Below are 132,314 nucleotides of genomic sequence, written 5' to 3' on the forward strand. Positions count from 1 at the left end.
ATTTCCTTTACAGAAAAATAAATAAATAAATAAATAAATAAATCTCATTGCTGGCAAGCAAGTGCCAGAAACCAATTTAGAAAGCATCTCTGATTTCTTTATATAAAATCCCCTTCTGCAATTGGAACCACATATACAACATCATAGGCACGGGAACTCGTTGTAGATGAGCATCAGCGTTATTTAGGTAAGGGATGAATGCAAAAATCACATGCTAATTCTGTTGAAAAGTAGATGGTGATGGGGCAAAGTAAAACAAACTTATTTGAGCCGGGGATGACAAGCTGTATTCAAAACACCTCCACCACCTGTTTCCATGGGAAAACAAGGCAGCAGCCAAACCACCAAGCAGAAAACTTGGCGACTTTCAAGAAAAGCAATACCACACCCCATAGGCTTGGTGAGCTATGAATAACACCGAGGTTCAACTTTACATGCTAGCACAGGATACGCTGTCATCTGCAATTCAGATCTTTACTTAGGAGTTTATTGGGTTCATTATCAAGAAAGAACAACAAAGAAGTGTTTGAAGACCAGATCCAGTGAGACTCGGTTTTCTACAGATTTATGGCTTGAGGCTCAGCACCTAAGAAGACTTTGTACTGCCTAACAGCAGTTATGCTCACATTGTACGTTTTCCCCCAGCTGGGAACGGTAATAGAGTCTTTTCTACCCAGAATTTCCACCTTCTTATAACTCAGAGAAAGTTTTTATCTTTGACATCTTTGGCCCTCTGCCACAGTTGCTTAAATTGACCAGTAAAGTTAAGAATTGTTGAAGTTACCTAGACTGAAAATCAACCGAAGTGATGGAATTAGCCTCGCTTCCTTAGCAAACTCAAAGCTAATCAACACTAAGATAGAGGGACAAAAACTTCAGACTTCAAAATGGAATCAAAGAGCAGCAGGAAGAATGACCTTTTTGAAGCCAGGCGAGCATTTTCATTATTATCAACAGTAATGACTAATAAAGTAATGACAATAACAGCCGACCTTTTACGTAATAGCTTACATCTCAAAGTGCTTTTCAAGCTTCTTTTTTCCACTTTCAGAGCAATTTTCTCCAAATGCATGACCTGCCTTTTTGCAGCATTTCGAGAGGCTGGTCCCTCTTTGGATAGGGCAGAGGCAATACATGGCTGGCAATGCATTGCACATCAGTAGTGGAGGGAAGTGGAGGGAGAGGAAATCTTAGACAAATACACTCAGATGGAGTCAGGACTTTTTAAATACTAAAGCAAGAAAGCCAAGACCTAAATTGTACACATCTTACTCATCATCTTGTCTACAGTAGGCAAAAAGTGAGCATTATTGTAGCTAATACATCCCAAAGCCAATGGCTTGTCAATACGAGGAGCTGAGTTAGGGTCAGAGTTGTGCTGTGAATGCCTAACCATGGCAGTTGGTTCCACGAGGTGTGCAATGTTGTGTGATTGCACAGGTTGTAAAAGACGCAGCCTGAAAACCAAGCTGGTAAATGCTACTGTTCCAAGGACTTGGATGCCAAGGGTGTCTTCAAAGAGACAGAAATGACCATCAAAAACCCTGCAGAGGAACTGCTGCTGAAATACAACATAGCTTAGCTTTTGGGACAGCGTGGCTTTTTTAAAACATAATTTCATTTAATAATGTAATTTCTTACAGAAATATTAGCTATCGAGTCACACGTGTGAGGATATATATAGAAAGTCAGAGAAAGAAAAAAATAACTGAGTTATGTCTGTTTTTTAATATTTTCAGATGCTGAAATTGGTGGTGGTTGGATATTGAGAAGAGGCTGAGCTCTCATTACTCACCTGCCATCTGCACACAGATGTGATCCCTCTGCAATTTAGCAAACACACATAGAGGGTAGTGTGACACTTACTAATTAGCTCCTCTTTGCAGTGTTTCATTAAGATACTGTTATTATTTTGGGTGTTATTATTGTTATTATTGTTCTCCCACCGAGCGTGCACAGAGAATGACTGAATGGTTTGGATAGACGCAGCATGATTAGGAAAGAAAAGGGTTTCTATGCTCCTTGTTTTTCCCCATCCTGTTCCCTCCAGCAACGAAAATAAAATCCCGTGGTTTTCATGCGGAACCTTTTTTAGGATATGGGCACCAAATAATTAAGCATTCCTTTCCTACAGCCCAGCTTAGGCCTTGTCTGTAAACATGCAGATAATACGGCTGCAGAAAGAAGGCTGTGTTAGCTTACTGGTATGCCAGTAAGTGTGGAAAGGAGCCGTACACAGTTGGCACTCACTCACTGAATTGATCTTTGACAGAGGGTCGAAGCCAAGTGCAACTAAAGCCTTAAGTATAGGCATAAACAGCAAAGTGTTGTGGGCTGGTATAAGGGTCAACACTTGAATAAGCTCCATACAAGCATTAGGGGGGGGGAAAGGAGCAGCACATCTTCAGCTCTCCGTGGCTCCATGTGGAAAGATTTCTTCCTGCACTGTGTTGATGTCAGCACTGCACAGAGCTAAACTGAGCAGTAGGACTTCAGAGATGGAGACAGATAAAGAAAGGGCTGAAACACGTTTCCATGTAACGCTGTCAGGAACGCCCTTCCAATTGCTTTTTCCCAAGATAACAATACGTGAATATGTTTGGTAGGAAATACTAATTGGGTGTAAATCTAGTCTGGAAGTGCTACAAAGGAGCTTCACAAAGTAACTTGGAGGGGGAAGAGACCAATTTTCATTGAATTTCAGTGGCATTTGTGCACCTGTTGTTTCACAGTGTTGAACAGAATTCTACAATTTCTGGGTTTCCCCAGCACCAATGCTTAACAGCTTTCTGAACACTGCAGTAAAAACATCAAAGTCCTCTAACTGTAAAACAATATAATGAGCCCAAACCACCATTTTAAAATTGCAGGCTACTATATTCATCTAAAGAAAACGTTCTTAAGTCTTTTTAGTCCCCATTCAAATAAATCCAGCAAGTACTTTAAAAGGCATATAATGACCCACTGTACTCAGCCAGCTCTGCGTCTCCTTGACTAACTCAAGGGGAAAGCAAAAAACAAAGCTCCAGCCAATTGCCAGATGGGGATATGAAACAATCTAGTAAATTAAAGTAAGATGGGGGACAGACTGATGTCCTTTGAGAAGTCAGATTTTGCTAGTTAAAGAGGAAGTAACTGTTGGGCAATGATAAAATCCCAGCTACCTATCACCCAGAGCAGATTTGGACCTAGAAGAGTAGTGGGTATCCAGGAGTTACAGCCTGACATTAAAAGTCCATAAATACTTTAGCTGACTCCGCAGCCCTCCTGTGCTGGAAACATGAGTTATTTCCCAGAGGGGCTGGGTGCATTACAGGAGAGCCTGGGCGAGAGCACAGCTGGAGCTCTTGGGATGACAAGGAGCAGCACAGGTGTAACGCAGCTGATATGAGCTTCCTCGAGGTCAACAGCACGTGCTTGACCCTCTCAGGATGGAAACAGGGGTCCTTCACACTGCCTGCCCCAAGACATCAGGCTATTTTCTCTCCTTTTTCACATCAGTGATTGAAGTGGCTGCACAGTACTTTCCCACCCTCCCCTTGTGTGCCTTCCTTCCTGGCAGCATGGGAAATGCCACGATGCCCACTCTTGTGAATGCTCCTGGAATGGCTGCATGCTTATGCTGGGGAGCTGCATTGGAGGGCTGATTACACTGTCCTTAATGTTGAGGGTTTGCTGCTGGTTGCAGCACTTCCTCTTTGGCTTTGTTTCCCATTTTCCCTTTTCTATTTTTCCTTCTGGAGAGGCAGCACGTTAGGCTTTATTGCGTTCACATGGGAGTTTGTGCTGCCTCCAGATCGCTCGGCTATATGTCACTAAGCTGTGCGGCACACAGAAGGCTATTCAGAAGTCCCACTGTTCTTCTTTCCAGCTTTCAAGGTGAGTCCAAAGGAACTCACCACTTCTAGGGTGACACCAGCCTCTTCTTCCTTCAGTTCCCCCAATGGAAAACTGGATCTCTTCTGATGACATTTTTTTCCCCACAGTTTAGCAGAGACACTTGACCATCATCTCAGCTTCACCAAGCACGTTAAGCCCGTACTGCACATTAACCAGTGTTACACTCTTTGGTGAATTAGTTTAAGAATAAAAAATATGAAATAGGCACTTGTGACGGTGGGAACCAGAAACCATGAAATATTTTACAGTCATTTCCATAGCTTGGCAAAATTCTGTTATTTATTTACAGCTGCATTTTGGCCTGTAGCATAAGTCTGATGGTGGTGCTTGAAGGGGAAGGAGGAGGAGATGCTGAATGGTGATGGTCTCAGACGCTTCAAATCCTTGCTCTCGCTGTTCTCCTCTCTCTGCCCTAGCTACCAAAGTTATTTTGTATCCGAGTGAATCAATTTCTTTAGTGAGTGGCTTGTGTTGCACTGCTGGGTGTGAACGCATCCACCTATTTCAACCTCTTTTGCAACTTCTGCTCTTCCTTGTTTACCCTTCTCACTCTCTGCTTGTTCACTGTTGCTAATGACAGTGACTTTACTCCCCTCGTGGCTGTTTTCTCCAGACTTAATTAAATTGTCTGGGATTGGCGTTTGGCTCAGCTGAGGTTTGGGTGGCATCATTTTGGCTGCCTCTATACCCTCTCTCATTTGGGATTCTGATCCCCATGCTGCCTCCGCATGGCACACAATCAATGGATGCTTTTGCTCCTGCCAGAATCCTTAGTGCTTGGAATGAGGCTGGGAAGTATTTCTGGCGCTCAGAGCACTTCAGAAGAGTATTTCAAGTCAGCCTCAGCTGCATGCTGGAGCCTGCAGCGCACTGCAGTGATGTACCAGGGTTCTAGTCCCCATCCAGCTTGCCAGGGCTGCCAGCCCCCTCACACCCAGTTGCAGCTCTGCTTTGGAGCTTTCCTTCATCCTCTGGCAGATGATAAAACCCTGTCAAAGCAGCTGATCCACCCAATAGTCTGGTCCCCTCCTGCTTTCAGTGTACTTGTCAAATGGTCACAGTACAACCAGGTCCCTCTCCTGTCCCACATCCTCTCCTTCACCGACGTGAAGCTTTCTTTTGCAAGTTCCACGTGCTACAAACTATGCTATCTTCTCTCCTGTTTTGCAATACTGTTTTTAATCCCTTAATTTCAGGTTTAGGAAACCATACAGTAGGATACAGTGGTAGTAAGAGTGAGCCTCACCTTTTCCATGACATACCTTTGTGTCCCTGTGTGATTGCCTGCTGTCTTTTACAAGGCTTAAACATTATTAAACAGATCCTTAAGCATTAGCACAGTGTCTTCTTGTTGCAGATTGTTCATATCATTCCCATAGCAATCACTCACATTCTACCGTAGCTTCCCAATTTTTTCCTTTTATGAAGTTTTGATGATTGCTTCTAGCTGGGAGAATTCTACATTTGCACCAAACCTGTATTTCTATCATCCCTAGCAGAAAAGACTTTCCCCCTTTTGTGTGTGCTTTTCCTCTGCCTGCTTTCATACCATGGAGTCATTAAGGTTGGAAAAGACCACTAAGAATCTAATCCATCCATCAAACCACCACAACCATGCCCACTAAGCTTTACTTCAGCATTTCCAGTCACATGCTCTTTGACCCTTCTGACACAACACATTCCAGTTGTGTTTGCATTGTGTCTTGAGATAGATACATTGGTTGGCCCAGTAGGATCTTGGTGTCCATGCCCAGGTGGCTATGTGTTGTCATTTTTGGAAGCCCAGAAGGGAGATGTTCTGCACACTTGTGGGGTGCTGTGTGCAAATATCTTATGAGCTGATCAACTCTGAGTTGTGGAGTTTCCTTTATATGGCAGACTAAGAAGCCAAGGTGCAGATGGAGCTGAACTTGGTAGGGATCTGAAAGATAACAAGAAGGGCTTCTACAGGTGCACAGGCAGGAGGAGACAGGCCAAGGAGAGTGTGCCCCCTCTGATGAAAGGTGTTGGGGAGCTGGCTTCCTCAGACATAGAAAAAGCGGAGGTACTCAATGAGTGCTTTGCCTCAGTCTTTACAGGTGGTCAGGCTTCTCATGTCTGCCAGGACCCTGAGCCTCTAGGTGAGGGTGTGGGGAGTGATTTCTATCCTACTGTAACAGTGGATCAAGTCTGAGCTCTCCTCATGAAATTGAACATGTGTAAGTCCATGGGACCAGATGATATCCATCCTAGGGTTCTGAAAGAGATGGCTGATGTGGTTGTGGAGCCTCTCTCCATCATATTTGAAAAAATCCTGGCTGTCTGGTGAAGTCCTCAGAGACTGGAAAAAGGGAAATATTACCCCCATTTTTAAGAAAGGGAGAAAGGAAGACCCAGGAAACTACAGGCCAGTGAGCCTCACCTGTGTGCCTGGGAAGATCAAGGAGCAGATCCTCCTAGAAGCTATGTTAAGGCACATACAAGACAAAGAGGTGATTCGAGACAGACAGCATGGCTTCATCGAGGGCAGATCTTGCCTGACCAATCTGGTGGCCTTCTGTGATGGAGTGACAGCTTCAGTGGATGGGGGAAGGGTGATGGATGTCATCTATCCGTACTTCTGCAAAGCCTTTGACATGGTCCCTCACCACATCCTTCTCTCTAAATTGGAGAGGTGTGGATCTGAAGGATGTACTGTATGATGGATTAGGAATTGGCTGTCTGGACACAGCAAAAGGGTTGTGATCAATGGTTCTGTGTCAGGGTGGAGGCTGGTCACAAGCAGTGTCCCTCAGGGGTCAGTCTTGGGACCAGTACTCTTCAACATCTTCATCAATGACACAGACAAATAGCAGCAAGTGCACCCTCAGCAAGTTTGCAGTTGACATCAAGCTGAGTGGTGCCATCAATACACTGGAAGGAAGGGAAGTCATCCAGAGGGACCTGGACAGGCTAGAGAAGTAGGCCCATGAGAACCTAATGAGGTTCAATAAGGCCAAGTGCAGAATGCTGCACCTGGGTCGGGGCAACCCCAGGTATTTGTACAAACTGAAGGAAGACCTCTTTGTGAGCAGCCCTGAGGAGAGGGACCTGGGGGTCCTGGTGGATGAGAAGCTGGGTATGAGCTGGCAGTGCGTGCTTGCAGCCCGGAAGACAAACTGTGTTCTGGACTTCGTTAAAAAATGGGTGCCCAGCAGGGAGAGGGAGGTGATTGTCCCCTTCTACTCAGCATTTGTGAGGCCCCATCTGCAGTACTACGACCAGGCCTGGGGCCCCCAGTACAGGAAGGACATGGAGCTCTTGGAGCAGGTCTAGAAGAGGGCCACTGAGATGATCAGAGGGCTGGAGCACCTCTTCTATGAGGAAAGGTTGAGGGAACTGGGCTTGTTTAGCTTAGAGGAGAGAAGGCTCCAGGGAGACTTCATCGCGGTCTTCCAGTCTTGAAGGGAGAGTTTAAACAGGATGGGGAACAGCTGTTTACGAGGGTGGATAGTGATAGAACAAGGGAGAATGTTTTTAAACTAAGACAGGGGAGGTTTAGGTTAGAGATCCGGAGGAATTTTTTCACGCAGAGGGTGGTGATTCACTGGAACAGGCTGCCCAAGGAGGTTGTGGATGCCCCATCCCTGGAGGCATTCAAGGCCAGGCTGGATGTGGCTCTGGGCAGCCTGGTCTGGTGGTTGGTGACCCCACATATGGCGGGGGGTTGAAAGTGGATGAGCACTGTGGTCCTTTTCAACCCAGGCCATTCCATGATTCTATGATTAAGAAGGGTAATTAAAGCTAATTATTTATTTTGACTCTCTTTAAGGTCTGTGTGTTCTTTTTTCTAAGTTCTTATGCAGGACACTGCTCTTTGGTAGGCCACTTACTTGAATGTGTTGTCTCTGATGTTGCGTTTTACCTTTCTTACCATCACTCAGCCTTGTGGCTGAAACCACCACAGAGGATAAGTGCCATTCACTAGGCTGTTTCCCATTTTCCTACCCTACGTCAGGCCAAGAGGCAAGGTTTAATTTGGATTTTTTCCAAAGTATCCTTCCACTTTCCCTACATTTAATCTTTTAAGCCTGGTGCTTGATCTGTAGGATGCATTTCCAAAGTAAGAGAAGGGAAACTTGCCAAGTAGCCCTCCAGTGGCACTGTAGCCTATCTCAGCGCCGTTTGGGAACCTCTTCCCAGCTCCCTGTTCAAGGCGCTGTGAAAGTCAGCTGGAAGCTTGGTGCTGAACAAGAACCAATTAGGAAGCACAGGAGCTTTAGGTTTACTGCTGGGCTTTACACTTCATTGGAGATTACCTCTGTGTGTAGAGATGATTGAACTTTGCACCGCACAGGCTCCTCCAACTGGCGCTGAACGAGGCATCCTTTATCATTGCCATAGTGGGAGATTGTGTTATTAGCAAGATTAGTTGCTCTGATCTCAGACATGAGGGTGATATATTAATTTTGCCCTCTTTCGATTAGGCAGGCTTCTCCTCAAGGTTCATTAGTGAGAACGAGATTTACAAAAACAGTCACTGCTCCTGTGCTTATCTACACAGCTCCTTAATAAATGGGCTCCTAGGATGAAGGGAGGGAACCCATAAATACACAGCATGCAGCATGACTTGTTTTCCATCTGGCAGATCAACCAAGAGAAACCAGACTGGGACCAGATTCAGGGGACTGCCCTCCGCTTGCAATCAGTTTCAGAGCTGCCTCACTGATGGGATAATGAGGTTCACCCACTGCCAGGCACCTCCCTGCGACTGAGAGAGCCACTGTACTGCAAAGCAAAGAGAACAACTTTGATATGTTCCACAGGTGAGACAGCAAGTACAGCTGAGAGGCTCAAAAACAAAGCACCAGAAAGCAGAGTACAAGCTACCGCTTGTCATTTTGCAGAGGCAAACGTGAGCACAACTGAAACAACAGTGTGAGCACAGCAGTGTTATCCGATTAGCAGTACCTGCAACTGACAGAAGCAGATCTGCAAAGGGAGCTGTCAGCCGCCGTTGCAACAGCACCGAGTGTGCTACAACACACTGAGTGGGAATAGGGAGCAGTGGTGTAAGAGGTGCAGTTGCAAGAGCACTGAAGGGATGCTGGCAGCGCTTGTGGGCCTGAAATTAGATCTGTCTATCTTGTGCAGGGGTGTGTGGGAGGTGTAAGGTGGGGTTGCAATAGGGCTCTGCTTTCCCATAAGGCAAAAATTGTATTCAAGTTCAGCCAAGATATACGGGTTTATATACAACGATATTATTGCTGTTGTTATTGTGATACATGGCATAATAACTGCCTTTTACACGCATACCCAGACGTGTGTACCACCACACGCTTATTTTCTTTGTTACAGAAAATATTCAGCGTATTGAAATGTCACCAAAGTATAGTTTATCTGACCGTATTTCTTCCTTGAAGGGTAAGCGGTAAAAATGAAGAGTATTGATAAATTGGAAAGCCCATGTAGGGTTTTTCATGGCTAGGGATTCTTCTGCTCATTAACCTGCACAAAACAGAGATGAGGACTGCGTAGAGGCTGGTGCTTTGTACTCACCCTCTGCAGCACACATCTTAAGGGCAGCTCATTAGGCTGCTGCCAACATATGTGGTTCCATCAGGCAGCCAATGGCAGCAAAGCTGTCTTGGGACTGTGCCTCAGAATCAGGGCTGTAGCCCCATCTCCTGCCTTCCCCAAGGGCACTGACCTTTGTCTTAAGGAGCCAAAGTGCTGAGAATCTTAATTGGGGAAGAAAAAGCAGAAAGCCAGGGGTTTGAATGCAGTGTTGAAAACAACGCTGTCTGCATTGATGTGGGGCTCCAAGGGGGCTGCTGGGATGGAAGAGCAAGGCTGACTCAAATCCCTGCTGCGGGGCCTGGGGTTCCTGTGCCTCTTCCACAGCATGGCTGAGATTTAACCTCAGCTGGAGAGGGACCACGGTAATTCCAGCATGAAGGAAGAAATGGGCCCATCACATCATTCTGGCAGGCGTGGTGTGGAAGAGCTGCATTTACAAGTGTGCTTTAGGTGGTGATGCAGTGCCAGGGTGAGGGACTCAGTCTGGAGCAAGAGGAGAAACCGTGCCCTTGTGGAGTACAATTTTTCAGCACCATCAAGTAACACAGCCTCATCTAAGGATATGTGAGAACCTGCACGATGAAGGGCCTCCTTATTCACCCAGTGCATCTGTCCTTGTCCACTCTCTGAAGCCCAGCAGTGTCATGACACCAGCAGCACCTTTAGCCTCCCTCACCACCAATCCTGATTGCTGGGAGGTGGCTGGAATAGTCACCCCACCTGAGGCTGACCGCAGCACCTGGAAGCAATAATTCCAGGGGAGGAGGCAGTGCTTTGAGCTGCAATCTCTGTAACTGATGCTTTCAGCAATGAGCCTTTTGTTTTTCTGCATATCCAGCCTAGCAGGCTGCCCAGAGCCTGGCAGTCATCCCTGTGCTGCCTGCTCAGCCCCTCAGCAGCAAGCAGCCCCCAGTACCTGGTGGACGTGCTCCTGCACCTGCTCTGCAGCCTCACCTTCAGTGCTGTGTGTGGCTTTGGGCACCACAACAGAAGGACATAAAACTATTAGAGTACATCCAAAGAAGGGCTATGAGGATGATGGAGGGTCTGGGGTACAAGATATATGAGGGACAGCTGAGGTCCTTGGGTGTCTTCAGCCTAGAGCAGAGGAGCTGAGGGGAAGCCTGATGGCGGCTGCAGCTCCTCACAGGGAGCGGAGGGGCAGCGCTGAGCTCTGCTCTGTGTGACAGCGACAGGGCCCGAGGGAACGGCATGGAGCTGTGCCAGGGGAGGGGCAGCTGGGGGGCAGGGAAAGGGGCTGCACCACAGGGCGGTGGGCATGGAACGGGATGCACAGGGCTGTGGGCATGGCCCCCAGTGCCGGAGTTCAAGGAGAGTTTGGGCAGTGCTCTCAGACACTGGGTTTGATCTTTGGTGGTCCTGTGTGGAGACCAGTGTTGGACTCGGTGAGCCTTGTGGGTCCTTTCCAACTCAGGATTCTGCAATTCCCAGCTTCAGCCATTCCTGCAAAGATTACCCTCCGTAATATTGCAAGAAAATGAATAATGGAAAACACCGGGCTCCAGAGCACCATTGTGAATACATGGGCAACCCACCTCAGCCTTCCTCAGTTCTGTGTATTAAGATCGCACCAAAGCTTCATCCATTTAGTTTGTAGAAAATAAGCAAAAGTCAAACAAGACAGGGCAACTGTCCCAAAGCAAGAACTGCAAATGCATTAATTTAAATATGCCATTATTGTACCCCAATACGTAATCCTTATGCCCAGATACTGTAAATGTGGCAGTTAAGTCATTATTAACTCAAGTTCCAAAACTAATCCCAGCTGACTGACCTTTTAAAAACGTTTTAAGTTAGGAAAAAAATGACTTTTTTTCCCCCTTGTAAAACTTTCCCCAGAGCTCTGCTAACCCTTCCAGCAAAAAGGGCTGAAGAAGGGGTAAAGCACTTAGTGGTGTTAAATGGAGGAGTGCTTTCTTCCCTTTGATGCTGAAATCAAAATGCAGCACACAGGTCAGCCTCCCCCATGCAAGCACCCCTTCATCCCTACTTCTCTGCAGTCAAGGGCTTCTCTGCCATCATGTAGTGAGCCCATCCGACAAGGATGTTGCTGTAAGGACTTTAGTCCTGCTAAAGGCCTCCTCAGAGCATGGCTATGATTCCTCATGGAAAAAAATCTTTCCCCTATATATATATGTATATGTACATATAAAAGCTAAGTAACTACATCCAAACAAATATCTGCCGAAAACTGCTTACAGCTGCACCGAGGAATCCATAATCTACCGTATGCCAAGACTGAGGTAGCCTAAACAAACTGTAACGTGACCCAGTGCATACTGAGATGACCTCAATGGAGCCTGCACTGCCAAATACTCTCCTTTCTATCTTCTGCCTATTTTTTCTGCCCTTACGCTCAGCCTGTGCTCCATGCATGACTGTGTTTCCCTGGCGCATCCAGCAGGACAGTGCTGTGATACTGTGCGATTGCCCCCAGGCGGTACAGCACTGCGTGCTGAGCAGTCATTACATTCTGCTCACCTGGGAGCTTCCTCTTGCTGCACGTAATGGTGAAACAGCAGAGATGTGGCCACACAGAGAGAGACGTTCAGCAAAACCAGCTGTTAAAATTCACATTGATCCAGAGCCAGAGCTGCTCCTTCCTCCCAGCCCCTGCCACCTGGCTTCCAAACAGCCTTAGATGGTGGATCAGCCGCCTCCTTCTAGTTGTGCAGATGGGTCACGTTCTGTCCTGCCAGGCTCTATGGACACATTCAACAAAGGGTAGTGACCAGTACTGGCACATCTCTACTGGTGTCATAAGATTTGCACCCAGAGACCCCCATCTTGTCATAGAAGGACACTGGAATAGGCTCCCCAGGGAGGTGGTTGAGTCTCCATCCCTGGATGTGTTTAAGAGCCGTTTGGATGTGGTGCTCAGAGATACGATTTAGCAGAGGGTTGTTAGAGTTAGGGTACTATGGTTAGGCTGCGGTTGGACTTGATGATCTTTGAGGTCTTTTCCAACCTGAGTAATTCTGTGATTCCATGATCTTTTTGGTGATGCTGTGTTTCATCTCCGTGATGAAGTTGGTTCTGTCACACTAAGCCAAGCAAATTAATCATGGAAACACAGAATCATTAAGGTTGGAAAAGACCTCTCTGATCAGCTAGTCTAACCACCCACATACCACCAGTGCTGGGCATGATCTCATGTCCTTCAGTGCCACACCTACGCTTGATGGCCTTTCCTTTTGAAGCCGCCCGCTGCAGTGCTCACCAGCAGTACGAGTGCCTCGTGTTTGTGATCATCCCACAGCCTGCATTGTCAAACAATGCTGGCTTAGAACAACATTAACCTGAAATGGATTATTATTGGGTTGACTGCTCCTTGGGGTCTAATGAAAAGCATTCATTAATTCTCGGGGCAGGAGAGCTAATTACTTTAAAAAAAAAAAAAGAAAAAAAGACTGTGCTAATTGCCAATAACTTTTTTTATTGAACTGGTCTCATAAAGCCTTTTTTTTTTTTTTTTTAATTATTATTATTTCCCTTTCATACTGTAGCAAATAAAGCATGCGATCCAAACGAAACGCAGGCTGAGCTTCATCTCGTGTGCAGAGGGGAAGCCATCCTCATCCCTGAGGACCAGAGACTGTAGGAAGGTAAATGCAGCAGCACACACAGTAACCCAGAGGCTCAGTGGGCAGGCTTCTGTAGCTGGAGGAAGAACTAAAACACCCAACATGTGCATCATAGTGAATTTTGGGAGGAAGGAAATTCCAGGCGACTTTTACTCGCTTTTAATTACAAATAACCATCAGCCTGAAGACACCGAATAATCACCAAAAGGATGAACAGGTTCTTTTGACCACGCAGTAAACTGCAAACACAATGATGGAAGTAATTCCCACATAAGCACGAGTCCATGGGAACAACCCACTCTCACAAAGCCTCAGGCCACGCCATGGATTTAAGCTGGCCATGAACATCACTGCATGTGCACCACAAGTTTTTTTGCAGTCTTGCTCATTATCACTGACTTGTTATCCAGACAGATAGTGACAGGACAAGTTAAATGTCTTTAAACTAAAAGTGGGGAGACTTGGGTCAGATGTTGGGCAGAAATCCTTCCCCCAGAGGGCGGTGAGGCGCTGGCACAGCTGCCCATAGAAGCTGTGGTGCCCCATTCATGGAGGCGCTCAAGGCCAGGTTGGATGGGGCCCTGGGCAGCCTGATCAGGCTGAGGTCCTGCAACACAGGGTTCCTTCACGGTGATGCACACTGATGCAAACCTTTTCAGCTCACGCTGGTAACTTTCTCTGCTACTGCTTCATGCTCACCAGTGCCATGTTGTGCTTTCAGGGGAGAAGTAGGTCGGCTCTAGCACCAGGCTCCGTGTGTGTGTATGTGTGTGTGCATTTTCAGAAGAACACGCGATCCTCACTGACACCAGGGTTGGCAATGATGCTGGGGCCTGGTTGTGATTCCTAGGGGTTACCTACCTGGAGGTTAGCAGAGGAGAAAAACATGGGTAGCTCATGGGTGAGGTCTTCCCAGTGTGGACAAATGTTTCCGTGTGAAAATGCAGGAAGAAGCACAGCTCTAGTATCTGATGGCTCAAGCCACTACTGTTTTTTCATCCCAAGGCATGGACTGTGGGTGCAAGTGCTAAGCCTGAATCCACGGGGCTCATGAGTGACCTCAGTGCCCATCCACAATGCTTAGCGTTCGTGGGAGAAAACAAATGCAAGGCAAATAAATCAAGCAGCAACAAACAAGGGGTAATGAGAAAGCAGAACAAAAGCTCAGCCTCCACTCTGCCCCACATAGTCACTGTTTTGAGTTAGGTTTGAATCTCAAGGACAGGCTCCGGTGGGAAAGATGGGGACAGAAAGAAGGGAGATGGAGAAATCGCTTTTGTGAGTGCTTCATTTGATCAAAGGCAGTTACTTGGTTTGTAGGAAAAAAAGGAACTCAAATTCTTCTATGAGATAAGCAGGATTTTGTGTACAACAGCTCTCAGCCCGAGGTGTTCAGATCTTCAAAGTTCAGCCCCTCTTCAGCTAAAGGTGAGCCCACAGCTTTCACACCAGGCATGTAGGTGCATCTACTGGAGGCAGAGAAGCACGTTTCCACAGTGTGCCACTATATGCTCTGCATGGCGCTGGGGGAACACCTCAGGCACAAAGGACCTTCAGCTGGAAGTCAGGGCATCCCCAGCCACCAGAAGCTCCTGCAACAAAGCACACTGCGGGCTCCTCTCACACAGGTGTACTCAGCCTTTGCACATCCGATGAGAAAGAGATAAAGGCCTTTCCACAAACGCAGCAGAGACGGCTGCGATTCCCCCTCCCTACCCCCCCCTATTCCTCTTCCCCCACCCACACGCTCACCAAAATCAAAGAGAAATGCTTAGCGCCACAATCACGCGCGGCGCAAAGGACGGGATAATTAAACGCTGCAGATTGTATCAGTCACAAGAAGAGAATCTGCAAAGCAGAGGGTATGTATTTGTCACATGGCAGAACCAGCTGTGGAAGGGTGTTTTTGTTGTGTTTTTTTTTTTTTTTCTTGGAGCTTTGAAAACAATTCCAGCTCTTTATTTATTTATTTATTTTTCCCCGGGGTAATAACATTTTTCTGTCACAAACAAGTTGGCTGTTAAAATACGCACAAAGGCCCATCACTCCAAGCTGCGCGCTCGCGTTTCATGTTCGCTTCCCCCCCCTCAAAAGAGTTTTGTTGTGACTGAAGAACAAAAAGGAAGCGGCTAGAAATCTGTAATGGTTCCATTTATTAATACATATATCACAAATACTCACAATATCAATGCATTCTCGTTGGCATGCTAGACAGAGGCATTATTAAAAAAGTCCTATTTTTCGTTTTTATTTTTTAAAAAGGTTTTACATTTTTGCTTTCCCCCCCCAAAAAAAAACCATAATAATATTCCATATGCCTGTTGGTGTCTGTGAGTTTTCTGTTGTTTCTATTTTGCTTTGATTCAACGATGTACCTTGGTGGCTGCAACCTCAATGCAAAAAAAGAAGAAAGAAAAAGAAAGAAGAGGAAAAAAGTCCGAAGGCCGCGGTACGGCACGGTTCAATTAGTTCATAGCTATCTAATAAAAATAAAGGGAGCAAAATTACTGCCTTCACAGTAAGCGACAACACAGCTTGATAACAGTATTACACAGGATCAGGTTCAGAGGCAAAATGCACTAGACGAAGCCTACCGGGATACGCACTGGGCATACAACACTGAGTAAGAATCAAAGATGTCGAAGAACAACAGGAGGAACGGTTCCCTTCAAGCACAACATTTTAACATCGTTTTCAAGTATCTTTATGTCATGTTACCGATTCCTCTGTTTGTGGGGAAGGAGGGCGGGGAAGGGGGAAAGGGCGAAAAACCTTAGTAAAGCATAAACAAACCAAGAAATTAAGATAAACCCAAAAGAATACATAGTTCATATACCGGTTTATATGAATGTGTGCAACACTTATTAACCATGGTGAAAGGCTAATCGTGCCCTCCGGTCACTACATGCACAGCCCGATCGATGCTGTTAATGAATTACCTGTGTTAACTTACAATGCAACTACAGCGTGACCAAGAGCGCGCCGTCCTGGCCCGGGGGGTTGGCTCTGGGCGCACGGTGGTGCTTCACAGGATGGTACACTACGCATGGGACGGGTCGGGAGGTGGGGGGTGGGGGGGGCGAGTGTGCACGCGCACATGCTTGCTTGTGGGGGTGTGCGTGCGTGCGAGAGACAGTGTGTGCTATAACATTCGTGTCAGTCTTTCTTGAACGCTGCAGTTCCTGGTCTTGGGACAGGCGCTGGGCTTCATGCTTCTGAAAGACTGGATGAAGGGACAAAAGACAAGAGGTGGGTCGGTTTGGGTGCCAGCAGCAGGTATTGTGCCCTTGCCTTTCAAGAAGGAAGCCAAAGTGGCAAGACATTCAATGGTACATTCCCCTTCCTCCCTCCTCCCCCCCCTTTTCTTTTTCAGCCAGGCAGAACACTTGAATGAAAAACACAAAGCAAAAAATCACATAGGAAGACTAAGTTCTTAATTATTATGTCACTTGTCCACCACCTTTAATAGAAGAAGGAAAGGCTCACCTTGTTACACCATCTCGTACTGGTTAGCAGTAATAAACCGGGACAGGCAGCACGCCAGCAACATCCCGATCAACTGTTCCAAACAAGAAGGGAAAAAGTTAGGTTGAGTGAATGCAGAGCAAAGGAGAGGCTGTGGTAAGCAGAGACTTCACGTTCTGGTGCTATCACCAACAACAGAACTTATCCCCCATCCTCTGATCAGAGAAATAGCATTAAAATCTCTTGTCCTTCCTCACGGCATCTTCCTCTTGATCGTTATCGGAGTCTCTTTGCTTGATAGCACATATTTTACTACTTTTCCATCCCACTGCCACTGCCAGCCCAGCACAGGCAGGATACCCAATAGGCTGCTGCCTGGCTGCATTTCACTCACCCGCTCCGCTTGGTTCCCATCCCCCCCCCCCTACTCTCCCCTCGGGCATTTATGCTTTCTTTACAAATGATGCAACGCTCGATAAATGAACGCTATAAATCTGGAAATTAAAAAAAATAAAATAAAAATAAATAAAGCCATTCCCTATTCCCCTGGATATAACTCAGATTATTGAAAACAGATCCCTCGTCTCCACTCTTCAATAATCTCTCAGTCATTTTAACGTTTTGCCTATTGCAATTTGTTAGCGTTCCCTCCATTTGCTAACAGCGTTAATGCGCTATACATAATTCAGCCTCATTTTTCTCATTTGGACTGGTCAATTAATTAACTCATGAGCACATCCAGATTGTCACCGTTCATCACCAGCCACGGGGTGAGGCGAGGGGGCTGCCTCTGTGGGAGTATCAGCCTCTCCTTGACCTTGCTCCGACCAGCTGCAGTGGCTCTTGCTAACGCTTGGGGTGTCCCAGCTGCTCCAGCTCCCAGCTAGCTTTTTTGGGACTGGCTGGTGCTCAAGAAGGCAGATCCTGCCCCAGGAGCCTTGCACTGCTGAGTGACACAACACATGTCACAGCTGAGCTGGCATAAGCCCAGAGCGAGGCCAAGCTGGGGTACCACACATCCAGATAAACTGCTTTATGCCCCTAAGACCTCGTATCTCTGGTCAGGCCATACTTCATTAGCTGGAAATTTGCTATTACCTCTCCCTCTCCTATTTCAGAGACTGCCTGATCTCCAGCCAGCACAGCCGCCCCAGGAGCCATATGGCACGAGTGGTGGGTGCCAGATCCCATCCCACCATGACTATGCTAGGCACCTCCAAAGGGCACGGAGTCATCCGTCTGAATCTCTACCTGCTCCAACACGTAAACACCAATTTTGGCACCAAGTAATAAGGATGATACTGCCTTGGTTCTAACTGGACTTGGGTCACAGGTAACACTCCCTGAACAACCTCCAATACAAATCTCAGCTATTCTGGTTCTGGGGGCTATATTTTCACAGATGCTGAGAGAGATGTGGGTGCCCAAAACCCTCCGCAGCTTTGAAAATTTCACTTGATAGCAAGGAGACATCTTAGCCACATTGTTGCCTTTTCTACTTCATGTCTGTAGACAGATGTGCCAGCAGAAAACTAGGTAGCTAGAGTGCTCAAGGCTTGTCTGTGACCAGCAATGCCAACAATTTGTTGTTGCAGACAGTGGGACACTGCAAAGGCTCACACTGCCACAGAACATCCCTTTTGGTGACAGACCTTAGTGTCATTTACACTCAGAAGGTTTAGGGAAGGCCAGAGAAGGTCTGTCTGTCCTCCAAAGGATAATGCTATAACAACAGGCACGATGCTCAGACTGACAGAATGCTCAGATGGAAACCAATAATACTAAGCTGCTGGTAGATCCTACACCTACTCTCTGCAACATTATCCAGCAACTGACCCAGAGGTGGTTTTGTTGCACTCGATCCCATGTTTGCAGTCTGAAAGGCTTGTTGCAGATCTCTCCCAGCTAACCTCAATCATGGATTCTTCTCTTTCATGCAGGCTGCAACTCTCTATTACAGTGCTGGCAAAGTTTCACAGCGTTTGCAAGCACATGATAATGTTTTGGTGTAACCAAGTCACTTGTAAGATGAGTGACAGGTTACACATGAATGCACAAATGTCTTTCTGATCTGGTCTGCTCACTAACTCTTGGCCCTGATTACATATGCTGGTTTATGCACTTAAGTGGTTATATCACCATAATATTCAACTGTTGTATTTCAAAACAATGGGGTGCATGTCAAGCTATTGCACACATTGCTTTTATAAGGTACCTTTAGCTATTGCTAGGACACAGCAGAGCTGTAACAAATGTCTTAGAAGCACTTTGAACCCATACAAAAGTGTATTTTACAAGGTGTGTCTTTTCTCTCTCACTTTTTGTTTTCTTCCCTCTCTTCTAAGGTCACAGAATCGTAGGGGCTGGAAGGGATCTCCAGAGATCACTGAGGCCAACCCCTCTGCCAAAGCAGGTTCCCTACACCAGGTCACACAGGTAGGTGTCCAGGCAATAAGCTTTGACTCCTGAAATATTATATGAAAACCAGCGGGTTCAACTCAGTACCTCTGGTCTTGCCATAGGAAACTTGAAAACGTGGACAAATTCTTTGGGCTAGAGCAATGGAAAACCAACACCCCCCATGCATATCTTCTCTACAACCATCCTATTGGCCAAAGTTCATTCTAGGAAACACAATGCAGAATATGCTTTTTTTTTCATTTCTCCATGGTATGTAGGACTAATCTTGAGCTTAGATGTGACCACTGAAATCTATGCACAACAACTTCCTAGCAATCTTATCTCTTCTCACACACACCAAGACTGTCTTTTTAACATAGTTATTTCACATGAATTAACATTGAAAGCTGTCCTGCAGGACATATTTATATCTTATTATACTGAAGTGAAACCAAAGTGTAATTGGAATTTCTGCTTTATTTTGGTTCTCAGTATTTTCACCATTTCTCATTCATCTGAACCGCACTGAAGTCTACAGATACAGATATGCTGAAGTAATAGTGAATTCACCAGTGGATTGGGTAAGCTAAAACTACTTTTTTTATCCATCAGGAATAATAGTGTACTTCAATGATTTACCTTGCCATATTCTCAATACGCAGAGTTTCAAGCAACCAGGGTCCCTACCTCTGTTTTATAAGACGTGTTTTCTATGCTATATGCCTCATACCCAAGTCAGCCTCCTGTGCACTGATACATCCTTGGCACAGGTTCTATCTCCACACCACATCCACAGTGGTTGGTCTTCAGAAGCAGCAGACTTAGTCCTATGTCAGATTTCAAGTCACACATTGGATCCCGATACAGGTCCAGCTCCCCAGCCCTCGTGAAAGGGCGAAGAAGGGTGCAGTACTCCTCTCTGGGGGCTGTGCCACGACCAAGCCAAGTATCAGCTTCCATATATTTGGCAGGAGTTGCACCAGACAAGGTGGATGATGCCCATGCCAGAACTGTGTCCGCAGTCAGTGGAGATACCCACACGTAAGAGGGCAGGTGGGCTCTGCTCTGCACAGAAGGACTGAAGCCACATGAGAACTTGTCTACAAATGGGAGCTGTACGTGCAAGCTCAGTTGCTTACTTCAAGCATATGGACAACACCTGGCTTTCAATCCTTCAGTAGAGAAGGGAAGAATGTGGCCATAACAACACACTAAAGAGTTTCCTAGTCAGGGACCCTAAAGCAAATGCAATTCATAACCCCTCCGACAAATCTCTCTCTTTCACCCTGCACTGCAGTTTTCTCTAAGAAAAAACTCTTCATCATCTATCTTGCTTGCATTCTTTTATTCTCTGTTGGGCGGGACACAGAGCAATCACTTTGCTGCTCTGAAAAGCACCTGCTAACCTGAAATTATTCCAGCTGGGAGTAAGCGCTGGCATCTGATTGCGAAAACAGTCAAAAGGTGTTTTATTATTTGAAACCCAAGAAGCAGTGCCTGCTTCTGAGCATGCAGACAATGTCAGCAACACTGCAGAGTTTTTCAAAACTCTGACTCTGCCTGGGAGATCTGTGCCAAGCCTGCAAGATGTGTAATGCTGTTACATCAGCTTTCCCCGTCTTGGAGAATCAGCACATTCTTCATGTTAGTCAACCTCATCACCTAACAAATCATCTGAAGGAAAGGCCCCTTGAGCATGCTTTGCTGTAGAAGAGCAACACGATCTCATTTCTCTTTTATTTACATTAGAACTATTCTCAGTAGGAAGAGAGAAATCCCGCCTACAGCTGGAACACTGCCTGCCATCACTGCCAGCCAGGGTTAACCTGAAAGCAATTTGTAAACACCATTCCTAATTGGGTCCAGCAAAACGGATTCATCAGTAAATGATAACTGTCCACCTTCTATTCTTCACACACCAGGAGAGCGTTTTTCTCCCCCACAGCACCTCTCTTCTCCTTTTCACACATTCACAAACACCCTAAGCAGACCTTTCCTACCCTGGGATATCTCCTCAGTGCTCTAGAGCTTGTGTTTAGGGAGGGGAGTGACATCCCAGCTGGTAGCAGTGCTCACGTGTCCATTAGGCAGGGCGACCTGCCAACACCACATCTAAACACACTTTGGGTTTCACTGGGAGCCACAGCAGCAAAGAGCACTCCCTGCTGTGCCGCCTGCAGCACTGGGGCTTGTCTTGCCTAATGCCAAAAGGCTCCCGTTTCAGGGACCACACTCTGCACACATTGCCTGCCCTTGCTGGAGCATTGCCTTCCCATGTCACGTTCACAGACAACTGACGACACATGCCAGAATACTAACATACTAACAGTTGCAGTCAAACTCTTCCTACAATCCCCCTCCCAGCTGCAAGCAACTTTCAGGCAAGATAAGATGTTTATTTGTCTATCCTATATATGGTAGACTGATTGAAGTGTTTCACATGACATCAGTCCTGATTGACTAACTTGCCCCAACTGCATATGAATTACTCATAAAGTTCTACTTATTCTATTTTCTTGGAGCACTTTACATGAGACAATTGACAAGATGCTATATAGCCTTCTAGCTGTCTAGAATCCAAAGTGAAACAGAGAGTTCAGAGTTCTACACCAGCAATCAAAACATAATCAGGGTTGGAGATTAGTATCAAGACAACCACGACCACTCAACAAGAACTGCATAAGTTTGTTTTCTTAAGAAATGTTCCCCTGCTCCATGTACCAACATCCCCAGACCGGTGGTTTTACTGCTTCTGAGCCCCAGCAGGTGACACAAACATGCTCTGGCTGGATGCAGGTATGGCAAGCCAGGTTTTACACTCACATAAAACAGGATGTAAAGGCCAAAGTGTGGGGTCTCACACCTAACATCAAGGGAAGAAGAAATCAGGTTTCCAGATATGCCCAAGGTAGAAGTAGCAGCAGGTCTGAGCCCAGCCACTTTCAGGGCTATCTAGAGTTGTGCGTATGTTGACTAAGAGGACATGGTGGTCTTTTTCCACAAGGTCTGGGAATGGCTACTCTGAAGAACCTGAAGGCCACGGTAACTGCTGAGCAAATTTAACCCCAGAGAACTCCGACTAAAGTATCATGAAGCCAACGACAGGATGACCATCTGGGGCAGCAAGGGCAAGAGTGCAGCTACATTCCCTCTATTAATTCACTTGCCCATCACCAGCAGCAGCAGCAGTGGAAAATCACTTATTCTAGTGCTGCACACTGTCAATCTACATCTTGCAAACTGAATTCATGAGTTTCACAAAGTCAAATAATGCGTTGTAGCAGTTCATTTTTTTCATGCACTGGATAAACCCGAGTCATTCAACAGATATACTTCCAGTGTTGCCTCAGGAAACAGACTGTTAGTGTGGTGTGAGCGAGGCAAGAGAAAGTTGCATGACAATTTCTGAATATGGCACTTGCAGCCATACCACATAATATCCACAAGAGAAGACAGCCTGCCTCTCCTAGGTAACCGGCTTGGACACCACATACGTTGTCACACAGTTCACTGCAACATTCTGAAAGCAGTTTCTCGTTGCTGGTACTTTCACCCTTCTCAATCTTGCCCATCTCCAGGAAAGTCCTTGCCATCACGCACAAAATGATGAGCATAAAGGAGCATAGGACTTGCTGAAAGATGCAGGTGCTTTCCTGCCACTTCTTGATTAAATGATTCTGACCAGCCTTTCAGGTTCCCTAACTCTTGGCTAGCAAAAGGCAGTTTGGATATTAGGGACAAGCAAAAACTTCTTCAGCTCTCATCTTTCGTATACCAAACATTTTAGTGCAGGCGAGGAGCTGGTTTAATAACCTGGTTTTGGCAGATTTCTGTTCTGAGAGTTCACAGCTTCAGGGAAAAACAATCAGTCACCAAACCCAGTGCCCCTTCCAGGCTCTTTTTTCCCCTTCTCTAGGCTGGGGAGGCCTGAAGAGCCTTATTTGGATTCTTCACTCCTTTAAAAAACAGTAAGAGTGCTTAGGAGATAGAAGCTTATCCAAACAATGGGCAAGCTATTTGTCTTCTTTGCTGTTTATGCTCCATTTAAGCCAATGTTTTATTGGGTTAACCTCTATTTGACCCAGTGAAGGGACAAGTTGTTTTCCTTGAGCTAGTCATTAGCTCTACCGTAACTGATATTCCCAAGGAGAAACTTCATTTAAGTTGAAAAAAAGAAAATCAATGAACAGATGACCTGAGGACTAACGAGCATGCTGAGTTCAGTCCCTTACATAATCCCTCCTTCCTTGAAGTCAGGATAAGGAGAGAGAAGGGGAAAAAAAAGCGGGGGAAGGAAGCATTCATGAACTTACCTGTGAGAATGCAATTCCAAAAGCAACTCCGGCTATAATTCCCATATTTGTCTCCATAAAACTGGTCACCAAATCGTAACAGCCCTGGAAAACAAACATCATCGTTCCTTGAACTGATCTTCCCTGGCACACATGCACGCATATGTACACACATCTCATTTCAGATGTTCTTGGGTTAGATGATATTTTTGTTGTTGTTTCCAACAAAGCTGCTTTTTTATTTGATAGGATTTCCAAGTGAACGATGGAACAAAACGAGGTGACAAAAATGGCTCTTTTTACAAGAAGTCATATTTCAATATTTTTAAAAGCTAAATGTGATGTTGCACTCATTTTTATGGGTCTTATTAAAAGAAAGGCAGTTTGCATTGATTGAAAATGCATCAATATAGCTTTGATCTGAAACCACACCAATAGCAACATATAAGAATACTATAATACAACATAGGTGTCAAAAATGTGTAAACAAAGTCGATCTCCTAATATTCCAGATGTTTAAGACGAGCATGCTTCAGGTGTCCAGTGAGGCAATCTGCTTGCCACCATCTGTCAGAGAGACCAGGCAAGATATGGAGCAGCAGATGACTCTAAACCACCTAATGAAGTTACCAGACATTCACATAAAGCTTCCCTATCTGTTTGCTCTTGGACATACCAATACCCTGTCCAGCTCCCCAGACCCTATTTTTTACCTCTGGCTCAGACCCTGACTCCACCAGCTGACTTGCTTCCTCACACCTCTCAGCTCCTAGCACATTCCATGGCCAGAAAATTCATACATGTAGCTGCCCTTCTATTGGACAGGCTACTTTGAGATGTCCCCATCATGACATTAACTTGATCTCAGTTTCTCCACTTGCCTACCCTTTGTTAAAAAGACAAACAAACAAAACCCTTTGAAATCAGTTTCCCTAGTCTGTGGTCCCTAAAGGGATATATTTTTCTTTCTTACTAACCCATCTGCCCACACAATACAAAGCCATCTCTCAGCCCTTCTGCCACTGTTACCCAAAAGACCAACAGTGCTCTCAACATAAAGTCTGGCCGCCAGTCCTGCTGGATATGCATCTTTGCCATTTGCCCTCCATCTACACACCACTTTTGCAAACACTCAAGGAACTCTTTCTGTTATTTCAGAGGTGTCAAAAATGAGTAAACAAAGCTGATCTCCTAATATTCCAGATGTATAACACAAGTGTGCTTCAGGTGTCCAGTGAGGCATTCTGCTTGCCATCATCTGTCAGAGATCAGTCAAGATATGGAGCAGCATACGACTCTGTGCCATTTGAAAGAAATAACAGCTAGAAGGAAAGGACAATGTCATCTGCTGCAGACAGGCCATCCGTGGCCTAAATGATATCATTTCTCTAACCTCTTCTGTAATATCAGAAGACATTTTATTTAATCCTGGGAGTAATGAAGTGGTAAACCTAATAATCTCTACTAACCAAGGACCAGCACAGCCATTATTCAGTTGTGAAATACTTAAGCATACATATTAATTGTGTCTTACAAAACTGTAAAGTATGCTAAATTCAAGTTTGCATTTAACGTATCAAGCAACTGTAGCTTTGTGTTCTACATATTATGAAACAAGATTAGATTTCTCAACCAGATCCTTCATGTTCTCCTCGCTTGCCTGAAATCTTCTGTTCAACAACCTTTGAGAGATGCAACACCTGACAGCAACGATAATTTGAAGGCAACAGAAGATCTCCTTAAAAACACACGCAAGAGAGATAGGTGTCATCACTTTCCTCATCTGAAGACTGTTTTTCCAAATCACAATATTCTGTTTCCTGAAGTGCATTGCATAAGTACCACTAATTGCTCAGTCCTTACTGTGCATGGTAGAGTTGCATATGCAGTACAAATGTGTGTACAAAGCTGTGTGCACACATCTGGATGCTGATTCAGAGGACCAAAGTTACAATCTAGCAAGTATCCAATCATTCTCGACAATATCCATCTTTTCCTTTATCAAGATTTTAGAGAGAAATAGTTCCTGACAGTTGTTGGTAAGGAACCCTGGAGATTAAGAGCACTACATACATCTAATTTAGTTAATCTTAATTACAGCTTTTAAAGCTAGGTGTTAGTCCCACCTGAGATGAAGAAACTGACAGACTAAATGATACACCCAAGTTCACTAAGCAAGTCATTGGCAGTGTTGGCAAAGAAAATCTAGGAGTGTTTTCTTTTAGTCCTTCAGTTCGATCTTTAGTTAATCCTCTTTGGATAGCTTATCATTATTTCTCATAAACTACTAGTAACTTGATTAGCTCACTGAATATTTGTCCTACTGATCATTTTGCAAGATCCACCAAAAATCTGTATTTCAAATATACTTATTCATAGGAACAGTAACAAGGGTCATCTGGGAGCATACAAACAGGAGGAGCAATGACTGTTTGCACAGGTGGACAGTGATAGGACAAGGGGGAATGGTTTAAAACTGAGACAGGAGTGGTTTAGGTTAGAGATTAGGAGAAAGTTTTTCACACAGAAGGTGGTGATGCACTGGAACAGGTTGACTGAGGAGGTCATGAATGCCTGGAGGCATTCAACCCAGGCCATTCTATGGTTCTATGACTCTACAAAGAAGAGAACATGTATTTTCCTTTTTCTTCAAAACACACAGAGCAAAATGCCAGAGGCAATGGCTTTTGATTCTTATCTGAAGTGCAACCAGAAGCCCACACCACCTTTCTTCACGATTTACTTCTCATTTTTCATGCCCCTTTCACATCTCACCTATCTCACGCATTAGGGACAACTCCAAGATCTGACAACTGCTAAGTAGAAATCTTCACAACTTTTGAATACCAAAGTCTATCTCAGGAAACTGGACACAAGTTTTCAGAAGTCACAGGAGTTTCCAAGTGAGGAATCAGCAGTTCTATTGGGTGACCTGGGCATCAGGCAGAAGACACAAGCTGAGGGAGCAAGCGTGGCTAGAAGTGACTCACTTACACTGGACTAACACAAGTTCATTCATCAGCTGTTCCTTACAAAATCTGTGGGTGACCTTTGCCAAGAGAACTCACAAATGGACAGAGAGTCCTCAGTGCAACACTACACTTGGCAGTGAGAATGCAAATGGCACCTTTCAGCCGGGAAAGGGTCAAAGCATGTGGCCATCCCAAGCTGGACCCCCTGGTAGAGGACGGGACAGTTTCTGAGGATGCATACACACCAGAATGCTTTCCTGCAGGGGATCTGGCTGTATTGCAGCTTCCCAAGATCCACCTCCATCCTGCCTCTCGCCATTTTTCCACTTTGATGAAAATAGAAAGTTAATAAAAGTTCACAGAGTGAAAATAAATGGGCTTGATGATCCTTTATATTCTATATATATCCATCTTTTGCAACCCAGCAGCATTACTTTGCTGTCAACTGCTGTGAGTTTCGTAACAGATGGACGTCACTACTGCTCCAAGTACATCCGCAACAAGTGGCTCTCACTAAACTATTATAGGAAAGAAAGTGGTTAGAAGAGAAAAAGTCAGTGGGAAATAATCCTCTCCGATCCCTTTGTTAATACATGCTAAAAATGTTATCCACTTGACTGCTTTTCAAAGAAAGATGTTGCAGGCTGTGCTCAGCCGTCACTCCGACTTCCTGATCCACAGGTGACTGAGGTGAAAAAGACAGAGACAGAAAATAGCGAGGCATGTCTGTATTTCCCCACTTTTCCCTATTTTCCTCCTTTCCCCTTCTTTTGTGTGTACAGATCTGAAAGCAAAAATAGCGAAGAAAACAATCCTTAAGTCAAACTGAGGTATGCCACAACTCAGTTTGGTAAATAGGCTACAAACAATTCATTGTATCAATAAACTGTCTGTTGCCTCTTGCTAATTTTGCATAGAAAGAAAGAACTGATGATGCACCAGTACTTCAGGGAGAAACTTGACTTGTATTTCTGCAGCGCTGTATCTGCAATGTGTGCTGCACTGTTTGCCCTTTACTCTTCCCTTCCCCGTGTCTTTATTGTTCCTTTCCTCCCTGTTTTCCTAACCTGCTTTCCCACTCCTGTTCTGCTTTCCCATAGTTACGTCCTACAACTGAAATTTCTACTGGAACATAAGCAGGAATACAATAACATAAGCAGGAATAAAACCTATCCCTCCCTCTACCTTGCTGCAGAAAAGCACAGCATTCAGCAGAAGAGTGCAGAGCAGCAGTGACAGACCCAGCTCCTAAGGGCAAACACGTGCTGCATGCACTCTTGGCCTGGTCAGCACTGCTTCTGTGTGCAATGCAGTACCTGAATCAGTGTTACAAGGAAGGGAAACAAATTTCCTTCTTATCAGAAATGTCGCTGCAAGCAGTCCTTTGAGAAAGGTCAGCTTAAGGAATCTGAAAGCAAGAGGGAGGCAAAGCTCATTGTTGCCACCCCAACAGACACTCATCAACAACCACGTGAAATGAAACGCCATTACAAGCAGCCATATGCTCCACTGACATACTAGATGCTTTCACAACATTTTCCACTGTCACAATGTTTCTAGTACCTTCTGGTTTACTTTAGTGGCAGCCACGGTCATATTGCGCAGATCCTGAGTATTGCAGTCACTGGAGTTCATGCAACAGCTTGTAGGGATGCCATGTTTGAAGAAGTAAGGGCTGGTGCTCCAGTTGGTATAGCTCTGAATGCCACAGCAGCTCAGCTGTGGGGAAAAAAAAGAGGCAGATTTAACAAACAAACAAACAAACAACGACAAATCGGGTATTGAAATCTTACTTCAAACTCTCTCCAAATCCATCTCCTGCTTTCCTCAAGTCCATGCTTATTTGGTTTCTGTTGCTAAACAAGAATAATCAGAGCCTTACAGCTTTTACTCGCGTCACCCATGAGTACCTGCAAGTAGCTACATCTGCTTTCTTCTTAGGAAAAAATACACAAAGTTTCTTCTCTTATCGTTTTCCTCTGCCAGCCATTCATTGTGCCTTGTGAACAAAACAGCTGAGCTGATGAATGAAGCAGGATACTAGATAATAAAATCCCGTCTGATCCAGTAGAGACGTACAATGTTTTATAATCCTATTGACAGATTCCCTGAAGAATAGGGCTGTCCAGTGCCCACCACTCTTAAGGAAAAAACCGTCTCCTAAATGTAGTTCAGGAGCTGGGGTCAAACATTGCAGGTCTCATCTTTATTGGGCAGTTTGTACCGAGCTCATTAAAATTTAGCAATCTTGCACAAGCATGTCAGATGCAATACTTTTCATTTCGATTTTTGCCAGTCTCTAATTTGGGCTTACATCAGTTTATCTGAATCAATCGTGAAAAGTTTCCATCCCACTGGTATATGTTTTCTAACATAGGCCAGGCACAAGATTAGAAGTAATTGCAATCGATTTGATAGAACAACAGCATTAAGAGTGTACCAGTATGGGGCTGTTGCAATATTGTTTTTGAAATATTGACATTTAGTGCCTCCTGATGCCTTGGGCACGGCATCCAGCAAATCTCCCAAACTAAATAGGGCGTCCTTCGTGAGACAACTATTCAACAACTGGTAGATGCTCTGGGCAAAACCTAGTTTCACTGGTGCGTATGGTAAAGTTCCCATTAACTTTGCCAGAGCAGCATGTCATCTCAAGCATACAAAAACCTAATTTCATACAGTAAAAAAAAACAGACACACAAACAGGCAGGGCTATAATCAGAAACGCAAAGCAAGACCAAACCTTAAAGGCTGGATTTTGCTTGCAAAATACAGCTTGCAGATTGAGACGTTGGCACTTCATGTCCTGTGATCAAATGTGAAAGTATGCTTTGTCTCTCCTTATTCATTTTTAATACCCAATTTCAGACTTACACTTTCCTGTACGTTATCCACTGCATGGCTCCGCTCATCATTCTTGTTGTAATTCTGGATTGCTTCAGTGTATGTCCTAAGGAAGGTATCCTTGATCTAAGAGGGCGAGGAAGAAAAAAACAAATCACAAGTGAAAAATGAAAGGCGTAACACCTGAGCACTAATTGCAGGAAATAAACACATTTTTAAACCTAAAAAGGCACCTAAAGTAGCCCCTCGGACTCTTTGTAACGTGTGCTTTCAGAGATGGCAGAGGCCCTTCTTTACTGCCAGGAGTCTACTGATGGCATTTTCCAAGTGGGGTATATTCAAAGAACATTACCCCAGAAAACTGCTGTCATTTTGAAATGGTGATGGTTTGGGTGCTAATGTAAAAAAATCATGCATAAAGAAGGTTTTGGGGAAGTTTGGGGCACGTATGTACTGGTCCAGATGAACCACGGCTCTCTAGAAGGAAAAGCAGACGGCAAAAAGATGGCTCCACAAATCACAGTTCAAAGCAAATGCTTCAGATCACAGATCCTTGGCATACATGACGAGACTGAGGAGATCCTGCGCATGGACCCGTAGACTGACAGCTTCAGGCTACCCAGCTAAGGTTTTAATTTTTATTTATTTATTTTTTATTTATTTTCCCCCCAGATCAAGAGAAAATCATTGGTTTTGAGGACTTTCCTTCCTTTTCAAGCTAACCAGCAACCAAGAAACATGTGAAAATGTGACCACTGAAAGCACACAAGAACTGTTAGTGGTTAACCAGGGAAGTCCCTTATGAAACACAAGGAAGATGTGGAGAGGAAGCAGATGGATGTACCACCATCAGCTGCAGGCAACCGGGGAAGTCAAGCCTGCCAGGTGTCTAAAAGAGGGTGGGAAAAGGACTTAACCTATGAGGAGTATACCTTTTGTTGCTTTTTCTCCCTAAACACTTCACTTCAGCACTGAGTTTTAAGGAGGTCTCTCTGCTCGGGCGTACGTTATGAGAGCTGGAGTTTGGTGAAACTTCTTGGCACAGCATGTGGCAGTGACTGTGATGCTGCAGTCCCAGGACATAGCCCAGGGGGTTCACAGGCTACTGCCCCCGGACAGAAGAAGGTACAAAGCCATCATCTGGAGAACATCTCTAACACACACAGCGAAAATGAAATCTCTCAGGGCAAGGTCAGGTACATCACTGCTTCCAGCAGGGCATTAAAAGGGGACAGGTAGCAGATGATTTGGTCAACCCACATTACGGTGACCTTCACAAGAAACTGCCAAGAGGGAGCAGCAGTGTCACACCAAGGCTGCCAAGGCCAGATGAAACGGCAACCTTGAACAGATGGACAGGTCTTTCAAGATCAAATTAAAAGCCACCCACCTCTTGCAAGGAACCAGAAAAATCTATACCAAGGGAATTCATGTGTCAAAAGAGGAGACAAGAAAAACAGCTAATACAACGAGAGGAGACTAAGAGGGTCTCTGGGGTTTTGTTCTGGTTCAGCAATAATTGCTTATATGTTCATGGACTTAAAACCAGAGATAGACCTGATTACAGTGGGTGAAGCAGAAGTGCTACTACAAATCATATTTTTTTTAAAGCTTCTTCCTGTCCCAGTTTCCTACCTCATGCTACTTCTAAGCTCTCCCTGTTCTCAGTATAAAAGTACTACCCTATTCCACCTCCTCCCTGCAAAAAAAAAGGATTTATGAAACATCAAACCTGCTCTGATGTGAAAGTGCTTCTCTGACTTATATAAACAAGTGCTGCCTGGCTGCAGAAGCTGTGTTTAAGAAAAGAATTTAATCCGTTTTTCAGTCTTCAGCATACGCAAAAGAGTAAAGAAGATCATACATGATGGACACACAAAAACTGATAGCTCCAGAGTAAATACCAGACAGCTGAGGCCGAGAGCTTTGGCTAAATCCCTTCATTTGGAATCGTATCATTTTTAAGAGCTGTACACGTTCTTGTTGAACGTCAGCCACATCCCAGGAGATGCACATGGAGCTGCTGAACTCAGCGACCTACAAATCGTCCACGCTCCAGAGCACTTCTCAGCAGCTCGTGCCCAGGGAGGCACGGCCACATGCAACCTCAGCACATTTCCACCTACCTCGTGGCGAAACACAAACCCTGAAATGCCAGCCACCAGCTCAGCCAGGAACACCAGGGACAAGAACATGGCATACTGAAAAGAAAAGAGGCATGAGAAGTCAGAGTGTGACAGGCTTTTCTCTCAGCACAAATACTGTTCACTGCAGTTTAATCTATAATTTCTGCTCTAGATACCACTTAAAGACGTTAACAAAGTTTATTTGAAGGCAATATGTAGGCTACTGCGTGAATATGTAGTATGTATTCATGCAACTCACAAATTACATGCGCTTTCCAATTACAAGCTCTTCTGAACTTTTGTTCCCATATTTCTTAGTGTTTTCATATAAATGAACACACACATTCCAGAGATGGATCACAAATCACTGAGGTTTTGATCTTGCAGTAAGGAATACAGACCCTTTTTATTTGTATGGCCCTCTGATAAAGTAAACAGGCTTCTCCAGGTGTTCTGGCTCAAGTTTATCCATCTCTTGCTTCTACGTTGGGATTTCCCGCCTGACTCCTGAAGTTTCTCAAATGAATGAACCGACTGACTTCACTGAGAACATTCTCGTGGGAATACCAGACAGATGCCCCTAACATTTTGCTAAGCCAAAGCCCATGTTTGAATTTGAGCAGCATTTGGACTCGGAGCTAAATCAACCTTGACAACAGTAGCTTTCAGTGCAGCTCCTCTCACAAACCATGAAAAATACATGCAGGCCAAAAATATTAGAGGAAAAAAAAAGCAAAGAAATAAATGCAAAGTGAGGCAGTAAAACGTGAAGTTGGGACTTAATCTTCTCGTGGGAAAATGCTTTTCTGCACCATGTTCTAAATACTCGACAGTTACTTTAAAAAAGGAAACAAATTAAATTCAGCCCTAAAAGGATTTGATGGAAGGAAGGAAATTTAATTTTAATTGAAGGCTGCTGGAGAAGGGAGGACAGCAGTGGAGACAGGACTAGAAAAATCACTCTCCACAACTGATGCTGCTGTCACATCACTGCCTGTTTTCAGGCAAAGAAATAAGACTGTGGAGTATTTCTCATGTGCACAATGAAAATAAAATGATGCGCTTGGAACAGCACCATGCTACACTAAGTTAGAGGACAGACCTTTAAACAAGCTCCATGACTTACGGAGCAACCAGCAGAGCCTCATTTTCTATGGATTTTTATCTGCTTTCACTCTTTATTTCTTTCCCATCTGGATTGCAATAACTCTGACAAGCCTCTACACACGACCTGACAACACATCACCAGCCAGAAACAGTGGTGCATCTTCAATAGCACCAAGTATAAGAGCACATACCTGCTGATTGGTCTGCAGCTCATGCTTGTGCCCCACTGTGCCACCATCTCAGCAAATTAACTCCCTTTACCATACCCTTTTTTAAGTTCAGTTCAAACTGGGGAAGAATCAGCTCATCTTCTTAGGAAATTGGCCCCAAAATATGGTGGCAGCAGATAAGTTTAGTATCAATCCCTTTTCCACCACGTCAGTGTTTCACAAGGGGTATTTCTACCCAACAAATGACTACATATGTAAGATTTTGCTCCTGAATGTTCCTAAAACACACAGTCCACAATACAGATTTGTTTAACTATCAGTAACTTGGCATTTTGAAGAGAACTGGAAAACTCAGAACAGAGAAACTCATAGTGAGAGAGGTAAAACTAGACTGAGAGGTGGCTGCTCTACCTCTTCTTAACATAGCTTCATTCCAGAGTGCTTTTGAGATGTGGAAAAACATACAGTACAGAGCTTTGTTTTCTGGGGTTGACATATTTTCTTTGAGTAAATGTTAGGAAAAAAGAGCAAGGCTGGTATGCATTTAGAAATTATCCAATATTTTTCCATGGATTTTGCACCACAGTACTAAAAAGAACCCCTTAATCCGTATTTCAAATGCATTTCACATTTATGGTGCTGTGAACATTTTTAAGACTGTAAATACACCTGTATGGCTCGCATAAATACAGAACGACCACAGAACTGGTCACAGAGTAATTCATCAGTGGCACTTTAGCCTTGTTCCCAGCCACACATAAGCCTGTACGCTGCACGGTAGCAAAATTCATTCATACTCTATCAACAACTGGCTCTGGCAGGTATTTTTTTTTCACTTCTTTATCCAAAAGAAACATGTGTTGAACATTAAGATCCATAAAATCTAGATTCTGTGCCTAAAAAAACATGTTAACATCTGGTGAAGCTTGGGGTGAGAGCAAGAAATCATAACGTACTGACATAGCCTCCTCCCGCCTTCTGCACTTTGGCACTTCAACACACTTACCAGTTTCAGCATCCATGGGCTGCCACGACAAGTGGCAAAGCAGCCGAAAAGCCCAAAGACAATGATTGTGGTACCCGTCCCGATGAGCACATAGGGGGCATTGGTGGAGTTCTCCGCAATGAGAGAGATGTACGTGCCTAGAGTGAGCTTACCCCAGACGCCGACCGCGAGAAGGATAACACCTGTGATCTGCAAAGTAAGAGGAGAAAGCCATCAGGAGCTATCAGTGAACACATCCAAGTTCGGTACACAGTGATCCTGAAGAGACTCATCGGTGCTGCTCTGTTGGTAGACGACCTCAAGACTTATTACTAACTCCAGAGGGATGGACAGAAAAAAAAATATATATATTAATATATTAATTAAAAATACATTAATATAAAATACTAACATTATATTAAGGCCACTAACAGAGGACAGACCTCTAGGGCTGATAATTGCCGAGGGAGAATACAGAGCTTGCTGGTAGCCCCACTCTGAATAGGAACAGGCTCTCTGCTCTACAGCATGCCAAGAAAGGTGGTCAAATCCATCTATCTTAGCAAAAGCCAGCAACTGTTCATACTTGAGCTTTGCTACAAAAACTGAACAACCACCAAACTTGCTTCTACGAATCCTGCACTTTTTCATAGAAGAACAGGATGGTTTGGGTTGGAAGGGACCTCAAAGCCCACCCAGTTCTAACTCCCCAGCCATGGGTAGGGATGCCACTCACTAGATCAGGCTACCCAGTGTTCCATTCAGCCTGGCCTTGTTACGGCTCAAGCACCCAGCTCTAGAAACACAGCATCCCTTACAGTGTCTGGCTCTAGAAGCTGTGCTTTTCCCACTTCCCCTACACAGCAAGTGAGACCCCAAGCAGAGCAGAATCTTCCCCACTAAGTACAGGGTCCTGGGAGGAGCCAGCCTCTCACCTGAGGTGTGAAGTAAATGCTCACACCCTGGAAACCCAGTGGTAACGTACTGCTAACAAGTATATATATATTTATGTAAAATTAAGTTAAAAGCATTACGGTGATCCCCAGTGGAGCTCCCTGGACAGCGGTAGAGATGGAGACAATGGAGTGAGTTGGGGCATAGAGCAGAAGGAAGTGCCACTGCTATCCTTGAGGTCAAAGAGTAGTTTAAAGAGAAACCAAAGGAGAGGAGGGCAGGCAGAGGAAATCTAATTAACATACCCTCAGAGGGAGGAGACACTTTCTATAACACAGATAGAATAATCTCATTTGGTGATTTTAACTTCCTAGCTCCTTCGCACCTCACCTCTGAGCTGTAGGGAAAGAAATGCCCCTGTCTGGCTCCCTACCCAGAGCACAGCAGGATGCAGCACTGCCGGAGAAACCCACCAATTCCTGTGGTTTCCCTAAACATCCCCTTTTTGCCCCTGACCTGCCAAAGCAGGTGCTGGTATTTCTGCCACACCTCCAGACTAGGATTAGCAAAGACTTCTGCTCTCTTGCCTACAGGGGAGTAAGTGTAAATCCAACTCTTGTCCATCTCTTGGTACAGCATCATGAAAAGCTCTGAGTCCTTACTCAGCCAGGAAGCGAGCTGTGAGGGATTCTGAAATCCAAAGAGCAAAACTTGGTTTCTTGCCTCCGGTTGGACAAAGGGTTGGTTTCTGTGCCTGAGCCGAGCTGCTGAAAGTTTTACCACAGCCCCCAGGGAGCAGTAAAAGCAGCCTTCGCTGCCAAAACAAACAAGCGGCTTCACACTGGAAAGAGAACTCTGGTCTTACAATAAAAAGCATTTATACTCCACTATTTGAAACAATTACTAACCCTTTACTATGCACTTTAAGAGTCTGGTTTCCCTGTATCTCAAGGGTGCCTATCCAATTTATGACACGGAAAGACTTGGGGAAGAAAGAGCAGAGTCTGTTGGTGGCTCATCCATGTTTTGTTTCTTAATAGAGTGCTGGTGTAAGGAAATCTGGCAGCTGCTGGTGAGGGCTAAAATCGTAGCAAATCTGTCACTGTGCAGAGAGATGGGAAGTTTCCTTAGAGAAGCGCTGCAGATGCCCCTCGGGCTGCACTCATAAGGAGAAAAAACCAGGAGATTTCCCTGCAGATCTTTTAATGGCCTTCATTTAACGGAGCACGAGCGGCAGTCTGACTAATACCCACTTTCACCCAAAGGCAAACCTCATTTCCTTATTTCTGAGATACATTTTTAATCTTTACCTTTGTTGTATCATGTAATCAATGTACCAGCTGCCTCTATGGTTTTCAGGTCTGCTTTCTTTAAAAGCAGCGGGGATATTCACAACCGGAAGGTCTGAAAGTAAACTGAAAGCACCTCCTGCAGTGCATAGCCTCTCCCTCATTTCCCTCATCTTCCCCACTCCCTTCTCTTTCATTCACACATTTCAGTGGAAATAATATAATGTTGAATGTGCTTCCATCAAAGCACAGTGAAACAGGTAACGTCATCTGCTTCAGAGGGATCTTGTGCAGCTATGGTTATCTGCAGCACTTCCAAATCCAGGTGAAAGATGGCAGCTTTCCTCTGTCACTCAAAAGCTACCAAGGGCCGCCTACCCTCAGCAAATCTGAAACAACAGTGGTGAATGGCTATTCAGATTTCAGACTTCTCTGCTGTTCAAGGCAAAAAACGTATCGCACACTGGGATGCTCTGTTAGACTTTAGTCACTAGGCCTCAGAATGTTGAGAGGGTGCTCAGAGCTATCCTTACTCTGCCCAAGGCTCTGCTCATTAAGAAATCAGACTTTCTCTCTACGCATATGGTAGAAAACATTGGATTTCATGGGGGAAAAATGTATGTTTTCATTTGGAATACTGAGCCTTTCTCATGTATGTTTTGTGCCTGTACGTATTTTCTTTCAACAGACATCAGCAAATCATCAAGATAAATGGTAGCAGATACATGCATATGATTAACATGTTATCCTCTGGAAACATACAGAACACTTCAGCACTTCTGGCAGATACAGGAGAGTCGCTACAAGCTTTTTAGAGCCCACCGGAGCCACAGATCACAGTCTACAGCTGCATTACAAATAAGTATCTGCAAAAGCTGGTACACATAGGGCAGGAGAGCAGCAGCAAAATTTGGCCTTCATGTGGCCTCACTAGAAGTGAAGATTTGTCCTGGAAATGGCATGGTGTCCCTGCTAACAAACAAAGCCATGTCTGTCTCAAAGCACAACCAGACCCAAGCTCTTCAGCAGGCACAGAAGAAACTGCAGTGCCCCAGACCAGCAATCTGGAGCAGAACATTCAAACAATCATTGAAAAGAAAACAAACAAACAACAAGAACAGAAACAGCAAAAGAAAGAAAAGAAAAAAGACTTAAGATTTGACTCTAAAAAGAGCCAATAGGGAAGATCTTGCCCAAACGTGAGCAACTGTGAGAGAAAGGTCAACAGCTGTCCTTTGGTAGACTGGGACCCCCATGGCCCAGAGGAGGCATGAAGGGCCCAAGCTGTGTTGTTAGGCCTCAGCTTTTACTTATGTGGCACTGACTGTGACACAGTGACAGGGTTTAAACCATAGCAACACACACCTGCATAGAATCACAGAATCAATAAGGTTGGAAAAGATCTCTAACATCATTTAATCCAACCATCAACCCATCATCATCATGCCTACTAACCACATCCCTCAGTGTTTCAGGATCCAAAATAGGAGTAACGGACCACTACGCAATTTCTGGTTCTTTTCTGTGCTATTTCTCCAATCTTGAACATTATTAAGAAGATATTTCATCCTGGATTTCATCGAAGATAGATTACGCCTTTTAGGGCCTTACAAAAATTGACTACCGAGGAAGCCCGGAGACTCACGTTTCTTCAGTGTATATCCAAGCAAGGCAAAGATTATAAAGACTACACACAACTAAAAACTGTTTTGTTTAGAGCTAGAAAGTCTCACACTTCATTGCTTCTGAACTCAGGCTTGGCAAACACAGTTCAGGAACCCTTGACTGACTAGATGGCAGGAAATGAAGCAGGTAGGCAACCTGGTCATTTTCCAAGAAAAACTCCACTGACATCAAGTTCCCATGGAGTGTTTCAATCTAGATCCTCTCCCGCTGCTTTCCAGTTAATGTCTCTGTGTATAGTTACTCTTATTCAGCATTTGGGCAAACTGGGGTTTGTTAGTAGGACAACACAGAAAGCACCAAAGCTTCTTGCCCTGCCTCTTCTTAAGCATATAATTACTGATACATTTCACCAGTCACTGATTTTCATAGAATCACAGAGTGCTTTGGGTTGGAAGAGACCTCAAAGCCCACCCACCCCAAACCTGCCATGGACAGGGCTGCCCCCCACCAGCTCAGGCTGCCCAGGGCCCCATCAACCTGGCCTTGAGTACCTCCAGGGATGCAGCACCACAGCTTCTCTGGGCATCACTGTCATTTAAGTAAAGGATTTCTGCCCACCATCAACCTCCTCTATTTTAGTTTAAAATTGACAGTCAGAAGCAAGCTTTTTAGTTTGTTTGCCTTCCCTCAGAGTTGGTATGGATGTTCTCAGCGTTGTGGACCTCCCCATCTCCAGTCCTGGAGCTGATTGGATGGGGTGAAAAGTTAACATGCTTCAGACAGGCAGAAATACAACAGAACTGAACGCTAGGTGTAACTTCACTTGTCCAATAAGCCTTATGCTTTTAGGAAATACGCAAGCGAAGACATGGCCAATAGCTTTTACAAGGATATGTGCTCCAGCTTTATAGAAGCTAGGGAGAGAATGATACTTTGGTAACACTATGCATTTCTGAAATGAGAAGTAAGGCTCAACATGCTGTTTCTCAGTGAGGGACAATACAAAAATGCCTAGGCATTATATAATTTAATAGTGTCAGGATGAAGATTAAACTATCAACCCCCTCTTCCTGGCTAACAGGCAAGAAATATGTAAATAAGAGAAGAGAATCAGAGAGTAACTTATGAAAGTGTTCTATCTTGAATTCCATCAGAATTACTCAGGAAAACACTATATACTCCTTCAAGTGGGATGCACACAGCATCCTAATGAAGTCTGCTTTCTTCACACCCAAAATCTCACAGAGCATTTGCAGCACAGCATAGAGGGAGCTGCTGCCTGAGACTGAGATAGGAGATATAAAAGGAACTCCATCTCACATCCACAGAGATTTCAACAGCCCCAAATGCAGAGAAACTAATTTATACACAGGGCTTCCATATGGAACATTAAAGTTTATCATTTACAGAGGTGAAGATAAATGTGCAGCAGTAATTGCTAGTTTATTTGTCTACATAATTCATGTCCTCCTGTTCATTACAGATGTCAGCTATTTTGCTTCCTAAGCTCTGGCAAAATAAGACTTGGTACCCAATCCTCATCAACGCCAAGCACGCAGCAAGCCCTACTGATTTCAAAGCAGCTGAGAGAGCTCAGCATTTCTCTGGACCGGTTCTTTACGCACAGAACCAGGAAACAGGAGGTGAGCTTTGTAAATCAAGATCTCATTGTTGGTTTCATTTTTTTTTCCATTTGATTTCATATTCAGGCCCTTGCTAAAGGAATGCAAGATGTGTGCGCCTTCAAAAGAGATCCAAAGCAGTAGAAAAGAGGCAATGAAAAGAAAATGCCCATGTCGGTAACTTGATTTCCAAACACCAGCCTCCATGCACCTCAGTAAAGGTGTGCTGTCTCACTACTATTCTGATGCAACCTTCTCAAACAGACTAGACACAAAATGGACAAAACCATGGCAAGGCAGACAAGAACTCCTGTGATCCATCTCGGCTGAAGCTGAAAGGCCCAGTGATTGGTTTAGCAGGCTGTGAGGAAATGAGAGAGGACCAAGGCGCTCAGCTAATTACATCCACCAGATATTTCCCCAAGGGAGGGAAACTTTGTCACAAAGAAACGGTCGACCTTGACAGCATCCAGAGCAGACCCTGCATTAAAAGCATGTCTGGAAAGGCTTAAAAATAACTGGCCTACCTCTGAAAATTTTATGAGTTTCCCAAAATAAGTGGAGGATCACATGCAAAATGTTCTTGCTTTGCAGCCTGCTGAGCAAGGGGAGTGGCTGGCTTTGAATCTTCGCTTTCCTCACTGGGTTCTCATCAGGCAGCAGGGGACTAAACCAGATGTAAATCTTCCTTGGAGGGTCAGTGTCAGCTCTTCAGAGGCAGGAACATAGCAGTAAGAGAAGATGTGATGCAATGCAGAGATGCACGTAAGCCAGCCACACAGCTGAATGTTCTGTCCTCATAACTGGGCATCTTCACTGCACCTCACAGACCTACCTCAGTTACCTTTTGCACAGTACTGACAGCAGCTGGAACTAAAAGAAAGTTGTATCTTTGGAAGCAGTCAACTCTTTCACAGCTATCTCTCTGCTTTGGGAAAAATAAAGGATGCACGCTAACAGAAAACAGCAACACAAACCACCACCAAAGGTGCAATTATTAATGGTATGGCCCAGTATTTCCACAGAAAAAATGAAGCTGCTAAGAAAAACCTGATGAAACAAATGCTTCCGTCAGCACTTCTTTTTTTAATCTGTTTTTAAATCCAGTGCCTCCCACCTTTTCTAACTCAGGCTTGTCCCTCTCCTTCCTCTCTTTTTCTGACAGCTTCTCCCTAAATAATGCCTTTCTAAAGAAATCCGGCCCAAAGGATGCAAAGAAGAATGCCACAACCTGAATTTGTTAGATTTTGTCCCCCTCTGCAATCCACTGCCTGTCTTGCCCAGATCTTTGGGCCCCCAGATGCCTCCTGCTGCTGAGTGCGCAGGATGTCCAGCAGCTCCTGGCTGGTCCATCTGCCCTAGCACTCCCTTTGAATTACGATCCACGCTGTTGAGCATCTATCTAGTACCAGCAGCTGTCACAAAACAGATTACCTTGCACAGCTCTCGCTGTTTCCATACTGAACCGTGATTCCTATCTACTGGTCCGTACCCTCCCTGCAGAAACACAGGAATACCAGCAGGAGCAAGCTACAGCATCCGGGTCAGCAGACAGCCACAAGTTTGCCCTGAAATACAGCGCAGCAGATACTCTAACATCAAGATTAACAACCTGCTTCCTCTGTGCAGACTTAAATCTTCTTTCTTTCTCAAAAATATTTGTGAGGTTCACTGCTCTTCCTTGCTGTGACGCTACTGCAAGTGCACAAACGCTTGTCAGAAGTGAGCTGCTGCAGCATTCATATCCTCAGAGATGAAAACATAGACCTAGTTTTCAAATGTTCAGAGAATCATAGAATGGCTCGGGTTCAAAGGGACCTCAAAGGTCATCCAGTTCCAACCCCGCTGCCATGGGCAGGGTTGCGACTCATACTATAGAAAAGAAGTAAAATACCAACTCTCAAATTGGCATTGAAGTGACTACTAGGTTATCACAGAGAACACAACTGGTCAGACTGCTCACCACTGATCCCATAGGAAATAGAGTGTGTCCTTATCCTTAACTCCCCCAGTGCTCTTTGACACCTGGAAAAGAGGCTGATGCTCCTCTAATTCACTGGGGGAAGGGAATCTGAGTAATTCCATTTTCTGTGGGATGAAATACTGGGTATGTCCCAAGAAGCCCTAAAAAGCACTTACAATAAGGGTGTGCGTGTGGGGAGGCGGGAGGGAGAGGCACACAGCACAACAGCTTGAAAAGAGCCTTGCAACATGGCTCAAAACTAATCACTTCTTACTAATATAGCAGCAAATACCCATTCTCGTGGATTCGTTTTCTTTAAGGAAATTGTTAATGACATCCTGCTTACTGGAGATTCAGGAAGAATAATGAGATTTGGGATATATCTCCATACAAAGATCATACACGTAATGAATGGTTATAATGACCGGACATATCCTGATGGTGTACAGTTCAGCTTTATCCCACCTTGTGTTCGCAGAAACGCTTAGATATCTCAATCAAATCAAGACCTTCACTATGAAGCTTACACTAATTTCTGTGTAAGATACTTCATCAAATTAGATATTTTATGGTTTAGGCCTGATGCAACAGTAAGGCAGCATCTTTGCAGCAGGGCTCTGGCCAGCACACCTACAGGTTGCTCTGCAAATGCTGCACTGCTTTGGCATGGTCAAAAGCCCATCTGCAGCTAAGTGGCTCATTCCTTGATTTATCTTCTGAATATCCTTTTCTGGAAAGAGGGCCCATTCCTACCATCCATGACTGACAACCAGATTCACAGTGTATCAGTGGTCACCAAACCCAACGCAACATAATGCCTCTGGTTTTCCATGTAACAAAGCAGGACTGTGGTGTGCCCCAAAGGGCACGGCATGTACTGGGAAACCATCAGAATAATTCCTAGTGTTGTAGGAATGGAAAGGAGAGCAACCCACATCTGAACCAGCCCCAGGGCCTGCATAATCAGAGAAGACTTCTGCCTGGATCTGTTGCTCTCAAAAGTCAGTGCCCATAACACTTTCCTCCCCTCTTCGGCAAGGCAGCAATGGGTGGATGAGAACATTGCTTCAAAGCTTGAGAGCTGGGGCCATGACTGCAATCCAGCAGTCTGGCCTTTGCTTTTTTCTTTTTTTCTTTTTCATTTGCTGCATTCATTCAAACGCATGCAAAGTCTGTATATGGAAAATAGCCTCTTGGTTGCACCATCCTCAGCAATGAGCCCTGAGGACAACAACAGCAGTCAGGCCTGCTGGGCTCATGGATACACTGGAGCAGATGCAGGGCAGTATAGGTCCCCTTCCATCCCTAACCAAACCAAGCACTAGTCCACTGCTGCCTGTATGCCAATTGCATAGCTGTAATTAGGGCTGCAGCAGTCCCACACAGCTTCCTCCCAAATGTAACTAGAGGCAATAAAGACATCCACAGCAGTACGAGAACCAGAGCGACTGCTCTGTTTGCTGGCTGAGGAGACTGGAAGCAAAGCAGATCTATCAGATTGTTTATCTACTGCCCTTACAAAGCTAAAACTTAGCAGTAAGAAAACTTGAATTAAAAACTGATTAACAAGCTCATTAATCACAGCATACAGCAGCACTGGTACGAATCTCTCCTGGAACCACTTTGCATTCAGGCACTTACACAGGCACTTACATTCCTAATATCCTTCAGAAATAGCAGACTACAGCAGAGAAATGGCGATAATAGATGTATGATGAAATGCAGTAGTTGCAAATTCAAGGTCATGCTGCTGGGACTAAGGCCAGAAGTTTCAAGCTCCTAAATTTCCAAAGAGTTGAGCAGGAAAAGGATTTTTCATGCTATCACACCACAGGTTTATGAGGCACCCCTCACAGCACAAAGATATGAGAAGAAGGCACACACAACCCAGAGATGCTTCTCCAAAGGCTGGGAATCTCCACTAGGGTGAAGAAGGTAGACTCACAGTCACAGAATCATCAAGATTGGAAAAGACCTCTAAGACCATCTTGTCCAACCAGCAGGTCAATGGCGCAAGTGGAAAGCAGGGGGTCTGCTAGAAACTCAGATTGGCTGGAACCTGTGAGAGGAAGGGGGGGGCAAACAGCCTCCATCTGCTCAGTGCCAGGGCTCCTCTGCCAAGGTAGTCGTCAGCTGCAGCCTGCACTGCAGTTCAAGCCATGAAAAATCAGCATGGGAGCAGAAATAGTGATCTGGTAAGTGCTTTATTTAAAGTTTAAAAAGGATTTTATTATTGCAACTAAACCTCTATCTTACTGATCCCATTTCATTGGAAACCACTGGTTATTTACAATCTCCTAATCATTCTTAGAAGTTATGGAGAAGTGTCATTGCTTCTGTACACCCTCCCCTTCCCAAATGGCCATATTTTCTTTCTTACTGAAGACTTCTCGTCTTTCCTTCTCTCCCTTTGACCCATGTTTTGCTCTCCAGCTCTTTCAGGCACCGTGCTGTAGGAAATGCCTCTGGTGCATACAGGACTGTTTCAGAAAGCAGTACAAATAGTGCACCCTCACCATGTTGCAGTGCAGCTCAAATGAGTCATCATGAGAAAGCACGTGTTCTCATTTCAATGTACCCAATTCAGCCCATCAAAAGCAGTGTTCTCTACAGCTCTCCACACTTGCTCTCACCCACACCTGGCTACCTCCCCTCCCAAAGTCAGGTAGCAATGCATCCAAGAATGCAAAGAAGGTAACAAAACAAGGCAAAGGAGGACAAAAACATGGTATGTACCACCCCAAAACAACCTGAGTTTGTTCCAGTCAAGGTCCAGTGCTCTCTCTTAGCACCTACGCAGCAGTTTTTCATACTACTCTATTTGTCACTTGTAATTGTTTTCCACATGCCATTCCTACTAAAGAAACCAAAGCCAGAGTCAAGACTTTTTTTAGGGAGGGGAAGGAAATATCAGCCACGAATCCAAACAGGAAGGCATTCCCACAAACTCTGGTGTGCAGATGCTTTCTGCACATCTCTGCATTTAATAACCAAGGGTGTTCTCTCGTGTCGCATCTTCCTAACAGCAAAAAGAGAAGGAGGCTGATGAAATTCCAATTTGTCAGTTCCTCCAGAGCCTGCACAGCAAATGGACAACACCGTGTACTGACAATTCTTAACTTCTAAAGAAGCAGCCATTTATGAGAGTGTGTTACTGTGCATTTTTAGAATGCACAGTCCTTCAAATCAGCAACTGCCTACAAACAAATCATGTACACACTCCTGAAACAACTACGTAGATGTCAGGGTTCTCCTGTGCAAGATCAGATCCCACCCAGAGTGAATATCAACACCCTCCTTTGCAGGTTTAACAGGGATACCTGGTGCCTTTTCATCTGCAAGCAAACTGGTCATTCAAGGAGGTGATGCTCAGCTGTGTGTATGAAGCTGTGCTATCAGAATATACTGATCCTCAGCAGAAAACAGATGACTGCTCCACAAGCTGGACTGGTAGAAAGGGGTAAGAGCAATTGGGCAGCTGAAGAGAAGGATGCTAGCATGCTCCTTGCTACACAGCATCCAGCACAAGACTGCAGTGAACTGGCCTTGCGGTACATCATATTAAAGGAAAAGTACCCCTAAGAACCAAAATTCAAGATGATCACCTCCACATCTTGTCCACATGGGCAAACAATCCACAGATTATAAATATTCTTTCAAAACAGTTCGTGGTCTGTAAGCAAAGCAATCCCTATAAGTTCCTGCATTACATAAAAGAAGCCACTGAACTGTGTTTTACATTTCTAAATGCATATATATGTATAACACACAGGTATATATGTACCTGATAACTCACAGGTAACTATACTGTTTGTATTCAAAGCTCTTCTGAGATGCAAATACTCAGACATCTCCAAAACATTACTGTAAGTTACAAGAGATACTGATATAGTCAACGATAAATGGATAACCTGATCTGCTGCTCAGTTCCATGAAGACTGTAAGGACATCAGAAGAGCTTTTAATCAGAGGTCTCCCACCACTGTGACTCATCTTACATCTTGATATGGATCCAGAAGCTATGGAACACAGTTGCCCCATGCTGAAGCTTTATCACAGCATCTTTGGGAACACAGGCACTAATACTGTAGCTGAGCTGCTCTAAAACTCTTCGATAGAACTTTGGAAGTCTGTTGGCGCTGTGGTTGCCATTATTACTTGCAGATTGTTCAGACCTCTGATGTACTGTTGGCCTGCAGAACATCCTTTGTCAAAAAGAGTGACAGACCTGAAAACTTCTGAGCAGCAATGTTCCTTCCTCATGAGATGCAGCAAGAGGTTTGCAGAAGGTATGGGTCAAACTCTCACACTGCCACATGCAGCACTTGCAGCTCACTTGCTCATTCCTCCTTCAAGTCTTTTCTTCAAAAAGCTACAGTGATGTACCTAATGACAGATGGGCCAAATTGTACCCAGCCTTGCACATCTTACTGCTATTAACGATGATTCACTTTGAAATAAGTCTGCTCTTTTGCTAAGCACCTCATCAGCTCCACTCAGGTTTTAACATAACGCTAACATACTCACTAACCAAATGCACTGAAAATCAAAGCAAATAAATGAAGTAGGTGGGCTGTTTAAAAGAAGAGGGAGAGAAGGACTTTATCACGATCCCTCATTCTGGCACACACTGTTCAGACTCACAGATCAAGGCACCAGGCAGCGTTGACGGGCTGCCTGCAGCAGCCACCCAAAAGGCAGAGCTGAGCAGCCGTCACAGCACCTGGTGCTGTTCTCCACCATCTGCCAAAAGCAGGGCAGAAGCAGCTTCACGTTATCACTGCCCACATCTCCCAAAACCGGGCACTGGTGAGGCTGCACTTTGAATGCTGTGTTCAGCTCAGGGCCCCTCAATGCAAGAAAGACACCGAGGCTCTGGAGCGCGTCCAGAAAAGGGAAGGAAAGCTGTGAAGGATCTGGAGCACAAGTCTTATGGGGAACCGGGGTTGTTCAGCCTGGAGAACAGGACGCTCAGAGGAGACCTTATCACTCTCTACAACCACCTGAAGGGAGTTTAACTAGTAGATAGTTGCATCAAATTAAGGATAAATTCCATGATGAAGCTTTTGCAGACCAGACTCCAACGCAAAAGATGAATTCCCAGTAAGAAAAAGAGCTGAGGTTTGCCCTCCCTGGCAGCTTTTCTACGTTCCCTTTAAAACGCTTGTAAATAGGACAGCCGACAGAAGCCTCTCGGTGCATTCGGCTCTGGTGTGCTTTCAGCTTCAGCTGAAACAAGGCTAATAAAAAAAGCCCGTGTTTACATAGAGCAGACAAGAAATACATTGAGGAAGCAATTTCATTTTCAAGCTTGAATGGAAATACTGCAATTAATGGAAAGTAAAAACATAAATATAAAAAGTAGGCATTAAGAAAAACCCTGTTATATATTTTAGAACAGCAATTAAAGGAAATGATTCAGTGCAGGGCTCCCGTTGAAAAGAAAACCATGGTCTCTTCAGGAAGAATTACAGTCTGGAGGAAGGTCTCACGCTACTATAATGATAGTTTATTCACAGAAATCCAATATTTATCTTACTAGCATTCATATTAACAGTAAGACAAGCTAATGCTCCCATCATTATACACATCATTCTGCTTTATTTCATTTGACCAGTTGTTGTAAAATTCATGTCTGTACGGTTGCCAGCCATGCTTGCTCAAGCCTCATCTATGATCTTAAATGGTTCCAATTTGGGGAGCCACCTACTAACAAGAGAAAATGGAAGGCATTAAAAGGCTGGGCATGAGCCATACAAACTCCTAGCTCATTACTCTCTCCCATACATTTACGAAGCTTTCCTGCTTCCTTTACTTCAGCAGCTCTTACTACACACTGCCAGCAGCTGTCACTAAGACCATGCTGTGACTGGCTGCAGGCAGGGAAATAGCTCCCAAATTTGCCATTCTATCTGGCTCTAGCTGATGCTTACTCTTAATCCAGGATGACATGCCACTGACATGGTGGCTTACCAAATGGGCTATGAAAAGCTTAAGGTACTGGAGCCTGGCTGCCTCCAAACAGGACAGTGCTATCAGCAAGAAAGGCACAGCAAATAAAGTTGCTGCACTCACCCACATATAATAATAATAATAATAATAAAGAGAGAGAGAGAGAGAAAAGAAGAAACAAGACAAAAAGCTACTGGAGAAGTCCAGATGTCCCTCTTCAATTTTGTGTTGCCAGTCATGTTGCTGACAGACGTTACAGTACTTCCACATCCATACTCCAGGCATACAGAAAAGGTGCACATCCTCCTGCTTAATTAATATATAAAAATATAAGGACACATCTTCTTTATTTATTTATTTATTTTTATTAACAGATGGATGTGATGGCTTCCAAGCATTCCAGGCTGTCAGGGAGTTCTGCCTGGCCACTGCTGAGGTCAAGCTTAGGAAACATGTACTGTCCTAGGATTCGAGGGGAGAAAATGCACAACAAAGCCCCCTTCCAGCCACAGCAGCCCTGACAAACACTCTGGGATTTTGGTACGCCTGACTATGTTTCAGTTCTTCAAAAACAAGTTATTTCCATTCAAGTGCTCCAGAGAAGCACAGAGTACTCCTTCAGAGAAGACGACATCCCAACAAATAACAGCAGCTTTGCTGAGAGAGTCTATCTACATCATCTCTCACTTCTCCACCTATGAACACTACAATTGTAGAAGATTAGTATTACAAAGCTCAGAGCAAGACTTTAGGGAAGAACAAAGTGATTTCATCATACAAAACTGGTTCTTCTTAATGGAGCAGAAGACAAATGATGTGGGACTCATCCTCACTACTTAGCAGAGACAACTCCATGGAATCTGCTGCTTCATTATTTCGCTTTACTCCGCTCAGAAATCTTAGGAAATGTTTCTGAATGTCACAGTTGCTTTGTTTTCCCCATCCAGGCATCTTACAGCTCCAGTCTTGTTCTTCACTGAACTATGCTGTCTTTGGGTTAGATTTTTCCTCTGCTTTTTTGCTGTCTGGTTCCTTGAATGAACTCATACAAAGGGTGCTGCACAGCAGTTAACACATGCTGTTCTTCAACTTTTTTTCTGCCGTTTCACACAGCAGTACATAAATTTCCATTCATACTTAGAACCATCTTGGCATCTGTTACAAGCCTCTACACCGCAAAGACCTGACGCAGCAAATGCTGCATTTTGCTGTACTGCAGTTGCAGAGATGCTTTCACTATCAGTAGCAAGCACCCCAAAACATGCCACATCAAAAAACACAAAGAGCTAGACAATTTAACAAGAACAAATATCTCTTGTTTGAGCAAAAGAGCCGGACTTTCAAAACCTATCTCAGATACATTGCAGATTAAACACGAAAGGGCTGAAACTCATTGACCTACAGGTTATTCCAACACAATGCATAAAATAAATGAAATACCAAAGAAATGGCTTGCCAATTAAAAAATGTGGCACTCTGTAATACACTAAGAAGGATTAAAAGAAAAAAAAAGACTTTGAATGATACAAATCACAATTAACCCCTTCTGTCTTTTGCCATCCCAACAGACCACACAACAATATCTGACTCTCAGCCCACTGGGTTCCCAGATTCCTGCTTCCAGGTTCTCAGTTTAGATCTTATTAGGAAGATTATAGGGGAAACAAATCAATGGTCATTTCCATTCCCTGGTGTCTTAGTTTCAGCAGGGATGTAATTGTTTTCCTCAGAATGTCTGGTATGATGCTATGTCTTGGTTCTAGGAGAAAAACAGTGTTAATAACACACTTGTGTTTCCAGTTGCTGCTAAGCAGTGCTGTACAGAGCCAAGGCCATTCGCACCATAGGGCCCAAGGAGCTGGGAGGGAACAGAATCAGAACAGCTGACTTCAACTGGCCCAAAAGATATCCCATACCATAAGACATCATGTGGAAGGAGTTTTGAACAGGGTGGGAGTTCATCTGCCTCTCTTCCACAGGTTGGGGGGCTAGCTGGGCATCGGTCAGGGGGTAGGGAGCTACTGCCTGTGCACCACTTATGAAATAGATTCATATATATACATATATATAGCCATAACCATTATCCTTTTCCTTTTTTTATCTTAGCAAATAGTTTATCTCAACTCATGAGTTCTACCTTTTTCCCCCCGATTCTCTCTCCCATCCTACTGGGAAGGGAGGCAGTGAGTGAGCAACTCTTTGGTGCTGAGCCACCTGCAGGGTTAAACCACAACACCTGGACACTGGAAAGAGGCTTGATGAAGTTCTTCCTACTGCAGAGTGGTATTGCTGAATAGCCAGCAGCACAGCATGGATGATGGGGTGCTCTGAATACGTTTTCTCACCTGTGGAGATGAGCACAGATGGGCTTATTTACACATGAAGATGAACGCCACAGGTAAAGGTTAAAAAGTTATTGCAGAATGGTATGGCACAAATGAGTAAATGGGTGTCCAAATAAGAGTACGCCTCAAGAATACTTCACATGGGATGCGAGAAGCCACTCTATGGTGAAACTGAAAACTTAGCTAATGCATCCCGAATGACTTGCCTTTATGGCAAGGAAGCCTGTTAAGTCGAGAATACTGATGATGTATTCGGTCTGCTATTGCTACCTACTCAGTGGGTACAACATACATATAATAAGAAGGTGTCAAGTTCTCAATAGGTGATTTTATTTTTACCGAAATGGTTCATTTAGATTGGGAAATCAGAACATGAGAATGTTCCTACAATATAACAACATGTTCCCCCATTATACATAAATACTATTGCCAGTATAGTTCAAGGCTTGGCCCTAAAGCACATAACATTTGGAAGAAGTTTTACCATAGCTATTTTGCGCTACAGTTGACAGCACAGCAGTACATTCAGTTATTTAGAGAGCAGGAATGGAAAGAAGATAAATACTTGGGGAAAGCAGGAAAACTGAAATAGAGAAAAGAGATAAGGACACAACAAAGCTAATTTTCAAAAGCAAATATATGTTTTCCTTGAGAAAAGGAAGGAAGGGAAGGAGGAAGGGAGGGAGGGAAGGAATTAAAACTGTTTTAATTCTCCTTCATCTTGGGCTGCTACTTTGCTCCATCACCATGTTTTACTCCTCAGAAGTGGCTGGGCATATCCTCTGTGCATGCCTGATGGGCACTTGGACTCTACAACTCAGAGGTAGGCTCATTCTTTTTTAAATGCCAATCCAAAGCACACCAAAGCCTACAGCAAAATAACAAAGAGGAGCTTTCAAAGCTTTCAATGGCTTTAGACCTCCTCCTTCCACAGAGGTCCATTCCAAATCTGTTTACACTCTGCTAGGTACAGCAAGGTAGAGCAGAATGACTCCAGCATACACAGCAGCATTTTCTCCTGGTAATGAAGCCCAGACAGGCATTCTCCATTTAAGTACTACAAACACACCCAGACAGTCCCTCAGTCTGTTACAACTCCATGGCCTTCCAACAAGAGAAAGTCAATTCAGCTACCAGTTCATCTTGGACAATAGTCTCATACGGAAAATCATCAGCATTATTACACAGAAGCAAGGGTAACACTGTCCTCAGATGTTCCTGTTTCAGATGTTCTCCTCCTTTCACCTATAAGTCTGTCCTTACCTTTCCTGATGCACAGATATGTTCCCAAAGTTACTGTGCTGTTACCTGAGAAACTGAGGATTCGAAACATTTACTTAGTTTGTCATGATTAAAATGAAACATTGGTTTTGGAAAGAAATGCAAATAGGTATTTGTAAACATGAAAACACTGGCAGGACTCCAGCATGAAGTACTCCAGCCTTATGTTAAGCATCGAACACCTAAGGTCAGAAGCACAAATCAAAGCCTTGAAAAGTACAACCAGACAGAATGAATATTCATGTTTAGTTTATATCACAGCCTGACTCTGAATTCAAACATAAGAGGACATGCTTGTAAAAGCCAGGACAATCCCTACATACGCACTTTATTTTCCTCTATACCATATATGTATACTTATACCACTTTCTGATACTATATAAAGAATACTTAGAGCATCTTTCAAAGCAATCTGTGCTTGAACTGTCATGAATAAATTTTTTTTCCTACATACATTGCCCTTTTTTTCCCAACAGGACCACACAGACAAATTCCCCCTCATGCTGATCTGACATAGTGAGTTCAACTCCCAAGAATGCAAAACAAGGGACAGAAGTAGTGGATGGACTGAAAGGGCACCACCTGATCAAACTCACTGAAAAATTCTGATCTGAAAGGGCTTCATTTACACAGGTTCCAGATCAAAACCTTTCTCATTCAAATGGACATTTTTCACTCGGTGCAAGGAAATACCCCAGTGCAGCATGGACTACTGGACTCCTGCTGCTAAATGAAAGGCGAAGAAAGCTTTGTTAATTTAAACAGATGTCTTTTTTCTTAACAGCAACAACAAAAATTGTTTCTCTGACTTGCTCTATTAAATGAAAGTACAAAATGGTATAAAGCCATGCAGGATAGCTCACTATAGCTCTGTTATTGCAAGCTAATCCCAAGAACTCTTCCTGAAAAGCTGACTCACTTTTTAGACAACTGAAATACCACTGGAACCATCTGAGTTCCCTTCAGTAAACCTGCTGACAGAGCATCACACAGAAAACAGGACAGAGCTGTACAAAACCAGTCCAATAAAGGAGCTGGGAAAGTGGGGAAAGCTGTCGTAGCTTTTTGCTGATGGAAAAACTCTTGAAATCAGTGGAGAAATTCACCGGGCATTCAGGCTGATTCGTTTTTACAGAAGAAGGTTTCAAAAAAGGAGGAATATCTTAAGAAAATCTTACCAGTTGTTTAATTGGCCAGCACTTTCAATGTGAGAAACACTGTCACACAGAGGATGATGGAGGAAGTGGACAAGTGTCAGAGCAAAACAGAAGGCACACAATGAACTGAGAGGAGTCCTGCCTGGTATCTGCCACATACTGCTCTCAGTAGTCAGGAGTTACAGATGCAAGACTTGAACCAGGTTTTCAGAAGATGAATATTAGCCACCAATGCAATGCAGGCGTGACAAAACCTTGTACAAATGATGTATTTCCAGCATGTACATGGAAATAGGAGAGCTACACAAGTAAGCACTGATAGAGTTGAGTGATAGTTATGCATGTTTATGCTGAAATCATAGAATAGAATCAGAGACTCAGAGAATCACCAAGGTTGGAAAAGAGCTAAAAGATCATCCAGTCCAACCGTTCACCTATTACCAATAGCTCCCACTGAACCATGTCCCTAAACACAACGTCCAGTTGCTCCTTGAACACCCCCAGGGTCGGTGACTCCACCACCACCCTGGGCAGTCCATTCCAGTGCCTGACCACCCTTTCTGAGAAGTAATACCTCCTAATGTCCAGCCTGAATCTCCCCTACCATAAGTGCATTCAGAAGGGATAATGCAATTGAAAACAGGCACCCTTTTTCCAAAGTCTGTCTTTTGCTGCTCTGAGGTCCAGTTGCCAGGCCACCTGAAAACCCCAGGACCCATCTGCACCTTTAAGTACAAAAACAACAGTAGAAACCCATTTCCTCATACACATCACCTTTCCTGGCCACTCACACCTGTGTTAACCTGTCCCTTTTCCCACATCTCCTGTCATTTATTCGTTTTTTCATTTAAGTTGTATTAGGGTAACGTACCAAAACACTCACTCTTCCAACTCCCTACCCTTAGCCTTTTAATATAGACGCTATACACTTACAGTGAACTTTAAACACAGATATGTAGCTAGAAACACCAGTGGAGACTGTGCCTGTAACAAAAAGGTCACATTAAATACACTCTGCAAAGAACATAAAATCAGTGACATTTTGACCATCAGGCCTTCAGGAATGATCTGTACTTCCCGCTCACAAAGCACTGCTCAGTGTTGGGCTGATTCTGAGCAGATGGCTGCACAGCATTTTTTGCTGGCGCCAAGCCACCGTATTGTTTTTCTTGCTCGTTAAGGTTGGTTTGTTATTTATTGCGTGGCCTTAGAAACTTGTGATCAGGGCATGATGGAAATGCAAACACAGAGATAATAAGACGATGCTGCCGTTGTTAAGGGGGATTATCAAACTTTGGTTTTCTATTACCAATTTCCCATTTACCACCTCTCCTCTAGTAAGGCCCTCCCTATTGTTTCTCTGGTTTACAGCTACGAATGAAATGCTTGAGTGTTTCTAAGAGAGCTGCTACTAATGTGTTTTTCCTAGTTGTTTTCTTTCTTTATAGACAGCGCTGAGGATGTTCAACAGAGCTTCTGTGACCATGTCTCACTAAGCACTAAGGTTAAAATAGCAAACTAATTGGGGAAAAGGCAAAGTCTGTGATAGTGAAAGTGATTAAATACAGACGCAGAATTATTAGATGCTAATTCCATACAGCTGTTCAGAAGATGCATTTGTAGCCTAATAGAACGGGCACTCCTCCTTTCTCAAATACCTCCTCTAAAAATGGTAGCAGTTTCTTATCTTAAACTCCCTCCTATCGCTGAGCTCCTCACAAAGGCTGGTATTTTCACAATACCTCTGCAAAAAAGCAAAACGCGAACCATACATGTATGAACTAAAGTAGAAATGGAAAGCCTTCCGCTCCAAGTTAGGATTCACACAAGTGATGCTGCACAGAACCAGTGAGCGTTCACTCTTTGCATGCGTATTTAACAAACCATACTCAAAAAGATAGCAGGTTTAACAGCCACAAGATAACCATCTGACAGACATCAGATCAGCCAGATACCCACAATATACACTTAATCTCAACTGTGGTTTTACCTCCAAAATCACACTGTATTCTATCTTCCACCCCCAATGCTGCATTTTTAAATCCTTCCATTATTCACTCCATAGCTTTTTATTATCCTCCCCTTAACTCCTTACGATCAGTTAAGTTCCAGTTGATGAACGCGTTCTCCATATGAATAGGAAATCCAGCATAGGAACACCACTAGCTGGTATTTACATGCAAAGCAGTAAATCTTATAAGAAGAAAATAAAAGCGACATCAATTTATACTCTGCATTAAGTGGATCAGACATCTCGCCTCTCCCTTCCCCCCAAACCACCACCTCCCAAAGCTTCACTAACTACAGTAACACTTAATCGTTTTTGCTGAGGGATGCTAACCATACTGCGCTGTGCATACTGTTCCTCTACGTATCTCTGTTATTAAATACTTTTTCTGCTTGGTTGCTTTGGGGCTTAGAATCGAGTTATAAATAAGTGAATACAGCGCAATTACGAATACTCGGTTCTGAACCAAACTCTAAGCATTTAAGACATAGCAAGAAAACAAAGTAAATAGTTGACCAGAAGTTCTGAATAAATGTATTTCATAGAATCACAGAATTATAGAATGGCTTGGGTTGGAAGGGACCTTAGAAGTAAAAGACAACAAGACAGGAATACTTCTAATAACTAATGGCATCACGTAGCAGGACAACAAAAACTCCAAATATGTCAATTTACCTGTTCCTAAAAACACACTGATGAAAATTCACCTCACACAAGTTCCCAGATAGGCCTTGTCTGCTTGGTCTGAATGGTTTTGTCTCTGGGAAAGGAGGAGCCTTGAGCAAACTCCATACCACGTCCCCAGTCATTAAGGTTGGAGAAGATCGCTAAGATCCAACCAGCAGCCCATCCTACCATGCCCACTGCCCATGTCCCTCAGTGCCACATACACACGGCTCTTGAACACTTGCAGGGATGACAACCCCACCATGTCTCTGGGCAGCCAGTTCCATGTGAAGACAGCACTTTGCTGGAGAATGCTTCAGGATTGCCTGAATGTAACACTCATGTGTCACCTTCTTCACAACATCTCCAGCCACACGAAGCTGACCATCCTGGAAACTGTGGTCAGACAAGCACACGATGGACTCCAAGACAGAAAGATCTGAGCCAGCAGGTAAAGCTGTGTGGGAGTGCCTAGGCATTTCTCCTGAAAGCCAAGGTATAAACACTCCCTCACCCTCCCTGACACTGGCCCCAAGCATCCACACACAATGGTGTTCCTCAGCAGAGGTCCTCTCAGAGTTCAGCCCCCTGCCTCCCAGAGCTCAAGGCCCGGCAGGAGAAGAAGGATGGCCCTCACATAGGCAAAGACACAATGCAGGAGAACATTAAAGCCATCTTCCACCAGTCAAGGAGCAAGAGCCAACCGCTTCCATCTTTTTGGTGGAAGGAGAGAGAACAGGAGCAATCTTTGTGGCTTGGATCACAGTCATGCCTCTGACACCATGCCATCTTCCATACCCCATGCTAGTCACTGGTACCTGCTGGCTCCCTGGAAACTCAAGCACTACAGTTTGTACTTTGCTGAATAAATACCTCATCTCCTTTTTCAGCTATCTCAAGTGATTGTCATTCTTTTTACCGCAGCAAAGCACATTAGAATGAACATTACCCAAGGCTACTCTGTTCACTTTTTTTTGGAGGAGCTTGAGTCAGAGCAGCTAGCACAGGGGACATTGTCAAGAAGTTATACAATTGCTCCAGGGATAGCCAAGAGCAGCCTGATTACTAAGGGAGAGCCTTGAGAAGGCTCTGGGTTGTTCCATGAAAAGTAACCTATGGCGGGAGGAAAGGAAAGGGCACACGGCTTCAGCTGAAGCAAGCAGGGCAATATATTTTGAAGTGACAGATGCAAAGACAGTCAGATGTGCTGCTAATCAATCATTATTCTTCATCCTCTCACAGGTACCACTTTATGTCAAATGCCATAAATAAAGGCTTTACATTGTGGCAAAGTACATGGAGAAAGATGGAAATGGCACTAATCCACAGCTCATCACACACTGGTATCACTCCAGCATGAGATCTTGGCTGAGTTTGGCAGCTCCAAGCTCTGGTTTTCCAGGAAACACACAGGTCTAACACCACAGTTGCCACAGCCCTGAGTCACAAATGTGTCTTCCATTTAGTGGGAATGGTTAATGCAGTACAGAATTGACAAAATAAAGATGTCCGGAATGCAGTTCTTCACCATGGAGCTAAACACATCTTTTCAGACAACACGCAGTGAGTTTGTCCATGCCGATTAGGGCACATGTAGGATGGTGTTCCTGGGTGGATTTTTGCAGCTATGATTGTGTTTTGTTTTACTTCTGAGACGTGGAGTGGCCTGAACTTCCCCACAGACCTGAATTTTCTGATGGCTACACCAATGCAGCAGTTACTTCCTTTTAAAAACAAAACCAACATGCCTACAACTTCTGTTCCTCCCTGTAAGGAAAAGCCTGCACCACCCACAACAGGACACCACAGGCTGACCACAGCCACCACCGTACATGCAGTGCTGTCATCCTTAATTTGCTTCCTTATCCACAAATAGTAACTTCAATGTTTTCCTGGAGGGCTTTTCTCTCTACATTCTCTTATGCTGCACTTCCTCCCACTGGCATCCAAGTGTCCCGAATATATCACTGGAAAAGGATCCACCATCATGATGACAGCAAAATAAATTCTGTCTTCCGGCTTACCAGCCCTTGTCCATTTGTGGGCTGCATTTCCTGCAGCTCCTGCTCAGCCAGCCGCACCAAGACATGCTCCAGTGGCAATGGGCAATAGGTGGGGACAGTGCTGCATGAGCATCAGCACACTCACAGCCGGTGCCACTTGGAAACAACTCTGCTAAGAGGAAACAGAGGAAATGCAGGCTGACAAGACAAAAAAGGAAGAGTGATAAAGTAAGACAGCAAACGAAGAGACATAAGGAAGTGAAACAGCAAATGTCTCCACAATGTTTATATTCATATTTTACAGCCCATCTGTAACGTCTTATATGCTTTACTAGTGTAACTCTTCTGTAAGAAGAGACATAGAGAAAAGCAGTCATTGGTATGCAAATACTTACTGCTGTAACTACAACTGATTAATATTCTTCCCGTGCCTCTAAATTACCCCTGTTCTGCTGTGAACCCGTTCCCTTCTCCAAGTGCTATGTGGTCAGCTGCTTAACAGGGCTAATTCAAGCAGGTGAGACTGCAAGTACATAAGACAGCTCTCTGTTAAAGAAACACACAAACCCTGCTGCCTTCTAAGGATAGCACCAGGGATCTGGTTTATAGAATCACAGAATCATTAAGGTTGGAAAAGACCACCTATTCCAGCCACCAGCCCATCCCCACAGTGCCCACTGTCCCTCAGTGCCACATCTCCATGTTTCTTGAAAGCCTCCAGGGATGGTGACTCTACCACCTCCCTGGGCAGCAAATGGTATAAAGAGCCTCAAAGATAGCAAATGAAGTTGATAATCCACCCTTAAGACAGCTAGGACCCCATTTTGTTCTCAGCCATTTCATACTGCGTAGAACATCATCCTACGATGGTTTGACATCTAAGCAAAGGCCAGCTGTCCTCTTGTGTTCCAAAAAGCCATTGGGAAACTTATTACAACTGTGCAGCTGTTAAATTCAGGTCCAAGCTTCTAGCAGCCGGTGCTAGATTGCCCTAGAAAGCCATGTCAAGGCATACAGCAACCTGCACACTTGCTCAAGAAAACCTTCCCTTGGCAGCTGCATCCGCAGTGCAGACAGCTCATCTTCCAGAGGAGGAGGGTGCTGGAGGCTGCCTCGGTGACAGAGCACACAGGCCTCCTACCCCCTCAATTTGAGCTGTCCAGAAGGGGGACACAGTGACAGACCACTGAAGGAAGGGCTTCAGGTGGCCCTTGCTGTGCTGGTCTATTTGGGCTTAGAGCCTGTTGTCATGGGATGCTGCACAGAGCCACGAGGCAATTATAGTAACAGCATTTCATCTGGGCATTTCAAAGCATTGTGCAAATAGAGGGATTAATTAATCCCCACAACAGCAGTGCAAGGTAAGCACCACTTTCCAGACGGATGAAAATACAGCAGAGGCATTGCAGAAAAGCCAAGAATAAAATGCAGGCCTATGTGCCTGTCAGCCTTGATTTTGGTCCCTTGAGCCACACAGGAAAACATTTGTCTTTAAAGAGAGAATGATTTATGATGACCTGGATCTCACCCCTGACCTATTTTAACAATTTTAACCAGACAGTAAAAAGCTCTCCCAAATGTTAAGTGAAACCTTTAAATAAAAATCTTCGATTCCAATGCAGAGACATTCTATATACAAAAGGAACAACTTGCAATTGCAAATAGCTTCTAGCTCTGTGGTGGCAGGTTCCCAAACTCGATTCCCCAAGCGATGCTAAAAGCACACAGCACTGGGATGTTTCTTACAACTACACTGGGCTACTGGCTTGCAAGCTGTGCAGTGTGTACAGCAACGGCAGAGAGAGCTGTGCTGGCCCTCCTTGGAGCCAATCACTAAGCTGCAGTAATTACAGCTATAATACACTAAATCAGTCTTTCCATGCAGAAGTGATTGGTGTAACTATGAAACAGTTCTCTACAAAGGTGTGGTCTGTGGTATAGAAGAATCTGGAGCCACTGCACTATATGAAACCCAACATGCCAGCACACCAAGGTTACTTTACATCCATACGAAAGGCAGCAGACAGGAAGAAGAGCAGGAACTACTCTCAGGCGCATGGCAGGGATGATAATTAAAGTGAAGAAGACGCTGTTCCCCACGGCAGGAGGCAGGCCAAGAATCCACACAGAACTCTCAGAATCTATGGATTTGCTCATTCCCCATGAAAGGACCGAGCAGACTTTTGCATGCTGATTGCTTGCTCACTAGTAAGCAGGAAATTGTTGTTATGTAAGTTATGTCATCTTGAAAAATTATAGTGCAGTTGTATTGCTTGGGAGATCTTGCAGCAGCTCTTACGCTCGCATTCTCTTTCCCACTGCCTCTGCAAACAAATTAAGATCTTCCTCTCAGCTCGTTATTTTAGCATTTAAGCATCCAAGCATGTTTAGTTGTCTTTCCTAGTGGGAAAATACACTATGGAAACACGGTATGGTTTGCTTTTGAGGGGACTACTAAAAAACATATTCTTCCAACTGCGCCACCATGGACAGGGACACCCTACCATCAGGATCCAGATGCCCAAAGTCCTACCCAGACTGGCCCTGAACATTTTATGTTTGTTAAATATTTACCCAATAAACTAAAATGGACTTGGGTATAATTCATAGAATGATTTAGGCTGGAATGGACCTCGAAGTCCACGCTGTCCCACATCCTGCTGTGGGCAGGGCTGCCCCCCCACCAGCTCAGGCTGCCCAGGGCCCCATCCAACCTGGCCTTGAGCACCTCCAGGGATGGGCAGCCACAGTTCAGACTACTAAATATCCTTGTTTAGCAGGATGTTTATAAGATGGCACTATGAACAAGGATGAAATATCTGTCTTCTGTCTAGCTAGAAATGGCTCTGTAGACAATATTAACCAAAGTCTCTGCAGGAAAAACTTCCATAATAATGGATTAAACTCACGGTCTTCTCAATGAATGGATAAAGCAGGCTCATCAAAAGTACACACTCAAGACACACTCTTTTTCTGTCATTAGAATACTAAGCAAGTAAAGGTTGTGGTGAGAGGTAGGTGGGGAATAAGCCACGGAGGCACACTGTTTTGTGGGAGCCTTTAGTACTGCTTACAGGAAATGGTCAAGTTAGCATGCCAGGACACAGAGTATATATATACATATATATATATATATAGCATGTATTGTATGCACACTTCAGACACGTTTCTAAGTCTTTTAATATCAACATGGGAGATAATCAGAAATGGGGCACTGGTTTCTTCCCTTCATCAGGATGACACATACCCTGAAGGCACAGAGAGAAGCCAGGTGGCTGAAACACCCCTGTACTTTGGGCTCCTCTAGCAGACACTTCAGGCCTGCCACCCCCAGGCAACACCATTCACTCCCTTCCAGGCATATCAACACTGAAATTATGCACAGGGAAGTACAAATTCTGTCACCTTCCTACAGTGTGACTTCTGTTACAACTTTCATAAGCAGACCATAAGGAATGGGTATGAGATGCTCAAGGTATCCTGATGTTCCTTTCTTTTACTGACCCAACACTGCTCTCCACAACTTAGTCCTTTTGGTCACAGCTTGGCTCCCTCAGCCAGAGCAAAACAAGGTGGGGTTGCCCTGCAATGGAAGATGCTTGGTCCAGAAGCACCATTATTCCTACTGTACTGGAACAATTTTGTTCTCCTCAATACACGTTCTGTGGTCCCACTCCTCCTGCATGGCCGGAGAGTGTTAGAGCTCAGGGTGCTGGCGGCAGCATCCTCAGCCAGTTATCAAAGAGCAGATTCAGAGCAGCCTAACATCCACCTCAGTCTCAGTCCCTCTGTCTTGCATTTTCTGTGAGCTGGCACTAGTGCTCCATGGGCATTTCAGAAGGAAATAAATAGGCACAAGAGTTCTGGTGGAATTTAGGTTGCCACAAAACTGTCCCATCCTTTTAACACAGCCAGACTTTCTTAACACAGTCTCCTCTATGCAGAGTTCATCCCCGCAATGCTGATGGACATAAATCTTGCCTCAGGTTTCCTCTGCGGACAGCCAGTAGGACTATTCAAGGAGCCACTGCTGTTCCTGCTCTGCCCTGCTCCCAGGTCGTCTAGCAACAAACAACAAGGGCTGGAATATGCAGCCATCTACTGTGCCAAAAAAAAGTCACGGTGATGATTAAATGGCAGCTATATCTAAGAAATAGGAACTGTGCAATCTCTTAGACAAAATCCAGCAAGAAAGGGGTTCTGGAGCAAGGAAACAAACAGAAAAAAAAAGAAGAAAAAAAAAAAATCAAGGAGTCACCAGCTCATTTGATTACATTAGAGAAACATGGAACAAGGTTTTGATAATACTGTGGCATCTCTATCCAAGAACAGGCAGTGCAGCACAGTGTGCATAACCAGAAGCCATGGCAGAAAAGCCCCTTCGCGAATGCAACACATCTCACTGCACAGCGAAGAAGCTGTGGGGATTATGCTCCTGAGTATTAGCTGGCTGCTTTCTTCTTTTATTACTGGAGACTGGGGAGGAAAAGAAACACAGATTTTCCAGCACGCTGCCTAAAATTGGAACGAGAGTGGCAATCTGCAGTACGCCACATGAAATTAATCACCATCGCTTTCCATTCCCACTGATGTCTCAGTACCCACTGATAAGGCAGCAGCAAGTGTTACAAGGGCAACCAGAGAACAGAAAAGAAACCAGTACAAAGCAAGCTGCCCTTCCTGCTAACAGCACACTTTCGATTCCTGCTGCTGGCCTTCAAAGAAAAACCGTGGTACCTGTCAGTTGCACAGCACCTGACTATCACAAGGGGTTCATTCACACCTCCTCAGCAGCCACACACAGTGCTCAACATCCTGTGCTTACTGCAGTGAGTTCATACACTGCTGCACCTGCTACACATGGGCATTCTGCCTGCTTTATCAGTTTCCTTCTCAGTGCTCGCAAAGGGGTGAAGAGAGAAGGAAGGGAACAGAAAGGGCTCGATGGTAGAATGCTAGAATTCTCTTTTTAGCTGAGAATGACAGCGTAATTTTGTTTCCAGACTTGGCCATTTCCTCAGAGCTCACCAAATGAACTAAACTCCAGCTCATTTGGCACTTCATAGTTAGAGCAAGAAAACATCAGAGAGAGCCAAAGTCTTTCAACCCTCCCAAAGCATTGCTATCATCAGGCTTCTGCTATCCTGGGCTTCAATGCCCAACCTCTGAGAGAGTACGGTTTTAAGCACATGAACTGCATTACTTGGTGCTGCCACCAGATGTCAGAGAGCAACAGAGAAACATCAGCTATAGCTGCCCTATGTCAGATGCTGCATTGTAGAGGTGAGGTAGCAAGTGCAGCTCAAGAGCCACGTCTGTGACAACGAGGGCCCTATTTATTACAGCGTGTCTTATCACGCCGTAACATCTGATACACAGTGAAGTCTTCTTTCACATAAACACCCCCAGGTCTTAGGAGTGCCATGAGAAGAATTATTAATAAAAAAATAAAAAAGAAAGAAAAAAAAGCCATCCTGGTTTTCTCAAGCTGGAAATTCAAAAGCAAAACCCGGAGGTAATGCAGCCCCAGTATGTAGGTCTTAAAGGCACATAGCTCCAAAATACACGGCTCCCAACACGGTGATCGTCTCTGCTTTGTGCATGTATAACAACATTATTAAGATATACCGTTATCTTCTCTCCTTTAATTATCATGCTGTTGGCAGCAAATCTTACACACTTTATTCATATCCCCACCCTCTCCAAATCCTCTGTCAGTGATGAATAAAACACAGAAGGATGCATTAGAGGCTCGTTGGCAGCCACGGAGCTCCTGCCAAATTTGAAGCATCCCTTTAAATCACTCTGGAACAGAATATGGGTAACACACGATGGAGAAGGAGGGCATACAAGGTGATTTCAGCATGAGTTTGAAGTCATGCAGGTGGCAAAGCCACAGTTGGATTTGGATTACGAGGTGGAAATGATAAAAAAAGCCATCCTTGCACTCCACTGCCCCGTTTCTCCCCCATATGTCACCTTTCTAGACATGTACCTGACAGCTTCCAAATCCTATTGCAAGTATTTTATTATCATTATTATTATCCTTTCAAGATGATGGGCACAAGGCTTGGAGGATGCTGAAGTCTCTTACATGATGCAGAATGCTTACAGTGTCTTGTAAAGAGAGTAAGAACTTGAAGAATTGCTTTCTTGGGTCCTTTCCAAGGTATGATGGAAGTGATACAAGTCTCACTGGAAAGGAAAAATTCCCACTTCCCTTACGGAGTAAATCTTGTTCAGGAGCAGTCCAAGAACATGGCTAAAGTTATGGCTGTTTAAACAGCACCTTTGAATCGTTTCAAGACGAGAAATCAGGAGGTTCAGAGCAGAAAAGTACTTCTGTGGCGAGCTGAGCAAATGAAAACCATGTCTAACAAAGGCATTTAAGGACTCAAATGAGGCTGAGAGTGCACATCGGGTAAGCAGAAGAGCAAAGCCTGGCAAAGCAGTTAAGAGCATATGGCAAACAAATTATTTCCTCAGAAATTCTGCACATATGATTTTATGCATTGCACTACACGAATACGCATACACATCTACACCCAAGTGTAAAAAATCTAAGGAGATGCATCTGAGAAGGTATTTGGATGGAGTTAGTGGGCAACTCCTTGTGCATCCCATTCCCAGTATCTGAGGGATGTCTGAGATGAACAACAGTCATGAGCACATCTGATGTACTGGACATCTGCACATGGCAGGAAAATAGAAGGATGGCATCAGCACTGCATGGGCAGCACCTTGCTTTGGATGCTTCATGCTGAATGTGGGAGATTACTGGTTGTGTGAGCTGCAGATCCAAGGGCAACAAGAGGATCACAGAATCGTAGAATAGCCTGGGTTGAAAAGGACCACAGTGCTCATCTAGTTTCAACCCCCCTGCTATGTGCAGGGCCGCCAACAACCAGACCAGGCTGCCCAGAGCCACATCCAGCCTGGCTTCAAATGCCTCCAGGGATGGGGCATCCACAACCTGCTTGGGCAACCTGTTCCAGTGCGTCACCACACATCAGATGCTTATCTTCTCATCCCAATCCCTCTCCCAGGCAGGGAGGGCAGCACAGCACAGAGAGAGCATGGCAGAGTGTCAACAAATTGGCTTGCAGCAGCCTCAACATGAAACATTCAGTACACAGGGCATGTGGCACAGTCTAATGGAAACTGCTTCAGAGGAGCTGAGCACCAAACGTCTCAGTGATGAGATGGCTCCATCCTTCTGTTAGCATATAGCACTAGGGAAATCCCATGACGCTGAAGAGCAGCTCTGCTTGTTGTGGTGTATCTGGCTGCTGCATGCTGTAAATACAGACACTGAGGCTGTACATTAGTTCCACAATATGTCAGGCAGCAGACACTTCCAGTACGGTACACAGCAAGCAGTATTTCTTCCCATAAATTCCCAGTCTACTCATTGGTGCCTTGGGTTATGGTAACCTGGGTGCGAAGCAGGTGTTTTGGATTACAGTTTTGTTATCTGATGCCCAAGGCTTTCTAGAGCTATCTTTTATAGTCTTCAAATTTATTCTATAAACAGCATTTGCAAGATCTCCAAAAAAGTACCTGCATCCTTTTTTATTTATGAAACAGTGAATAATTAATGGAAGAGAGCAAACAAAGGAATGAGACAGGGACAAACGAGGTGCTCGGCATTAAAACATATGTACAGATTTGAAGAAAAAAACATTATATTTTAGAAGATAACACTGCAAAGTTATCTGACAGCAGTGGCTTTAGCCTCGTGATGTCATTTCATGCTTCCAAACACACATCAGCAGCCACAGGAGAGATTAATGGTCCAAAGCTGCACCACAGAGATCCGGACACAGACCCACTGAGCTCACTGTGCGCTTTCTAATATAAATGGCCTTATCCTGGTGTAAGAGAGCAGGAGGCTGTACTACACACTCAGATTTAGACTAAGACTTCACAAGTTAAAGGCAAAGCCTAGAGAGCTGTATTTTAACTTTCACAGAGGGTTCAGTGTACCTGCAAATCAGGGCACAACCCAAATTTCATAACAAGCAACCTTGAAAACTTTATTTTCTAGATTGAAGTAAACTACCCTGAAAAATAAACACCACCATAAAGGTCATTCACAGTCAGTCTACTTGGAGAAACCATCCAAACCTCCAGCCAAATGCAGGGCAGGTTGATCACATTCTGTAACTGCAGACACCAAAAAGGAGTTCATGTTTCAGGCTCTTACTGTCAGCATTTGAGTTTGATAGAATGAGGTCAAAGCCAGTCTTGCTCAGACTGATATGATGCAGGCTTCTGGATCCTACCCTGCTCACCAAGAAGATGGGAGATCTCATTCTCCTTACCCAGCATTATGTTGTTAAAAGCTGTCAGAGACCTGCTAGTGCTGTAGGATGACATGCCAGTTACAGGAAAATACAGGCCCTGGAATATGGTGAATGTTTTCATTGCAGGCAGGGCAAGGTAGGCCAGTTCTTGGCTTATGCATTACAAACAACAGCAGCAACAAAATAACCTACTAGCTCTGCGTAGGAAAATAAACAGAACAGCTGGGGTCATGATACAAGACATCAAGACTGAGAGGCGGGAATCAAGACATCTTGCTCCACACTAAATTCAAACCTATGCCTTCCAAAGAAAAGCTGTTCTTTTCTTAGAACTGCCGCTATATGACTGAATACGTACAGATATCAGTATTTGCATCTTTGGAAGATAAATGAAAGTATTCTCAAAAGTTGTATTGTCAATTACAGGAATGCTTTAGAAAATCCAGAAAGATGGCAACCAGTCCTTATAGAGGATACGCAATTCATTTAGCTAAAGAAATGTTCACGAACATGCTGTTTTAGAATTAAACATATCCATTCCCTATTGATGGACCTTCCCATAGCTTTCCTTGGCTTTTAAAAAATGAAAACTATCTGGAACACAGATTTAACATCGAATAACTTTCAGCAAAGCCAGCAACTTGCACCAACCTGAATCCCATCTTGAAGACCATTTCCTATCACCTCAGAAAATAACAAAAGGAATGGATCATTTGACAGATGAGACAGGTACCAAACCACTTAAGCTAACTGCAACCCCAAACAACTATTAAACATCAGCACAAATCCTGATGCACTGGCATACTGGGGCCCTGGGCAGCCTGATTCAGTAGTAGGCAGCCCTGCCTGCAGCAGGAAGTAGAGCATCTTTAATATCCTTTCCAACCTAAGCTATTCTATGATTCTATGATATTGTGTTGTAAATAAAAAGAGAAACAGAGCAAACAGGATGTGATGCCCTCCCCTAGCTCATGAAAAAGCAACATTTGGCAGCATATACTATCACACTTTTCCTGGAGATACACACAGGTCAAGTCAGATTTTGAGAGGGATGTAATTTTACCCATCTACCAGCGTAAACTCAGTTTCAGCAAAAAAAAAATGGTCCTAAGTCTTACCACAAAATGATGGAGTATTCAGCGAACTTCAAGCCTCAGTAGAGTTCTACTCCCAAAGGCTTCAGACAAAGCTGATTGGCTTGGTAAGGAGATGGGTCAAAGGGAAGCACTGTGACAGTCTCCAGAAAGTGATCTGCACATATTCTAATTGGTGAGGTTTTTTAATTAGATGGGAGCTCACTATAAATTGAAGGGGTTGTGCAGAAACATCAGTAAGGCCTCTTGATGTTTCAACACATCTACAGTTCACTTGGGGAGCGCAAACACCAATCTACTGTTGAATTACAAAAATAAAAACACAAATCCATCTGAAATCCAGGTTAAGCAAGCCGATTGGTTTTGGCATTTGGAATAAACCTACAGTCATTAAAGCAAAAACCCCAAACCTCTGCCTATTTCCCGCTTCAGATCCTCTGAACCCCTGGGACAGAAACAGGCGGTTAATGACTGCCACCCAGCTAATTATAGAGCTGGTTTTGCTATCAAGCCTGGCTGGCAGGGTTGTGTGAAGGCAGTCAGCTCTGTGACACATTCACCAGCCGCGCTCCAAAAATGACCAGCTCTCGCCTGCGTGAATTTCGCAGCCACCATTTAATTGCTGACTGCCACACACAGAAGATAAATTGAAGTAACGACCTGCATCTCTTCCCACACACATCCCGGCACTGCAGCCAATTTCAGTTTCTTTTAGCCTCACATTTTGGTAATTGCACTGCGCTGACGGCAGAGAGTCACAAGCAAGATGAGAGAGCACGACAAGGGGCAAAGCCATCACAACTGATTGTTCCCCCTCCTCTGCACACAGCTTTTCAAGCCTGCAGTGTGCAGGAAGGTGCCTCTGAATGAAGCACAAAGAGGAGCACATGCATCTGAAAGTGCAAGGGAAAAACCATGCAGCATAAGTAAGGCTAACAGCCCCCTTCTCCAATGCCAAACCTTATTGAGGGCAAGAGGGATATTGATTTCAAACCCCTACAGATCTGAGTCCCTTGCACACGTTTCCCTGGGGTGCTGGTTCCAAAGCAGTAACTGCTACCATTTATGCTTCAGTTCAAAATGTTTTGCAAGAAGAGAAAGCAAAATAAAGCAGAGGGAGAACACTCCTAAAATGTTTTCCTTAACCTGGAAAAAACAACAAGTTTGCTACAGACCTCATGCTGGCCTGCCCTCCGTCAAAACAACTGCAAGGACAGGCAGGCGGATTTCCATCTCAGAGTTGTTTACGGAGTTTTGTCCTTCCCCCAGGCACTTTCCTTCCCATGATTAGCGGCGATGTGTGAAGATACTTCGGTATCAGTCCCCTTTCACTGGTAATATTACAGTCCAGCAGCCTGGAATGACTGCTATGAAGTGCAGCACTAGCCTCAGCCACTAAAATCTCTCAACCCATACAACTCCCCCAGGTTTCTTCTGATACACTGGGCAGCAGGCAACAAAAGCATGGTGAGACTAATATGTAATGACAAGTCAGCTCTACCTTTACTTCTGATAACTGTGCAAACAAAATGATGCTGCACAACTTTAAAGACTGAAAAAGTCATGTCTAAGGAGATTCTTAGCATAAACTGAGTTCCTAACAGATGAGTAAAAAGAGATGGAGAAGGGTTGACAAATAAAGTCAAGATACACAATATCTTGGATCCAGCCATATCACATCTTAATTACTTTTCAGTCCTCACAAGCCTTATCTCTTGGAATCAATTCCAGTTGCACCTAAACTAAATTTTATCAAATATGCTGCAATTACTTGTACCCTAAAAGTACCAACTCATCAGTAAGAACAGTCAGCTCATCAGATGCGTTGCATTATTACAGTCTCTCACAGCAGGAGCCTGCATCTTCCTTCACTGCAGTAATGGCTGTTACCATCAGGAACCCAAATACAAAGTTCCACAGCAACTCTCCTTCTCAGGATTTTTCATCTTGAACATTTGTCAATGCCACACATTCTATCTCCACTCTCCTCAGATGTCGCATCTAAGACACACGTAGAAGTGCTAAAGTGCTATGAAAAATGCCTACTGTAAATCCCACACATTGGCAAAGGATTGGGGATATTTATAGCACTTGAACCTACATTTGACTTCAGTCTATGAACTACATTAGCTTCCATGTCTGTGGAGCCATTTAACACAGGGACTTTCATAGCCAACATTCCCAGCCATCACTGTGCAATATCTGTGTACTCATGAGCTTTTAAAACCAAGAATATGGCTGTACCACACTACTTATCAGCTTCCAAAATCCTTAGGTTTATGATTAATTTACATTCCTATGCTTGGTTCTCTTCCATACTGCTATCAGTGAAAGAAAGGATGAACTCTATGAGATGTTTATTAAAACCCACAGCACGCAAATCTGGAGGGAATGCAAGTATACTGGTAGACAAGATTATATGAGATTATTTGAGCATTTGAAAACGCGTTCTGAAATTCAACATGGCTAGAAGCACACTGTTACAGAGAGAGAAAACGAATCACATTAACACAGAGTTTGAGGTGGAGCAGACTGAATAAGGTGAGTGATTCAGTGTCACGCTGTTAGGAAAACTGAATGCACCACGATCTATAAAAAGGAGCACAGATCACCTACAATAGAGGTCATTCTTCTGCTATACTTGGCTTTATGAAGACCCATTTGAGGTACTATCTGCTGCTCTAAGCACTTAGAAAAAATATGAAGACCAAAGAAAGAGAAGTCAAAGAACAACAATGAGATCTAGAAAATGTGACTTGTCAGGAATCGTGTTGTTTTCATCCAGAGAATGTGATGGGTGGGCTGGTAAAGGACTTCTAATAGAATAAAAGCATGTTACAAAAGTAAATAGAACAATCTGTTCTTCACAACCAGAATAAGGAACAATAACCAGGTAGATAAGGAATAATGGGCTGAAATCTGAGCAAAAAAGACTCAGATTAAACGTCATAAAAAGTAATCTGATGATACGGAAGTACAGGAATAGATTTCATGCTGTATTCTTTAAACACAGACTAGATAAATATCAGTAAGGAATGGCTGAAGTACTTCTGAACACACCTGGTTTCTGAGAGAACACACTAAACTCCTGATATACACCATGAAGCCAATTTTTCCTAGTTCTGTGTGAATATCACCTTCATGTAAGCACTAGGAACACAACAGTTCTATAACCATGTGAGCTGTAAGAAAACATGGTGAAGCGTACATGCAGGAAGTACCTGTATAACACTGAAAATTAAGTCACAAATAGTCTATGCTACCTGGGCCAATGCGATGACAGGGAAGTGCCTTTTACTAAGTACCAGATTCAACTGACATCCATTTAACATTTAACCCCCACCAGCTCGGGCTGCCCAGGCCCCATCCAACCTGGCCTTCAGCACCTCCAGGGATGGGGCACCACAGCTTCTCTGTGCAGCTGTGCCAGCAACTCACCACCCTCTGGGGAAAGAATTTCTGCCTCAAATCCAGTCTAAGTCTGCTCTCTTTTAGTTGCATGCTACAGTCATACTCTATGCGACACACCAGCACAGGATGTATGGACATGCTCAAATCAGATTTTAATTTCACAGAGTAACAAGAGCACTGAGTTGGTCCCACCAGCCCTTCACAGTGCCAACAAACCCACAGCAGGATCTGAACATCCACCAGGCACCAGCCTGCCATACTCAGCATAATTTGGATTTTGTAAATATCCAGCAATTATTATTATTTTTTTCTTACATTACAGCATTCAATCCAGCCTCTCTGGGGATGGGAGGGAAAGGAAGGCACATAAAATTCCCTTACTGAAGAGCACAACAACCACTCTTTTAATCAGAGAAGTCTAAATATTTGGAAGCCGGTGTCCATTATTATTTTGGAAACTTCATATGGCAATAAAAGATGGGCTGAATCTGGCAAAAATTCTTCTGAACAAAAGAACATTTTCAGACAAACACAGAGGCACTTTCTTGTTTCTCAGGGTAATAAAGCCAACAGATATATTTCAACAGGACTTCTGCAGCCAGGCAGGAAACTCAGTATCTAGCTCTAAGGGGAAGGAAGGCAAACTTTCTAATGGAACAACCCAAACAAAATGTGATCAGAGAGCCCCTCTCCCCCACAGATGAACCCATCCATGGAAAAGATTTCTGCCAAAAATGGCATATGACACTGGCTGAAAAACAACCATAAGAAACCTCGTGACTTCATATTCAGCTGTATCTTTCGGATGCCATAAGATATGTGGCTTCAGGAGAAAGGATTAGAGAAAGGGGGGAAAAAAATAGAAAAAAAAGTAAAACAAAAATAAATTGTACTGGAATTGACTTTAGAAATAAATGCATTGTCAGCTGGAAGAAGTCCTTTCTAGGTCTGGAATAACACTTTGCTATGTTCATCTATACAGATTTGTCTGACTGGAGATGGCTGCACTCAAGGACATGACCACAGTAACTGGAAACATGCTGACATCTGCATCTTCAATGCAGTCAGCAGTCCTGAGTATAAGGAGGTGGTGGCAGAACCATCCTACACAGCCTTGAAGAGCAGTCAGGAGAACATTTGGAAGAGGCTGTTTTAAATCCAGGATTGCTTCATAAGCCTGCTAGAAACGCTGTAGAAAAGAACCAGTCTTTTACTCAAACACTTGAATACAATGCCCAGCTCTCAGAGCAATCCCAGGCTACATTTCACTCGCTTAAAATGCAGTTAATTCAGAGACTTTGCTTAGCCACACACTACTGCTGTTGGACAAGTGATGGTCAGCAAGGTGATTGCTTTGTCTTGTTATCTAATTTGTATTTGTCTGGTTGTGGTTGAAAGATCAGCCTTGAAACATGAAAATTCTTACATGAGAGAAAACCAGAAGGATCAACAATGGTTTGAGTTAGGGGCTCTTCTTTCCATCAAATGGCACAGGGAGAAGCAGAAAGGGACGATGTACAGCAATGCCGATGCGCTGTGAGGATGTTCATCATCCTAAATCCAGATATGCACACAGGCCAAGAGACATTTCATTCAGAGCAAAAAAATGGCCAGTCAGCAGCACACAGAATTACTCTGCAGTGAGTGACATTTGCAGGTGCACAATGTGCTGCTTAGTGGCACCACATCCATGGCAGCCATTTTCCCTTCTGTGTGCTGTGTACTCCCACGTGGGAACTGCTGCTGCAGTTGTTAATTGGTTCTTATGGTTCAAGGCAATCGTGTTTTGTCTAGTAAGATATGAAAACTCCCCTGAGATGGTGATTGCCGTGACAAGAAGAAACCTGTAATATGTGGAAAGAATGGTGCTTTGGGACCTCAGCAGATCACTCCATTCAGAAAGTGCTACAAGCCCTCTGAAGCCTGGTTCCAAATGAATCGGGGACCAAACAGGCCCACCATTACATTCACCCACTCCTGCATCCCCATGACATGCCTTCCTTTCAATCCATTTCCTGGTATCCATTGGTTACGAAGGAAAAGAGAGGCCAGGACTTTCCTATCCACCAGTCTGTGATGATGCCAAGGACTGGTGGAAGTTTCTGGGCAGGGTTTGCTGAGAACACTGCGTGTTTGCTCCAGCATTGGGTATTCACATCCCTGCTAGGACACAACAAATAAATGTAGCTTTTTGACTGCAGCAGCACTTACTTTTCTCTTTCTGGACCTGTTTTTAAACTAGGAACCACTTTTATGCATTCACAGCTATCACATGTGTTTGTTTTGTATGAATCCAGGACATGTTATTCTCCGAATTTATTTAAGCCTTCTTTTGGTTACAAGGCCTTCATCCAAAATGCTCTTCAAGAACAAACTTCTCTCTTCCTCCTACTGGCATCTGCACCAAAAGCTACCAATGCTCAAGCTTTGCTTCCATACAGAACAAAGGGACTGGGGAAATAGGACATGTAAGGCAGCTTCCTTTAGGAATTTTGCATGCGCCTTGTTGTGGCCTGTAATTCTCTGATGCTGGAATTAGATATTTGTCTTGTAGGACAAACAGGCAGACAGTGAGAGCCTCAGAGGAAATTATTAGCCCAGTACAAGAAACAACGTCTTCCTCCAAGGCCTGGCACTCCCTGGCATACCATGACAGGGACCGCTTTGTCCTGTTCTAATGAGGCTCATGCACACGGCCAGGCACTTATCCTGTGTCCAGCCACCTCATTCTGACTGTCCTCCTCAGCACAAAGGCCCTGCAGCACTATACTTAGGAGTTTAACTGCTGAGAGTTTGCAGGTGACACCAAAGTCCTCAGAAACCGCCTCAGTGAAGGGCATGTGCTCTTGCAGTGTTACATTTTCATCTCTGTCTTTATGAGGGACTAATATGTCTTGATGTAGGACCTGCGGGCCTCACTGAAATTCCCTTTACTCTATTTTGCATTTTCTTTCCAGGGTGAAGTTCTGATATGGTCTTTACACGGGAGTCCTCAAGGGCAGAGGGCAACAGGGAGCTGTGGGAAGGCTGGAGAAGAATCACACCAGTGTGTGCAGAACAGCACGAGTGCTAACGCCACAAGACAGAGCACTGCAGCACTTCAGCAAAAACATCCTGAATTAGCACATCCAGCCTTAAAACGTGCAGCTCTTCAGACTACGGGGAGAATCAGCTCTTTGCACTTGAAAATTAAGAGTCCCAAAGCAGCCCACACATTATAGGTACAGCAAATTGTATCTTAGACAAAGGGAGGATTTCTTTTTTGTCCCAAACCAAACTATGGGCTGCAAAAAAAAAGCTATACCTTGAAAAGTTCACTACGGTAAACCAGGCCAAGCAAAAATTAGAGTGAGCAAAGGATCTTTAAGCTTGCTCGCAAGTCTCTTCCTCAGCAGAGTGGCTCCTGACCAGAATACAAATGACGAGCATCACTGACAGGCCTATGTAATATCTCAGACCCCTTCACAACCACCCGTCCGGCTCAGGGCACAGAGACAGTGCACGCATTGTCAGGAACACAGTGGCCCCAAACAGAGTAAGAGGGAGGCCCACAGGCAGACATCCCCCAAGTGAGACTAACTCAAAGTTAAAATGTGCCAACAGATGCGGCTACTAACGTGCTTGCACAAAATGAGATACGGGCAGAGCACTCGGCAGCGCATGTTCATTCCTTGCCCTTCATTTCAAGCTATCCCATCACCCTGTAATTATCTAAAATAACCTCTATTCTGCTCAAATACTGATGCAAAGCTCACCAGAAGCGCCCAACAGGAGAGGTTTAAAAATACACAGTAGTTTTACAGCAACAACTAGATAAATGGAGCACTTACTTTCTCTGTGTACTTTTTAAACATCAAAAGTGCCAATTAGCAAGGATATCCCGAGTCTGACTGTACAAGCTACTCTGTAAAAAGTAAGTGGGAATGGACTTATCTTATGCTTCAGTTCTCAGAAAGGAGGGCCATGCCATTGTTTGGAAAGATTTGTACATTTCAGCCTTCAACAAAGGTGCATTGTAAACTCCAGAAATGCCTCGCTTTAGAATAGATTGGGAACAATAAGTCTGCCATTAACACGAAAGAACGGAATTTCCATAAGATATATCATGTTGTAGTTGACATAGACTTTATTGGCTGATCTTCCTTGCATGGGGATATTGGTGGCAACTAGCAGTGTGCAAGTAAGAGACCTGTCATTTCAGAATTATTTGCAGAGTCTTTTCCCCACCTCTGCTACTGCGTGACCATCTGATTCACTGGGCGTTTTGTGTTCTTTCTTTAATTAAACATTTCAAGCCATTCACCCTATCTGACTAATGAACCCTGAGTGTTCCTATTCTGTGTGCAGATGGGTTGTACACACAAGTGTGAGCATTGTGGCTTATGAAGCATAAAAAAAAAAAAAAACAAATTTAGATTAAAAAAATGTAAGGAGAAAACTCCACTCTAATGCAATTTTAGAAGCTTGGGGGAAAAATACAGCCTGAGTGCATGGGAAGCTCAGGCTGTCAGAGCGCCAGGAAAATCTGCAAGAGTCACGCATTAAGTTGCAAAAGATAAATATATTGAAATAACCAAATAATTATATGCAGGAGTTGTTTTCGTAAAGAAAATGATGGGCTGCATAAGAACAGTAAGCTACTCTTAAGCCCACTCCATGTTCTTTAGGCTCCACTTCTATACAGACTGTTAGGAGAAAGCTATGCTTAATTAAGCTTCTTATTTAAATAAAGAGCTGATAAAAACATGAAGGGAAAAAAGCCACCAAAGAACAGAAAGCACAACTTTGGTATGCATTCTCTTTTCTTTTTGCTTAAAAATTAGTAATTTATTTCTTGGGACATAAAAGCAATGAAATAAATGAACAGTTTGTCGCTCTGGCTTGGGAATAAATCCAGTGGAACATTTTTTTTTCTAAGAAACCTATTTAGGGAAATTTATAAGCCTCTGGGAAGGCTGGAGGCCTTAAAAAAACAAACACACACCTGAGGACGCTGCACTATCCCCAACATGTTTGGGGATTTTTGTTCAGTTGTCTCATCAGTGCAGGTATCAAACGGTCAACAACAGCAGACTCACAGACTCACAGAATATCCTGAGCTGGAAGAGACCCACAGTGATCACTAGGTCCAGCTCCTGGCTCCACACGGCACCACCCAAAATCAAATCCTATGTCTGTGAGAGTTGTCCAAATGCTCCTGGAACTCAGGCAGCTTGGGGCCATGACGAGTGCCCTCGGGAGACTGTTCCAGTGCCTGACCACCATCAAGCAGACAAAACTGGTTAATTCCCCAACACTAGTGGAGAGCAAGGCCCACGTGTCCCCAGCCCCACACAAGGCTCAGTGCACTGCAGGCTCCTCCTCATGCCACATGCTGAGGTGAGGATGGCAAGCACACAAACTTGGCTTCAGCACAAACACAGTCTGACGATGCTCTCTATACCCTACCAGAGCCTTCCACCCACCAAGCATACTTCCACAGCAGAGACAGACAAAGAGGGAATAAGTGTAGAATCATTAAGGCTGGAAAAAAACCACTAAGATTGCCTAGTCCAAGCACAAGCCCATCACGCCGTGCCCACTACCTATGCCCCTCCATGCCACATCCACCTGGTTCTTGAATACCTCCAGGGACGGTGACTGCACCACCTCCCTGGGCAGCCTGTGCCACTGCATCAGCGCTCTTCTGAGAAGAAATTGTTCCTAATACCCAACCTGAACCTACCTTGGCACAACTTGAGGCCACTCCTTCTCATTCTATCACTGTTACCTGGGAGAAGAGGCTGACCCTCCTCTCTCACCAACCTCTTTTCAGGTGGTTGGAGGGAGCAATAAGGTCTCCCCTAAGCCTCCTACAGACTGAACAATCCCAGCATCAGTTATCTCCATCCTGCCTGTCCTCATCCAGTACGACAACAGTATTTTTCATGAAAAATACCTTCTTCCTATGTCATTTCACTCCTGATCTATACTACTACTGAAATCCATCTGCAAGGCACTGCCCAGATGGACTTTATTAGATTTGCAGGAGGCAAAGCACTAATGACGGGTCCCTGTGTGCCTCCCTTTAGTTCAGGCTGCACAATTACAAATTACCCCTGTGGAAAGGTGTGCAGCAGCTCTCTTCTACTGCGAGTCAAGATGCCAAAGCAGAGAAAATTATTATATATGGTGTAGAAAATGTCTCCTTTGGCAGCAGTTAAGAAAACGCTATTCATCCTATGTACAGCCTGCTTCTCCTGCATAATAATGAAGACAATTGAATGGTCTTTTAAGGAGTTTACTGGGTCACATTTCTCCTGGACTAAGGCCAGCACTCCCATTATTTACCACTGCTGGGTGCCCATAGCACAAATCTTCTACTGGTCATGATTTTATTTTTCAGTTGGCACTGACGGTGCCTGAGAATCACAATACGTGCCCTGAAATCAGTTATAATGCGAAGTGTGATTCCTGAGGTTGCTTAGGGCAGAGGACCGACCTGCTCAGGTGCAACACAGTCCTCAGTGTCAACCAGCACGAGCTAGTCCCCCTGCAAAGTATTGCGTGCCGCTCTCCAGGGGCCTGGACGAGAATGAGAAGGAAAGTAAAATGCAGTGAAGGGTGGAATAACGTGAGAACTTGATTATGCAAGCCATTAAAGTTAATGGGACTAGTCATATGAGTACAAATTATGGCAGCAAGTATGGCTTTACAGAAAAGTGCACTGAGGATAAATGGCACTTCCCAGCCAGACGTATGCCACCACAAGCAAGGCAGTGACCAAGATGGGTGCCCAGTGTGTGGGGACCTCTCCTGAACATCCCATCTGTGCTAGTCTGGGGACTAGCAGTGTACCCCAGAAAGCATGAAAACAGCTTTGAATCTCTGCTATTAGCAAAGATAAGGGGCCCCAACAGCTTAATTTCAAACTCAAGAACTGACTTAGTATGTACTTCTAGCATCGTCAATGTACTCAGCAGAAAGAGCTGTTTCTTTTCCTACTGGTAAAATGTGCCGTTTTAGGAGGTAACAAAAAACCCTCAGGAAAGGCTCAATCCTTTAACAGAGACCTGCAGAGGGAAGCCAGCAGAAGGGGGGAATCCTAAGCATCCTTCTGTGAGAGCCCCTGGGCTTGGGCAGCCTCCCAGACAAACCGTGCCATCCTCTGCACAAACCAGCAGCACTTCAATCTTCAACCTAAAAGCACCCCAAAGCCGGGAGAGCTCAGCAGGCACTTCTCATTGATTTTCTCACTGCTCTGAGTTACCTTTCTGGATCTCCCATTCGCCTGCACTGCTGGGAGGTGTGAAGAGGCTGCACTGAGCCAACTCACGGCAAGTAGGGAAAAAAGAGAAGGAAATGTAGATGCTGCACCAGATACCTGCTGTGCGCCCCGCCAGTGCTTCACACAACAGCAGTGAGATTCTCGAGAGCTCAGACAGGCACACCAAGCCTTGCCAATGCTCTCCTTTTCCTGCCTGTCCATCAGTACAAACGTGAGCTATTTCTGCACTACCAGCAGGAGTTCACAGAAGAAAATGCAAGCCAGCCCTACTATTTTAATATGCTCCCCACAAAAGAGGTAAGATTAACCACGCTAGCTAGGCTACCACTTAGATCTGAATGGGTTTAAAGGAGCAAGGTTCAGTTTCCAATACACACAGATCAAGCTGTTATAAAAATTTAAAACTAAATCCCATAACACAGGGCAGCCTGGTCTAGTATTAGATATGGAGGTTGGTGGCCCTGCATGCGGCAGGGAGGTTGGAGCTTCACAATCCTTGAGGTCCCTTTCAACCCAAAGCATTCTATGATTCTGTGACACATGTAGCAAAGGAGGCTGAGCTGATCAGTAATGACTCAGACCTGCTGGCACTGAGGAGCATGCTGACAGAACATTCAATTAACAAATTAACTTTTGACTCTCTTAAATAAGCATTATGGTCTTTCAAACATCCAAAAATACTGCATTCAATTTCTACCTAGCAGGCTACGCCTGACATTTCTCCAAGCCTCACTTCCCACTTTCCATTAAAAACAAGTTTACCTACTGCATCATCAGATGTTCTGCTGACAGCAACATTTTGCTTTGTACACTTCTTTGTAGCTGCAGGGTGTATTAGCCAATTCCTCTGAGTCATTCCACGCAGTTTCACTCTATCTGTACCACTGATTTGTGAAAGTGCCTGTTTGCTTGGCTAGCCTCCAAGCAAACCAGCTTTCCGGACTGAACCTCCTGGTCCCTTTCTGAGCAAACAAGAATGAGGAGGATCGCAGAAAGAATCACAAAACCACAGATTGGTTTGGGTTGGAAGGAACCTCACAGCCCACCCAGCCCAACCCTGCCGTGGGCAGGTCTGCCCCCAACCAGCTCAGGCTGCCCAGGGCCCCATCAACCTGGCCTTGAGCACCTCCAGGGATGGGGCACCACAGCTTCTCTGGGCAGCTGTGCCAGGGCCCTCCAGGTAAAGAATCTCCTCTCTTTTAGCTTAAAATTGTTCCAGTCTCCTCTCTTTTAGTTTAAATTTGCTCCCCCTTGTCCTCTCATTATCTGCCTGTATAAAAAGTCACTCTCCCACCTGTTTTAAACTTTAGGTCACTTTAGGTACTGAAAGCCTTCTTCTGTAATAGTTTTTGGTCACCGTCTTTCCCTCTCTTCCACACACAGCCTTTGCTTCCTATCTTGGAAAAAAAAAAAACAAACGGATTTAACAGATTTAAAGAGCTTTTAAAGCAAATTTGGCTTCTATTTCCCAAGCTAAGCCATTCCTAAATTCAATGGACGCAAGCACCGAACTTCTTCTGAAGCATCTGTTCTTACAACAGTCAATCCTCAAAAACAATGGAACCAATTTCTCCAGCAGCCTCCATCTGGATTAAATAGCAAGCATGGAACACTTAACAAGCAGCAAACAGCTTTTGGAGGAGTCCCTTGGGCCAAGACCCTTATGCAGCCCTGGTAAAAGCAAGCTAGCTACCTATTCCACACTTGCAGCATTCACTGGTAACAGACATTTAATTTTAATTAAGCTTGCTGAATGAAAGGCAGATATAGCAAGGCCAGACTCATAGAATCAGTCACAGAATCACAGAATGGCTTGGGTTGCAAAGGACCTTCAAGCTCATCCAGTTCCAACTGCCTGCCGCGTGCAGGGCTGCCACCCACTACATCATGAACAGAACAACACACACAATGGCTTCCCTTTTTTGGGGGGGGGAGGAGGTAGAGGATGAGCAACAGAGGTCTCCAGTGGTTTGAAAGAACAGACGGAGGCCAGCTGAAGCTCCTAGGGACAGCTGGTGTAACGAGAAGAAGATTGCTTGGCCAGGAAAAGCAAGCTGAGGAGAAGGAATTTGCTAATCCCCAAAGCCCTGCTGAACACAAAGAAAGGCAAGCCAGAAGAAATTCTGCCTCCCATCCATTTTCCCCAGGGCATTTTGTCCATCCACACTGCGAGATCCCTAAGAGCATCTCTGCCGTGAAGCAGTGGCTTCATTTAATGCATCAGCAGGAAAATCTGGGTTGTTTATTGTCTATCTCAGAGAGGGTGATCCCATATTATGAGGATTAAGGTCAACCAGTGAGCACATGACATGCTTATCTCCCGCAGATGCCAAGCAGGCTGTGGAAGAAATGCAGCCCACCTCGTTCCCTGGCTCCACACCTCCACACAGCCAGAGAAGAGAGAGATGCCAGTGATGGGGGGATGCAAAGCTGGTTACCCCTTAAGGTGTCCTCCCAGAGGATGCTGCAGCACAAATCCCCAGCACGTGCAGGACATCCATGGGCTCCCTGCTGCCCTCCCCAAATGAGAGAGAAGCAACAGTTCTACCAAATACACCTGCAATATGTTGGCATCCATGTCACCTGAGCACTGCGCTCTCCTGCACCCTCTGAGCACCTGTAGACCAAGATCCTTTTTTAAACACTACATGCGTCGTGTGAAAGTCATGAATGATTCCATGGACCTGGGAAAAGCCACCCGTATTTCTTTCCCACAGTTTCACTTCACTCCTGACTCAGCAGGGAAATACTAGGTTTTTCTTAAGCCTGCTGACAACTATTTTCTTCATCAGAAAGCAGACAGACCGAGTTCACATTTCTGGAAGATCTGCCACTGCTGCTCACATCACCACTTTCCAGGATTCCACAGGCAAAGCCCAGCTCTGCACACTGCTCCCTGCATCCTTACCATGCAGAAAGCACCCAACACGCAAACCACAAGGTGACACCCCAGTCCACCAGTGCACAGACACTGCCAGCCTGCAGCTGCCCTATTTCCTCACTGGTGCTTAACATGCATTTCCACCCTCCCTCCTGTTTCATAGGTGAGCAACGGCTTCCAAGGCTTGTCTTCCTATCGCATACTTAATTGCTTGATATACTGAAGAACTACATTGTATCGTGTAGTTCAGTATCACCAGACTCCTACCATCCAGCGTACAAACCCGTCATGCACAATCAAGCCAAAAGACTCTTTTATCTTGGCATCGGAAAGAAATAAGTAAGGTCCCTATGGATTAAGAGAGCTGCTGTCACACAGAGAGCTCAGAATGGTTGGCAAGTTATGTCTCATTCTTTCTTATCTGAAGGCAAAGCCACTTTTTCCCAGACCTGCCTGCTACTTATTTTCTACCAGGACCTCAGGTGAGGAAATAAATCTGTTCATTCTTGAAAGCTCAGCTTTACCACAGATTTATTTCCTAATATAGAATCACAGAACGGTTTGGATTAAAGGGAGCTCAATGCCCACGCTGCCCCAACCCCTCTCATGGGCAGGGCTGCCCCCCACCAGCTCAGGCTGCCCAGGGCCCCATCCAACCTGGCCTTGAGCACTTCCAGGGGTACAAATGCAGCCCCTTCCCAACCCTGCACCACTCCATTGCCCAAAGCTGCTGGACAAAGCTGGGTACACCAGCAATCTGCCGAGCGTAAATCTCAAGGTCAGCATTTCTTTTAAGAGCCGGTTCATTCTGAAAATGATGAGCTTGTTCCACCAAAAGTAACTCAAAGTCCAGGCATCTTTGCTACGTGCAAAAACTCATAGGGGTGTCAAGCACTAAAAGGAAGGGAGCCCCTTGCAGAGAATCACAGCGACTGCTGCAATATTAATGAAGCTCTTTATACGAGGGATTCTAAAAAGGACTTTGAATAATGCATTGCAAGCAACAGTACATCAGCGGAGGCTTTTTTATGTGCAAGGCAGCTGGCATTTTAAAAATAGACAACTTTCAACTGGATGGGGGTAGCTCATCAGAGGAGAAAATTATCCACAAATGCACCATCATTTCAGGGGACAAAGCAGATAAACACGTGGAGCACAAAGAAAGTTTATTAGCACAAATGTTCTGAAGCAGTACTCGGCTGTCGGCACAGACTCGCCGCCCATAAGCAATAAGAGTGAGTGATGGTGAAGCTGTGGCTGTCTTAACATATTCTGTCCCTTGCTGACACCAGAAAAGCCTCGTACAGCCACTCTGCATCAAGCACGTTCTGGCACAAATCTCACAGTTTGCTCTGTAAACAAAAGGGATGCTCCGTCACCCCCAGGCAGCTCATGCATTTCTGAAATTTATAGTTAAAAATAACAAGATTACTACTGATCTTGGCTGAGAAGTATGGGAACATAGTGTTTATTACAGGAGCACAGCAGACAGCCAGACACTGGTAGAGCTACACACCTGTAGAGCTAATTGGAAACCAGGGATCCTTGGGCTTTAGGACTGGATTAAACGCCCCATTTCCGCAGCACAAACATATATAGAAGCAACGGATCAAGCAGGCACATACCGTGCATCCAGCAAATGGCTGGACATGTTGGGGCCTGAATGCTCACACTCACTAATGGCAACATGACCCACTGTTCCAAGACTGACAGCTGAAGATGTTGCTGTAAGTGGCTCTGTGACGTGTCATTCTGAAGGTGACACAAGCACTTGCAGCCAGAGATGTTTGCTAAGTATCCTTGATAGGCACCCCCTTTCCCTGCGCAGCCAGGATACAAAATGCAAACTTAAAATGCTGTGGCAAGGGCATACCGAAAGGCACGGGGATTGATATACAGCACAGGTGCCTGGCACAGGGTTCAGCCTTCACATTTACACTGCCAATGGCTGGTGTCACTTAAAATCTTAGAATTGTTTCAACTGGAAAAGACCACTAAGATCACCCAGTCCAACCACCAGTCCTGCCCCACCATGCCCACTGCCCTCACTGACGTATCTCCATGGCTCCTGAACACCTCCAGGGACAGTGACTCCATCACCTCCCTGTGCAGCTTGAGGCAGTGTCTCAACACTCTTTCTGAGAAGAAATGGTTCCTCATACTCAACCTGAACCTTCTCTCGCACAAGGGACCTAATGTCTCCTCCCAGAGCGGAGAAGGCATAGCCTAGGCTCTTCTGACTTCACTTCCAGATATACCTGAGCAGAGGGGGCAGGGACCCCTCCCCAAGGTAGGCTGCTGATATTACATGGTGCAGGAGAGCGAAGAGGTAACACTGCTTGTGGGGCTCACTGTGAATAAGGTGACACAAAAGCTTTTAGGGTCTTGCAGCCCAGTTTGCACTCCTAGCATCCCTGTGGTTGCTGTGGCTTCATCGATTGCCACTGCCACCTGTGTCAGCATGCACTGCACTGAAGCTTATGTTTTTAAACTCCCCTTTGTGCTACCACTTTCCATTTGTTTCACATCTTCTAGCTCCCTCTTATTAGTGCACTGCAGGGTTTGGTTTTGTTTTGTTTCCTTTACAAACTGCTGAAGGAAGAAAAAAAAAAAAAAAAAAGAAGAAGAAAAAAAAGAAAAAGAAGACAAATTATGCATCCCTAGGGCAAAATGCGGGCTATGCATCCCAAGGGCAAAATGCAGGCTGGAGCAGGGCGCCTGGCACTGCAGAGCATCTCAGCCCTGCACCCTGCTGCAGGTGCGTAGGAGGATCAGCTGCTGTGCTTAGTCTGCACAGTAAATAACTGCGGCCTCATTAGGGGAGCATTACAGATCCAAGATGCAGCTGGCACAGGATGGATTTAGCATGGTTGTCCTATTCAGCGTCTGTATAAATCTCTTCTCCCTCGTGGTTAAGCCTCCACTGCTAACGGCCACACTGCCTGGCAAAGCTGAGCACAGCCATGCACGCAGCCCACCAGCAGCAGTATCCAAAAGGCTGGTAACCACCACACATACCAGTACCTCTCCTTAAACCTTAGACTGCAAAGTGAAACTCCAGTGAGCACAGTGGTGCCTGGGCCATCGTGCAGCCCAAAAGCCACAGCAAAGCTGGGACTCTGGGACAGCAACAGGAGAAGAGCTAGGCTCGTTCAAACCAACCCACCACCAGATGATAACCCATTAAACTGAGGGGGGGGGAGGAAGAGATATTATTTTACAAGGAATTTTTAACCCCCAGATAACCAGGAAGTGCACAAACACACAGCATTTAAGATGGTTGAGGCCCTACAGTGTGTCTACAGAGCAGCAAAGATGGTGAGGGGTCTGGAGCACAAGTCTTATGGGGAGCAGCTGAGGGAACTGGGATTGTTCAGTCTGGAGAAGAGGAGGCTCAGGGGAGACCTTATCTCTATAGCTACCTGAAAGGAGGCTGTGGCGAGGTGGGGGTCAGCCTCTTCTCTATTCTTCAGTTTTTGGTAACTTACGTCATCAGCTAAAGTATCAGATTCAGAGTGATTTTTCAACTTCAAAGTCACCTTCAGGATTTTCAACATCGTTACTGATTTCATTATTATTACTTAGGTTAGATGTACCTAAGAATAACATTTAATCGTCAGGTGATCAGGCTTTTCCTCCAGCAAATATCTTTCCATCTCATCATAGATGAAGTTACCAAAATTCTTTTCATTTTTCAAGATGGTTCATCATTCACTTATTGTTTGCTGGAATACAAAGCACAGTAAATCTTCCTTTACAGGCACTTCCTCTGCCCAAAATTACACCTAATTTCAACTTGAACACATTAATCACTTCAAAATCCACAGCATCTTCCCACAACATGAAACAAGTGCAAATATTTACACTTCAGAGTTTTCCTGTAGTTTTCATGCCAGTTTCAAAGTCAGGCAGAGAGCTCACTGTTCATTGTAATACACTTACACTGAGCTAGAGAAAAGACCAGCAACAGGCAGTGTTAAGACACTAATATTCTCTTTCCTAAACAGGTAATGAACAGTATTCTCCTCTAGCAGTGCTTGTTAGACAGACCACACAAAAGAAACCTGCCAACTCCATCTATCAAAAAGGTGACACGTGAGGTCAGAGTATTATTCTAAAGATCCTTCTGACAGTCAACTCCTAATATACATACGGGTTGTTGGAAAGGAAAGGAAAGGAAAGGAAAGGAAAGGAAAGGAAAGGAAAGGAAAGGAAAGGAAAGGAAAGGAAAGGAAAGGAAAGGAAAGGAAAGGAAAGGAAAGGAAAGGAAAGGAAAGGAAAGGAAAGGAAAGGAAAGGAAAGGAAAGGAAAGGAAAGGTAGTATATTTAGTCTCTGGAGTTAAGCTTTGGGAGGAAGGTGATGATTAAGCTAGAATTTTATGTAAAGTATACAGCCCTTATCATTATTTCTTAGGCAACTTCTCACGTCCATCAAGAACAGATTTTACACACAGTGTGCAAGCTAGTATGTGGCACAAAAGAAAGCTCTTTTCACCCCATCCAGCTCCAGATCTCCCCACTGAAGCAAGGAGAGAAAGAACTCACTCCTGAATGCTCAGGAGACACCCAACATGGCCCAAATTCATTTGTGAGCGGCCTTGCACTCCCTCCTTTCTCAGCTGGAAGGAAGGGTTGGAAGGCCACTAACAAATTAATGAGCAATTTCTCAAGAGCAGAGCTTAAGAAGGCAAGCGCAAGGGAGAGTCATCACTAAATATTTTTATCCCTTCAGGAGCTTAGGTACAAAAGCTGATGCTCTCTTCTTTGCTGTTCTCCAGAAGGTATACTGCATATCTATCATAGCTAATAGAGAATAAAAAAGCCAGAAAAGGCTCAGCTGTAACCTTCACCAAGGGTAAGTGCATCTGACCATATTGCACAGTCATGTACTCAGTGGCTCCTGGAGCATGTGAGGATAATCTATTCTTTTCTTGCCCTGAAAGACCGATCATGTAATTCCAGTTCTATCTCCACAAATGAGACCAGTGATGAAAATGCCGGGCACAGGACTGTGCCAAACATATGAGTTCTAGCTCTTACAGGAGATGGAAACTCATTGGAGTTCTTAGCCTGGTCAATTTGCAACCAAGAATAAATTCCCAGTGAGAACAGTAGTTCACCTTTCTCGTGTCAAATGTTCATTGCGAGATTCTGAATGAATCGAAAACAAATAAGTATATAAATAAAAACCCTCTCACTGACTAGATAAATTATAGAATGATTTGCTCGTCAGAAGAAATAAGTGTGTATATGAATACAAATACATATATGAATAACAACACATGGCTGAATAGCACTTCGACACCCCAGAGACCGACTCCAAACCATCTATGAGGCACCTGCACAGAAACCAGAAGTTGAAATATTTTGGAGAGTTTGAATGAGCACATCTAGACCTACACCTGCAGTACACTATGCAGCACTGTGAAGCAGTTGTACAAGTGCGCACAAAACAGCCAAATCCTCTGAAGAAGCAAAGAAGAGCAAATCTTTAATCCCGACCATGCTTCTAAGATCTAGGTGCCTCTGAACAATACTACACTGTGCTGGGAGGACAGGCTAGCTCAGATGTTGCTCAACTGTCTTTACAAAGAACAAGGGTTTCTTTACAAATTTGGATCTTTTTTAATATTAGAGTTAGCTTCTGCCAAGCTAATAGGCTAGCACAGAATTAACCTCTGAAGGTCATGCTCAGAAGTAGTGCTTTGTAGATGTTCTGCACAAAGATCACACACTTGTCTAGGATATGCCCAGGATGAAAACATTCTTAACGAAGGCCATTCTTCCTCAGGCAGAATGAGCCTTGAAATGACCTTGCTCATACCCTTCCTGGTTTGAGACCAGCCAGGTTAAAGTAAAAAGATAGGGAAAATACTGCTCAAAATGTCATTTTTGAGACAGCATTGTTAAGAAGACTCACACCATACCAAAGAAGGTCTACTGTACTCATTTGAAAAAGCAGTATCCTTCCTCACTGAGATTTGTTTTAGTGTCAAAAGGAGACAGATGCCAGTTAAGAAAGGTACTGTACAAGGCCTCAGAAAGGCTTGATCTACCAAACTGTAATCACAAGACCACATCTCCTTCAGAGTTTATCTCTTTGGAGATATTCAGAACCCACCTGGATACTTTCCTGTGCAACCAAATGTAGGGAACCTGCTTCAGCAGGGGGCTGGACTTGATCCCCAGAGTCCCTTCCAACACCTATGATTCTGTAATTCTGTTATCTGGGATCTCTCAGCCTTTGCCTGGTAACGTCACTCCTTCGCAAGCAAGCATCATCATGCACTATGCAAAGCAATCTGTAAGGCTAGTGGGTTTAGCCAAGGTAAGCCTCAGCTACCTCAGCAGAATCAAAGATTTACCTCAACAGACTGTATTTAAGATCGCTCTTTTCTCCCTGCCTCAGATACACTTACTGCTACGCAAGAAAACCAAGTCAGAGTGTGGACAATGCTGCCTTCACCACATTAAGATAAAATACCAAAACGACACTTCAAGGCAGCTGGTCCTTAACACACTCCCTTTCCTCTTTCCCCCCATGCCCACCATGGTATTTAAGCATTTTATTGAAGGAGAGAGGCTAGCAGGGAAAGCTGGTCCAAAACAGCTATGACTAATTCTGTTTTTCCTCCTGCAGCTTTTCATCAGTTACTACATTTTAGGCTATCATGTGGCACAGCACAAATGGAAGTGAGATTACATAATGGAACCGACTGCTCTCTTCTATATACTTACATTGTCACTAAGTACTTTTGATTACAGGATAAGTCAAGAAAGGGTAAAAAAAAGCAAGCACAGCAGTTTTACCCAAGCAGGGATGTAATTTCAATATTATTGATAGAGTCCAACATGAACCACACACATTAATTTTCAAGCATGCCAAGTGCTGGAATAAAGAACACCAAAAATCAGATTGCCACAATTCCAGCGCTAGCTGTGTTCCCTCCTGTAAAACATGCATGCTCAGACCGAAAACACACACGTAGGTATCACTGGCTCCTACCATTATGATCTTCCCTGTCCCGGCTTGCATGAGCCATCTGTTACTACTTAGCAGACAGTCCTACTAAACAGTAGGTTGGTACCATTTATGTGAAAAGGATGAAATAAACCGCCAACAAAAACTCCATTATGAAGTCTTGCCTAAATTACCTTAAGAGCTGCTTGTCATTTACATACTTGAAAAGTATAATTTTAACTATGCCAAATAAAGCGATAAAGGATACCAACGCAGGACCTAAGCCACAGGACAGTTTCAGTCTGTATGAGATTCCGCTCATGGAGAAGAAGTAGGAAACAGAAATGCTGGGGCTTACATAATAATTCTATGGTTTAGATAGTAATATCCAAAAATGCCATGGGATTTTTGCAAAATCCTGAATTCCCTGTAATTTGGGGGAATTCTTGTTCACCAGCCTGCACACAAAGATAAGAAAACAGCGACTGCTCTAAACTATCCTGCCCTGCTCTTAGTCCAGCAACTTCGGAATAGTAATCACAAGCAACATTAGGATATAGCTGCACTGATGGAGGAAGGGGCCCTTCTCAGAACAGAAGTAGCCTACTATACCCCCAAATCCACTCAGTTTCAACATGAATACTAGGATGAATGACCATTTCTTTCCATGAGCTGTCACTCCAACACCCACTAGCCCAAAACAACAAAATACACATTACACTGTAGATAGTGAGAGACCTTAATTTACCTCTGACATAAAACCGAATGCACTGAGCATTAATTTCTTCCCAATAGGTCTCACTGTGGGTGTGGTGAAATGCAAAGATCTATCGCACAGGCTACACAATAGGCTCTCCGTGCAAACAAACCCTGTTCTTGAAGAAGTCCCCAAACTAAACACTTCCCATGAGCAATAATGTCTGAAAGCCTTATTTTCACAACCTGCTCCGGTTTTCAGTGGCAGCTTGGGAGTTCAATTCTGTCCCTTCCAGCAGAACTCAGCCTGAGCCCAAGGACTAATGCACTTTTCCTGCACCAAGGCAGACTCCAGAGAGCTGCCGTTCTCAAGAAGATTGTACGTTGTTGCTGTCCAATTAAAATTCATCTATGAAAACTGCCAAGAAGTCTTCACAGCTGTCATAGCATCCATTTCACACGTAGATTAGAGACAAATTAGTTGAGAAGGCAGTCCAATTCCTTGGAACACTTGACAAACTCATTCAGAAAATCCATGGCAGAATACACAAATCACAAAATTTTGTACACTGGTCTTTAAGCAAAGCTTCATTTTAGCAAAATCCTTCTCCACGGATGCCCACAGGAAGATGAAATACGCAAACTAGCTTGTTCTGAGGTCAACATTTAAACTTGATCCCACTTGCCACACTTGGTACATGCCATGGAGATAACAGATCACAGACATTTGGTATGAAGAGGATAAGGACATTCTTAAGTTAGCACACCATTTCCTTCCTTTGGGGCAAGCGTGTCAGCAAACCCTTCTTACTCATCAGTCAAATCAGCTTTCAAAATAGAGATGGATGTCCATTTACAGAACTGTGCACTTCATTCCTCAAAGGAAAACATTCTTATTTTCTACACGAGGCGAAAGCAATTTTGTTCCCCATAACAGGGCTTGCCCAGTCAGTGAGGGCAGGAAGGATGCCTTGGTCGTTCTCAGCAGTGGATATCCACTGAATTGGGGGTCTAGTGCCATTCATTGGCAGCTCTCTTCCCTCTTGCAAGACCATAAGCAACTTGATATGCTCCTTGCAGTACATCGTGTATGCAACTTTAGAATAAAGTAGCATTACAGGCTGCTAATTTCATAGTTCAGAAACAGCCAACTGCTCCATGCAATTTCTTTCCACAAGCAGTATTCATTAGACTTCCCAGAAATATTTCCTGTAGCCTACAAACTACCTTAACAGCAGGGAAAATTCAATTTTTATTTCAACTTGCCATTCCTGCAATTGAAATAAAATGTCAAAGGGAGTGCTGCTATTTAGTAATGATTACAGTCAGAGGCTTAAAATAACTGATTCAAAATTGTGCCCACTTTGACTGTCAGACTGTTCCTTAGATATCTTGCTTGAGTTGCATTGTTATTTCCCTCTTAAATGAGGGTGTAACAATTATTATTTTTTACATACCTTCACTGGTAAATAAATCTGATGATTTTGTTTCCCCATTAGTAATTAACCAATGCTTCTTATGAACAGAAAAGAAAAAATGTAGGACATAGCCGTCAATGCTGTAAAAAAGTCCCCACCTTGTTAATCCATCAGGAGCAGACAGGTTCCATTTCTTCCCCAGATTTTAATACAAAGAACATTCACTCTGCCATGCCCTCTGATTCTGGTCAGAATACTTAGCATTTATTCATCTACCAGCTGACTAGTGTGTGATCTCACAGCACACTATCTCTCATCAACACGGATACAGATCAAGTATTTTGCTCTTGCATTCTTCAGTTTAGGCTTTGTTTTTATAGAAGCTGCAATATTTTACACACATTTCTACCTTCTTTGGTGTCCATTCAAGCCCTTGGAGAAGCCCACGTCTTCCTGCAGAATGACACCGTGCTGCAGAATCAAAGGGCAAGTCCAGACATACAAAGTAAAACTTTACAAGTCTTCCATCTTATCAATTAAAGGAAAAAAGAAAGAAAAGATTTATCCTGCTGTGATATCCATCACAAGAACAAGTGATAAACCCTCCCAACCTCAATCTTAATTCTACCATTAACGCTTGAGCAAAGCCACAGCAAGTCACAGGCTCTCTGCTGCAATTTATCAGTGTTGGGCAGATGGGCCTTAATATCACAAGCCCCAGTAAACTGAGAAACCACTCAGTACGTCAAAGACAAATAACCGCACGCTTTTGTCTTCTACTTCTACCCTGCTTTGTTTTAAATGAGTGATGTTCTCTCTATACAATGGCTTTGTCACTTCCAGGTCATAGTCACGAGGACAGAAGAGCAGGATGGAGAAGTCCCATACTCCCCAAAAACTACATAGATACAGCAAAACAGTTAGAGTTAGGAAAAGACCGGGTACCGGTGCCACTGCAGGTTTAAGATGACATTTACTAAGTCTATTGTGAGGCTGAAAAGAAAAAGTAACAAGAGTGACCTATGGGAACTCCAGTATCCAAGTCAGGGAAACATTCTGTTTCACCATACCTGAATATTACACATAAGAGAATTTAAGATAAACAATCAACTAACTTCATAAGACAATCCGCTCACCAGTTTTAAGCAAAGAAAGATGACTGCAAGATATTTTATACATTTCATATGGACAAGGTTCAGTATACCGACATGCGGTCATCAACCTCATCTGACTTAATACTTCTTAAAATGCCATTTCACATCATACGCTTTTGCTTACCAGTACTGCTTGAGTATATAGAGTAAATAAACATTCAGAAAAGCTAACATTACTGACATGTGAACTCTGGCTTGGGTGTATAACTGGCTTGGTGAGGTATGGTACCGAAAGAAAAACTGTTTAACTTTTTCTCATTGATGAGATGGTTCTTTTTTTTTATATAGCATTACTAGCTTGAATGTAACTAGAAGATTCAGAATATAATATCAAAATTCTTGATATCCTTCAGATGGAGAGGTCTGCCATCTTAGGTCTTCAATATATTCAACAGTGCTGGAAAAACTAGGAAGACATTTTGGTCTAACACTTCGCATGAAACTGCAAAGCTCAGCATTTCATGAAACTAAAAGGATAAATCAGCTCAGTGGTTGTGGCTCGGTTATGTCCTTGTTCATGTGGGGATTGCAGTACTCTAGCAAGAAGCCCAGCTCCTTACTGTAACACTGGATATCCTTCAGGGTGCAGGGTGAATCCCTTCTGGTCCTGGCAATCTGAGGTCAGTGACTGAGGGAGGAGGGAATACTTTAAATCTGATACTTCTGTTAAAAAATAGCTATGGAGCAGCATGCTCATATTTCGGTAAAACAGGGACCGAGTTTGTTTTAAGCTCAAGAGCATACGTCTCTCTAAGTACTGTAGATATGCAGTACCAGCTCGTAGAAACTAAGGTAACTTTTTTGTACCCTTTTGGACAATTTCACCAGCTGGAAATTCTCTCCCCCACAGATGTATCTATTTTAAGGACAACTATGTTTCACAGAAGAAAGCAAGGAGCTGTTGTCTACAAAACACAAAACTCCTGGATGTGGGAGGTTTTATTTTTGTTGCTAGTTTCAGTTAAAAAAAAAACAACACCCTGACTGTGGGATGCATTGCTCTGTTTATGATCGTGCTCCATCACACCACTCCTCTAGACAGCAAGCAGCTGGGCTATGGCAAGGACTGCTTTATCCCACTGCCAAACACACGCATGGGGGCCTGAAGCACAGAGCTTCCATCAAAAGAGGGGTGGCCAGCAGGGACAGGGAGGTGATTATCCCTCTCTATTCTGCCCTCATGAGGCCCCATCTGGAGTATTGTGTCCAGGTCTGGGGCCCCCAATACAAGAAAGGGAGTTGTTGGAGAGGGTCCAGAGGATGGCCACTAAGATGATCAGAGGGCTGGAGCACTTTCCCTACAAAGACAGGCTGAGGGACCTGGGCTTGTTCAGCCTGAAGAAGGCTTTGGGGTGGCCTCACTTCAGTCTGTCAGTACCTAAAGGGAGCCTGTAAACAGGAGGGGAGTCAACTCTTTACAAGGGTAGATAATGGCAGGACAAGGGGGGAATATGTTTAAGTTGAAGGAGGGAAGGTTGGATGTCAGAGGGAAGTTCTTTACTATGAGAGTGGTGAGGCATTGGCACAGCTGCCCAGAGAGGTTGTGGATGCCCCATCCCTGGGGGTGTTCAAGGCCAGGTTGGATGGCACCCTGGGCAGCCTGGTCTAGTATTAAATGTGAAGGTTGGTGGCCCTGCATATGGGGAGGGTAGGAGCTTCATTATCCACGAGGTCCCTTTAAACCAGAGCCATTCTGTGATTCTACACTGGAAAGATACACAACAAAAGCATTGCCTTGAAGCAACAAACAAGAAAAGAAATAAAGCAAGAATATTTTTCCCTAAGAAAGTGTTTTTGTAGAAGCCTGTAGGCAAAGAAGTCAGTTATACCATCCTACCCAAACACAGAGCTGCACAAAGACATTTTACACTGTCTGTTATAGGACACAGGGGAGTGGCTTTAAACTAAGATAGGAGATTTAGGTTAGATATTAAGGGAGAATTTTTTGCCCAGAGGTTGGTGAGGCACTGGCACAGCTGCCCATAGAAGCTGTGGTGCCCCATCCCTGGAGGCGCTCCAGGCCAGGTTGGATGGGGCCCTGGGCAGCCTGAGCTGGTGGGGGGCAGCCCTGACCACAGCTGGGGTTGGTGCTGGATGATCTTCAAGGTCCCTTCGAATCTAAGCCATTCAGTGATTCATGATTCTATGATCACACACACACAGCAAATGCTCACCTCTCACTGCTTCCTTCAGAGAGGCCATGAGCTGCCTCGATCTCACCAGCCACAACAAAAATAAACTAGCAATGCCATCCCTGCAAAACATGTTTTTTTCTTGAAAGGTGTGACCTTCTGCCACTTCTTCCTGATCCAATCACTCTCTATTGCTCCTGGTTTTATGAGAACAGGCAGCAAGGAATAAACTTGGGCTTGGCCTCACTGTTACAGGAAGCAATACTGAACCACTCTGCTAGCTAGCTCCCAATGTCCCCAGATCTTGATTCCTTCTTTCAGAGTCTTTAAACTGCATTTGTCTATAAATAAAAACTGAAGTTTGAAGGTGAAACACAGTCTGTAAGCTTTTCCAGGATAAGGAAGATGGACTTAAGCTTCTAAGTTGTTCTGCTCACGTAATTTAACTCAGCAACTTTCCCCTAAGTATACATGAAAATCAGTCCCAAATAATATGCAGTCTCAACAGTGGCTAGCAAATGCAAATTGTGACTGCTTCAACTGACTTAAAAACACAGCTGCAGAAGAATGCTCTGATGAAATTCAAATACAGTATCACAGAACGTCCCAAGTTGGAAGGGACCCATAAAGGATCAGAGTCCAACTCCTGAGTATCAATGAACTGTAAACCGAGAGGAGGTTAAAAAAAAATCTAAACATAAAATAATATCGTAAATGGTATGGGTAAATGTAACCACACTGCAATCAATGCATGTCAGAGCAGAAGGCACTTCAACCAGCTTGGAGCAGCTGAAGCAGCAGAAATGACCGCTGCACTGAGATGCAGAAATCAGACCCAGCTACAACTTATGAAGGCTAACATACTGGTATTTTGGTTACTTGTTTGTTTTCAAAGGGAAACAGAAGCAACATGTACTTAATCATGTTATCATTCCAAGCCTAATTAGAGCAATTTAGATATTAAGTACTATTGAAGTGAAGAGCATACAAGAGGATTGAGATCATATCTTTTCTTTTGTAACTGCTTGTCTAGAAAGTGCCCAGAGGATTCAGTTTCTCCACAACCAATGACTTTCAGGTCAGGACTTTCACCTGCTGTTTCAGGTCCCAGGCCCAGCCACAACTTGAAACCAACACACTCCATACATCACCAAAAGGGAGGGCCTTGGTTCCGCCTGGTTGGACTGACTCAACACATCCCGTGACAACAGATGATGCTATAAACTGGCTTAAGTTTAACACCAGGGTCCAAAGAAGAACGTCAACATTATCTGGCATATTCCAGAACTTGTTCCTTTAAAAGCTTTGCAGTTTTTAGGTCTTTCTCAAACTGGTTCCATCCCTAAGAAGACAACCTCCACCCAAGTTTTCAGTTCTGATGCAGCCCCCACTTACTTCTTTTTACAATCACACGAAGTTGACTGTTTTGTCACATTTTATTGCAAAAATTGCTGAAAGAGATTTTCTAAACACTTCAAAGTCACTGCCAGACAAAGCAACCCACAAGAAACTGCCCAAATTATATTCAAGCCCCAGGTGATCATCAGGAGGCTTTCTGGACTTACAAGTTGGAGGGAAATGTAAACATTCTTCTTACTGTGATACTCAGAGGGTTTCAACCCATCCAGCCCTCTCATTTCCCTCTGCTGCACCATACACTCATGCTTTAGGCCAGCTCCAGAGATCCAGAGACTTTTACAGATTAAGGCCATCACCTCATCATTCACGCCACCACTTTTCCTTTGCAAACAACAAAAAGTACATATTTCACCCTGATCCAACCATATCCAAACCCAACTCTTGCTTTGCTCAAAGCTCCCAAAGAGTAACTCCCAGAAGGAAATGACAAGAAGACATGACTGCAGCCTTCTGCCCAGCCCAAGCTTCTTGTGGTGCACCTGCTCTTTTTAAGGTTTTTAGCACTCTCCCCAAAACAATACGTATGGAAAAAATAAATAAATAAATAAAAATAATAATAATTAAAAAAGAACATCTGGAAAACATCTTGCAAAATACAGCATGGAAATGATGGCAAAATTAATATTAACAGCATATTAACAGCATCACCTGCATTCCTTTATCACAGCTCCTGAAAGCCCCCTGGCCTGCTTCCTCAGCTCAATGCTATGAAATAACAGTACCCAACAAGACCCAAGCATGCCATGCTTCACAGTTTGCTTCAGAGGCCCTTCAGAACACAAGACATTTAAATGCTTCCCTCTCATAACCCAGAACTGCTACAAAGGCACTGCGCAGAACATGCAAGCCATCTGCCTGCTCAAGTGAGAGAAAGCTGAAATGGGAAACAGGGCTGCTCCATAGACAGGAAGGGTCTATTCTCTAGGAGACTATTACATGCTAATTAATAGTGATGAGCCTAAAGAAATGGCACTATGCAAATAAAAATGGCTTCACTGTAACTGTTACCTGCTCTCAATCATCACCTCTATAGTCATCCTTCTAAACAGTTGACGTCTGCACTGGAGAGAGGCTAACAGGATTTTCACCTGCAGGCATGGTGGATGCTGAATGCATTCAGCATTATGCTAAAGCTAGCATCACTGTAACAAATTGCATTGGACTTAAAAGCATGTGAAAGATCAAAGGAGATACTTCTACAAGAGTGTAAGTTTGTAGGATATGCATGCATACACAAGCTTTCCAGATATTCATCTATTAACTCATTTGCACATAAATTTATAGGATAGTTGCAACACCAGAGGAAACGATAAAAATCCAGAGATGGAGACAACTAATGGTACCATGTAATCTAATTTACCTTCCTGGCAACACAAGGAATTGACAAATAGTCACATAATGAAAGATCAAATCAGACTCTTGGATCCATTTTAAATTCCCTAGGTTTATCTACAGTAATTGTCTCCATTTCCTTGATAAGAGGGGCTACCAGGAGCCAACATCCAAGAAAAAGGATATGACTGTTTTCTTGAACAAGAAGTACTAACAAGACCTCCTGAGCACTCTTCCTAGAATTTTCACTGGCATTATTTAGACCACGCAGCAGTTTGCTGAGAGCAGAAGTGAACACTAAGCAGCAGTGATCACTACACAGACAGCACTGCCGCACACCACCTGTGAAAGATCAAGGTCTTCTACCACAGCTTGGTTACAAATCCAGCCTACACCTTCCCCAAAGCAATTCAAGCTGAGCACTATCTCTCTCCATCAGTCCAAGGTGATTTTTTATGCAAAAAATTACCATCTCCAAGCTAGAGAAGTGTCCTTGATACAAACTCCAAGATCAAGGTGTAGGAAGTACCTCATCGAGACATCATCTGAGTTACACAGATAGCAAGGTAAGAAGAAGCATTTGGTCAACAGTAAAACCAATTACACCCCTAAATGAGGCTTTTCTACAATGCTAATTGTAACAAAACATGAATAGAATGGAACATAACTCCTCTGGAAAAGGCTCAAGGGAGGCCTTTCTCTACAACCGCCCAAAAGGAGGCTGTGGCGAAGTGGAAGTCAGCCTCTTCTCCCAGGTAACAGCGATAGGACAAGAGGGAACAACCTCAAGTTGGGTATTAGCAAAATTTTCTTCTCAGAAAGAGTGGTGCTGCAGTGGCACAGGCTGCCCAGGGAGGTGGTGCAGTCACCATCCCTGGAGGTGTTCAAGAGCCGTGTGGATGTTGACTGAGGGACGTGGGCAGTGGGCATGGTGTGATGGGCTGCTGGTTGGACTAGGTAATCTTAGTCATCCTTCCAACCTCAATGATTCTATGACATCAGCAATGCAAAAGCTATACAGTTTTGCCAATAAGTCTGCTCCAAAATACACAAGTCAACTACAGCTGGAATTTGCTGCCAAGAAGGAGAAAGACATTAGGTCTGCATGATATCTGAAGCCTGCAGACACAACAAGGCAGCTTCAGCCCCCACCCCCAGTCCTCATCCAAGCACACTGGAGGCCAGACGACAACTACCACAGAGCCCACATCTAAGTCACTTTATCTACTCTGTTCTCTTCCCTTAGAATTGACATGTTCACAGGCAGGACTGCAATTAAGGTGGTTTTTTTTAATACCATAGCTTCAATGAAAACAAAAAAATCCCACTCAAAAGCAAAGCCCAGCTGGGTGAGTAACACAGGAGGAAATTTAGAAAGCCGAATCTGGAGCTATGTTTCTGAACACCCTCTATCCTCTTTCTTTTTAAATCCAGTCATTCATTTAGCCAACAGAAAGCACCTTGGGCAGTGCTCACAACACCATTATCTTTAATCTTTCACGTATGTCATTATGAGAACAGAAGGGGAAACAACTGACCTAAGGAGGAAAGGCTTGAGGTTTGTGCCCAAACAATGGAGAACTTCAAATCCATCAAGTCGGGGATAATGTGCACTTTTGAAAGCGAGATCTTTCCGGATTTCAAATAACTGAATGCAAACAATGAAATTTCCTTCCAAAAGTACAGTAATGACGACTTTGCAGTCAACAGAACCACCAAACGACACAACAGTCCAAACCACGTGGGATAGCTAAAACATTTCCCAGAATAGTTCCTTCACAACTGCTAAGAGCTATTAAACAGCTATTAGAAAGTAAATAAACAAACATAAAAAAGATATAAGCATGAAGGGAGGGATTTAAAACACCAGACATACGTAGAGACCAATTCAGAAGCACAGAAAAGAAGTTCTGGGGAGAAAAAAAAGGCAATTCCAATAAACCAGTTGGACGTCCATAGTGAAGATGACTAATGCTATTGGTAATGCAAAGGGATTCACAAAGTTAATCTCAAATTGTAACTCACAGTTTGAACCGCTGTATTTCAAGATGGGCCAGCAATTCAGCCATAAATTCGCATTACAGAGCAGGCCACCACACCTGATCTTTGTCTCAGGCATTTCCCAAGAACTGTCGCTGTAGGCTCCCAAAACCAGATGTGAATGCCACCTCCTCCATACCGAGGTCATGGCAGCAACACCAAGAGAAGCCACAGAAGCTGACATGGGGCAGGCAGGATGGCCGCCAGCTGCTGCCAGCCCCCAGCTGCCACCCTCCTTTTCTGCAAGCCCGCAAGAGGATGGAAAACCAGGGCTGTTATTCCAAGAGAAGCCCACACACCCCAGTCCTCACAATACTGAGCATGTTTTATGTCCCAGAGCCACATTTTGACTGAGCAACCCTGAGGCAAACAGAGGAACTGCCTGCAAGGAAGGCTGATGATATGAAAATGGGTGATTCCAGTGGGTAATTTTAAAATTACAGCACTGGTTACCCCTCCTGTCACGCATTACAGCCATCCTGTCACCTACCAAGCTCCACAGGAACATACAAGAATGCACAGGGCCATTTCCCAATCAGTGAAGACTTGGAAAACAACTGCTATTATAAATAAGTATCTCAAGACTCAATTCTATGACATTTCAAAGGACAAACCAAGTTCTAAGAACCTAATTCGGTATTGCAAACATTAATCTTGGTCAGTGATCTGCCTTGCAAAACACCTGAAACTCTACTAATATGCTGTTACTGCGTTAACTAACCTCAAGAATCCCCCATGCTAGCAGAACAGCATGACCAAAGCACTCATTCTAGTGCCAAGTGTCTCATAGGACCTAAAATCAGAGCTAACCACTTTGCTCTGGGGTCTGTTTGGGACAACAGTAACATTTGTATAGAAGATGAAAGCCAATTTCTGCAGCCCTCTGACTTTAGGGCCAGCAGACTTGCCCCTGTTACTCCCCCTGAAAACACACCAAGGCAGGCAGTTAACTTGGTAACAGAATACATTTCAAAGCCCTTACACTGACAAAAACTAAGAATACATACATCTTAAGACGTCAAAAGACCTGGATAAATAAAAGGCTTAAACATTTCACCCCCGTATAGGAAACGCACTTTGAATTCCAATCCAAAACTCGCCTTCTCTTAAAAATAAGGCAGGTGATACTTCAGATTGCCAGGTAAGCAATTTATGATACCCCAAAGGGAAAAAAAGAAAAGAAAAAAGAAAAAGCTAACAACCCAGCAGCATTTTTACTGCCTTTTTTAATCTACTGGCTCCAAACCAGATACATTCAGTGCAGTATTCTGATTAGAAAAAAAAAAAACACGGCTGTTGAATTTTTATTACTATGTCCCTTAAGGACTAAAAGCGGTAACCCCAGGCATTAATGTGCACCGTGAATAACGATACATACAAGCACATAAAAAGCTTGTTATCTCTGTTTATGGAATTCTTCTACCATGTTGATACATTTATGGATAGAAGTAGGGAAACACGGTGCGGGAGAGAAGAGAAAGCCATCAAAGTAACAAATACTGTTAAATAAAACCTATTTGGGAAGGAACGAGCTATGCAGTACAAAATGCGAATAAGCCATGTCTCTTCATTACCACGCTGATGCTCCTATGTAGTCAGTGGAGCCTTGTCTCATAGTTATACTAAAAGCCTTCAGCCACATTTATCTCACCCACTGACAGAAAACACAGTTCAGATGTAACCTTGAGAAATTATCACTCGTGATAGGAACAATCTGCATACACAGGTTTTCTTCTTTTATAATCAGTGCAAACAGAGAGAGGTCCTTTTCCACGCTCTGAAGCAGCTCACTGGAAGCTCCTTCTCACCTTGTCCTTTATGGCAATAGGTGCAGCTTGCTCCAGTTTATACTAAAGGCTTGATTCAAACCCAGAAAAAGGCCAGAATACATAAACTAGTTTTTGTTGTTCTCCTACCCTGAAAGAAGGAACAAATGACAATGATTTAGAGCCTGCTGTCAGCCACCCTGCCTGTTCACCAACCCCTCTGCTGACTTCTCCCACTAAGATCTGCCCGGGTTTCCCTAGGTTGGTGCCCTGGGGAAACAGATGCAACGTAGAGCATGATGGAAAAATAAAATCACTTCTCTTTTGGATTCTGTCTCCAGCTGTTTATATTCCTCCTTCAGCCTCAAGGAAGGGAACACACAGACATACACCAGCAGCTGCTAGGCTTTATGTGCCCAGAGGAGCTGTGCCCTTGGAAAAGACTGGGTCACACAGGAACAGCCTGTTTGGAGGAAAAGGGTTTGCATCCGAGCATCCCACCACTGCGAGGGCCCGGGCCAGAGCTCAGCTCTGCTTCTTGCCCTGAGAGGTCCCAGCTGCCAACCTGGCCTTCCATCAGCACAGCCTGAAGCATAAAGCCCTCGTCCAGCTGCTTGGCTCTTTTTTAGTGAGATCACCGCTCATGAAATGTGCTAGCTCAACGGGCATGCTGATGGAAGCCCTGTGTTTGGTCAGGATGTAACAGATAACTGCGGTCACTTTCACAAAGACCTCATGTGAAAAGACACCATGAATTCAACGGCGTTCCTGCAGGGGTTTCTCATGGATCAGCTGAGAACAGAGCACAGGGAGGGGAAAATCCTTCCACTGAGTTACGTGCATGAACTTCACAGCCTACCTCCTCAAGACTGGCACGAAGGAGTCACTCATCAACATGAAACCAGCAGAGGATACTGGCTCCCTGTCCATCTCAAACAGACCCACTGTGGGTGCCACCACTGTTGTTAAAATAAGGAGGGTGGGCATGTTTAATGCATGTGGGTCACAGCCAGGGTCCTGCTGGGAGCAGAATGGCTTTTGTTTTCTGGTTTTCACCTGGAAAAGCCTAAGAAGTCGAACGGGAAGAGTCACACCTTGATGATAAAGATATAAAGTATGACTGCGATGAATAAGCAAGGCTTTGTTCAGAATACGATTTTAAGCAGAATAATGAAAATCAGTTACTCTTATTTCACAGCCACTTCTCCCAGCATAAAGCCATTACAACGATCAAACACAATCAGCTTTCCTCAGTAGCCGGTGACAAATTCGCTTCAGCGTATCGCATCAATGATGCGCAGATTACGGTCTTTAATAGTACACAGTGGGGCCATTATCCCGTGCTGTCACCGCACACCATTAAAAGGTCTTTAATCTCCAGATTGCTGCCACAATATGCTGCTGATGTCAGTGATCTGCTGAGTAACAGGCCAGGACAACGAGGCTATCTCCAGCCTCTGGGGCCGCCTGCAAATCCAGGCTCTCCGGCACTCAATCGCTGCCACTCAATTAATGTATCTGGGTCAGAAAAACGGTTTGCGGGAGCCGCGTTACGAAACGCTCCCTTCACACCGGCGGACAGCAGAGCCCAGGAAACCCCCCCACTGCCTGCGAGCATCGCCCAGCGCTGCCCGCAGAACCGGGCCGGGGGGGGTACGCGGCTCCCCGGGGGGCGTTGGGGCTGCGGCAGGCTCGGTTCCATCCCTCCTCAGCCCGCTCCAGGCAACTTTACCCCGCGGTGGAGAAGCAAAAAATACACGCATATATATATATATGCATATATATAGGCGTCTATGTGTCTATATACGCGTGCATGCATACGTGTGGCGTGTATGTATATATATGTGTATCTACACATATAGAATACGTGTGTATATATCTGTGTTTACACACGTAGACATCTGTATACACGGACGTACGCCCACCCGCGCCCCCCCACACCCCCCCGTCGCCACGCACGGCGGTGTCAGCCCCGCGGAGCCCCGCGCACAGCCCTCCCCGGACTCCCGGCACCGGCCACGCCGTCGGGCAGGTGGGGGTCGCGGGGGTGACCCGCGGAGGGCGGCTGACTCACCCAGAAGACGAAGGAGTAGATGATGAGGAGGGTTTTCAGACACGTTATCACGGGTTTGGTCTCCATTCTCCTCGATGCCATAATACTGAGCTCCCGGCTGCAGGCTGGGCGCGGGAGGGAGGCGGGCGGGAGGCGGGGAGGCGGGCGGGAGGCGGGGGGAGCGGGAGGTGAGCTCAGCTCTCGGCTCGCCCCGCCGCGCGGCTCACCGCGCCGCCTGCTGCCGCCCCCGGACCGCCGCCGGCACACTGAGACCGCCAGGGGGCGCCAGGACGCGGGGAGGCCGCTACGGGCCCGCTCGGCGGCGGTACTCCTGTGCCGGCTGTGCTTGGGGTGTGACTGTCCCGAATAGCTTTCGGAGGTTGGGGCGAGGGGGGGGTCAGCCTCTTGTCCCAGGTTGCTAGTGATAGAACGTGAGGTAGTAGCCTCACGTTCTAGAGAGGTTCAGGTTGGATATTGGGAGCAGTTTCTCCTCAGGAAGAGCAGTGCTGCAGCGGCACAGGCTGCCCAGGGAGGTGGTGCAGTCACCGTCCCTGGAGGTGTTCCAGAGCCATGTGGATGTGGCACTGAGGGACATGGGCAGTGGGCATGGGGGGGGTGGGCTGCTGGTTGGATTGCATGATCTTAGAGGTCTTTTCCAACCTTAATGACTCTGTGATTCTGAGAGCAGAAGCCATCTCCTGCATGCCTTTGAGATCCAGAGCCCATCTCCATCCCAGTCAGAGACCAGAGCCCTCAGGAGAGAACCTGCCTCTAATTACTGTCACAGCAGCCATCAGCACACTGCAGCACCCAACAAGAGTGGGCAGCTGAGAAATAGCCATGTTAGCTGAGGCGAAGAATGGAACTCCCTGTCAGGGTGGTGCTCCAAACTATACCTTTTGCTTCATTAAAACCAAATCAAGGTCAACCCGCGCAGCATGTCCTCAGGCTACTAAATCAATGTAGTTCATGCAGCTGACATACCAAGGCAATAAACCAGGCTTTGCCATTCAAAGGGCAATGTTTAGAAGCAGAGAGAACAAAAAAAAAACCAAAAAAATGATCCCTGAACAAGCCCTTTCAATATGCAGAAGCTTTGTGAGGAAGAATGCCACAACACATTCCTCTGGGTCTGACTTATGATTTTAAGGGTTGGTTATTTTAATGGATAGCCCACTGTTTCCAGAAACAATGAAGGCGTTTAAAGGGATGCTCGGAGGGGGAACGTACTGCGGGAGCTACTGTTTTGTGAGGCATTCACCACTTTTGTGGAAAATTCATATGACGGATGCATAAATCTTTATTGACTTGGCCATTAAAATGTAAATAAGTGCAGTAACTGCAAAAAAATTACGTTGACACTAACAGCAGTTATAAATATTCACTGTACAAAAATTGCTGTGAGATTTTTGACAGAAAATAGCCAAACAAGAGCAAAAGAAACTTATCTTCCTGCCCCTCACACATGGGCTTTGGAAATGATAAACGCTGCTGTTCCAGGCTGGGGCTGGAACAGGGGGGCTGCCCCCCACCAGCTCAGGCTGCCCAGGGCCCCATCCAACCTGGCCTTGAGCGCCTCCAGGGATGCAGCACCACAGCTTCTCTGGGCATCTGGGCCAGGGCATCACTGCCCTGTGGGGAAAAAGATTTCCCACTGATGTCTAGCATGGGAGAAGTGCAATCTGCTTATAGAATATCATCCCTTGTGTTTTCTCATAATGGTATGTCAGGGATTCTGCTGCTTGCAGCACTTCACTTTCCCCATTTGTTAAAACCTACAGAGCATTCAAACACTTGCACCAGGGAAGCAGAAAGCAAGCACAGGTGCAATACATCCACCTCAGGAAATGTGGTTCCTTCATTCATGAAGTGAATGGAGTGATGATGTCTTGAGCAGTGAGGAGCAGAAGCTCTGTGCTCCCTCCACCCTGAACTACAGTCTCCTGCTCAGACTGTTTGGAAAAACACTGAATTGCTTTCTGATATACAGTGAGACAGCATAAACTTTATTGGATGTAGATGCAAATTTTGGATTAAAAATGAGAAGGTCTGAACAGAACTGGGCATAAATCTGTCTAGTTACAGTAAATACCATTGAAATGTGACAGAAGCACTGAACCATCAAAAACATTTTAGGCTAAAATGGAGTTACCGAGTAAGTGCTGGCCCTCAAAACAAGTTTACCTTTTACATTTTTTATCCTATTTTTTTTTCAGATTTGGGAGTGCTAAGCATCTCTTAAACAAAGCCAAGCATCGCTTTCTAAAGCAGAGTACATTTTCGGTACTGAAATCTGTGTTTGCAAAGTTAGGAATGTAATTGCTCCTTATGTCTCCCTGTAGAGAGAGCATTCCGGTATTTATTTTAAAACGGACATTTTTGCCTAACTGTGTCATTTGAAAAATATTTCTTTAGAGCACCACTGGTTTGCAGGGGATTCATCTGACAATTTGGTGCCTGTGAGCTCTTCTTTCTTTGTAATGCACAGGGAATATCCTCTTTCTTCATAAGTCTTTCTGCAGTGCATCTGTCTAGAAAGAGCCCCTTCATCCCAGAACAGGGCAGCATCGTGCTAGAGATAGAGAAGATGAATGATTTCACCCTCACTCAAGGCTAACATTGTTTATTTGATGGTTAAGTAGAAGGTTCCTGGGGGAACTGATGCAAAGATGTAAGTGGCCATTGTATCGAGTGTAGTAAGGCCTAGTGCCTCGAAGGTGTCAGGGAAACCTCTATTTTGTTCTCCTCATGCCCACTCTGGCCTTCCCCAGGTTCCTTGTGGTACTGTTTAAGGTAAAGATTGCAACCTCTGCCTGCAGTCTCTGCCATTCGTTAGTGGGCACTTGAGCTCGTAATCCAAACCTTAGTAGGCCTCCCCTGATGCCAGCAGTTTGTTGTTATTTCTCCTTCTCTGGTTCCCGCTTGTGGTTGCCCTTAGCCAACCATACCCACATCCTGGGTCAGTCCACCGCCAATTAAAGAGCAGCTTTGGGGGAGAATGCAGAAAGCAGAGGAAAAAACACAAGTCTGATAATGCTGTTGTGCTCATTTGTCTCTGGTGAGTTCAGGTAGCTCCATGTAGGCCCCACAGAAACCTCTGGGCCATACTTTGGACTCTAAAAAGCAGAGCTCATGCACAGCAGCTGTAGCTTTCTATGGCTTGTAGCCATATGATTCTGGCAAGTGCCTCAGTGGGATCGAGCTGTCAGGTGTGATCTCCAAAATGTCTCTCATATGAGAGCCTCAGGCTCTGCGTGTTGCAAAGGAATCCGTAAAGGGTATATGGCCAATCTCAGAGAAAGATCTGTTGGAAGAGACCCTGTGAATCAGCAGATGTGGTGTTGATGAAACCAGCTGAGGTGCCTCACTTGAAAAACAACAAATGAAGAAGCAGCTTCCTGCAGCATAAAGATAAGGGAGCAAATACAGACATCCACTTCAGTAGCTTGGCAACAGGTATGAGTTAGGATGAAACACATACTGAGACATTTTGGAAAAGGGGGTTGTGGGATAGCATTGTGTTACTGCAAGACACAATGCCACCTAAAATGACTGAGCGAGTGGTATATACTTAAGGAGAAAGCTGAAGTTATGCTATGAAGCTTTCCTGGACCTTTTAAGAAAGTTGCTTTGCAGGCATATACATCACCCTTTATTAATGATGCTTCGTAAATGAAGCTTTATGTTACACCTGAAAAATACCTTGGGGGAATAAGAATTGAGAGAAGTAGTTTTAGGAGAGAAAAACTGTAAAAGGAGTGAAAATTACCCCTCTTACAACACAAAATAACCAGTTCTAAGATCAAAAGCATTAGAGAGATTAACAAATCTATATTAAAGGCTACTCTACTTCTGAGGCTGGAGCAGGTTTGTCTCCAAAGGCAACCAATTGCTGCTATATAATGTCCATGAACTGACACATTTTTAGTAGTAAGTAGCTTTGTCTTTCTATTAATTTTATTATAACTCAGTTTTCTGATTTATACCATATTATTTTGCTTCCCTCTCCTTCCCCCTTCGTTCCGTGATTGTGAAGTCTTGGGAAACTTTTAAGTCCTTTGGAGTCCTTTGGTATGAATGGTTTCCCTAGAGCAAGTTTTTCAGATGTCAGCCCTCAGTGCTTATGTCATAGAATTATAGAAACACAGAATGGCTTGGGTTGCATGGGACCTCAAAGATCATATAGTTCCAGCCTCCATTCCTTTCTGCACTGTTACCAACCACTAAATCAAGCACTAGATTAGTTTGTCTAGGTTGTCCATTCTGTAAAGGCCACATATGTGTGTTTTTTGTACTGAAACTGTGGCCCATTCTTCCCCTGGCTGTTTTCTCTGCATGTTTCCATGCCCTTTGTTTGTAGGAGTGCTGTGCTACACAGTTTTGGGGGACCAATTGCTATCATTGTGCACACACACATGTGTCGACACAAAATGGAATGGTTGGTGGAAGGGGTGTCTTTCACCTCTTCTCCCCTCAGAGCAGGCATGTAATATCTGGCTATTTTCAGTAATGTTGGTACAGATATGCTTTTCACAGCTTTTCCCAGCTCAGCAAATACCTTGATTTAAAAAGGGAAGATTCTCCCTTTTTTGCAGGCAGGCACTCCTAACAGCTTGTGATGACTTTCCTGATTACCCCAAAGCTATGCAAAATGTCCTGTCTGAAGCGAGCAGACCAAAAATACATTTTTGACTGAGCACAACTGCCGTAACGAGACGAGTTAAGATCACCAGCATTTAGAGAGAAATTATGTAGGACTTTGGGTCCTTGGGAAAGATAAGAGGTCGGAAAGCAGAAGAATACACAAAGAACATATCTATGAAACTTCAGGAGGAGCATTATTACATCTCCAAATGATATGAGTTTTGACACAAAGCAAGAAAAATGGAGCCATTCAGTTTTACAATCTCCATCTTTGGCAATAAAGCGACAATTAACCCTGCACAGTTGCCAAGTTACTCAGATTGGTTTATCACGCTCTGAGTTTTCTTTCTTTTTTTTTTTTTAATTTACTTTCTTTCTTTGTAGTTCCGAATGCCAGCAATGCATTCTGCTCTAGTATCCTTCAAATACCGAGAAATATCCTTAAATTTAGTAGGTAATGTACAATTACTATGGAAGGAATTACAGTTTCTTCTTCTGGAAATATCTATGCCAGGGATTAAGAAGCATCTCTAAGGTCCCCTTACCCTTGTTTTTCTGTTATTTAGCTTCTGTCAAGCCTTAAAATTTCAACACCACAATATACAAAATTATCAGCATTTTCTTTCTTTTCTCTCCTTGGCTGACCTATGGAATGCTTTCTCTGAGTTTCCTCTGAATTCTCTATGGTAAAATGCCTGGCCACCTGCAAGACCTGCCCAGCACTGTCCCATTAGCCATTAGCAGGTAGGCAGGGCAGGAGGCAGACAGAGCAGTAGACTGCTCCTACCCAGTTGACCTAGCTCTGGATGCCAGAATACTTGTGTAAACCATATTTGTGTTCGAAACCTCTTGTAGTGACCACTTCAACCAGTTACAACTGTTTAGATTTGCTGTGTCTCTTATGCACAGCATCGGAGAGCTCACAGATTGTAAAGTCTCTCATGGCTCAGCTTTGGTCAGTGGTGGGTTCCTTTTGGAGTAGCTGGAACTGAGTCTGATCTCATCACAAAGGCCACAGCCCTCTGTTACCAAACCTTGCCATATAAACCTAAGACAATTGCATGAATTTTATGCCAGTATGTTTTGATGTGGGGCCCAGGTTTTCTTCTCTTCCAATCAATGTTTCCTCTTCATGCATTCAGAAAACAAAAAGATTGATTTTTAAAGTAGCCATTTATTTTACAACAGCATAAAATAATAAAAAGATAAAATATTACCACAGTTATATAGCCAGGATGTTTTGGCAGATAGAGCTAAACTAAATAAAGCAATAACATTTAAAAAACAATTCATTACAGATAAAGTAGACTGTCAGCAGATCTTAAAACAAGAGTGATATTAAGAGTGTGCTTTGTGCCCATCTCGGTGCCACTGTAGGTGGAGATCTTGATTTTTAAGGAGAGGATGTTGCATGTTACACATCGGTACCTGTTACCTGAACAGCAGAAGATACAGCTCCATGTTAGAGGCCTGGCTGTTGTTTCTGGAACAGGCTCCTTTGTGGTCGTACTGGGGGATGACATGGATGGCATACAGCTCATTCAGACACTGCTGGTCCCTTGTAAGAGCCAAGAGGTGGATGAGAGCAACTCTTCTTCCCTTGCAGAAGATTTTTTTCTCTGCACTTACATCCTTTCCTTCTGGAAGAGCAATCTCAGAGACACCCTTTGCTTATCCTCAGGATCGTTCAGGGAGCAGCCTCATTTCTTCCACAACCACATGACAGTTTCCAAAGCTATTGTGTATAGAGCTCCAATCCTCTAATTAGAGAAGCAGCATAATCTGGGGCACTCAATCCATGTGAGTTAGCAGCGTCAGCAACCTGTCAGGCCCTTTGGCACGCCCTCCTACCCTTCCTAGAGTCCTGACTGCTTGGGCTCCAGGCCAGCTGAGATACTGGTTGCAGGTGTCACATCTTGATTCAGAGGTGTTTCAGAAAGCTGTGAGAAGCCTTGGTGTCAATGGTTGCACTCCTCAAGAGGTTCTCTTAAGAAGAGTACTGCACCTGTGCACTCTGCTGGAGCTTTATTCCATCTAAATTACAGTCATGTCCACACCAGTGCTGTTCCTCCAAGCTAGTCCTCAACTGTTGATGGACTTCTGTCAGAAAATGAAAGAGGCACAGACAGCCTATTCTGAAAGTCCTGGCTCTGAAAATGAAGCACCATATGCTCAAGCAGCTGGAGCAAAAAATTAGCTCAAGGCAAAGTAAGTAGACAGCAGAAGGGCAAGGAGCTGCACAGGAAAGATACCATGACATGATGCTTCATGCTTCCCTGTCCCTCCTTATGAGGCAATGGGTAGGTAGCAGTATCAGCATCAGGCCTCAGAATAAGGGGATGAGTTCTTGTGCATGTGCCATTGTCACCAGCACAAGGGACATCATGCAAACTGTGAAGTCACTGACACTTAAGGCACAAAAGTTACCTACATCACTGTCCATTCAAACAGACGAATCTGAGCATTACAATGCGCTGTGTGAACCATCTCCATAGAGCATTCTGTGCTGACCAGATTCTCCTGGGTATCCTGATCTGGAGTTCAAGGGCTGAAGATCAGCACCTGAACATCTTGTGTCTCACTACCAGCCTACATGGATGAGCGAAGCTGTGTGCTCTCAGTCCATGGGAGTCTGTGTGCATCTTTGTGTTCCTTGCATGCTTGTGTCTCCAGGGAAAGACCCACATGGTACTTCTCATCCCATAGACAACCTGTGAGAAGTGCCCAGCATACACACGTGAAGAAGCCACACAGACTGCACAATTTACATGAGGCCAAGCTGTAGTTATATACTGGATTTCGTTAGGTTCTGGTAGCTCCAGAAGCACAGGAAGGACCTCTGAAGCATTCAGGAACTTCTGACAGGCTATTAACCCTTTGCTGGAGGAAGACAAAATGGATGTATAGTGGAGGTCGTGTCATATCTGTGAAGAAGTGAGTAAAGCATACATTCTTTCCAGACACATGTTTTAATGCAGGATGTTTTCTAGCCCTGAGTAACACCACTGAACTTCAGAGCATTGCTATAGTTAGTAAAGAAGTATCAAATAAAATACAGACTTTTATGTTTATGCTCTCTTTGAGGTTTTTCTATCAAATTGGGTCCATTTCTAAGTTAGGCAAGAGAGTATTTTATGTCAGCACTACAAACTTAGCCTGGGATTTAAAAGCTACTTTTGTGTTCAGAAATGTGGATTCTGACTTTGGCAAGCAGTACTGTTGATGGATAAGATATATCATGGTATATATCCCAAAATCCGATTCCTTACATTCTTTTTTGTTTACCATTATGTTAGCAAATAACAAACATTGCCCTTGACTCTGTTTTTTAAGTGACAGTGTTTGTCACCTTTATAAAGACACCACCTGTTATAGACGTGAATGCAGATCATAAAACTGCTCTGTCCAGATCTATAGGAGAACCAAACAGATGGCAGATCTTGATGTAGTTTAGATGACGATCTCATAGCTAGATATGCAAGAAAATAGTAACTGGTTTCAAGGTCACAGATGAGATGGAAGTTGTTTCATGTGCAGCCTTCCTCATACATTTGGAGGCAGTGAAGAACTCTGTAGGCAGCAGCTACCAGGATACTTACTCTTCCCAGCACAGAGGTGCACCAAACCCAGAAAATACCTCCACCACCATCAACAAATGCCCTCAGTGGAAGGACTGTTGTATCAGGGGGAGAATTTGCTTGCTTAAATGGCATTTTAAATGCTTATTTGTGACCATTCCTACATGCATATCTGAGCATGTATTTTTTTTTAAGTTCAGTCAGATCTGCAGGTGGTCATGCAGCAGTTTGTGAATAATAACAGTTGTGAATGTTGGCAACAAAAATGTTTCTCAAATAATGTTTTTTGTTATTCGGTTAATTCTGGTTCCAGCAAGCATCTAAACCCGTTGGCAGTTGATTTTTTTTTCCTCTGTGCTTATGCATTTTATGTCCCCACAAATCTCTGCGTTGAGTAGTTATGGCCTTATATGGAAAATTCCCTCCTTGACTTGCTGTGGGTTTTTTAAATAAAACCCCTTATCAGTCAACTTGTGACATCCATCAGGCTCAGCTACACAGATGTGGAGGCTGTATTTCTCTCTTGTTTATGTCATTAGTCTGTTTTTAGTTAATTTTCACTTCCAGATGTCTCTTGTGCCCGCTTCTCTGGTTAACGGGATATAAATTACCTTGATGTGCCAGAGCTGTTTGCTCTGCCCCAGTTTTACTTGTTTAATTTCTGGTTACATTTTACAGAGCCTGATTCCTCATCATCACAAAGTAGCTGTTACTGACACTAACAGCAAAGATTTCACTGCTGCTGTTTATTGGTATGAAATACAGACAATGACTGAAAAATCAGGCTTGCAGCCTACGTGCCTTCTCTGTCTCCTCTGCTCCTGGGCAGCAAGAAACACAGAGACCATGTGTAGGGAGGCTGCAAGAGAAGGCATGTGGATTACTGCGATGGAGTGTGACTCCTTTCTTCTAGATGAGTATGCTGTCCTCAGGAAATGAAGCTAAACTGAAGCAAGTTTCGTATCTCTCTTCTGTGGAAGAGCTTCAACTTTATTTGTTATCAGTGAAAGCGGTGTTGCACAACAGTGCCAGCTGAGTTGCAATAAGCAGGGTGGCTGCCAGGCAAATCAAATCCATGATGAGTCATTTCCAGACTCCTTCCAAGGGAGCAGGGGGTGCAGGCAACTCCTCTGTGGTGTTCCTGAAGGTTGTGTTTGGAGTGTGGTGGTTATGTCCTGCTGGACTTGAACAGAACCCCACCACACCTCAGGTATAGGTGGGCATGATGCTTTCTCATAGGGACATTTAGTTGCTGGATTATAGCACTGTAAGTGTAGAATATTTTCTGCTGCTTTTGCAGCTCTTTGGACATTCATGAATTGCATATGAAGATGCTGGGACATCTTGTACTTTTCTGTAGAAGCTTTGTGGACTTAAAGAGGTGAGATCGAACAATCTAAATGCCTGGGATCTGGTCCTCATGCACTAAATCTGGGCAATGCTACCATTTTCCTTTTGGTATATCATGGCCAACTAACACTCAACTATGGGCAGTTAAAATAGACAGAAAGTTTTCCACAATGGTCTGAAGCATACAGAAATATGCAGTCATACTTCTTTAACCAAGGCCATGACAGGAGAGCTCCCAGCATCAAGGACCAGCTGCAGGCCCCTCTTGGGCACCTTCTTCCTACTGACTAGATCATCCAAACTGGGCTTGAACAAGGCAGACACAGAGCACCTGATGAACCTACTGAGTGACTGTTATCACTGAGCTTCTGTATTCATTGTTAGTTGGACTTGAGCTGTCTAATGAACTATTTTTGGGTTTATGCTGGTCAGCTGAGGTCTTCAGCTGATGCTGATCAAGGATCATGAAGGAGAACTACGCAGCAAGTCAGAGCGATGTGTATGCTGAAAGTCATTTGGGATCTGGGAGCCTGCCAAAAATAATGTTTCAGAGGGCATGTATAACACTGCCAAAATCAAGCTGATGAATTGCTGTATCATTGAATTTGAAGGCAGGATGGGGGTCAAGTTCAGAACAGTCTAGCAGTGGGCTGTTCACCAACTGAAGAAGGATGGGACCAAGACATTTTGTAATTAACACTCATTAAAAAGAGTTTATTTAGCCTGGTTTCATCTAAAATGCAGCAGAGGGAGGGCAGAGAGGAATTAAAGATGACTAGGCATTTTTAGAGCTTATCCGAACATTTGGGAGTTTCCTCCAGTTAAGCACTGTGAAACAAGGAAGCAAAATGTTGATAGCCATCCTGGAATCTATACACATCTAGGAACTGGCTCTGCAGCACTGGTGTTTACTCCTCTCTTCCGGTAGCGCTTTTTTTTCATGCTTAATATTAATTTGAAGCACAAGAATAATAATTCTGAAGGTGAAATGCTGCATGCTATTTTTCCCAAATGGGAGACGAGTTTGCGTTTAAGTAATGAAGCTTAGTTATGAAAGTGCATAGCTTTGCATTTCATCTTTTATTGAAGAATCTTATCTCCCTTTGCAACAGACAAGTGATAGAGCAAGGAGCATATCTGGAGAAAGACAGCAAAATAAAACTGAGATCTGGTACAGAAGATGTCAGATCTTGGCTGAGTGCCCTCCCCTCCTAACTTTTGCTCTTCAGTTCCATTTATATTCTTCTCTTTAACCAGTGGGTGCTTTACCGTTGCTTTTTTTTTTTTTAATATTTTTTCTATGGCAAGTTACTTTTGGCTCGAGGCGGTTTCGTTTCATAATCAAAGGCTGTGTGACCAGAAGAGAGCTGCAGTTAAGTCAGGCTCAACATGGCCACTGCTGAGGAGAAAATGAAGAAATTACTAGAGAGATAAAACTATCTAAAACACTGCTAGCTACTCTTAACTTAGGAAATGCTCAGTATCATTTCTAACGCACAGAAACATAAGACACTACTTGGAGTTATGTTGGTAGTACCATGGACAACTAAAGTAACTGACTACGGGATAATTTTGAGTACATCCTACTATGATTTTTGTGATCTCCACAGTGTCTTTTCTTATGTGTCCATCATAAGCTCTTGGACTGATGAACAGTCAGTACAAACTGATGGAAAATAGGGCCAGATGTGACAGTATGTCCAGACAATGAAATAATAGACAAATGACTAAGAAAACCACTTAGTGTTAATTAGTAACTTGTAACTGGAAAACGTGTGGGAGCCTACAGTGCACATAGCTCAATGGAAAACAAATACTGTAAGAGAACAGCAAACATGTAATTAAATAGAGGCTAACTATCCAAAGTCATCTGTATGGAGTTGCCACAATATCTAGCTGTGGACAAATCCACTCAGTTGGATTTCAACATTGTGGTTTAATAGGTATTAGTTATTTCTATATCTGTGCTTGGATTACTAAATGGCCTTGTACAGGGTAAAATAAATCTCACGACAGAGCATTGGAACTGAAATATTAGCTAAGCTTTTCAGGCCAAAATAATTGTATGACTGTTTCAAATTACAAGTGATGATTTATACCAATATTTCTGTTAATTTCTTGCCTGCCCCTAAAATGGAGAGCTGATCTTCAGATAAAATGTCTCAAAGAAAAACTGAGCTACAGGAAGACAGAGGAAATTGATTCAATATAGAGAAGAGAGCAACAAGGATTGCTGGGCTTTTGAACAATGCGTGTGTTTGCAGCTTGAATTCACCTCCAGCAGAAATCTTGCCAAATGCTCACTTCGCTTTTCACACTTACTCCTGAACAGCAGAGCTGGTGGCTGTCCTTTTCATTCAAGTGTGCAGTCAGATTTGGAACAACATACTAAAGAGTTGACAGTTTCTCACTCTTCCACCCAAACAAGCCCATTTCAGTTATCCTTAAGGTCAGAGCTGAAGTGGGACTGTGCAAACAGGACTTTGCCCTTAGCTGTAAACAGTCCTGCAACTCCCTTTCCTCAGCTCCTGCTCATAGACCGTGATGCATGCTCTAAGGCTGGACCACAAACACCTCATCTCTGATCAAGGACTTCACCACATCTCAAGGATTCCTCCTCTTCCCCACCACTGTCTGTGGTCAGTTGCTGGGGTATTGGCTGCTTGGTTTCCTGGTCTCCTCCCTATGGTTCCTCACACAGTGAGGGTTAAGCCTGGATTATATCAATTCCTGCAGCGTGTGTTTATCTGTATACAGGCCTTGATGAACTACAGCTCCTCTCCAAATATGTCTGCAAACAAACAGTGCAGCTCAAATGTTTGCTGAAAAACAAAAGGAGAGGGATGCAAGACTGGCTGAGCTGGATTATCTGGCTAATTAGGCGCAACTATTTTAGGCTACACTTCCCCATCATTTTCTCAGCTATGTTCCAGCTGTATACTTAACTGCTTACCTAACTCATCACCCAGTGTCTATGATGGAAACATACTGATATTCACCAGAGAAACCTCTGCTTCAGTATCTTGGACTAAACTGCAGGTGACAACATTGCAGAGCCCTCAGTGTGAAGGTTGGCCTTCAGAGGAGGGAGAAGGAGGAGGTGGCTGTACTTTCAATACACAAGGAAGTCACATTTTTAAAGGTCAGATCTTTCATCTTTCATTTCCTTAGTATAACCTGACCAGTGCTTTGAAATGCATTCCTGTGCTAGCTGCAAATAGATTTAGGTTAGTTTATAAAGCAGCACTCAACACTTACATGTTTATATGGCATCTTCTCTTTTGAGTGTCCCCAAAATCTCATTTATCCCAAGAGCCCTACAGCTGATGTCAGACTGCTTTATAACCAGCAGCAAGATGAACATCTCAGCGCTAGTGAAAACTGCTTTGAGTGTGGAGAGCAGGAAGCTAAATGGCTACTCTGCATCATTTTTCCTGCTTCAGCTGTAAAGCAGTGCTGAAAACAGACAAAACCACCAACAGCCTGCCTGCTTTTATGAATTCAGGTTGCCCTAGTTGATGTCGATGTATATGTGCATGTACCTACATATGCACAGTTACTCTGGGTGAACAGAAAGAAGTGGTCCACTTAGAAAGACAGTAGTGGATTTTGGGTCTGTTGTAGGCATAGAGAAATACTGGCAGAAGCTGGTTAATGCAACTGCAAAAAATGTGACTCATAAATCAGAATAATGATCCCTGATGCATTTGGCATAGTCAGCTGTACTGTCTCAATAGGGTATGTTGGAGGAGTGAATACAGCTTGCCTATGTGGTATATAGGTGATGCAGAAGAAGCCTTACACAGTTCAGCTTGCCTTTGCCGTATGAGGATTCCATTGGTGTGACCTAAAAGAGTAAATCATCCCAGTGGACTTTTTTCTAGGATTTATCAAAATACAGTATAGAGCAAACATAACTTGAAGCAAAGATGCTAATTAGATAATTTACAACACTTGAAAAACCCAGTGAATACAGTAATCAAATTGTGTTCTCATGTAAGAATGAAGACTAAGACTAATACCTTCAAAGCACTTCTGTTCCAAATTAAGCAATCAAATCCCATGATGAGGCTGTTTCTCTCAGTGTCTTTTTTGCTGATGAAGTCATGGTATGACAGTCAGAGGAACAGTTGTTTGTCTTCAGACCAAGGCATGTTGGCATCCCACCCAGAACACTTCTTTGGCTCAGGAGGCACACAGGTTGCACCATAGGCTTCACTTTGTCCAAGACTCTTAACAAGCAAGAATGGCAAAGGTGAGCAGTATTCCTCTGTCAACATAGGTTGCAAATAATTCTTACCATAGCATTTCTTCAGGTATTGTGGCTGTCTCAGGGCATGGGGTGTCATTACCAATTCTCCTGCCCAGACACACCTTTTGTAGAACAAGAGATCTACCTGATCACTGCAGGAAGGTTTGCAAAATAGTGCATGAGAGCAGCTTTTGAACAGCTTCCCACCTTGAAAGAAGTAATACAGTGTCAGACTGACATTTATTTATTTTTAAAACTGTGAAGGATATTTTTCCCTTGGCTATACACAAATACTTGTTTGTACCAGGAAAGGAGAGCGGTGGGAGGAAGAGAGAAAATTACTGAACTGAAGTAAGCCTGGAAAAAGAGTTATTCAGTGGGAGCCAGGTGAGAACAGGCCTGGTCTGGCCTGGCCTGGACTCCCTAGGGCTCCTCTTGGTTCACTGTTGAAGATGCAAATTAATAGGTGGCAATATGGGAAACAGTCTGCCCTGCTGGATTTTCCTTGGAGAGGGATGGAGAAAGCAGTGCTCACCATTCCTCATGAAAATACTCAACAGGAGAGGCTGCACCTTCTGATGACTGTAGTATTCCCTTCCCAAAATACAGCTGAATTCCAATGAGTGCAGGGGATGTGAAAGGCTGGATTTACCTCACGTAAAGATATGCTAAGAAAAATGTCTCACTATAAACGTTCAAAGGCTAGAGTGGGCTTTATCAAAAGGAAGAACTTTCAACCAGAGAACATCAAAGAATATGAAGATAAGCTACTATAATTTCATGCTGTGTTATTTTATTCCACAGGACAAACTATCATTTGCTTTCACATATTTATACCTGTGACCATGCAAATTATGGCTTGGTGTCACAGGAATTCTCATGGTTTAGCTAGCAGCGGAGAAAAAAGGTAATTGCAAAACTTACAATGGCAATAGAACAGCAAAGAGGGGTGGTTATGGTAGCAATTATCCCAGTGTTTGAATTTTTTCACTCTACATAATTTTCAAGAGAAACATTTCTTTAAAATAAAAACCCTTCCCAAATTCTAAGGGCCAAAGGAAATGCATGGAGAGCCTCGTGGTAATTTGGGCCAGTACAATGAATGAGCCTGAACAAGCAGGATGGCTGAGATGCTGCTTCCTGACAGCTTAAAGGTGAGGATGCCAACCAAGGGCTGGCTGAAGACAGCAGGCATCAGCCTGGTTCTCATTGCTAGGGAAGTGGCTGGCTTGTTGCAGTCTCTGTATGTGCATTACACAGCAGTACAAGAAAGCAGTTCAACATCTCTCCTCAGAGCAGATCACCATAAACAACAACCAGAAATATCTAGCAGGTGGTCAGAGGAAACTCCTACAACAAGTCTGTGTGGGCAGCTAATAAGAGCACAGTGCTCCACTTCGTTTCTGATAGCAGTCTAAAATGTTGTGAGGACATCAAAGATGATCCCTCTGGGACAATGACATTAATTTTACAGCTCTTTTTAGTGAGAATGAGTCAACGGAGAATGGGTTGGAGGACAATATATAGAGCTCTAGGGCATTCTGACTATTACAGTAGGTGTTTGTTTAACATGTCTAGAAATGCTGTTATTAAATATATATATATTTGTTGCTATGATACGCTGTTAGTTCAGTACACTTGAAATCTAGTTTGCGTCGCTAGATTTGAGTTGCAGGAATGTTATAGATATCTGTAACACAAAGCAGACCGACCTAAGCAGGGTGGGAACTTCTCAAACATTAATAAGGAGTAAAGCCACTTCTATCAGCTTCTCTGACGTGGAGAGCAAAGCTATCTTTGGAAGACAAACAGCTTGCTGAGAGAAAAGGGACAGCAGGAAAGTGGTGTTACAAGCAGCAAGATGGGCTAGAAGGGAAGGGTGCAGCAGCACTACTGAGCTGGGCTGTGCTCATGTGAGTCAGTCAGGAGAAGCAGCAGAGGTAGATCTTGGAGGCTGAGGGTTGGCCCTCTGATGCTAAGCATCCATCAGCATCACTGCACAAATGTGAAGAGGGTTTACTTCAGTCTGATTCAAGTCTTGTCTCTGGGGTGAGCTCCAGTCAGGGGCTGGGGTGCTGCAGATGTGCTCCTAAGGTGTGTGTCCTGATTTACTGCTGTCCAAAAGCAGACAAGTATTCAGTTTTGGTCACCACCTGCCTTACATTTTAACCCTCTGCTCCGCAGTACAAAAAATGTTTAATCCAGCCTCCCCAAAGTAAATTCTCCATACAGTTAAGAAAGGGAAAGAGGAGTCCCTAGAAACTTCTAGATACTGATTCAGCATCTTAGAATCCTCTCTCTTTGTTGATTATTTAAGGAATTAGTGGGAAATGACAGATGACTCGTTCCACCACAGGTGCTGCCTTTCTGCAGAATATCAGCAGCTCTTTTTACAGAAAAGTCTGTCTTTCTCCTGCCTCTCTCTGTCATCTCCCCTTGTAATAACGTGTGGAGCAGCCTTGCCTCCATACTTTTCTTGGTCTATAAAGATCTGTTTTTGCCTGATAGGAACTTACACCAACCTCAGCATAAAGGGGAGCTGGGAAGTGAGCATGCCCAGAGAAGTGATGGAGTCACCATCCCTGCAGGTGTTCAAGAAATGTGGAGATGTGACACTGAGAGACATGAGCAGTGGGCATGGTAGGGATAGTCTAGTGGTTGGGCTAAGTGATCTTAGTGGTCTTTTCCAACCTTAATGATTCTATGAGACGCTCTCTGGCCTGTTGACTGTAGATGTCTCCATAGTCAGGGAAGAGGCTTAGGAAAGCTGACAAGAAGGAGTCTGGAAAGTAGCAGAAGCTTCTTCTCCTTGCAGTATATCTGTAATAATACTAATGGTCACTGGGATGAATCCAGTGTGTTTGGGGAAAAGACATCAGCTGCCCCTTGTTGAGGGCCAGATGGAGTCATTTTCCTCTTGCCTCTTCCATTTCTCACTCAGTGACTCTCACCTCCCAACCATGGCTTGAAGGCAGTCAGAGCGGCTCTTCAAGTGTTTAGGTGTCTACCAGAACAGACTCCTGAGATGTACTGTACTCTGCCTACCCATGTGGGCAGAAGAAAAGACCCAGTCTGCAGGTTTCCTTACTAGCAAGCACGTGGGAGTTTGAAAAGTATTGCCATTTTCTCACTAATGACCAAGTCAAAAGGTATAGCAACAGGGTCAGATCCTGGTTTCAGGAGTCCCGGAGCACTGCTGACACACACAGGAAATTTCCCACATATTTCCCCTATTTCTTGGGGCTTTAGTAGCTGATATTAAAATTTCTTTTTCTCAATTCAATTCATACCATTTCATTACAAAGGGCTTTACCAGATGTCAACCCATGCTGTAGCAGTTTAAGATGTTATTGCCTCCAGCCACCCCATTCAAAGTTATGACCTTTTAGGAGTCAGTAGTAGGGGACATCACCCAGCTACATCTGTTCGCATTCAGAATTCTGGCACATTGATGACTGAAGCTAACACCACAGACCATCATTTGGAGCAACCAAGAAACAGGTGACGTTTCCATCTCCTCACATTGCTAAGAGGGGATAACCTTTGCAACTGGAAGCAAGCGACAGCTGAAGCTGCTCTTTTATTGAAGCAGTAGCCACAGGTTTCTCAAAGTTCTTGTGTAGCAGTCGTAAACTATGCCAGCCCTACAAGTACTTTACTTGCGTAATGACCAAGGCACACTATCCTGAAGACAACACTCTGTGCACAGAGATGTAGCTGTGCCACCATTTCTGCTCTTTGCACTGCTAAAGAATGTATTTTGTGAGCAAACCAAACTATCCCAGCAAACATGAACTCTTGCCAGTGTAGCTGGATCGGCACCAGAGGCTTCTGCTGACACAGCTAAGACGGTCAGGAATGATTATTCTTCTCCCTCCTATCAACACACCAGGCTGGAAAATATCTGTAATAGAGACCGGAATAAAAGCAGTCACAATTGTTTGCCTTTTCTGTGGTGCTCCAATTTAAACAGGGTCACACAGGCAGAATCTATGAGTGCATTTTTACCTCTGAGATCCAATTCAGTGCACTGCAGAATTGCACCAGTAGTAATTTAGCACGGCTGTGAAATTAGAGAGACCAATTACCACGAGGGTGTGTGTGCAGGGCTCTCAGCTTTGTGATTGGAGCTGTCAGCATGTTCACATGAGAACAGGACTCTGCCAGAAATGCTTAGCAGCCAGCTCCGGCAAACAAAATATTAGGAGGACACGTGAGGAGGAGGAGATCACAGTTGCATCTTGCTGCTGTTCTCTTCTTGTGTAACTGCTTTTTGTTTGTAGGGAAGAGATGCTGGAGCAGCACAAATATTGTCATAACAGTTTGAAGAATGGTGTGGATTAGCAGGAAAGGTTGGTGAATCACTCACGTCACATCTTTGCAGGGTGTTGGAAATATTTTATTATTACTAACCTGCTCTAGCTAATGAAAGTCTTCCATCCTTTCCTTTGTCCTTTGTGGCATTTAATGATGAGAGCTGTCGGCTGTATGGTACCCCACACTGTCTTCAAGCCGAGAACCTGCAGACAAATATCTGAGTTCAGTAAAGCCAAGCAGGTAAAATCTCGATCCTGCTGACTTCAGTGGAGCATGGATTTTACTGTATGTGCACAAACTCACCCATGCGTATAAAGTCCTTCCATAACATGTTCTGTTGTTGTGTAATAGTTAAATTTCAGTATTAATATTTAACACGTTTTTGTTTTGTTTTTTCCCAGGCTTTAACTAAGAGTTGATTACCTCCAGTCTGTCCTGTGTTTCTGGTAACTGAACCATACTTCCTTTGTCAAAAGTGATGTTCAGGGATGTCATTATCTGAACTTGGGACTGGGAGGAGAAAAACGTGACGTTTAATTGGCAACAACTTGTGCAGGCATTTGAAACAAGCAGCAGTATGCTTAACACTTCTCCCTTTTCCAATGAGAAAGAAGCAGGACACGGTGAGCCTGTTTCTTCTTTCCATGCCCCTCAGGGCAGTGGTGGGCATGAGCAGTAAATGGAGAAAGCTATTGAAAGTTCCCATCTTGACTCAAAGGAGTAGGCAAATGCACATTAGAAGCTGCACCTCTGGTTTGCCTAAATTCATCCTTGCTTGTAACAGAAGCTCCCTGGAGAATGGGGAGGCCAGGACTTGGGAAGCTAAAAATCCAGGGCGCCTAGGAAGTCTTGGTGTACAGAGAGAGGACACCATGGAGGCTGTGTTTGCTTGGAGCTTCTGGACAGGATGTCATGTAGGAAAGAGTCAGCTGCAGAAAGGGGCAGCCCTGCACAGGAGGAAAGGTGAGGTTTATAAATTACTGAGGCAGCCGTGAATGGGAGAGTGAAAATGAGAAACTGTTAGTATAATACTGCATATCCACAACATCAGGATGAGGAAGGTGGGGTCCTCGTATTGGATGTATAGTGGCAGATTTAGGAGTATGAACATGGAAAACTAATGGCAGACGGCATGGCTTTGTACTTGTAAGGAGAAATCCATGTAACAGGCAGGGACCAAATAGAGAAAGGTACAGAACAGAAATAATACTTTCTGAGAAAGCAAAGCTTGCTTCTTGCTAGTAGGATGAAATCAAGCAAAATGGTTTTCTGCTGGGAAAGGAAAAGATAATCCGCTCATCTGTTTTTTTTCATGGTATGACAATTGCAGCCTTGTGTATGAATTTTGCTCCGGTAATACAAATAATTAAATGTATCTGTATAATTGAACGCATCTGAACAGGGTGAACTGAGTAATGGGGACTAAAAAAATGGGGACTTGTCATTCCACAGAGGAAAGGGTTTGAGCAGCAGTCAGAAAGCTTCTGTATTCCCAGCATGTCCGTGCAGCAGCTACAGCAGTAATTTAGTAATCAGTTAGAGCCAGGATGCATTTAAATTGTTACAAAATGCACTATTTGCTTTGGTTCTGTACCGCAGCTCTTCTGCCATCACTGTTACGGCTTTCCGCTAGCATATAATATTCTGCATAACTGTATTTTAATAGCACATTATGGGCAGCTCTGCGCTCTGCCCAAGACTCAATATGCAAACAAAGAACTGCAGATTTTTATCCCACACATATTTCATGACTAAGACTATTGAATTCTTGTAGCACTCCAGTAATCTTTCCTTAGGGGTCACGACAGTCTTTTGCTCATAGGCAGTATAGTAAGTGGCTCCATTACAATGGGACTTCAGTTTCTGATGTTTGCAGCTTGGCAGCTGTGAAGCAGAAATGAAGAGAACATCAGGGACCTTCCTGGAGGGTTCCTGAGGAGTCAGACGTGAATTAATTACAGCACAGGTAGAAATGTGTAGTGACTATTGCCTCAGGATACGAACCAGTCAAATGTCCATTAGGGTAGCTGATGGGAAATCTGGTGAGTGCATTTGAAAGGCTAAATTAGTGCATTTGGACATCAGCTGGGCCTGGAGAAAGAGCTCCCAGGGGCAGCTGTTGGAAGCACAGATATCTGTCCTCACCCCAGGGCCTGAGAGGACTCTTTCACTAGTCAGCCTCAGCCACAGCTCTGGTTCAGCATCCCATCAGAAAGGGACAAGTGGGTCATTCCTACTGTGCTGTTCAGTGCACCTCTCAGCTACCTCTGAATTGTTTTCCAGCAGAGGCTATGGATGAAGAAAAATAAAGCTATGTGTAACTGGCATGCTGAAGGAGCATGGAGAAAGTGCCCAGTATCCCAGGCTTCTGCATCAGAGACACAAGTCCATTGCAGCTGTGCAGAACCTGTTTTCTCAAGCACAGCCTGTCTATGCCTATTGTGCCTTCTGTCTCCTTTGGGTCTTCCATTTCGTACAGATAATCCCAAAGCAAAATCTCATTAATGCCTTCCAACAATAGCTCGGAGAGTTGCAGATTCAGTCAGAGAAGCTGATTTTGCATTCTAGAGTCAGTGAACATCACACAAGCCAATGCGAGGGCTTGGCACAATGGTACAAGCAACTTCCAAGACGATTTGCCTGTCAGGCACCCATTCAGGCCATTTAAATAATGGCATCGTATGTGTGATAAGCTCCTCGATCCTCATTATCCTCTCTTAAAAGCCTATGCCACCTACTGATTATTTCTGGAAGAGTGGATAAGGGCCCTGTCAGTTTATATTGCTTAGTGTTTTCCATTACAAAAGATGATTGTGACGTTTCATGAGAAAAGTTCATATATGCAGTCTTAGCGCAAACTGAGCTTTCAGGAGGAGCAAAGCCTTTTGGTTGGAAAAGTGGAATTCTTGTTAGGTTTTGGCTGATTAATTGTGAAAAATTATATCATGAAAAAACAAAACAAACAAACAAACAAAAACCCTGCTTGGTTTTTAGCTTCAGGAAAAACTTGATTCTTTGCCAGCATCGGCTTTCTGCAGCTGGGCCCATTTTAGCTCTCTAGACCCCGTTGACAACAACAGGAGGATAATCAAGTGACTCACAACTATTCTAACAACACTTAGAGCTCTGGGTCCAGAGTTGAATCCCATTCAATATATCTGTGCCTGGGGGTTAAAGTTATTCTCACAATCACAGCAGCTTGCTGTAATTTCTTCCTGATCACAATATGGAAATAATGGGTAATTGAATTAAAACAGTTAAAGCTTCATTTTAAGAAACAAGATTCAAGTTGCGATGCCAAATGCTTGAAAATAAGAAGTGCTGTATTTACAGCCAGCCCTGCAATATTTAATTCAGTCATCTTGTGAATACACTGCATTTTTTGCAGAGTTTATAGTACTATGATTTTTTTCATATCCACCTCTCACTTCATTTTGCATCACAAATTACTTTCTGCCAATATTTAATGATACATTATTAATATAAATATGATGTGGCAATACAAATAAAGCCCTAGCAGAATGATATTTGTTTAGGTTACATAGATAAACACTTGGAAGTTAGAGAATGCCAGATGTACACACCACAAGCACAGCAAGATGCATTCACTACCCCAGAAATCTTAGGAACCAAATAGGAAGGAAAGACAAAAAGAAGAGGGATAACAGCAGATTACAGAGAGGTTGTGGATGCCCTGTCCCTGGAGGTGTTCAAGGCCAGCTTTAGGGCCTGGGCAGCCTGGTCTACTATTAAATGGGGAGGAGGTTGGTGGCACTGCCTGTGGCAGGGGGACTGGGGATTCATGATCCTTGAGGTCTCTTCCAACTTGGGCCATTCTGTGATTACATGAACTAGATATTAAGAGAAAATAAGTACTTTTGTTATTGTAAGTGGCTTTGGGAGACCTCGTGACCCTAGAGCTGTTGACATTCCTGGAATAATTTTCTGTATATGGTACATATCCCTGGATCTGCTGAAATAGCATAATCAACAACAGAATTGCCCCGGGGACTCTGTCATGCCTTCCTCAAGTACCTGCTGACAGATGGGTGTCTGGTGTTATGGATTTACAGAATGGAGTGAGAATTCCTCTAGCAAAATTACAAGTGAAAAAAGGATGTTTCATGTTGCAGGTTGTCTCCTGGGCAAGGAGAGCCCACCCTGAGGCCATTGCTCTAGTGGGGCTTGTGCCCAGCTATGCAGATGCTACCGTGCTTTGTGACAGAGTGCAGCCCTCACCTCCATCACTGCCTACTGGCACATGTTCGGATGAATCATTTTCACAATGACTTCACTTCGAGTGTTATTTTCAGGGCTGGATCTCTGAGCATGGATGTGTGGCTACAGTAATGCATTTTGTATATGAAGTTGTGATCACAGCCTTTGCATTGTTGTGTCTAAGTGCCTCCTGCTGTCCCTGGTGGCAGGACAGTGCTGATGCTGGCACTCCGCTAGGGGTATATTAGATGTTGAAGAAAGAACAGAAGGTATAAAATAGAGAAGGTCTAAAATAGGATTAAGCCCTCCACCCTTTTTCCTTATATGTGGTCTTATTGGGACATTACACTGCCTCAGTTCCTTCTGCTCTCTCTTTGATGTCTATGACTTATGCACTTATACTAACTTCTTGAAATCAGGGATGTAAACACTGACAGTGACATGGCTTCCTTTCCCTCTTGCTGGATTGGGTGATGCCCATTCTTTTGCCCCAAATGCATCTTTCCCCAGCAGGCTTTCTGTACAGTATGCCAAACTGCATTGTTTCTGATGAAGGTACTGGTGGAGATATTGACTACTGGTGTCACTGATGAAGTCTTTCAAAAAACTGCCTGAATCACCAGCTCATCTATCCAATACTAACTTAAGTTTTATGTCTTTATCGGAAGGTATTTCCCAGCTTCTATATCTGTGTGAGCCTCCTGCCTACTTCCAGATCCAGGGTTGAGTCACAACTTGGAAATGCACCAGCCTCCTGCCTCCTCATCCCATATTCCCAAAACCCAGATGAGCCAGCTGGAACGGAGCAGGGACACACTTTGCCTGCTCTTCTAACTCTTCTACCTTGGAAGTACCCAGCCATGAGTACTGCATACTCCACTGCAATCTGTTCTCAGTCTTGAGAGTACCAGATGATTCATAACACAGAGGAGAAGAATATCTAGATATAAACAGCAACTCTCCCCATGCTGATTAATCATCTCAGAGTATTATTGTCCCACCACACTCCTCCCACTAGCTGATATCCCTCCAGCATGTTCATGCCCCATATGCTTGAGCAGGGAAGGGTGGCTAAAAATGCACTAAGCCATGCCCATGCACATTTGCAGTTCTCTCAATAACCAGCGATTCTCCTTTTGTTCCTCCTGGAATCTCAGCAATCCACTCCCCACCCACGCTCCTGCCATCTGCTCTGGGCTTTTTGGTGCCGTTGCTGTACCCGTGTCAGAACAACTGCACACAGCTCATCCTCAGAAACTTGTTGAATGTTGCTTTCTTTCCTGTCTAGAAGAGAAATTGTGGGAAAGGTATGGAGCTCTCCCCTTTTTTGCTCTCTGAGAGTTTCAAAGAACACCTCTTCTGTAATGATACACTGAAATCATCCAGCTTACAAAGTCTTCTTCCTTCCTACACATACATCCCTTTCCCTGACTTTCTAGTGCTCATTGCTATTGTTAGTATGTTGGTATTGTTAGATTTTATAGTGTTTCTTAAGTTTCCTCCTCATTCCATTGATGGAAAAGCACATACCACTTCTCTGACCTTTTGAACCACTGGCTTTTCTTAGCTATCAGCGTAAGTCAATGTGCAATGCATAAAGAACAGCAGGAAAATATACATGCGTGTTGGTTTATGAAAGCAGGATCAAGTGGCTGAGATAAAAAAATCATGTGAATATACATGTATGGGTTTGTCTTCATTTGACTTCATTACCCTTTCTGTAGTACACCCAGCTCCACAAGGGTACCCGCTTACCCTACACAGTGCTATCAGCATTGCTAGGGTCTCAGGAAACTTTCATTACGCTAATGGCTTCGACTCAAGCTGCCAGATGGATTGCTCATCTCTGCAAATAGCTCAATTTTTATTACTTTTATTTAAGTTAATCCACGCTATTTTTAAAACCATTTCTAATATCAATTCTAATTAGCTTACCAACAGTATTTGCCTTCAAAACATCTTTAGAGTGTGAACTTTTTGTGTTTGGCACAGAAAGGGAGAAAGGCATGTTCTTACTGCAGGAGTGTCGCAACTCATCTGAGGTACTTTCCATTGCCTCACTTCCTCAGAAATTGCACATTTCTGCCTGTCAAAAGGCTGAAACTATAGAAAAAAAATATGGAAACTAAAAAGATGAAAGGTGGAAACAGTAAGAAAATATTGTCCCCATAAGTTATTAGCGTGTTTCTCATTACTTTCTATCCAGGACAAAGAAGAGAAAAACAAACAAAACCAAAAACAAACAAAAAACAAAGCAAACCAAAACAAAATAAACAAAAAAAAGGAAAAGAGTGGGAACAGAAAGCTGAAGGCTTTTTTGTAGTGCAGTGTTGTGATTTCCCTCCTAGCTGCCAACAAACGCAACAGTTTGAATTTTGTCTGATAATTCAGCTTCCGTTTCAAAGCATTTTGCAGATTAGCAGAGGAACCACCACAACATGAATAGTAACAAAGCCTAAGAAAAACAACAGAAGGAGAAGATGGAAAATCTCTACAAGAAAACACTGTGCATCTCACTGGCAAACAGCTCAGCCCCTGAAGTACAACAGTCTGTTGGTTACCTTTGTAGCCACCACACCCAAGAATCACAGCAGTTCAAGAAAGTAAAACGAGACCTGAACTGGGCAGATCATTTACATCAAACCTTTTCTAGCAATGTCAGGAAGCAGAGCTTTCTGTGAGCTCTGAACTTACATTGCAAAAGGCAGCAATAAAGGAACAAAGCATCTTTGCATTCTTTCGTGGTGCTTCATCACATATTTCGTTGTACCTCTTGCGTGTTGAGACCTGCCTTTTGTATTTGTTCATATACACCTGTATTTATGGCTTACCTCATCTTCATCCTTGATCATCTCCAGCACCCACAATAAATTCACTGTTGTGTGATACAAATCGTGTCTCCATGGTTCCCTGGCCAAGAGTCTTCAGACACAACTGTCTGTGGTAATGTATATATATATATATTTGGAGATGCTCTATTCTGCATGGGATGGGAGGAAGGAGAAGATAAAATGCAACACAGTTCATCTTTTGTTGCTTTTGCAGCTTTCTTTTCTCATCTTTAGAATAAGTTATATTTTCCTCTTACATAATTTAGTGCAGAGGAAATAAAGAAAAGAATGTATTTATTATATATTCAGAGATGGTAGAGACATGGGCACTTAGTGGTCCCCAAGACTATGCCTTGAGCCAGCATCCTTAAAAATCTTTATGACACCTAGGGAATCTTCTATCTTAAAAGAGCTCAATGATACTTCCTCAGTTTTCCTTTTGAGAGGTGCAGGATGCAATAGGAAATAGATGCTGTTTCCATTCTATGCCTATTATGGGAAAAATCAGAAGGCTCAAGGGGGTTCACCAGAGCAGATTTCTCTCAGATCAAATCAGTAAAAATGAAAAAAAGAAGGTATGGCTTTGCCATTGCCTGCTGGGTCCATCATTTTTCTTTGTTAGCAAACTACAGTATCTGTGTTCATAGCACAAGAGTGCAGCCAACAAATCCTAGACATACCATATATTTCATGGGTTTAGCAACCCATAAATGTATCATCTGATTTATCTCAGCAAATGACTCCAGCTGTTCTTGGGAACACATTTTTTTAATCAAAAGAGGTGTTCCCTAAGTCTTGATTTGAATCTCCTTCCCAGAACTATATGTACAATATTATCTACTTCTTAAAAGCATTTTGAATGCTTTGTTAATGCAGCGTGGTGTGACTTTCCTGTAATCACTATTTCTTCCCACAGGAATCTAACATGATGGTTAGTAATTGCTATATTGTCAAAGAGCACACAAGCTCATTTTCTGACCCGAACAAGTTATTAGAGTTTTATAATTGCTGAGCTCTATGCATTATTTTACTATATTAACCTATTGCTAAAGAGACCGCTGAGGAGAGAGTGACTGATCCATAGAGGGACAGATGAATATTCATTTTCCTGAATTTGCTTGCTGCTGTGTGTGGCATTGCTTCTTTCAGCTGTGAATGCAATGGAGGCCTGTACCACAATACACTAATCAGGAAATAATGACAAATGATGATGTCTCTCACACACTTGAAGTTCAGCCTTGCCTGGCTTTAAACAGGGAATTCAGCCTTTGCTCCTCTGCAACAACCTCACATGGCTGTTTTATGCTTCCTCTCTGTTCTTTAACCTACCAACATTCCTCTTTGTTCCTCAAGCCTAAGCCTTATATGAGACAGATATGAAAAATCTTCAGGCTTGTCTCCACTGGAAAAAAAAAAAAAGCTTATTGGTCTCCACGAGCCTCCATAAATCACTAGATGACCTTCCTTCTGCCAGAAAGGAAATCAAAGAAGTAGCAAGACAAATATGTATTGTTGACTGGTTAATACCCAATCTTAACAACTAGGTGAATGTACTGAGAAAGCAGAGTAGGTTTTTGTTTTAGAGCAGTTCTTTTTTTTTCCATCAGAAAATGCTTGTTTGACAAAACTGGAGTTTTCTACTGGTACATACGGCTCTCATTAAAATATTTGCAGAAGATGCTGAAATGTTCTGTTCTTACCTTTTTACTACAGCCTTTATGTTACACTGCTGTTTTACGTAAATGCAAAATGAAACCTAAGTGAGTCAGTCCAAAGGAAACATCTTTTCCTCAATGTTTGTATTTCTCTCCATGAAAAATTACGCCATAATCGCTTTTATTCATAATTCAGAATGAAACTGAATTTTGAAGCCGTGCAGCTTCTTGAGGATGAGATATCTGGTTCCTGGCTGCTCCTACTTTTGGTGCAGTCATGAGACAGACAGCAGTGAGTGCTGAGCAAACCACAGGAACAGGTCTGGAGGAGCACGGTGCATCACATGGCCTGAGATATCAACACTGTACCCCAGCTAGAAAGCACCACAACAGCTCCATTCCGTAATATGCCCTTTTAACCTACTGCAATTGTTTTTTATGTTTTTAATTTATGATCTTTTCCTGTTCCAGGGACTTTTTTCACAGCCTTGGCTTGCTTTCTCTTTTTGGTCTCTTAAATGCTTCAATGAGTGAAATGCTCTCTGTTGGCAGTCCACATGTAGGTTAGAGAACAAGAAGGGATGCTTTGCCCTTGCCTAGAGGTGGGTAGACTGCCTCAGATATCTTTGCGGGAGACATATTCAAAGCCCTGCAGGAAGGTGAAAATATGGATGATGTAAGACTAGGTTATTTCATGGTTTCTAACTTTTATCAGTATGCAAATGAAAGCTGGTGAGTACCTCTTTCAAATATTCACAGTAAAAGCATTCATTTGGTCACGTTACAAAAAAAATCAGTAATGAAAGATATGGATACAAGGTTGTCATAGTCAAAGACATATGTCACATGTGTAAAAACTGTATTAACTTAACCTCATGGAGATCAGACTGAAACTCTACAAGTGGATTTCCTTCCCTTTGAGACATCCATGCCCGGGGATGGCCTTGTAAACCCTGCTCCTGATAAGCAAGAAGGGGACTGACTTTTTACACTAACAGTGATAAGACAAGAGGAAATGGCTTTGAACTTAAGTAGAGGAGATTTAGGTCAGATGTTGGGTAGAAATCCTTTCTCCAGAGCAAAGTGCAGTGCTGGCACAGCTGCCCATAGAAGCTGTGGTGCCCCATCCCTGGAGGCACTCAAGGCCAGGTTGGATGGGGTGCTGAGCTGGTGGGGGGCAGCCCTGCCCACTGCAGGGGTTGGGGTGGGTGGGCTGTGAGGTCCCTTCTGTGATTTCATGACTTTATGACTGCTTTTGCTGAAGTGCGTGTTTATGCTCCCAACGCAGGAGCTGACATGACTAATACAAGGCCCAGTGCCAGGAGTGAAGGCCACTGCCACCATGTGAGAGGGGCCTGCCCTGCCACTCTGCCTGAAAAACCTGGCAAGCCCATCCAGCCTACAGTGATATGCATAATGTGCATTTTGGAAGCAAAATAATTTCCTCTTGATCTAGGACACAGACCTTGCAAAAATACTTCTAAGGGCCTAAACCACTGTGCTGTTCCTTCGAGTACACATTTGTTTAAACAAAAATTGTCTTGTTTTGTTTTGTTTGTTTTTTTAAATTACAGCAGAGGTCAGGTAAGATGGGTGCCTTGTACATTCAAATAATGAAGATTTTCAGTCTCTCAGTGCCTCCCTAGTTGCTGTTTCTCATAATTATGCATAGCCGTAAAACCACCGCATGGCTCACATAAAGAACAGGAATCCCTAAAAATTATAGTGTCACAATAGAGAAACAGAGCAAGAAATAGAGAACATAGACAAGACTTGGATACAAAACCCCACCCCTTCTATCTCTTCTGTGAGTTATTGGAGAAGAATAAAAGTCTTGAAAAGATTTAATAGAAACTTCGTAGCTTTCAAATAACAAGCTAGTATACTAATGTGCATCCCAGGCCAAATTCAGCCCTCACGTAAGTGACTAGAACACTCATGAAGCCAGGAAATTCATGGAGTGAGACTTCTGCCCAAATTCAGCTTCATGTGTTGTATGAGCTGCTTCATATTTCTTCCCTTGGAGTGAAAATACAGACCTCTACTGGGATCTGTTACATCCCTTCAAAAATAGTACACAAATTCCCTGCAGTAGAAGCTCAGCTACACCAAATAGAGCTTTATGCAGTGCTCAAGTGAAAAAGAATAAAAACTGCCATAGACCTAACACAAGCGGGAATGAACGTGATGTGTATCTGATTTCTTGTTTGAATTCAGCAGGCTGCTCTATTCTAAGAGTACAAATGCATCTTGCTTCCCCAAGCATATGGCAGCAACACATGCAATTTACATCCCATATGGGGTCTCTCTAAGGCAACCGTCAGACTATAAAATGTCATGAGAAATTGCTTTAGATCCACATTGTATAGTGGAGGCACTTAGCATTCCCCTTTGTAGTATTGTCCATAACTCCAGGAGAGGTGCTTTTAATATAATTGCTTGTCCTGCATTACTACCTGGGAATTAGGGAGCCCTGAGATGCTTCTACCAGCACACTGTGAAAAATGTAGGTTTCCTTCAGATGCCTGTGATCTAATTTAGCAGCAGTTGAAACCCATTGGTGTGATAAATAACAAGAAAGAACGGGACAGGAAAAGTGACACTATCTGGTTATTATATACTGCACTTTATCATATGGTCTCAAAGCACTCTGTAAACGTGCAAAATTTTCCCTGTTTCAAAGATAGGGAATGTAAGGCCCCAGCAGGTAACTTTTTGGAGCATCCCAAACAAGTGGCAGAGCTGGAATCAAAGCCAGATTCCCAAGTCACACTCATCATGCACCTACTCTCACTGCCTCCTTCTCACATACTCTGGTCCTGTTTAAATAGATCACCATAAATAGCTCAGTCACGCACATGTAAGTATTTGGACCCAGAACAGGTCTTTTTATTTCCTCAGCTGACTGCACAATTGTGCTTAATGGGCACCACTGTATAGGCAATGAAATAAAAATTCCTAGCAAAATGATCAGATGCAGATTTTAAAGACCAGTATCAGAAGGACCTCCCTTCCTTGATGAGGACTGCATGCGTATAGTCAGTGGGAAACTAGATAACCAGGCAAATGAAGTCGAAATTCCTGGCATGGCAGAGGATGCAAATCAACAAGGCATTAAAGTAAATAAACAGAGGCCTGGAAAGTGAACAGAAAATATTTGTGCTTAATTATAACGAAGACAGAAGCAGAAAGGGATAAGATAGGAAAAGAAATTGCTTTATCAATGCACAGGCGGTATCATTAATTGGTTTTGATACTAAGAAGCCCAGGAGGAGGAAGTATTCTGCCACAGTGAACTATTACAAACGCCATGTTGGGCATAGAAAGTAACTCATGCTGCAGAAATTACCCTCATACAGAATCAGAAAGAGGACAGTCAATTGCTGGTGACATCTGAGAGTAAGATACAAAGGACTTAAAAAATTTAATTGAATAACATGACTTCCAGTCTAATGAGTTGCTCTTTTAAGCACAAAAGGGTACACAGGGTTAAGATGCAGATAAGGGTGACTGGAGCATTACAGGATTGTCCTTTCAGAAGACAGGAGAAAACCAGATGAAACTGTTTACAAGCATTAAAGGAATAGCCAGGGGAATAGAAAGAAATCTTGAGGAAAGCAAAACTGCTGGAGCCAAAGAGAGAAGTTTCATCAAGGGGTGCAAAAATGGATGGCACAAAGATCTGTTAGGAGCCTTAGGACCTAAGGAAGCTGTGGGCTAGTAGTTGAGAAAGAAGCGATAGCATCTAGTGTAGGTGCCACCCTCCAAGAAACGTATGAGCACTGAGCAATTGTTCTTCACACTTCACAGGAATGGAAGACAGATTTTTAGTTGCACAGTAAAAGCCCTTACTTGAAGGATGCTATTTCTCTTCACAAGCCAGGCTTTTATGATATCTTTTAACCATCCCAAGTGACACCACCATTAGTACAGCTGTCTTGACATGGCAGTGCTGTAAAACTGAGACAATTGCACAGTGAAAATCCAAGCGTTTCACTATGTTACTTAGCCAGTTTCAAGTCAGTCATTTGCCTGCCTTCGTGTGGCTTTACTGAACACAAGGCTGGCCAGGGACAAACCAGGCAGAGTTGCTCACACAGACTTCATAGAGAGAGGAAAACCTGCGATAATGGCTCATTAGCAATAATATTTGCAAAGATGTCTGGAGAACTTCAGCTGGACAGGAGCATCACATCCATCTGCTCTGCCCATTGCAGCCACTGAAATTCCTGCAGTGATTAATCTGATGTTCTTTTACCTCCACTAGTTATCTCGGTCCTTTATATCGAACCCACGCATTAATTTACTCCAAGCTTCACCTTCAAGATTGCAGCTAGTAAGTTTTTGATGCATGTTTTTAATACATTTTCCTTAGTTCACTCAGGCAACAACTTCCCCAGTGCCAGACACCTACGCCCAAACCGCTGTCTGCAGGAGAATTTCCACTCACTCCAGCGAGCCAGGTCAAGCCACTGTCAAAGCCTCATTCCTCGGTGGCTCACACTGGTTATAAAACTGATAATGACAGGAGGAAAGCAAGTCTAGTGCTCAGATGCAGTAATTGTGTGACAGTCCATGAGAAAAATATTCGTACTGTGTAGCAGAGGAGGCAGTACAGGCTGACCAGAGAGTCCAGAAAGACAAACATATTGTTCTCCCATGGAGACCTATAGATGGCAACTCTTTGCTTTAGTCTAGACTGGAATTAACCTTATGAATTCAGGTAATTATTCTCTGTTGTGACTCTTGTGTGAATGGATGTAGAGAGCCTTCTCCCCCCTGTCTCCAGCAAGAGCAGATTTCAGACCTTAATTGAAAGGGAAATGTTTGCCAAAGGTCAGTTCAAGTGGAAGAAAAGCCCCTTTCATTGTGGCTGGGGGGTAGAGCTGAGTAAGTAATTATCTCAGGAGAAGCATGGAGAGCCTCGGTGATTTATTTCTTTGGGGGGAGGTAGCAACCAGTGAATTTTCCTAGTTATTTTTGTCCAGCCTCTTCAAACTCAACAAATTTCTAGCAAGAACATGCATCATTTCAGTACTTATGCAGCAGTTCTCAAGGTCATCCTTTTTTCTTCCGCCCTTATGCACACGCATGATATGTCACTGTTCATAATGTTGAGATCTTTGTGTGGATTAGTGCACAGCGATTTTTAAATCAATGGTTGGAGCATTTCATGTCACTTGCCGATGACAACCAGCCACTTCAAACACAAAATGGCATTCAGAGACCTGAAGGGCGTTGTTCTTTAGTTTTTATCTGAGGGCACAATGTTGTTTTTGTGGTTACGAACAATGGGCTAACAGTTTGCATTTGTTTTTAAAGCACTATT

General features: G+C 44.0%; 1 protein-coding gene across 1 annotated transcript; it reads right to left on the bottom strand.

Annotated features, from left to right (window-relative positions):
- Positions 1-15,179: 15,179 nt before the first annotated feature.
- Positions 15,180-100,335, bottom strand: TSPAN7 (tetraspanin 7). The gene is made up of 8 exons (XM_072345919.1): positions 100,162-100,335; positions 33,426-33,614; positions 31,143-31,217; positions 29,047-29,142; positions 27,736-27,891; positions 23,222-23,305; positions 16,530-16,602; positions 15,180-16,266 (listed from the first exon to the last, which is right to left on the bottom strand). Exons 1-7 carry the CDS (start codon positions 100,240-100,242, stop codon positions 16,534-16,536), a joined length of 750 nt encoding a protein of 249 aa, XP_072202020.1. The 5' UTR covers positions 100,243-100,335; the 3' UTR covers positions 15,180-16,266; positions 16,530-16,533.
- Positions 100,336-132,314: the final 31,979 nt, after the last annotated feature.

The sequence above is a fragment of the Excalfactoria chinensis genome, chromosome 1 (genome assembly GCF_039878825.1).
Source record: "Excalfactoria chinensis isolate bCotChi1 chromosome 1, bCotChi1.hap2, whole genome shotgun sequence".
Classification (NCBI taxonomy): domain Eukaryota; kingdom Metazoa; phylum Chordata; class Aves; order Galliformes; family Phasianidae; genus Excalfactoria; species Excalfactoria chinensis.

Bases quoted from the DNA above. Each gene is read 5' to 3' on its own strand.
- TSPAN7 (XM_072345919.1), bottom strand. From the start codon at position 100,242: ATGGCATCGAGGAGAATGGAGACCAAACCCGTGATAACGTGTCTGAAA. The intron at 33,615-100,161 runs GTGAGTCAGCCG...CTTACTTTGCAG, and splicing joins TCTACTCCTTCGTCTTCTGG to ATCACAGGTGTTATCCTTCT. The intron at 23,306-27,735 runs GTACTAGAAACA...TTTGTTTTCCAG, and splicing joins CCACTAAAGTAAACCAGAAG to GGCTGTTACGATTTGGTGAC.